Source organism: Phytophthora cinnamomi (genome assembly GCF_018691715.1).
Source record: "Phytophthora cinnamomi strain GKB4 chromosome Unknown Contig19, whole genome shotgun sequence".
In the NCBI taxonomy this organism is placed as follows: Eukaryota; Oomycota; class Peronosporomycetes; order Peronosporales; family Peronosporaceae; genus Phytophthora; species Phytophthora cinnamomi.
In genome coordinates this window covers 584,097-705,083 of record NW_027150952.1, presented here as the reverse complement: position 1 = coordinate 705,083, position 120,987 = coordinate 584,097, and the positions used below count along the sequence as shown (strand labels likewise).

The window sequence follows — 120,987 nt, the reverse complement described above, 5'->3', positions numbered from 1 at the left end:
GCGGTCCGCTTGAGCGACCGCGACCTGAACGGGTACACGTCGTTTCGTGTGCCCGAGAGTCTCAAAGAGCTCCGTGCTAAGTTCTTAGCACGTGAGGGTTCGGGCGCTAGCGATGATCGCAGCGCTCGTTTTACTTCCGCTGCGCCAGCGCGTACTGCTCTTCGTACGCCCTCACCATTTCCGGAACGTCCTCCAGCAAGACGTTCCGCGGCTCCCATGTATCTCGATGGGGAGGAAATCCTCTCCAACGAATACGAAAACGAGCCCCTTGAGGGTTCGTTTTCGGGATACTATGGTCAACAATCCGCTCAACAATCCAGCGGGTTGAGCCGCGGGCGTCACGGATCGGCGGTGGCGGGGGTGGGAACACGCCCCGGGTATGATCAGCCCCGGGCTGATCAGTATGCGCCTCTCCACGACCGGGTGACCGCCGTGGAGCGTTTGCAGGGCGCTGAGTCCGCCGCCCTGAAGCAGGAGCTGGCGAACCAGAAGGCTCAAGTCGCGGCGGTCTCGCAGACCGCCTCGAATATCCAGGTCGAGCTGGGGACCCAGATGAAGGGGTTGCTCCAGCGCGTCCGCGCGCTGGAGGAGAGGTTGCTCGTCGCCGAGGCCAAGTCCTCCGCTTCTGCCTCGGCTCCTGCCGAGGCTTCGGGTCAGCCGAGCTAGATGGCTCGTGCTGCAGGTATGGCTTCAGCCGTCCGATGTAAAAGGTCGGATGGATGCGCATGCTAGACGGTATGTCTAGCGTGTAAGCGTTGCCGTGCCGTGCCAACACAGTGAACGGCCCGATGAAGCGCGGAGCAAGCTTGCTTGCTCCGAAGTTCGAAACTGCATGTTTAGGCAGGTTTTGTGTAGCTAACAAAACTAATGAACCAACTTCGAATTCATTTGTGTTGCCTCTGCCCACATTGTCTGCGTTCAGCTTCTGTTGATCAACAGAAGCTGCTATTGTGTCTTGGACAAACCGAATCACGGCTTGTCTTTTTGTAAGGAAGTTGATTGCATCCGAGCTGAAGTTATTCAGCTCGCTCTCCGCTAGAGGCCCGGCCTCTGCGTGGTTCTTTGCGGTGTCTGCGCTTTGCGCAGACCCGTGGTCGTTAGCCTTGTTCTTGGGGGAGTCTGCGCCCTGCGCAGACTCATGTGGTTTGTCCATTCTTGCAGCTGACACTGTGCAAGTGTCAGCAGTTTTCTGCGGCTGCTGTATTGCAGTCGTAGATCCTCCCCCACTTAAAGTGGGAGCCATCACTCCGAGTAAACTCGGGAGGCGTGGATGCCGCATGGCATTCACGTGGAACGGTGTATGCCCGGTCGAGGCATGCACTGAGTTATTGATGGCAAACTCTGCCATCGATAAACACTCGCTCCAGTATTGGAACGAGTGAGCGTAGCTCTTCAACATATCGACCAGCACGCGATTCACGCGCTCGGTTTGACCGTCCGTCTGCGGATGATCCGCAGTCGACATGGAAAGCTGGCTCCCAAGAAGTGTAAACACTTCTTGCCACAGATGCGCTGTGAAGCGCGGGTCTCTGTCCGACACAATGTCGGACGGCATGCCATGGTGTTTGAACACCATGTCGACGAGCAGACGGGCCGTCTGCTTCGCGGTCACCTCTGCTGGCACCGCAGCAAGATGTACCATCTTGCTGAAACGGTCTACAAAGACCACAACACCGGTGTTCCCTCCGCTATCCGGGGGAAGACCAAAGATGAAGTCCAAAGACATGGACTTCCAACACTCCGACGGAGTCGGTAGTGATTGCAGTGGAGCCTGCGCGAATGGCGCAGGCTTTACGCGTTGGCATACCTCGCAAGCACGGATGTACTTGCGCACCCACTTGTACTGGTGGTGCCAGTAGAAGTCGCGCGTGAGAAGGACGTAAGTCTTCTCACGTCCGAGATGTCCCGCAGTCGGGGCATCATGATACTCGTACATGATCCTGAGTCGCAGGTCATGGTCATTTGGCACGACAACGCGATCCGCGTTGTCGTCGACTGCGGTGTAAAGCAGTAGCCCGTCGTGCACACGAAAGCGGTGTGCACGCGCTCGAAGGTGCTTGGGCAGCTTCTGACGGGACTTGTCAGAAGGCGCTGTGCCATAGGCCAGCAAGAGCTTCGCGTCCGCGTCGTGCGCGTACGCGGCCTTTACGTCGTCCAACAGAGACGATATGGGTGTGCTCGATCGCATGGCGTCAATGGTATTGACGTCAACAGCTTCTGCATAGTCCGGCCGACGTGATAACGCGTCGGCCACCACGTTCAATCTTCCGGGTTTGTATTCGACCCGGAAGTTATACTCCGCAAAGAATGAGAGCCATCTCGCCATTCTTTGTGAAATGTGTGGCGACTTCACTGCGGTGCGCAGTGAAGCATGGTCGGTGTAGACCACAAATGGTCTACTCCCAAGCAAGTACACTCGGAACTTTGCGAGTGCATACTTCATGGCAAGGAGTTCCTTGTCATGCACCGGATAGTTGCGCTCAGCTGGCTTCAGCTGACGCGATTGGTAGTAGACGACACGATCACGGCTCTCGTGATCGTGCTGCATTAGCGCGCATCCGATCGCGAAATCGGATGCGTCACACACTACGTGAAATGGACGATCTTGGTCGGCCACTGCCAGGATCGGCGCCTCAGTCAAGCCCCGCTTGACTGCATCGAATGCCTTTTGGCAATCGGGTGTCCAATTCCACACAGCTTCTTTCTTAAGAAGCTGTGACAGTGGGCGGATCTTGCCCGCATAATCCTCCACGTACTTGCACAAGTACGTGGCCAAGCCAAGGAACTGCCTCAGTTCCTTGACACTTGAAGGCGTTGGCCATTCGTTAACCACTCTGACCTTTTCCGGGTCAGGGCGAACACCATTCTTCCCTACGAGACACCCGAGGACGGGTATCTCGCTCGCCCCGAAGATACACTTCTTCAGGTTCGCGTAGAGCTTATGCTTTCGCATAAGCTCAAGTAGCTTCCGGAGATGCACCCTGTGCATCTCTACGTCGGTCTTCCCGTCCACAGCCCGGCTGTGGATGAATACATCATCGAAGTAGCTCGGTGCGAAGTCGCGCACCGAGCGCAACAAGTGCGTCACGCACCTGTTGAAAGTCGCAGGGGCATTCTTAAGCCCCTGTGGCATTACTAGCCATTCCCAGAGCATGCCGCTTGGTGTGCTCACTGCCGTGAGAGGGATATCGCTCTCACGCATTAGGATCTGATAGAATCCATCTCGCAAGTCGAGAGCACTGTAAACGGTGCTCCCGGCCATCGAATCGATGATAACATCTTTTCGTGGTATCGGCGTCTGCGCCGGTACCGTCGCATCGTTCAGCTTGTTGTAGGCATGAACGATGCGCCATCCGCCCTGTGGCTTCTTGACACAGAACGTCGGAGCACTGTGCGGGGACTTTGATTCCCGCACTTGTCCTGCTTTACGACGACTTTCAAAGAAGTCGTCGATCGCTTTCACTTGCTCTCGCGGCAGTGGCCACTGCCGCGTGACACAGTACTTCGTGCCCGGCACGAGATCAATCTCGTGCTGAATGCCCTTATCCTGCGGAAGCTCCGCAGGAATGTCTTCCGGGAGTACGTCTTTGTACTCCCTCAACAATTCGTAATAGGGACTCGACTTCAGCGAGTCCCAACCTTGTTCCTCGAAGCGCTCTCGCTTCGTCTTCGCACTGAGAGTGTCTTCACTCTCAGTGGTACTTCCCATAAAGAGCTGTCTCAGCTCTTCGCTCTCGCTCTCCGTTCTTTCGCTGTCCGAAAGAACGCAGACTTGCTCGATGCGTCCATCGTGCAAGTCGCGCGTGAAGCGCTTCTAGCTCATGACTGGAAGCGAAGTCAACTCCGACGCCGTCGTCGGAGGACTAGCGAGTTCCATGTCACGATACTGGAATCCAGTATCGGTGCGCGTCAAGACGCTTAGCGTCTTGACATTCGGCGTCACCGCCGCAGTCTGCCCAGCAAACTGCTCTTGTTGCGTCTCGGTCCCGGACCGAGACTTGCGCAGCGTTCTCCGCTTGCGCCGTCTTCTTGTTGTGCGGAGCCCGGCTCCGCACAGTTGTTCTTCTTGTCCAGGCCCGGCCGTGGACAGTCGTTCGCCGGCGGACCCTGTCCGCGGGCGCGCGGTATCAAGCCCGGCTTGACCGCATTTTCCTTCGTGCAGCCCGGCTGCACGGTAATGTGCCCCTTCGCCGGCAGACCCTGTCTGTGGGCGCGCGATATCAAGCCCGGCTTGATCGCATGGCGCTTCGTCGTGCAGCCCGGCTGCACGACAGCATGCAAATTGCGTCAGTGCGGTACGTTTGCAACCGTCCGCACTGTTTGCAGCGTCAACTCCCGGAGTTGACACGCCTTCGTCACCTCGACGCCAATCATTGGCGGAGCCCCTCTTGACCGAGGGTGCGTCGGCTCCCGGAGCCGACGCGTCGTCGTCGACCTGACCGCTTCGGGTCAGGGACTGTCCCTTACACGCTTGAACGTGGGTGTTGGTTCCCAGAACCAACACATCTTTTTCTTCCGACGTCGGCAGCATTGCCGACGTGGGTCTCACTTGTGCGCGCCCTCGCGCACTTCTTGGGCATTCCGGGACAGCAGCATAAAGCGCTGTCTCGACTGGTGAGCCGCGCGCACCTGCTGGTGCGCGCGCTGCGGTAACAGGGCCATCGCTCTCTGTTCCGCTTTCGCGTCCGAAGCGCACGAGCGTGCGCTTCTTCCAGTCTATCACCGGATCATGCCGTGCAAGCCACGGCATGCCCATTACCACGTCGAACTTATCGTCCAGGTCCAGGACGATAAAGTGTTCGACAAACACTCGTTGTTTGTACGAGAAGCGCACGTTCACGACGCGCTTCTCGGTCTTCACGATGGCACCTGTTGCCAGTCGTACCTCCAGAAGACTTCGAGGTGTATCTACCTCCTCGAAGTCAAGTCTCGACAGGCTTCGTAGTCGAACAAAGTTGTTCGACGCGCCTGAATCTACCAAAGCTCGAAGAGAGTCACTCGCTCTCTTCGAGTAAACCTCAAGATGACTAGGTTCGGCCTGTCATTTTGTTTCTTGCAGTGAGAGCTGGTCTCACTGGGGCTGCAGTCTCAGTGTCGCGTGCCCGATGTCGGCACGCGCGACTGCATTACCAGTAGGGCGCCCCGCGCCTACTGGATGTTCGCGTTTTTTGTTGGTCCGCGGCGATGCCTAGCATCGCCACGACAGCCACCTCCAGGGGCATGGGAGCTGTGCACTCCCGTGCAAAGTGACCGATCCTTCCGCAACGGAAGCATCGCACGTTGCCTCCCAGCTGCTGGTAACCAGCGGTTGTTGCGTTCGAGAGGTCCATTGGCTCCGGACCTCCCGTCCTCGCTACCGGGCGCGGTTGCGGCCTCGGTACGTTTACATGGAGTTTAGCCTGCCGCGGGCTAAACTCTTCTTGCGTGGCAAGGGTGATTGCAGCTTCGAGAGTACTCGGTACTCTCGGAAGAGATAGGTCTTCACAGGCCCATCTCTAAGCCCCTTCATGAACGTGACGACCTTGGTCGCCTCGTCAATCGGTTAGTCACGATATTTGATACCAAATATCGTGCGCGCTGCGCGTAAGCATGGACGTCATGCTTACCCTGCTGAAGGTCGAGGAACTCCGCCCTCGACCGGAACTCGTTTGCGGGGGCTCAAACGCTTGTTTGAGCTCCTCTTTGAACACTTCGTACGTGCTGAAGCACGTAGGATCGGAGAGTCGGCGTCCATACGCCCAACTCCTTGCGCGTCCGCCAAGGCAGGACATGGCGAACGCGACCTTCGACAGCGGGTCGACGATGCGTCGAGCCGCTATGGCTGTGTCGAGTTCGACAAGCCATCGGAGGAGAGGCTCGCCCTCTCTTCCCACGTAATTACTTACGCTCAACTTTAATGGTTGAGCACGCGGTGTCGTCCCTGACGACGCCGTCACTGAGGAAGCAGCATCACGCTGCTCCTTCATGATGAAGCCCAGAGCAACACCATGTTGCTCCGTCGGCGATAGCGTACGCAGCATTGTAGCTATCGCCGCTTCTCCAATGACTGTTGACAGTCGTTGGAGGGCTTCCCACTCTGGGTCCGACAGGTGGGGGCAATCAGCGCGTGCAACATGCGTTGCAGGCGTGTTGGAGCTCTCCATGGGCACCTCCGTGCTCATGTGGTTCTCGGCTCCGCGTTCGTACACCGCGTACGAACGTCAAGCAGTCGGTCGTTGGACGGACTACAAAGTGCTACCAGGTGTAGTGGGTCTAACTTGACTCACTACTTTAGCTTACACGTTGCGCAACGTGTATGAGGAAGCGTAAGTGCTTAGTAATTACTTAGGTTAATTATATTTGAATACACAAATATAAGTTAAGTAACAAAAGGATTCCAAGTGACTTAGATTAGGTAAAATGAGAACTGTATTGTTTGTAAATTGATCTTCCTCTAAAATCTGCTAAAAACTGTCTATCATCTATGAAAGGGTTGGCAGCGGCTGGCTGTCAGAGCCCCGCTAATATGCATGTCTCTGATTGGTAGAAAGATGCTGCTTTCTACCAATAGGATCTTTGGGTATGTGTGGACCACTAATTATGGTGGCCCACTTCAATGTATCCATTGGTGTGTCTTACACCAATGTGAGGAAGTATCCAAAACGTTTAACAGATAACCTATCTGTTAAATTCACAAGTGGCTTGCAGCCACTTGTACGTGTAACCCCGTTACACTTTCTTTGAGGGCGTTGGCTACTAGTTTTGGCTACTTTCTTCTCTTGCCGGTCTTTGTATTTAGCTACTCTTGCAGTTCCTTTTCACGTGCTTTGCAGAAGCGCATGCAGCATAATATCATTCTTCCTTGCACACGCCAATGTGCGGACCGAAAAGTGGGCTTTGTATCCATCCATGATCAAAAGTACAGGGCGCTCAGGAGGAATTAGCGAACCACTCAAAGTACTGCACGAAGAGGGATGTTACCAAGAAAGAGCTGGGACTCGAACCATACTTTGAACTGAGGTACCCTCCCTGCGTGTACTTCCTGTCGTAGCTCTTGCCTGGAAAGATGATGAAGGGCGGAACAACACCTCCGTGTACATTTGCCGGGTATCCTTTAGACGCAAGTACTTTTGTTTTCGTCCCAGATGACTGGCCACACATACCGGTTTCGTCCTAATTCCAGATCCGAGAGGGAGGAAGATCTTCACAGCTCTCAAATATCTCCTTGAGATTGTTGTAGTGCAAGTTGACATTCTCCACGATGGACGCTTGTGCTCTACAGACCTCTAAACTTTGAGCTTTACGTCTACTGAAGTGTGATTTATTGCGATGTATGAAGTCGTTGGTCCAGCTAACTGACGGAAAGGTTGCGGGTATTTCACGTGTGTATGGACTTTCTTCAACAATGTGTCGGATAAACATGCTCAACTCGGATCTTGTGAAGCAAAGTCCTCTTTTGGTACGCGCGTCAATGGCATTCAGCACTCCTTGGACCTCACCTTCTGTTAGAATGAGGTCCGGTCCTCGTTTAGCATTCAGTGGAACTTGTTCGGTAACACGGCGATGAAGAAAACTACGGGCTACACCAAACGCCTTAGCTGCTCCTCGAATTGACATCTCCTTCCTCTCTACAGCTGCGATAGCCCTCTCCATTTGGTCCAGTGGAGATTCGTTGGGCACGTGAACGTTAGGCCCGATAACCTTTACCATAGCGACAAGAAGTGAACTCTGACGCGGTGCACAACGAGCTAAACTGCGAACTGTGGAGTTGCTAGAAGATCGAGTCAATTTCTGCCAAATATAACCTGATTACTATGAATAGTTGCTGGTGTCCCATAATTGTGTGTCCCGTAACCCTGGCAGAGCGGATAGTTTGTGTCATCTACCAGTGCACTCAGCATACGTCGACAGTCCCGAGAAATGTACTCAGTCAGCATTTTACCGGGAGTCCGGTAGTACTGCAACTATAATAACATGCGCACGGGACCGCACAGATGTAGCAACAGACGGCATGCACCGACGGAAGCTTTATATTCACAACGAAGACGTCGAACAATAAGCATTATGCTCGTCCTGTGGTCTTTTCCTACGATTGTCGACAATACAAGCCTGCACTCGAGGAACAGCATACAACGTGCTACGCGTGTGACTGAGTATTCGGCGACAACACCCAGACATCCGATCGTACAGACCAGGAATCCCTTTGTGCTCACCGTCAACCAATGTTAGCGTTTCAACTTGAAGAGCAAACCGTGCAATGAAGCATGCTGTTTGTGCATGACGCTATTAATAATATCACGTACAAGAATTTGGAATTAACTTGCCACCAGGACGGTACCAAATACGATATTAAAGTAATAGGATGAACCCCGCGAGCGCTGTATTTGATGTCACGGGGGTGCAGAGATCCCGTCTTGGACATCCAGCGCGTTGCGTGAAGTAGATACCCCGCCAGCACAGCCCAAGGCGCACTGCTCCCAGCCAGTCAACAGGCATGTGCGCGCCTGAACACAGTGGCAGCGACGATAACGTCCATTTCGATGGGACTGGCGGAGCGAACACCGAGGCATAGAGCAACGGCAGCATGGCGAGCGGCGCTGGCGACAGCTTGGCAGGTACTGTACTGCAGAGATGCCTAGCGTGCCCGTTCGGGTGGACCACGAGCTTATGATCTTTTGGTCTCGGCGGCATGGAGATCGGATCCACCCACCGACGTGAGAATGCGATCACGAGTTATCGATCGGCCAAGCCTGCCCGCTGGGCTTCTACGCAGCACGATGGATTTGGAGGAGCCCGGCCGCGGGCCTGTCCAAGCTGACAGCACTGAATTTCGTGCGTGCACTCGGCGGAGACCGAGCGAAGCCAAGCAAGTCGATCGTGGCGCGAGGCAGCGTCGTAAGATCGCCACGCGCAGAGAGCCGGACACCCGCGCGTAGACGGTGCTTCCGACTCCCGTTCTTTTCAACAAGGTCGACTTTCGTTCGCACCGCGTCTGACAACAAAATGCCCGTCCGATCGCGGGCGGCAAACCACGTCTATCGTTGACTGTCGCAGTGCCCCAGCGTTTCACGCCCACAGGGATGCCAAAGCGTCGAGAACAGCCACCTCGATTTCGCTGGCAGGGCAGCAACTTTCTCGCCTTTGGGTAACGCCCACAGAACGATTTCGGCGGGGTTGAGTCCGCCTCGCCTCGGTGAGGGAAGGGCGGACTCGCCTCACTGCTGCGGTGCGTGGGCAGGTGAGCTAACACACCACCGTTTCGCTTTCCGAAGCCATGTTCAGCAGTCGGACTAAGTAAGTGCAGCGTCTCCGCTAAACTTAAGCGGGAGCTGGCTCTGGGGGTAGGGTGTATTCAGTTTCTGGGCTGGCCTCTGTGATTGGCCCTTCGAGGGGAGTCAGAGGAGAGGGGCGACCATGTGATGGTCTCTCCGCCCCCTTCCCCGCGCGCTGACCCGAGTGCGCACTCGGCCCTCACAACCAAACAGGCGTTGGGGCGTCTCGAGTGCGCACTCGCTGCTTGACCATCACTCTTGCAGCGCGCTGGCAGGCAGGCAAGCACTAGAGGCCGCAGCAGGACACTAGGACACTAGGCAGCCATGGCCACGACGCCCGGCGGCAAGATGGACCGCCGCCGCGCCGGCTCCAACTACTTCCAGCTGGACGCGGACCGCAAGCGCAACACGTCGGCCAACCGCAGCCACCTGAATCACGGCGACGGGCGCGGTACCTTCGGCGACCGGCTCAGTATGATGGACGTGGTGCCGCCGGCGCAGCAGGGGGGCAACGCCATGCGCGGCGGCGGCCTCGAGGGCGACTTCGCGGACGAGGTGTCCATCGACTTCTGCTGCGAGGTGCTGTACAGCAAGTTCGGCTTCCAGTCCGGCTCCGTGGACAACCAGCGCGAGCACGTGCTGCTGCTGCTGGCCAACTCCAAGGCGCGCGCCAAGCCGCAGGACCCGCCCGGCCACCACGTGCTCACGCTGCACAAGAAGCTCATGAGCAACTACACGGACTGGTGCCAGTTTATTGGGGTCTCCAGCGTCACGTACTCGGGCCAGCCGCAGGGCGACCTCAAGAACCCGCTGCACATGGACATCATGCTCTTCCTGCTGCTCTGGGGCGAGGCCGGCAACCTGCGCCACATGCCTGAGTGCCTCTGCTACCTGTACCACCAGGCGCTGTGCATGCTCAACCAGGACTTCCTCGGCCAGCAGAAGGTGTCCGAGGGCTGGTACCTGCGCCAGGTCGTGCGCCCCATCTGGAAGGAGGCCAGCAACATGCAGCGCAAGAACAGCCTCGGCAAGAACCTTGAGCACACGCAGGTGCGCAACTACGACGACATCAACGAGTACTTCTGGAAGAAGTACTGCCTCAACGTCGACATCACGCAGATCGGCGACGAGCTCACCAAGAAGCACACCAAGACGTATTACGAGCACCGCAGCATCTTCACGCTCGTGCTCAACTACTACCGCATCTTCCAGTTCAACATGATGTTCATGATGGTGCTCATGGCCATCGGCTTCATCTCGGCCATCTCCCCCAGCGGCGGCAAGCAGTGGTTTGCCCAGTTCGGCTCCATGGGCCAGGTCGTCGAGCCTTACCAGCAGCAGGACGTCAAGCTCACGTACGTGGGCATTGTGTTCGCGCTCTCCTCCATGGGGTTCTGCAAGACGGTACTGGAGGCCTGCCACGGTTGGCACCTGCTGACTGCCAACGAGTCCTCGCAGACGTCGTCACGCTCGTTCAACTACGGCGGCGCCCTAGTGGTGCGTATGCTCTGGAACGGCGCTTTCGCGGGCATCTTCGGTCTCATGATCTACACTCCGCTGATCACCAGCAAGAACACCGAGCTGCTGGACAAGGCCGCCATGGCATCGGCTGCCTACATCATGCCTGGCGCGATTATCATGACCATCCAGGCCTTTGCGCCATCGATGATCAACAAGACTGTCGCTGCCAAGTTCATTCGCGAGGGTGAGACCTGCTACGTCGGACGTAACATGGCGCCGCCTCTGAGCTACCAGATCAAGTACATCACCTACTGGATCATCCTGTGGGCGCTGAAGGCCTACATTTCGTACTTTATCTTGGTGCGCCCGCTGATTCTCCCGTCACTCGCCATTTACGAGATGGAGCTCGAGTACGGTAGCAACGTGGTGTCGTTCCACAACTTTGGTGTTATCGCTGCGCTGTGGCTGCCGGTGATTTTCATCTTCAATTACGACACGCAGATTTACTTCACCGTGTTCCAGGCTTCGCTTGGTGGAATTCAGGGTCTCATCATGAAGACCGGTGAAATTCACGGCATCAAGGAGATCACGAAGGCCTTCCGTGTCGCGCCTCAGCTTTTTGACCAAAAGGTGGTGACCAGCCTTGCTCGATCGAACGATGCCGCCGCCGATGGATCTGCTGCTGCCTACCAGTCGCAGATGATGCTGCGTTTCGTTGTCGTGTGGAACGAAATCGTAAACTCTTTCCGCGAGGGAGATCTGGTGGACGATAAGGAAGCTGCTATCCTGCAGTACGACATTCAGAGCTCTGGAGATGTGTTCGAACCTGTGTTCCTGTCGGCAGGTAAGCTGGTGGAAGCCCTCGACTACACGGTAAAGTTGGCCAAGGAAGGAAAGGGTGATTCTCAGCTCCAGGTGTACATGGTGCAGAAGGACTGCCTCTCTGCGGTGCGCAGCTTCTTCACAGCAAGTATGTACGTGATGGAGGCGCTACTTGGTAGCGACGATGCCGATATTCTCGATGCGCTTCGACAGATGGAGACGATCGCTGCAAATGGCAGCTTCATGAGTACTTTTGACGCTAAGAGTCTGGTACAGCTTCGTACTGTTTCGATGGAATTCTTGGAGGCTGTGATGGATCTCCCGGACCCGGACGCTCAGTCGTCGCACCTCACGACATCGCGTGTGCACACCATGGGTGTCGTCCGCAACTTCGTGACCAAGATGGAGAACCTACTCAACGCTATTCGCATCCTTGCGAACCGACCAGAGCTTGCCGCTAAGTTCAGCAACTCCAAGTTCTGCTCTAGTGCGAACGGCTACGTGTTTGCTGCTCGTGGTCTGGTGAACTTGTTCCACAATGACACGGCTATGGGTGCCGCTACACGCGCCTACTTGCTGATGTCGCTCGAGAAGGCGGATGCGATGCCGCGCGTACCTGAAGCTCAGCGTCGCCTTGGTTTCTTTATGAAGTCGCTTGTGATGGAGATTCCTCAGCTCATGTCCGTGAAGGAGATGCACTCGTTCTCTGTCGTGACCCCGTTCTACAGTGAAAGTGTGCTTATCTCGCTGTCGGAGCTGAACGATCCTCTGGTTAACCACCCCGTCTTCGAGAAGGTCGAGGAGAAGGGCAAGAACATCACTATTCTGAAGTACCTGATTACCATCCACCCTGAGGAGTGGGAAAACTTCCTTGAGCGTATTGACGTAAGCTCTGCCGAGGAAGCACAAGCAAACTACCCGCTGGAAATTCGTCTTTGGGCTTCTTACCGTGGTCAGACGCTTGCGCGTACTGTGCAGGGTATGATGCTGTACGAAGACGCCATCAAGATCCTCCACTGGTTGGAGATTGGTTCGAGCCCTGGCAAGACGGCGGAACAGAAGCAAGCTCAGCTGGAAGATATGGTGCGCCTCAAATTCTCGTACATTTGCGCTTGTCAAGTGTATGGAAAGCATCGCAAGGAAGGTAAGGCTCAAGCCGATGACATCGACTACCTTCTGAAGACGTATCCGAACTTGCGTGTCGCCTATGTCGACACTATTGTGGCTGAAGGAGGCAAGCAATTCGACACAGTGCTGATCAAGAGTGAAGGCAATGAAATCGCGGAGGTGTACCGGTACGAGCTGCCTGGTGACCCGATTCTTGGTGAAGGTAAGCCTGAGAACCAGAACAACGCGCTTCCGTTCACTCGTGGTGAGTATTTGCAGACTATTGATATGAACCAGCAGCACTACTTCGAGGAGTGTCTGAAGATGCCGCAGCTTTTGGTGACCGCTGACCTGCACCCTTCCAAGAAGCCCGTGTCAATCATTGGTATGCGCGAGCACATTTTCACGGGTAATGCTTCGTCGCTGTCGAAGTTTAAGTCGTGGCAGGAGCTGGTGTTTGTGACGCTTTCCCAGCGTGTGTTGGCTGACCCGCTGTACGTCCGTATGCACTACGGTCACCCCGATATTTTCGACAAGATTATTGCGATGCCTCGTGGTGGTGTGTCGAAGGCTAGTAAGGGTATCAACTTGTCTGAGGATGTGTTTGCCGGATTTAACTCGACGCTTCGTGGTGGTGTGGTGACGCACGTTGAGTTCATGCAGTGTGGTAAGGGTCGTGACGTGGCGCTTTCCCAGATTTCGATGTTCGAGGGTAAACTGGCTAACGGTGCCGGTGAGACTTCGCTGGCTCGTGAGGCTCACCGCATGGGCCAGTTTATGGATTTCTTCCGCCTGAACTCGATGTACTACTCGCACACGGGTTTCTACTTCGCTACGTGGATGACGATTGTGACGACCTTTGTGTACATGTACTGCAAGGTGTACCTTGCTCTTGCTGGCGTTCAGCAGCAGATTGTGTACAACATGAACTCGACTGCTGTGATTACCGACAACATTGACAACAACTTCGACGAGCGTGTCTTTAAGGACCTGAAGGCTGTGCTGAACACGCAGTTCTACATCCAGGCCGGTACCTTCTTGATGCTTCCGTTGATGTGCGTGTACTTCGGTGAAGGTGGCTTCGTGCGTGGTATGACGCGACTCATCGATATGATCATCACCCTTGGCCCTGCCTTCTTCGTGTTCCAAGTCGGTACAACGATGCACTATTTCGATAACAACATCGTGCACGGTGGTGCCAAGTACCAGGCCACAGGTCGTGGTTTCAAGATTTCTCGAGAAACGCTGGTGTTATTGTACAAGGCATATGCAAGTTCACATTATCGAAAAGCGTGGGAGTTGATCGGTTTGTGTCTTGTGTACTTGGCGTTTGGTAACTTCTACATTTGTCAGACCGACGCGTCTGCCAATGACAATACTTTCGCGTCAGACTACTGTGATACTGCCCAGGCTTACGGTGTGCAGACGTTCTCCGTGTGGTTCATTTCGATTCTGTGGGTCGTTGGTCCGTTCATGTTCAACAGTGATGGTCTCGATTTCAGGAAAACCAAGGTGGATATTAAGCAGTGGTGCTTGTGGATGTTTGCCGAGGAGGACTATAAGGATGCTGATCCGGCTAACAAGGGTGGCTGGGTAGGTTGGTGGAAGGGCGACCTGGAGCAGCTTCACAACTCGAACATGATCTCGCGTGTTACCGTTATTCTTCGCGAAAGCCGACACTTCCTTCTCATGTTCTACGTGGCCACCCTCGAGACGTCCGATATCATGTACGTCGGGTACTCACTTGGTGCTGCAGTAGCAACGGTTGTTCTTCTTGGTTTCTTCCACGCCATTGGTATGGGTATGCGCTCGATGAGTCCGGTCACACGCGCGATCATGTACTTCATTACGATGGCCGCGTTGGTCACAGCTTACTTCCTGGCCGCATGGATCGTTATGGACTGGAAGTTTAAGTACTCGCTGTCGCTCTTCTTCGCGTACGTCGCTGCGCTTTACGGCATCAACGAATGCTTCCGTATGTGGAGCTTCCCGCACTCGTCCATCGCTGGTATCCCGGTGTTCCAACAGCTGCAGTTCCTCTTCGACTTCATCTTCTGCACCGGTATGATCATTCCTCTGGTGGTGTTGTCGTGCATCCCGTTCTTGAACATTATCCAGACGCGTATGATGTACAATGAAGGCTTCTCCAAGGTTATGTCAGCCTCGGCGCAGTACGCGTTCTCGTTGGCAGCGTTCATGGGCATTCTTGGTGGTGTCGGCGTTGGCTGGCTGTTTAACCTGCTCTCGACGCTGGAGCAGTCTGCCAGTTTTGCTAGTTACGTGGTGACTTACGACGGCGTGCTCAGTGGCAACGTCGGTGACGGAACCACCACGTACATGTTGTACGGTGCATGCTTCGTTGGCACAATTATCTCGGGATTCCTCAACTTCTTCCTCGGTCGTCGCCTGGCAATCGTTGCCGGTGGCCTGTTCAGCACGCTCGGTATGGTGGCTGTCAGCGCAAATGACAATCTGCGCAAGACGCTTTTGATGCCTGGTATCGGTCTGCTTGGTGCTTCGTGTGGTATTTTGCTGCCTTCCCTGGCCATCTACATTTTTGAAATCTCCACTAAGGAGATGCGTGGTAAGGCCATGTTGCTGCTGGGCATGGGCTTCATCGCTGGTAGCTTGCTTGGCGGTATTTTCGCGACAGTGAACCAGCTCGGATGGATCTGGCAGACGTTCGCCGCCTGCATTGTCATCGCGCTGGTCACTCCAGTGGTGAATGTGTTCCCCGAAAGTCCTTACTGGGTGCTGGAGCGTAAGGGCTGGGAGGCGTGCGAGGCTTGCCTTGTCATTCTGCGTCGTAAGCCGGATGTCCAGGAGGAGCTCAAGATTATGCGTGAGGAGGAAACCTCGGACGATGCTGGCTCGGGTCCTTTCAAGTTCTTGATTGGCTTGTTCCTGATGCTCGTGTCGTCGCTGACGACCGGATTCCTCAATGCTTTCATCAGCTACAAGGGCGCCAGCGAGTACACGGACCAGGACCAGCTCTTCGTCAACGCCATGGCGCTGGAGATCTCTGGTGCCGTCATCGCCTTCTTCTTCATCGACAAGCTGGACCACAAGTCCGTCTTGTTCGGCACACTTATTCCCGTGGCCATCTGCGCTGGTGTACTGGGCTTCAACGAGACGTCCGCGTTCCTGGCCAACACGGAAGGCTCGGGTTTGTACGTGAGTCTAGTGGTCATGCTCATGTACTTCTTCATGGGCCTGGGCACGAGTTCAGCACCCTGGTCGGCTTGCGTTGGCATGTTCAACACGCGCGGCCGTGCCTCGTCGACGACGATGCTGTTCGCCATCTTCTTTTTGGCGGACTTGGGATACGTGTACATGCACACACACGACACGATGACAGACAAAGAGTACATGTACCTGTACGCTATCGCAGGCTTCAGCGTAGTTGCCCTGATGCTGATTCTGGGTGCCGGGACCAAGAGAAACGGCATCATCTGTACCAAGGCTGAAGCGCAGCGCGACCGCGATCGCGCCGCTCGTATGCGTGCCGAGCGCGCAAGTCGCAACACACGGACTCCTGGCAACCCTCGCCAGCGGAACATCAGCCGTGTGCGATCCAAGTCCAACGCCGGCGGCCAGCGGGGCAACGCTACGCCCGGCGGCTACGCGATGTACGAAACCCCCTCCAACGCCGCGCCACCTCTCATGCACGCGCGCCCGTAGAGGGACTAGCAATTACTCGAGCTCAAAGCGCTCGTATCGTCAAGCTGTCCATAGTGCCATGGTTTGGTTTGTACATTCATTTTTGCCTCAATACAGATTTGCGTGAAGTTTTACATCGATTAGTCGGCCTTCCCTGCAGCATTTGACATAACCTGTCCCTGTTACTTACAAGAAGCCTCGCTCGTGATAAAATCCCGCGACTAGTTTACTGTTCCCGCAAGTGCAGCAACCAGGACAATGTGTGGATGGCGTTGTCACTGTCCTGCTCGATAGCAAGTGAGCAACACTGAGTAACAATTTCGTAAAGGAGACCTCGCCATTTCTTTTGCGCCGATGGTCACGCGTCAATTTCGCCTACGCCACCCAATGCACGTGTAAAGTGGAGGCTTTCGAAGGAAGCAGCATTGATTTATAGTTTTTGTGCTTTGGCCGATGGCCGTTGATTTGGTCTACACTGGTACGTAGTGAAGCACGTTCACCGGTGCTCCAGTTCGCTATCATCGTGGCTGCTCAGCCCGAAATTCGATTGCGTGCTGGACGACAGAGGGCTGTAGAACACGTAAAACCGATCCCCTTCATCCGAACTCGAGGTGAATCGGAACCTGTCGGCGTCGTCGTCGCTCAGTTCCATGATGCTTTCTTTCGAGGAGTCCTCGACTTCACGGTCCTCGTCGAACGAGGAGTTCGTCGTCCGGTTCAGGGACGAGCTCCAGTTCTGAGCTTCGGTCATTGTCACCAATGGACCCGGTCGATGCTGCTTCCAGTCGCTGAAAGCAGCAACGGGCCCCTTCACTGGCCCCGCCCACTGCATCGGCGAGCTAAGAAATATCGCGTCTTCAGCTAGGGGTTCGGACTCCCAAAACGACTCCATGAAGTAGTCGGCTACGACGGCGTACTCGGGTTCGGCAGGCCGCATGCCAGTCATGTGCCGAGCCTCTTGCGCGCAGTTCGGACAGCACACGCAGGCTGTGTGCGGCTTGTCATTGCCCAGGAAGACGCGTTTTCCCTTCACGCGGCACTTGGAGCATACAGCGATGCCACAGATCCGACACCAACGAAGCTTCACGCACGAAAGCATGCCAGTCCCCACGCGCCTAATGCAGACAGAGCACAAGCCGTGTTTTGGATTGTCCTCATCCACGTTCAGTGCGTCGCGATTCTTCCCGGTGACGGCGTTGTAGCGCGCCAGCAGCGTGAGCTTCTTCGTGTCCGCACAACTAACACCTTTGATTAATCCCCCTACGAACGCCGCGGTGGCGTACGGCATCAACGACGCATAGGGCATCGACAGTCTCCTCAACTCGCCCGACGTATCGAAGATGCCGCGTAGCACGACGTCAACGGCCCCGGGTGCGGCGTCGCGGAAAATGCAGGAGAAGTAGAGCTTGCCACGCAAGACTTTAGCTGAGTGATCGAATGGTGGACACTCGGGAATGTCAACCGAATGCAACACGAGGTACCCGAACTTTTCGTCGCTGGCGTCTCGCTCGACGCCCATCGCCTCAAGGAAGCAAACGTCTCGCGCCTCGATGATCGGAACCGAGGCATTGTACAGCCACTTGAGTCCGAAGAAGTGTAGCGGGTCGTCCGGCGTGGCAAGCTCCAGAATCCGCAAGATGGCCGAGTCGGTGCCTGCATCCAAGAACGAGGTGGTGGTCCGCATCTCCTCGTGATTGGTGTCCGACAACCCGTAGAGCAAGTTCTCGACGGTGCCTGCGATGCTGCCGGTGGCGACAATGCTCGGTTGTCCGCTGACTACTGCCTGCACCGCCTCGGGGAAGTCCTCCTCGGCCGCGACCTCTTCCAGCGAGCGACCGCGGCGTCTCCGTCTGAAGATTTTCAGCTCGTCATACGAGCGCACGTACCTCCAGTCTGCGGGTGGCAGGCACGGCAGTTTATTGGCCTTGCGCTCCGAGTAGTGGCGTTCGTCCTCAAGCAGCGCACCGAGTCTCCGCTGCACCAAGTGGTGATATTCCAGCCTCTGCGCGGGGGTGACCTGAACATGTCCGAAGTAGTTTTTCGGCAGCGGGAAGCTCGCCTTGGACGAGGGCATGGTGGACGGAGACAAGTTCCCGAGTGACCAGCGAGATCTGGCGATGGCGGCGCGAAAACGTGCATGTCTTTCCTCGCCACGCGCGACGAGAGCACGCGCGGCAGACGGGAACCACACGCTCTGACCTTTGCACAAGTCGCAGACACGCACGACACCTACAGCGCTGACGTAGCGCTGTCAGAAGCGCATCGGTCTCCGTTAAGCCATTGGCGCGGAGGTGATCGTGCTGGTGCTTCGAGCCAGGTTGCACCCGACCGACACCCAGCACCGCTTGGTGCAGGTTGAAGTTGACGGCCACGCCACGTTGCGATTCACGCGGTGGTCCGGCAGCACTGACGACCGCCGTTCGGATGGCTGCAGGTCTGCAGAAGTGTACCTCGCCGAGGGCACAGCTCTGCCGATCGGCGAGCCGTCGCTTGCGATCGTGAAGATGAAGATGCACAACACTGCTGCTCGAACGCCCTCACACGTCACAGACTGCCGTTTAACACTCTCATACGCTACATGTTGCTCTCGCTGCTGCAGCAGCTTATATTCCTAGACGCCTCGACTGCGTACGCTGCATCTCGCGCATGACCGAGTCATTCTGCTGCACCTGGCTGTCGATGGAGGCGGCTCTCTTAAGCAGCAGCGCCAAGGCGTCCGACGCGGATTTGACCTCAATCTCCTCCTCTTCGAACGGAGGTTCACGCCACTGCTCGACTGCTTCGACGTCGAGCGGGTAGTCGTCGTCCTCTTCTGCGCTGGAGCTGAAGCCGTTCACGTCGCTGAGCGTGGAGGCGTAGCCGTCCATGAAATCGCGGCCCACCCAACTCTCGTCCACGGTGGCATCTGTGGCGCGCTGTCCCCCATTCGGCGACTCCTCTCGGACAATACCAGGTACTGATCCGGGGTCGGTCTTCTCGTCGCCCCACCACTCGCTCTCGTCGATTTCTGATGCGCTGAGTGCGACCATGAACTGCTGTTGAGCAACCGCAGCGTCCAGAGCACCGGAATACGACTCTAGTGCAGGCCCGTGGAGGTAAAAGTCCGCGACGACCGAGTATTCCGGCTCGCACGGCCGCATCCCCGTCATTTGCTGCGCTTCCAACACGCAGTTGGGGCAGCAGACTGCAAATGCGCACGGACGCTCAGACCCGAGGAATAACCGCTTGTTCTTGGCGGAGCACTTGGCACAGATCGCCACGCCGCACACGCGGCAGGCGCGCAGATGCGTAGAGGAGAACAACCGCCTGCTGCGCTTGATGCAGACGGAGCACACGGCGTCCTTGCCAAAGGACTCATCCAGGTTCACTGCGTCCAGGTTGTAGCCAGACACCGAGTTATGGCGTGACAGCAGCGTCAGCTTTTTGGCCTCGGCGCACTCCACACCCTTGAGCATTCCGCTGATGAACGACATGGACACGAGCGGCACAGCGTGCCTCGGCAAGTCGCCCGACAAGTCAAACACGCCCCGAACCATGACATCTACGAAGCCCGGCGTAGACTCACGAAACAACCCCGCAAAAAACACCTCGCCGCGGATAATATCGTTCCGCCTGCGGTCGAACGGAGGACACTGCAGGATATCCACCGAGTGCAGCACAATGTAGCCGAACCGCTGGTTGTTGGCGTCTTCCTCCACGCCCATCGCTTCCAGATAACACGCATCGCGAGGCGTGACAATCGCTTGCAGCGGCATCTTCTTCAACAGCCACCTGAGCCCTAGAAAATGCAGCGGGTCTTCTGGCGCGTCGAGTTCCAGCACCCGCAGCAGTGCGCAGTCTGTCGGTTCGTGCATGCAGGACATAGTCGTTTGCGCCTCCTCCTGCGTGATACTGAAGTTCCCGTACAATAAATCTTCGATCGACCCAGGCACTCTGCCCAACGCAATGATGCTGGGGTCGGGCAGACACTCACTCCTCGCTCTGGTCTTTCCTGTGTGTCCCCGTCGTCGCCGCCGATACATCTTGATCTCATCTTGCGACCGAACGAACTTCCAGTCGGTCGGGTCAAGTCGCGGTTGGTGGGCCGCCTTGCGCGCGGCGTAGAGTTCTTCGTCCGCGAGCAGCTCGTCGACTCTCCGACGCACCAGTGCTCGGTACTCTTCGGTTTGCTGGATAGAGACGTTCACCTGTCCGAAATGGTCTTTCGGGAGCGGGAATTTGACGCTCGAGGCGGTGGACGCCCCCGACTCCGAGTGGCTCGACTGCATGATGGCGGACACACTGCTGAGACGCGACCGTGCGCTGGGACTAGGTGGTTGCATGCAGGGGGGGGGGTATTACTTCTGCTGCTGGCAGTTCTCGAAATTCGGGAACGGCTTCAAATTCCCGGACCCGGAAGATTGAGTCCGGGGCGACGTCAGAGGGAAGTTGGCAAGTGCCGGTCGACCGGACCGAGCATTTGCTGTGGAGGATGTGCAAGCAGCAGTGTAGAGCGAGAGCCTTGGCAAGGTGCAGCTCGTGGGTGGGGCATAGTCTCTGGTAAAATACTTTTCGCCATCCCACAGTGCTTTTAACATTCCCGGCAAATATAATGGTTCCCAACCACGTTTTATAGCGGACGAGAGCGCTTTCCATCGTCATACTTGTCAATACAAACACGCTCGCGTATTGCGATTCACTGCGGAAGTCAGTATCTCAAGCGATAAAATCGATCGCCAGAATTGGTTCTTAGCCCGCTGCGTGGTTTTGCGCCCGATTCACCAGGGATTCACTGTCGGAGGCTGACGCCGCCAGCTGCTGCTCTGACCGAGCCTGTACTACAGGCTGAAGGCACGCAAGCCGAGGCCGAGAGCTTGCCGCAAAGCCACCGACCCCGTCCAGAGTCTGTAAATGAGCGCTGCATGCGTCGCTTCAACTATGCATTCAAATGCTCCGTTCGGCAATTTGCCACGTACCCCCGCGGCCTGACTCAGTGCAACCTGGTCACGCACGACGGAACACCGGGACTTCCGATTGCCGGGCCTGCAGATCACCAGCAGCGGCAGCAAAAAAAAAACGCGTCCTGGTGCCATCGGCCAACGACATCGCTCGCCTAATAATACAAGTACATGTATGCTCGCGTGCGGTGATACAGAAGTACAGGTGCATGAATTCTCCTAGCGTCAAGTCGTCATGTGTCCGCACCCCATTATAAGGGAAAGTTCACGCGCCAAAACTCCGAAATGGAGATTTTTTTTCTGCTTCGTCTCGATCGTCGCCACCGAGACCTGCTGGCAAAAGGCTGCACACGCGGTACTACGCCTTGGGCATCAGCTGGGAGCATACATACTGTACTTGCTCGCCACAAGATCTCTGCTGCGTTTCGGTCACCCTGTCAAGCCGGCTGCTGGGCGCACTTCAACGCGTATGCCGATAGTCGCCCGAGAGATCCAGCGTTACCTGCGCACTCCGCTTTCGCGTCGGTGCTCGCGGGGCTGCAGGTGGTTTTTGAGGGCATTAGCTTCCCCTCACCAAATCAAACGACGATGGCAGCGAGGGCTCGCCTCGTGCTTGGCGCCTTTGCAAACCGCAACTCGTGCTTCAAAGTGGATGCACATCGTGGCGGAGTTCCGCATTCTTCTCTGTCGCTGGATGCCGCGTTGCGAGACGGCCGAAGTTGATTCCGCGCGACAGCAGGCGGTGTCCTGATCGCCAAGACCAAGTTGGCGTTGCGTGAACCAAGTGCAGAGTGTTACCAGCTGACTCAATCCGCTGCCCACCATCCAGATGTGCCCGATACACACATGTACGCAAGTGCACGATAATCATTGCCAACTCCCAAGTATACACTATCATACGCTGGACGTGTAGGGCGGTGTGCACCTCTGTAGCAGAAGCAAGCGGACCGAGAGCTCTCATACCTTGCTCGTGCTCGAGGCTGACGGCCAGCGTCGATAAGACCTGACTCAACGGACTCAGAACGAGAGCAAGATGCGTTCGTGTGGTTGCCAAAGTATTAGACACAGGGCCGTAACGCAGCGAGCCCAGCTTCTAGCCGCCACTGCTGTCAACCAGGAACAGACACCTTGCAGCGAGCCAGGAGTCAGACTGCATAAAACCAAGAAACTCGCTGCTTGGCGGCTTGTGTACGTGAAAAGAGCACTCTCCGGTCCACCCACCAGACGATCCGCGAACCCTGTGCGCGACAGCAGCAGCAGGAGAACCTTCAGCCTACGTTCGTTGATATCTGCCTAGTGTTTGCCTACAGTAGTGCACATCGGAGTCTTACCAGGGCCCCATCAACCCTTGCTGCTGCGGCGCCTCTGCCCACTTGTCAACAGGAACAGGGACCGCAAAGACTCACGCGATGGCAGAACATGTACGACGAGCGACAGCACCAGTGCCCCCAACCCAAGATGATGCATCTATTCACGCTTTTCCGAGACGCGCAACGGCTCCGGAGGATTCAGAGTCACGCCGGACGCGGCACCGGTACACACTGCTGGAAACCCAGTCGACACCCATGCCGATGCTGCTGCGAGACACCACTTCCGTGTCGGTGTCGTCGTCTCAGGCGACACTGGAGCCCGGGAACGTTGAGGGGTTCCGCCACCTAGCCCACAGCATCGTGTCCCGGACCCTCGCAGTCGAGTGCGAGTACGACCGAATGGGGCGCCCCCAGCAAGACGAACACGTCTGGAAGCTACTCAAAAAGCACAACCGTCTTCGGATCTACAAGCGCAAGGCGCAGCAGACCGACCAACTGGACCAGAGCCGAATCGGCGGCTCGTTGAACAAACCCTCGGTGATCTGCGTCGGCTCCGTCGAGGGCACGGTGGAGGACATCCTCTACGGTATCCACGCCAAGACGCGCAGCGAGATGGGGGCCACCATGACCTTCATGGACAGAAATCCACTAGATTGCGACGTTCTCTCTCTACTCGACAGCGGGTCGAAGCAAGATCCGTTCCGCCAACTTGCCATCAAGTACCTCCTCGCCGAGACTTTCGGCGATACTCGCGTGGTGAACGACCGTGACGTGTGCGCTCTCGAGTCCATGGGCTTTGGACACGACTCGAGAGGCCAGCGCTACGGATACTACCTCCTTCGGAGTGTGGACGTCCCGGAGTGCTCCCCGTTGCCTGAAGACAGCGGCGTGGTGCGAGCCAGCATCACAATGTGCTGTATCTACAGACAAGCCCAAGGCTCTGTCAAGGTATACAGCAAGGCTATAATCGATCTTGGCGGGTCCTTGCCCGCCTTCATGGCGTATGACGCGGCGACGGAAGTCCTGCTGTCCACTGCGGAGGCAATGGTTAGCGCTACGTCTAAGCGTCTGACGTCGCTTGCGCTCCAGAACCAACACACAAGGAAAACCCAGGAGTCCGAAGACCTAACGTCCTCATCCGAGTCGGAACTGCTGCTAACCGGATCGCGATACACCAGTTCGTACAACTTCCGCAGTACCAAATCCGTCTCCACCATGGAGTCGTCTCGCACGGATGAGGCACGCTCTACCTCAGCACCCAAGATGCCCATCAAACCCTGCAGCATGTGCGGCAAGAAGTCCAAGATGGCCAAGCTCGTGCGCTCCACACACCGCAATTGCGGAGTATGCAACCAGTGCGTCTGCACCAAGTGCTGCGTCAAGCAGAAATTATTCGCGCGCTCGGAACCCGTGCCCATCGTGTGCTGCATGGTCTGCCTGCTCGCAGCCAAGCAGCTAAACGTGGATCCTCGCGACCCGTTCCCAATGCTACCATGAAGATAGTGCTAGTCCAAATGCGTTCGTAGTTCAGTGTTATCAATATATAAGTCATGTTTATCCAGCTCCCTAGGTTTATCATATCTGTACGTTGTGGTGACAGTATGTATTATAACATGACCAATGCTCGTGCTAATAGTACTGCCTAAGATAGTTCTACGGCTAGTGATGTTGCACGCAGTTATTGAACTGCGTGCAACAAGTTTTACTCGATACGGACTCCGTTGTTCACTTACCGATAACGGGAGAGAAGCTAGATCTCGTTCACTACGAACCAGGGATCCCGAAAATACAATGTAAGTGCTTATACCGACTGAAGTTGATCAAGGAAAATAGAGTGTTTGAACTTCATTGTTAAAAAGAAATAAATTATGAATTAAATAACATGATACAATAAAAAAGCTCTGGATAGCTAACCTAAAGCAAGCATATCATGGTATCAATAGGTCAGATTGGTAGTAATATCGATATCGTCTATAAACTCATATTAATAATTCGGAAGACGACTTTACTTTACTAACTGAATTAATAGTACTATGTGGGTGGAAGAAAAATATAATATTAATAAATATAGTTACTAATAGTAGAATCAAACTACTAAAACGCCCTTACACAGATTCCGCTCGCATTTCCTCATCCGCTCAATCTCTACGTCGTTGTGATGACAAAATTAACTGGCGCTGGGTTCGCTCATTGCTCGTGCGTGTGCGGAGAGGGCTCAATACAAACGAACCTGTCGAAAAGACTCTTGAAAAGCTGTTGAGGAGCAACGAGCGTCCCTAGCTCGGGAGGTTTTCTAATGGCCAATATCAGCCGGAATCCCAACACCAGATTTACGACTCGCAGTCATTTGAGTTCGGTTGTCAGATTCCGTGAGAGTAGCTTCATCCACCTCCGTAGCCTGACTCGACACAGATATCCCTTGGCTGCTTGCTGGGGAGGGCTCACCGTCCGGTTGATCTTTATTCCTGAAGGTTAGAACGCACCCTGGACTGCAAAAGCTACGCATAGATGTGGCCGCGTTATATGCTAGTAAACCATGGAACCTAGTAGTGCTAGCCGCACCGTTTGGAAAGCTCAACCTCGCCCCAGAGTTCATTGCTGCAGATATGATGAACATACCCCGGCTCAGCCGAGCGTATCCAGACTGCGCGGCGTCTCTAGCTAGACTTACCGTGGACGGACTGCGTTCCCCGACTGACAGATCCCGACTTTGAGCAGTTACATCACGACGCCGTTTCCGTCATTTTTCAGGCAAACACCAAGCGGCCTTGGAACACCTCATCGGACCCGGTTGCGATCTTCAAGGAGGAAACGGAAATGAGTGGGAGAATACGACAGAACCTCTCGGCAACCACCCATTGCGCGCGTCCTTTGAAGATATTGACCTTGAACTTCAACCTGCAATTTAGTATGATATTTAGTTGTTTTTTAGTACTAATATCGTGATTTTTGTTCCTATTGTCTATTTTTTTAGTTCTAACTGCTATACTTGGAATTGTGATATTACTCTTACGAGTAGTATAATGTATTTGTATTGTCAAGTACTAATCATGATATTACTACCAATCCCTGATTAGCTAGTTGAATAGGTATTTGTTTTTCGGAATCCCTGCCATAAAACCAACGTTTCGGGAAGCTAACTAACCTGGCGCGTTGTCCAAGGTATAACCCAGGTCTACATTTTGGTGGGGAATCTCATCCTCAGATGGAGATTCGCAGAGCCACCAGCTAATATAACGTCAGGCATTGCCCAATGCCGCATTGTGTCTCGAAAAGCTCCCGACAGCACCATGTGGAGCGTTCTATTGCCCTAGAAGCTGTGGCTCCTGGGTGACCGCTTGTAGACACGGCCACCAAAACCGCGTGCTGCAAGCAGGAGCCAAAACATTGGTGGCGACGCCCCTTACTTGCACTCCTCAAGGACAGGAGACTCTACCGCGTCCGAACGTAGGGTCCAACTGGCTAACGACATACGAGCGACCGTGAACTAGCCCATAGAGAGAAGCAATTCAACCCATTGCCACATGGGACTTCATGTGGGCGCAACCAGTGGGGAGTGGACGGTCCTGCTGCTAGTGATGAACGTGAGCTATGGCGACTAGCGACTCCGGCTCTGGCGAACCTGGCTGGAGCACACGATCTCCCACCTCACTGTATAATCCGAGCTCCACCGCAACATTCCCACCACCATGGCAGGATCGACGCCCACCCGACGAGTCACCGATGACTATGTTCCTACCAATTCTACGTCAAAGTCCTTGGAGCGTCGAGCGACTGCACCGGAAGATCAAAACTACGACACGAAAGCCGTTCCGCCTAAGAAGGTGGCGACACCCAAGTTGAATCTCACGAGCGGCGAGGCGGAGGCCTTCAAGCACTTGGCGCACGGCATCGTCTCCAGAACGCTGGCCCTCGAGTGCGAGTACCGTCAACTCGGGTGCCCCGAGCCGAGTACCAAGGAGTGGAGGCTGCTGAAGCGGCACGGCGACTTGAATGTCTACAAGCATCGCCATCCGTCTGATGATCAAGAGTCCTCGAAAACATACAACGTCATGTGCCTGGGCTCGCTGGAAGGCACGCTCGAGGATGCCCTGTACGGCACGCACTCCAAAAACCGCAACGACATGCTGGCGACCGCCGCTTACTTACATCGCAGCCACATGGAGTGCGCAGTGCTCAACGTCCTCGAAAGCGGGTCGGACGAGGACCCGTACCGCCAAATCTCGTTGAAGTGGTTCATTGCCGAAATGTTCGGCGACGCGAGCTTGGTGAACCACCGCGACTGGTTCAACATCGAGTCGATCGGGATCACCACGGACGCGGTAGGGCGTCGCTACGGCTACTTCCTAGCCAAATTTGCCGACCACCCCGGATGTCCTCCAATGCCTGAAGACAGCGACGTGGTGCGAGGCAAGATGAATATGTGCTGCATTTACCGACAAGAACCGGGGTCCAGAATTGTTGATGTGTATGCAAAGGGGTCGATCGATCTGGGTGGAGATTTGCCAGCCTTTATCAACAGCGGTGCTTCCTGCGCTATGATGCTCAACATGGCCGTGTCGATGGAGAGCGCCGAAGGGAAGCGTCTCACCGAGCTCGCTCTGATGCACCAGGAGAAGCGAGCGAAGGAGAAGGTGGAGTTCGAGATGGAGATGTCCCAGAAGGACACAACAGACTCCATTATCGACTTGCTGGCCGCGTCCATGATCTCGTCCTCCACCACCTCTTCAACCGACAGCAGCACAAAAGAGCCCAAGGCTTCTCGAGAGCCTTGTCATGTCTGTGGGAAGAAACCTGTTAAGCTCGTCCGAAGTTCCCACCGAAAGTGCGGAATCTGCAAAGAGCGCGTGTGCAGCAAGTGCAACATCAAGAGAAAATTGTTCGGCCGCACGGGCCCCGTGGCTATCACGTGCTGCAAGGTGTGCATTCTAGAGTCCAAGCGTCTTAGCGTAGATCCTCGCGACCCGTGTCCAATTCTCCCTCAGTAAATTGCGTCAGTCAATTTAATAGAAGTCCAATAGAGTTGTTGTTGAGGCAAAACAAAAAGTTGTCCCCCTTTACCATGCTTCCTACTTCACCTTGCTGTACAACGTGACGAAGTTGTTGTACTGCTGTAGAATCGCGTAGTACTTGGTAGGGATCGACTTAGTAGTCGGGTCTACCTTGAATATCTTGATGTAGACGCCATACGCATCAAGATCGTCCATCATCCACCGATTGAACTGGGCGGCCTGCAGATTCTTGGCGATACCTTCCGTACCAGGCACCCTTTTCGCCGCTTCGAGCATGACAGCAAGCTGTTCATCCCCATACGCCCTCGTGAAGGTATTGATCATCGTCGTTTCACGTCCAGGGTTCAGGTAGTTGAACATGTTCAAGTAGGCAGTCCAAGCATCTAGGTTCAGGTTGCTGAGAGGGTTGCTTGTAGCGTGGTCGAGTTTCAAGAGCTTGAAGACGTCATCCGGTGTCAGATCCTCTCTTCTCCAAACCCTCATCTGTTGAGCCTGCAACGTCGTTGCTCGGTCGGCCATACTCGGGTTTCGCTTCGCCACTTGGAGCATATGCGCCACAACATTATCCCCGTAGGCTGTTGTGAATGTCTTGATCAGGTTTGTTGACTTTTCGGGGTTTTGGTGGCTGTATCGGCTGATAAAATTGACGAACGCGTCCACGTTCGGGTTAGTGAGGAGGTTTTCCACTCCCTTGTCTAGACTGAGAAGTTTAAAGACGTCGTCGATGGACTGTCCTGAATGCAGCCACTGCAGAGAGTTGAGGGAATTCATTCGGTCTTCTTCGATAGTCTCCTCCGCTGTGTTGTCGACCCTCAGCTTCCGTTCGGAGACACGCAAGAGCGCGTCAGTTGTCTCCCTCGTCGAGTCCGATACCATTGAGGCGGTTGCTACCGCGGTAAAAACGACTAGAAGTGTGATGAAGTAGCGCGGCAAGGCCTTGACCATGCTTTCAACTGTAGCGCTGACTGCGAAGCACCAAAGAAACCCGAGCTCACAACTGTAAAATGAAGGGGGCGACGGTTTCTTGTGAGAGGCGAGCAGCGGCTGCTCGCCTCTCACAAGGCGCTGCAAGTTGCAGTGCAACAGCGCCCCAGCGCGACTGAGACACGCTTTCACTAGAACCGTATGTCTTATAATGGGAAGGTGAGGGCCGTTCTTAACAGAGGTAGATCGGTATCACCGTGATACCAAGGTCCAATTGTGCACGAAACAGGCGAGTATCACGGTGATACCGATCTACGGTTCTGATGAGAATGAAATTCGACGGTTCACGTGATTTTCAATTGTCATTTTCCGGTTACTTCCCGCCTCTCATGCGAGGCCCTCCCCCCTCTCATTTCTCCCCCTCTTTGGGCTCGCGCTCGCTCAAGCATGGGCCTGGATAGCGGTGCTGAGTTAGATGACCAGACGCTCAATGGTGGTGATAGTGACCTCGTCGACGAGCGCTTTGGCGACAGCGCTACGGAAGGCGAACTCTTTGCCTGGAGCGACACGCTTCGGAAGAAGAGATCATGCTAGATAGCGCGCGTGAAATGATGGTGGTACTGGGATCTGTATCGAGAGAATTCAACGACAAAATTCCGGCTTTGCCTCCGTGATACCTTGTGATACCGTGAACCCCGCAATGGTTCAGAGGTTCATATTATGAACCTCTCATATTATGAACCTCTCATATTATGAACCTCGTGAACCATTGCGGGGTTCACGGTATCACAAGGTATCACGGAGGCAAAGCCGGAATTTTGTCGTTGCTATAAATTTTATAGCCGCGCACAAAATTAGCATCCACATGGGTTGGTATGCATTTCATAGTAGGTTCAAAACTCAAGGGTGTCATACATAGTTCATGGCTTAGTCGAAAAATCAAGACTTTTGGTCGACGATTACAGCTCTTTCCTTTCGCATGTTTTCGGCGCCTGTATTCGTTCGCTATCACAACCGCGGCAACACACGCGAAACTCCGAGACACCTTCATTGTGCTAGCCTGTTGGCTGTTGTGAATCACAACTTGAGATCCGTGATATCATGCTCTTGGGCTCGGTTCACCGGGTCATACTGAAGTTCAGTAACTGAAACCTCCAGATGTATTCTAATCAGCCAATCAGCACTTTATAAAGAGGATCATGATCCAAGCATGATCCCATTAGGAACCGGCTTGATTTAAGAGCCTGTTCGCTTATGCTGAGGTCGGGAAGCCAGTGCACCAGATGTCCTGTTTGGTGGGGACGGAAGCCACTCCCAATCACCACGGGCTTTGCCCCGCACTGGCAGTCGCAACCGCTCTCCTCAGCTAGACTTAGAATTGCACTAAGGTACATGTATGTGTTCACCTCTCCGTCTCCACCAAGCAGCCAACAACAGGTTCGGAGGTTCTTGAGAGAAAGACGGCTTGCCCATTGTCATTTTCACGTGGTTTTCACCACACAACTGTGAAAACCACGTAAAACTATGTCACTAGTATGTCTGATCAGACTCTGAGGTAAGCCATATACATGTATGGCATGCGACGTTCAGACGAAAGATGCACTTGGGGATTGGCTGGCTTGACAGAGAGTCGACTCGGATTACTCTGGTACTGTGTACACCGGCCAAAGCGCTATCCATGTCGCTTAGAAGCCTGCTGTGCAGTAGTACAGTATGCTTTGCCCGAACGATAGTCCACTTGGCGCCCCACTTCTCAATCTCGCAACCAACAAAGGAACGTCCGAGCTCCAAACAGCGTTTGCCACCACCAACTATGCGCTTACAGGGTTTAGTGCTGCCGGTCGTAATTCTGGTATGTGCCACTGGCACATGTACCTCGGCGACAACGGCCTCGAGAATCACCACGCTCGACTTTCAGGCCATGCTTCGCTCTCCCTCTCTTGGCTACGGCGCTAAAAGGAGTCTGCGGTCGGGCAAGGTGATTGAGGAGGAGGAGGAGGACGCCGACGAGGAGAGGGTTGGGGCGTCTCCTTTCATCGAGAAAATCACGAGTGCAGTGAAGATCAGCGCCGAAAAGGCTCATGAGAAGGCATTGCTAGCGCTGCGGACATCTGCGGATGACGCTTTTACCAAGTTTAACGTTGTCAAGGGCGATAACCTGCTGGAGAGCCAGCCATTCACGACGTGGTTTCGACACGTGAGAAATCTCAATAAAAACAACGAGGAGGCGGCTAGGACGAGTATGGCCTCGACGTTGGCAAAGCAAATAGGTGATGACGACCTGGTAAATATCATTATTGCGGCGAAGACGAAGGACACAAAAAACCTTGCCGATGACCTAGAGGCTGGGCTACTTCAAAATTGGGCGAACAACAAGCAGTCAGCGGACGCTGTGTTCAAGCTGGTTAAACTCGATACAACGGAGGGACAACTGTTTGCCAATGTGAAGATAAAAGTTTGGGCCAAATATGTGACCAAGGTCAACAATGACGACACCGAAGCTGCGATGGTGGCCATGTTCAAGACGTTGTCAAAGCACTACGACGAGGTCGACCTGGCGAAACGGATCAACTACGCAACGATCTCACCAATCACGGGGAAGCTCGCTACAGGCCTGCAGACCGCGCAGTTCAAGGTGTGGATCAATGCGGGGAAGAATGCGGACGACGTCTTCAAGATCCTGAAGCTGGGCGACACGGGAGAGAATATATTCTCCAGCAGTCGGTTTCCCATTTGGGAAAAATTTGTGGGAGTACTGCACAAACAACAGCAAGGAACATTCATGGCTTCGACATTGGCGACTCACTACGGCGATGATGTGTTGGTGAAGATGATTGAAGCTGGGAAGAAGGTACCAATCAAGGAAAGCCTGTCGACGAAGTTAGAACAGGGGCTCCTTCAAAGTTGGCAGGTCGATAAGATGAGCTCGAACGACGTGTTTATTAAGCTCCAACTTCAAAACAGTCAGGGCTTTTTGCTTGGAAGTCCCCAGAGGAAGATCTGGACCGAATTCGTCACCAAGCTCCACAATGGGGATCAGTCGGCAGCTTTTGATGATATGATCCGGATCATGGCGAAGCACTACAATCTGGAAACTCTCGCGAGGTACATCGAATCAGCGAAGGTCTCCGTAAGTATCGGCCCTTTTGCGTCGCGCCTCCAGTCTGTACAGTTTGCTGAGTGGGCCAGAGATAAAACGAGCGCCACAACTATCAAAAAATTGCTCAAGGAACCAGTTAGTGGTCATGTGGATGTTAAGCGCGACAACGCAATTGTGGACGCGTATACGGCCTTCCTTACTGAGAAAGTTCGATGAGCTTAGTGATGCTGCATCGTGCGGATAGATAGACACACTGTTCGAGCAGACCCGGTGCGTAATATATCAATGCTACGCTTCGGTGATGCATGGCGACAATTCTTTTCGTTCCTGGGTGAAGAGCAGTGTTGCTGGTTTTGGGGGCAGTTATCAGGAGAACACGGCTGATCAACGCACCAGAAGGAGAAGACAAAAGTTGAGTATGTTAACGAAGCGTAGGCTGCACCAAAGAGAACGAAATGCTTAAGCCCGCCGGAGAAGTTAGCCCTCATCGTTTGGTGAGCCAAGACTTCGTGATGGGCATACAATGTATGAAAACGGTTTTTATGCTGCATACGAATAAAATGGGGAAACCCGGAATGCATTGGCATACCAGGAGGAAGGAATGATGCTGTCATTTACGTTTAAACTTTTTCCAGGTAATTCCGTAGTCAGTGAAAAGAAATGAATAGCGTCACTCCAACACGATCCCCAATGGGGATCGAACTGTATCTGGTGCCTGGACTTCAGCAATAGACGCCCCGAACACCTCAAGGTGCTGTGAGATCCTGGTAGGGCACTGACATCACATCGTACGCAACTATGCCGAGACAGCTAGCCGAACATACATCTACTTTATTTGCTTGGGTAAATATTAATAACAACATATTTATTTACATGCCAAGGAAAAGGAGCATAAATAACGGAAAATGCAGTGTTGACACAGTAATTTATTACTGCACCACTGTTGCCACACCCCAATATTAGTGTTTCGCTTAAACACTGGCTGTACAGCAAACACTAGCGTTGACAAATACAATGGTATAGCAAAAAAAATATATATTGGAGGAATTAGGCGATTTATCCTAAGGCTAGCGAAGGATACGAACATTTTAGTGGAGTTACACAACTTCATGTTTGGGTGGTAATTGATCTCGTAATTGGACATGTACAGTATATCAATTTTACTTCGATGCTTTTGGGGCTATGCAGCATGTTTTCAACGAGCACAGTTTTGATTGAACAATTTCGTGGCCGATTTGGAGGCTATGACATCATGCAGCGTGTGCAAACAACACGTACAATTAGTTCGTATGTGGTAAAATTTGCAAACATGTCCGCGAAGCACACTACCGGTTGATCTCGAGGGAAAAATATCTCGAGCAGAAGAGAAGAGAGGCGTAAGAGTCCATGGCGCAAAATGGTGCGTGCAACGCTGAAAAGCCTACCCACCACGTTTGAAGTGCCCCTAGCACCTTAAACCGACAAGTGCCAATGATTGGAGTAGAAATTCATTATGGAATAGTAGATCTAAGCCACCTAATTACGTATGAGGTAAGGGAGGTGTATAAATAAAATATTGCTTCAAAATATGAATTTCTACGGGGTAGTTTTTTGGATGCCTGGTGCTGTCTTTCCTATCCAAATCACGCGGCAAGGGTGGTTTCTCCCTGGGTTGGACTTCGAAAGGGAGACGTAGCGTCACGAGTATATGTATGACTGGTACGACGTCCAGGACAAGATCGGCATGAAGATGCATTTTAGGATTGACTGGGCAGAGAGCGACGGACAGTGATCCATCAACGGATAAAAAGTGTCTCCCCACGCTTGAGTATACGCTGATCAGTATTGTGTACAAGTACAAGGAAGACCCCCCCCCCCCCCGCCCATCTCGTTTGCAAGCCTGTATGATTTACCCCGACCAACTCGCTTCTCAGGGTATTCCTTCGCTATTTCCTCTCTACAAACTGAAGCACGATCGTGTTCCAGTTTGACATTTATGCGACGGCAGTGTTCAGTGCTGCTCCTTGCCATCCTACGGCCGCCTTGGCGACGGCAGTCAGTATTGGGCGCAACAGTGTCATTTCAAGCAGGAATTTGCGGGCTGGAAGGCAACGAATCATCGAGAAGGCCGCTACTGTGTCAAATACAATGATGAAGAAACAGCAGGAATAGCTGTGGCTCTAGCTGGATAAATCCTCACCTTCACTATGTTGGAGAAACGAGGAGTGATTCTCAAGTGCTGTTACAGCGCAGTCTAGGCCCGGTTTGTACCCTTCGACCTGCGAACATGTTGTCGAGGTCAGACTAATTAATGTTTAGGACTGACGTAGCTGGACCAGGTATGGTCGGCGTACAGAATGGCGCTTTGGCAGCTAAATCTGTTGTTTGAAGGAAGACAACACACCAGTACATACCCGAAAATACTGTAAGTGCTGTTTCCATACGTGTTTGTCCGTTTCCACCATGTCCTAATTTTTAAATCAGCAACGAATTCGTTGCTCGAGGTCGCTACTTCGTTAATCGAAACCCGTGTTCATGGAAAAGCATTGTAAAACGAGTCAAATTGATATACAAAGACGAGCTCGCGTACTACCACAATAGTCAAGGTAACTGTTACGTTTCCGATGCATGCTGGTTTCCAGACTTTGTCCTCTGACCATCGAACGTCACCTCTGCCTCTGGACGAACGACTATATTACATGTATACGCTTCTATCTAGTGTGCTTCGCAAACAGGTTTGCTCTACCATACACTCTGAGTGCTATAGCACACAGAGAAACTTCCAGTCATCCGTGGACAGGCTGTAGCGACTGCGAAATGCGGTGTATTAGACGCTGATGCAGCTACGCCGGATCGGTAGTGCTGTGAAGAGTGGCGGTAGCTACACTGAGGGGCCCTACATCTTCACCTTGAGCACGCTAGTTGGTATCCCGCTGCTACATCAGTGAAATTGGCCTACACTACATCTACCGCCAAACGGTGGATGAGAGTTTTGACACGGCAGTGTCGAGATGAGTTGGAAGACGGAATGAGGCCACATGTCTACACGCGCATGAAGTCAGAAAGCAACGGCATCATGATGAGTCGCGGTTTGCAATTCAGCAGTTAATCGCTTCTGACGAGAAGCCGGCGACCCAACAAGTTAAACCTCACTAGCATCAGACAGCTCGTCCTTGTCAGGGCAATATGTAGCATTACCAGCAGCACACTTTACACCACAGGTGCGTAGGTTGAAGACTTGAAACACTTACCGAAATGACAAGATGCGAAAGGGTGCATCGTGCTATCCAGCAAACGCAGTCAAACCATATTACCGTGAACGGGGCAGTTATTATCCTTGTTTCGTACTCTGAGGTGCTCTTCGATGCTGGGTTATCGGCTTTCGCCTCTTGTGCGTTTCCACCGCGTGAGTCCACAAAAGACTATTGAAAGTACTTCGTAATCACAAAAAAGTAACAGAAACCCTGGCTGGTAAGACTGTCGCCTCGAGCTGTTACGGACCAAGACCTCGAACTATATTACCGAAATAACTGAATCGTAGTATCCCGGGGCAGTTGCCTGTTCAACTCTGCCTGCCACTATATCGCAAGTGCTTCCGTGCTCGGAACCTTCATCGTCGACTCTAGCATGCTCGACATCGCTTTGACACCATAGAATTTAGTGAAGATCCCCATCAAGGGTCAGGATGCTTCAAATGGAAAAGGTCCCTATACTCACGCAGCGTAGTCACGTAAAGGCTGGTCAAAAGCTTGTCCGCAGAAGGGCCTCACCCCTGGCGATTCAACACAGGTTGCCATTTCGTTGCAAGTGCTTTCGTTTCGGGCACCTTCTTCGCCGCCTCAATCGTGTTCCACATAGTTTTTGCACCACAGAACTGAGTGAATACCCCCATCATCGTCGTGTACTTCTCCGGATTATTCGAGTTGAACATATCCACATAGCTTTGCAGTGTTTTCACGTTCGAGTTGGTCAGAAACATGTTCGCTCCAGCATCAAGCTTCAGCAGCTTAACGATCTTGACGAGAGTTAGGCCCTGGCGCAGCCATCCTTTCCCCGTGGCGGTTTCCACATTCAAGGCTATGAAGCGCATTTGCACGACGCGAGGTGTAAGGCTTTTGGTTGTGCTTGTTGCTTTGAAGGTAAATTGGAAACTGAATTGATGTGGTTATCTCTTTGTTCTGTGCTATCCATTTACCCAAGGGCGCCCTCGTGGCGCGCAGTCTGAAACATGCATTGGTTGGCTGTGGCTTGCTGGAGCCAACGCTTGCGCAACCCGGTAAGTGTGCAGGCGGCGACCCAGGCTCTCTGTGCGCTGACTCAACCGATGATGTGGTGTTGCTTCTGCTCTTGCACGTGCAGATCATTACACTCCCCCCGACTTGAGCGAATCCCGGCACCTTGAACGTTGAAGTCGCCGAAGTTGAAGTTGGTAGTACCGTAGTCCCTTGATATAAGGAACAGTACAGTGTAACCTCTAATCCAGAGATTTCACTAAGCCCGTGCCACTCGAGTGCGCTGGCAAAGATACTTGAGTAGCGCTTGCCAGTGGCTGACGTGCTTGATGTCGCGCTCGCGTTCCCACGTGCTCTCATGGTGAGGGAGTCCGTGCCACTTGACCAAGTACTCAGGTTGGCAGTTGAAGATGCGCTTCTTGATCAGAGCTTCGACAACATGTAGCGGCTCGCCGTCGTCATCGAAAATCACGGGAGTCGACTTCGGGATCACGCGGCCGACGAAGCGATCAGGGTTGCTGTTTTATACCTTGAGCTTGTCGATGTTCACGCGTGGGCTTGATGTGCTTCAAGTTGGCCGGTAGATTCAGTAGCGCGACGTTGCCCTGAAGCTCCAGGATCGGATATGGACCGATGAAGCGCGGGATGAACTTCCGTGAACGAAGGGTGGTTTCCGCAGTGGCGTGCGAGATGTTCAGGTCTTGCGTCGACAGTAGGGCTAGATCGCCGACCTTGAATGGATTTGCTGCACGGCGCCGGTCGTAGAACCTTTTTTGAGCCTCTTGTGCGTCCAACAGGTTCTTTCGAGCGCGTTCGATCACCTCTTGACGATGTCGAGCAAACCGAGACGCGTACTCCACGCGAGACCTTGCCACCGGTTGATCGCCGTCAGCACTACCCAATGGATTCTTAGGGTGACGGCCTGTGTCGATGAAGAATGGCGACATCTTCGAAGAGCTTGACACCAGAGTTGCATGCGCATACTCGATCATGGGTAGGTGCTCATTCCAGTCGTTTCCATGGTAAGAGATGGAGCATCGTAATGAGTCTTCGAGAGTCCGATTCTGACGCTCGGTCTGACCATCGGCTTGAGCTCGGTGGGCAGTCGCCATCGCTGTCTTGATCTTCATCAGATTCACCAGTGCTTTCCAGAACTTTGACGTGAACTTCGGGTCCCTGTCGGAGATGATGCGATGGGATTCCATAGTACCGGATAACATTGTTGAAGAACATCTTGGCAATATCTTCCGTGGTCGCGGTGGTGGGTGTCGGGATGTAGACTGGACGCTTCGACAACTTGTCTGCCACAACCATGATCGCATCAAAGCCGTCAGACACGGGCAAATGTGTGATGAAGTCGGTCGAGACAACATCCCAACAAGCTGCCGGCAACGGAATCGGCTGAAGCTTACCGGTCTTCCGGCCGGTGCTCGACTTGTACCTCATACAAGACTCACAGCTCTGAACGTAGGCTTTGATGTCCAGGTCGGTCAGGTTATGCTCGGCCAGAAGTACCACTGTGCTGCAGCAAGCTGTGTGCGACGGATTCCTGGGTGTGCCATGATGACAGCATCATGCGCGTTGTGGATGACATCGAGCCGAAGTTTCCGGTTGTTTGGCACGTAGGCTGTCGTCGCTCTTTAAATAGATCAGCACGTGGATGATTTCATACTGTTTCGACGAGCGGCCTGGCTTCCACAAATGTTTGAGGACGGAATCTTTGCCGTATACCTTCTGAAATGCCCGCTTCGTTTGGCTATCCAGCTGAAGAGAGCTTATCACCGTGCTGTCCTCCATCGATGCTGCGTTCAATGTCATCCGCCACTGGGCCGTGCCAACACTAAGCGCCTTTGAGGCTGGTGGTTTGACGGCAAGCATCACGATTTGATCGCGGGTCGATATACTTTGGAGCTTCTCTGTAGCCTTGGCCCGTCGTGAGACCGCGTGACGAATGTTTGTGAATGATGGAGATGTCAAACACGCCGTACACACACTGAAACCGGCACTGCCTTGGGCTCACCATCTTCTGGCGCCTCACCCGGACTTGAGGGAGCCACAGGGGGTCGCGATAACGCGTCAGCAACGACGTTCAAAGCTCCTGGACGATGCCATTGCTGATAGTTGGGGTGTGCTCGAGCTGCGAGCTAGCTGCTTGGACCGGTAGTGCTGACGCCGACGCAGGACCGAATGAAAGTGAGCGATGCGCACGGCGATGCGCTGATGGTACAGGAGGACCTCGACGTAGATCGCCGCTCTGCGGCGTCTGGCAGTGGGTTGGTTGCCAGCCTTCCATATTGGAAATGAAGTGTCATTTCGATAGCTTTCGAGGTACTTACATACTTCAAAACTATATGTGCATGCTGAAGTCTAATGTACCCATGCAGGAGGTTCAGGGGGGGGGGGGGGGGGGGGGTAAAAGGAGGTTTGGAGAGGTTCAGAAACAGCAAAATCAAACCTCCCTAGTAGAGGTAAAGAAAGGGTTCGCGAACGTTCAGAGGCTGAACGTTCACACCTCTAGTAGTGCTGGGGACGCACCGCTGAACGGATAGTCTACGACCAGTACGTTCTGCGGGGGGTTGGACCGCGTTTACACCACCCTGAACCTCCGTGAACCTCCGCTTACGACTATACTTGAAGTAAGTATGCTACGAAAATTTGTGTAACATTCACATAATCAAATCGGCAGTAAATGGTGCCAGTGGTGCTGCTTGCTTCGTCCGCAAAAATGGCCCTGAACGCTAGCTGCGTACGCCAGACGCTAAGGCTCGCCGTGTTCCACCACCCTTGGCCCGATCGCCACGATGGACACCTGCTGAAGCCCAACGGTTAGTCTTGAGACCGAAAGAAGGTTAGGCCTGGCAAGGACATGGATCACGCATGGTGGCGTGCAAGCCCCGCACACTGACTCGTGTTGCCAGGCAGAAGCTACCAATAACAGCAATTGCGCTAGCCTGACGCTCGCGGACGTTCTCAAGTCGCCGCTCAAGCACCAGCAGAAGTTCTCGGTCTGGATGACTGACCACGGCGTGACGCTGTCGGATGCGCTCGTGCTCGCAAGCCGCCTGGAGAACCACATCGCCGCGAACGTGTCGATTGAGGACACACCGGAGTACTACGAGCTCTCGAAAATGTCGTTCGCCGAGTTCAAGTGCGAAATTACGTGGCTAGTACTGCCCGAGGGACTGGAGCAGTGTCTGGCCTCGCGCGCGGACGGCCTCCGAAGCTGTGTGGAAGTGTCAGATGCCGTGGACTATAAAGCAAGGGCGGAGTGCGCCCACTAAGAGCCAGGGCATGTGTGGTTCGTTCACGGGCACGGTGGAAGGCACCGCCATCGTGTCGAGCGGCAAGTTGCTGAGTGTCTCGAAGTAGGATTTTGTGGACTGCGACTACGATGGAGGTCGCATGACCTTGGATTGCGGAGCACGGCGGCATTTGCAAGGAAGAGAACTAGACCAAAAGCGCAGGTTTTACCGCAAGTGCTCCAGGTCAAGGGCTTCTAGGACATGAACCCGCAGAGCGAACGCGCGCTTATGGTGACCGTAGTGGAGCAGCCCGGGTCGGTGGCTATCGACGTCGAACAGTAGGCGTTCCGGTTCTACAAGTCGGACGTGTTCAGCTTCATGTGCGGCACAAGGCTGAGCCACGGTGGGGTAGACATAAGCTATGGAATTAAGAAGGTTTATTGAGAGCATGCACATGTATTTGCCAGTGTGCTTTCTTACTGGTGATCGACACGCCAGTCTTCAGCTATGAACACGAGGTCTCTCACTAAGGTTGGTGATAAACTACTGCGGTTTACTGTCACAATACTTCCGCTCGTGGAGAACGCGCGTTCCGACGGAACTGTCGTTGCCACAGTTCCGAGCCACTTTCTCGCTAGCCGGCTCAAATTAGGGCAGTTGCAAGCATTGACCCGCCACCAGTCGAAGGGACTTGTGGCACTCTTCACAGTCGTGACAGCGCCCAGGTAGCGAGTGAACACATTCTCACAGTCTTCTTCCAGCTTCGTGGGCCGAGCGGGAACGATGTCAGGGCCAAACATGTGATCGTACATGTAATTGCGCACTTGCTGCTCTGCTTGAACAGGGACTGGGGTGGAATGTTCGCGATCTTCACTCGGCAAATTGACTTGAGCCAATGCCGCCATTGCTTTTACGACTTCCTTGCATGCACCTGGAGTGTAACGGGGTTACACACACAAGTGACAACAGTCACTTGTGCATGACAACGGTCACAAGTGACAACTGTCACTTGTGCATGGCAATTGCCGCTTATGGTTTAACAGATAAATATCTGTTAAAGGTTTTAGATACTTCCTCACATTGGTGTAAGACACACCAATGGATACGTTGAAGTGGACCACCACAGTGAGTGGTCCACACATACCCAAAAGATCCTATTGGTAGAAAGCAGCATCTTTCTACCAATCAGAGACATGCATATTAGCGGGGCTCTGACAGCCAGCCGCTGCCAACCCTTTCATAGATGATAAACAGTTTTTAGCAGATTTTAGAGGAAGATCAATTTACAAACAATACAGTTCTCATTTTACCTAATCTAAGTCACTTGGAATCCTTTTGTTACTTAACTTATATTTGTGTATTCAAATATAATTAACCTAAGTAATTACTAAGTACTTACGCTTCCTCATACACGTTGCGCAACGTGTAAGCTAAAGTAGTGAGTCAAGTTAGACCCACTACACCTGGTAGCACTTTGTAGTCCGTCCAACGACCGACTGCTTGACGTTCGTACGCGGTGTACGAACGCGGAGCCGAGAACCACATGAGCACGGAGGTGCCCATGGAGAGCTCCAACACGCCTGCAACGCATGTTGCACGCGCTGACTGCCCCACCTGTCTGACCCAGAGTGGGAGGCCCTCCAACGACTGTCAACAGTCATTGGAGAAGCGGCGATAGCTACAATGCTGCGTACGCTATCGCCGACGGAGCAACATGGTGTTGCTCTGGGGTTCATCATGAAGGAGCAGCGTGACGCTGCTTCCTCAGTGACGGCGTCGTCAGGGACGACACCGCGTGCTCAACCATTAAAGTTGAGCGTAAGCAATTACGTGGGAAGAGAGGGCGAGCCTCTCCTCCGATGGCTTGTCGAACTCGACACAGCCATAGCGGCTCGACGCATCGTCGACCCGCTGTCGAAGGTCGCGTTCGCCATGTCCTGCCTTGGCGGACGCGCAAGGAGTTGGGCGTATGGACGCCGACTCTCCGATCCTACGTGCTTCAGCACGTACGAAGTGTTCAAAGAGGAGCTCAAACAAGCGTTTGAGCCCCCGCAAAACGAGTTCCGGTCGAGGGCGGAGTTCCTCGACCTTCAGCAGGGTAAGCATGACGTCCATGCTTACGCGCAGCGCGCACGATATTTGGTATCAAATATCGTGACTAACCCGATTGACGAGGCGACCAAGGTCGTCACGTTCATGAAAGGACTTAGAGATGGGCCTGTGAAGACCTATCTCTTCCGAGAGTACCCGAGTACTCTCGAAGCTGCGATTACTCTTGCCATGCAAGAAGAGTTTAGCCTGCGGCAGGCTAAACTCCATGTAAACGTACCGAGGCCGCAACCGCGCCCGGTAGCGAGGACGGGAGGTCCGGAGCCAATGGACCTCTCGAGCGCAACAACTGCTGGTTACCAGCAGCTGGGAGGCAACGTGCGATGCTTCCGTTGCGGAAGGATCGGTCACTTTGCACGGGAGTGCACAGCTCCCATGCCCCCTGGAGGTGGCCGTCGTGGCGATGCTAGACATCGCCGCGGACCAACAAAAAACGCGAACATCCAGTAGGCGCGGGGCGCCCTACTGGTAATGCAGTCGCGCGTGCCGACATCGGGCACGCGACACTGAGGACTGCAGCCCCCAGTGAGACCAGCTCTCACTGCAAGAAACAAAATGACAGGCCGAACCTAGTCATCTTGAAGGTTTACTCGAAGAGAGCGAGTGACTCTCTTCGAGCTTTGGTAGATTCAGGCGCGTCGAACAACTTTGTTCGACTACGAAGCCTGTCGAGACTTGACTTCGAGGAGGTAGATACACCTCGAAGTCTTCTGGAGGTACGACTGGCAACAGGTGCCATCGTGAAGACCGAGAAGCGCGTCGTGAACGTGCGCTTCTCGTACAAACAACGAGTGTTTGTCGAACACTTTATCGTCCTGGACCTGGACGATAAGTTCGACGTGGTAATGAGCATGCCGTGGCTTGCATGGCATGATCCGGTAATAGACTGGAAGAAGCGCACGCTCGTGCGCTTCGGACGCGACAGCGGAACAGAGAGCGATGGCCCTGTTACCGCAGCGCGCGCACCAGCAGGTGCGCGCGGCTCACCAGTCGAGACAGCGCTTCATGCTGCTGTCCCGGAGTGCCCAGGAAGTGCGCGAGGGCGCGCACAAGTGAGACCCACGTCGGCACTGCTGCCAACGTCGGAAGAAAAAGATGTGTTGGTTCCGGGAACCAACACCCACGTTCAAGCGTGTAAGGGACAGTCCCTGACCCGAAGCGGTCAGGTCGACAACGACGCGTCGGCTCCGGGAGCCGACGCACCCTCGGTCATGAGGGGCTCCGCCAATGATTGGCGTCGAGGTGACGAAGGCGTGTCAACTCCGGGAGTTGACGCTGCAAACAGTGCGGGCGGTTGCAAACGTACCGCACTGACGCAATTTGCATGCTGTCGTGCAGCCGGGCTGCACGACGAAGCGCCATGCGATCAAGCCGGGCTTGATATCGCGCGCCCGCAGACAGGGTCTGCCGGCGAAGGGACACATTACCGTGCAGCCGGGCTGCACGAAGGAAAATGCGGTCAAGCCGGGCTTGATACCGCGCGCCCGCGGACAGGGTCCGCCGGAGAACGACTGTCCACGGCCGGGCCTGGACAAGAAGAACAACTGTGCGGAGCCGGGCTCCGCACAACAAGAAGACAGCGCAAGCGGAAAACGCTGCGCAAGTCTCGGTCCGGGACCGAGACGCAACAAGAGCGGTCTGCTGGGCAGACTGCGGCGGTGACACCGAATGTCAAGACGCTAAGCGTCTTGACGCGCACCGATACTGGATTCCAGTATCGTGACATGGAACTCGCTAGTCCTCCGACGACGGCGTCGGAGTTGACTTCGCTTCCAGCCATGAGCTGGAAGCGCTTCGCGCGCGACTTGCACGATGGACGCATCGAGCAAGTCTGCGTTCTTTCGGACAGCGAAAGAACGGCGAGCGAGAGCGAAGAGCTGAGGCAGCTCTTCATGGGAAGTACCACTGAGAGTGAAGACACTCTCAGTGCGAAGACGAAGCGAGAGCGCTTCGAGGAACAAGGTTGGGACTCGCTGAAGTCGAGTCCCTATTACGAATTGTTGAGGGAGTACAAAGACGTACTCCCGGAAGACATTCCTGCGGAGCTTCCGCAGGATAAGGGCATTCAGCACGAGATTGATCTCGTGCCGGGCACGAAGTACTGTGTCACGCGGCAGTGGCCACTGCCGCGAGAGCAAGTGAAAGCGATCGACGACTTCTTTGAAAGTCGTCGTAAAGCAGGACAAGTGCGGGAATCAAAGTCCCCGCACAGTGCTCCGACGTTCTGTGTCAAGAAGCCACAGGGCGGATGGCGCATCGTTCATGCCTACAACAAGCTGAACGATGCGACGGTACCGGCGCAGACGCCGATACCGCGAAAAGATGTTATCATCGATTCGATGGCCGGGAGCACCGTTTACAGTGCTCTCGACTTGCGAGATGGATTTTATCAAATCCTAATGCGTGAGAGCGATATCCCTCTCACGGCAGTGAGCACGCCAAGCGGCATGCTCTGGGAATGGCTAGTAATGCCACAGGGGCTTAAGAATGCCCCTGCGACTTTCAACAGGTGCGTGACGCACTTGTTGCGCTCGGTGCGCGACTTCGCACCGAGCTACTTCGATGATGTATTCATCCACAGCCGGGCTGTGGACGGGAAGACGACGTAGAGATGCACAGGGTGCATCTCCGGAAGCTACTTGAGTTTATGCGAAAGCATAAGCTCTACGCGAACCTGAAGAAGTGTATCTTCGGGGCGAGCGAGATACCCGTCCTCGGGTGTCTCGTAGGGAAGAATGGTGTTCGCCCTGACCCGGAAAAGGTCAGAGTGATAAATGAATGGCCAACGCCTTCAAGTGTCAAGGAACTGAGGCAGTTCCTTGGCAGCCACGTACTTGTGCAAGTACGTGGAGGATTATGCGGGCAAGATCCGCCCGCTGTCACAGCTTCTTAAGAAAGAAGCTGTGTGGAATTGGACACCCGATTGCCAAAAGGCATTCGATGCAGTCAAGCGGGGCTTGACTGAGGCGCCGATCTTGGCAGTGGCTGACCAAGATCGCCCATTTCACGTAGTGTGTGACGCATCCGATTTCGCGATCGGATGCGCGTTATGCAGCACGATCACGAGGGCCGTGATCGTGTCGTCTACTACCAATCGCGTCAGCTGAAGCCAGCTGAGCGCAACTATCCGGTGCATGACAAGGAACTCCTTGCCATGAAGTATGCACTCGCAAAGTTCCGAGTGTACTTACTTGGGAGTAGACCATTTGTGGTCTACACCGACCATGCTTCACTGCGCACCGCAGTGAAGTCGCCACACATTTCACAAAGAATGGCGAGATGGCTCTCATTCTTTGCGGAGTATAACTTCCGGGTCGAATACAAACCCGGAAGATTGAACGTGGTGGCCGACGCGTTATCACGTCGGCCGGACTATGCAGAAGCTGTTGACGTCAATGCCATTGACGCCATGCGATCGAGCAAAGCCACATCATCTCTGTTGGATGATGTGAAGGCCGCGTACGCGCACGACGCGGACGCGAAGCTCTTGCTGGCCTATGGCACAGCGCCTTCTGACAAGTCCCGTCAGAAACTGCCCAAGCACCTTCGTGCGCGTGCACACCGCTTTCGTGTGCACGACGGACTACTGCTTTACAATGCAGTCGACGACAACGCGGATCGCGTTGTCGTGCCAAATGACCATGACCTGCGACTCAGGATCATGTACGAGTATCACGATGCCCCGACTGCGGGACATCTCGGACGTGAGAAGACATACGTCCTTCTCACGCGTGACTTCTACTGGCACCACCAGTACAAGTGGGTGCGCAAGTACGTCCGTGCTTGCGAGGTGTGCCAACGCGTAAAGCCTGCGCCGTTTGCGCAGGCTCCATTACAATCACTACCGACTCCGTCGGAGTGTTGGAAGTCCATGTCATTGGACTTCATCTTTGGTCTTCCCCCGGACAGCGGAGGGAATACCGGTGTTGTGGTCTTCGTCGACCGCTTCAGCAAGATGGTACATCTTGCTGCGGTGCCGGCAGAGGTGACCGCGAAGCAGACGGCCCGTCTGTTCGTCGACATGGTGTTCAAACACCATGGCATGCCGTCCGACATCGTGTCGGACAGAGACCCGCGCTTCACAGCGCACCTGTGGCAAGAAGTGTTTACACTTCTTGGGAGCCAGCTTTCAATGTCGACTGCGGACCATCCGCAGACGGACGGTCAAACCGAGCGCGTGAATCGCGTGCTCGTCGATATGTTGAAGAGCTACGCTCACTCGTTCCAATACTGGAGCGAGTGTTTGTCGATGGCGGAATTCGCCATCAACAACTCGGTGCATGCCTCGACCGGGCATACACCGTTTTATGTGAATGCCATGCGGCATCCCCGTCTGCCGAGTTTACTCGGAGTGGTGGCTCCCACTTTAAGTGGGGGAGGATCTGCGACTGCAACACAGCAGTCGCAAAAAGCCGCTGACACCTGCACAGTGTCAGCCGCGACAACAAGGAACACGACAACCAGGTCTGCGCGGGGCGCAGACCTTGGCAGGAAGAACCAAGGGTCAGCGCACTGCGCTGACCCCCAGAACAAGGAAAACGAGTCTGTGCAGAGCACAGACTCCACAAGGAACAAGGACCACGGGTCTGCGCAGGGCGCAGACACCGCGAAGAACCACGCAGAGGCCGGGCCTCTTGCGGAGAGCGAGCTGAACGAGTTCAGCTCGGATGCGATTGACTTTATCAATAAAAGACAAGCCGTAATTCGGTTTGTCCAGGACACGATTGCAGCTTCTGTGGATAAACAGAAGCTGAACGCCGATAATATTGGCAGGGGCAACACAAATGAATTCAACGTGGATTCATTGGTTTTGTTATCTACTCAAAACCTGCCCAAACATGCAGTTTCGGATTTCGGAGCAAGCAAGCTTGCTCCTCACTTCATCGGGCCATTCACGGTGATGGCACGCCACGGCAACGCATACACGCTAGACATACCGTCTAGCATGCGGCTCCACCCGACATTTTATGTCGGGCGGTTAAAGCCATACCTCCAGCACGAGCCAAGTGGCTCGTCTGACCCGAAGAGACAGCCTCGACAGGGGGAAGCCCTCTCCAGCGCGTAGTCGCGCTGGAGCAGTTATCACAGTCGGGCCTACAGCCCGACCGGCACGTTCAAGGCGGTCTGGGAGACCGCCAGAGCCGGGACACGAAGGAACAGAGCGGCAACCGCCGCGCTCTGAAAGTACTCCACGACCGTCACTTGGTCGTGGAGCAACACGAGATGAAGGTCAACACGGCGTTGACCATCGGAGCGCGTTTCCACCACCTCCGCCACCGCTGCGAGACGCACGCGGAGAAATTCGCTGGATCGTCCAGCGAATTGTTGATCATAGGAAAACAATCCGAGGTCCGGATTGTTTTCGCATTCGTTGGAGAGGTTTCCCTCCCAACACGACACGTGGGAACCACGGAACGTCCTGATGGAAGACGTTCCGGACATGGTGAAAGAGTACGAAACCCAACACGCACTACCAGCAAGAAGGTAGTGCGAGCGCTGTAGTAATCTACAACGCCTGACGACTCGCGTGCTAGATAATTAGCACGGAGATCATTGAAGCTCTCAGGTATACATATAGTATACCTGTTGTGGTCGCGGTTGCTAATATGCACCGCCACCTGGACGGACAGTGCGCACGGCGCACGGACACCAGCCTCCACCGCAACAGCGTGGAGTTGCTAATACTTGCCACTTCGAGAAGGACTCGAAGTGCTTTGGCGCTTGCTTACCCGATCACGGTAAGCAACAGAAATTCGCTTAGAGATGTCGACGCATAGACGCGGTCGACATCGAAGAATCGTACACAGACACTGTGTTGTCTGTCCCCGTGGTAGCGGCGCACCTCGCGCTACCGCGCATTGTACACAGCAACAGAGAGTTTACACTCTGTTGCAATGGTGGTCTTCAGCTTGATCGTGCTCATTGCGGATGAGTACGGAAATCCCCAGCACAAACAATTGACAAGCAGTCAATATTAATTGACGTGTCGAGACCGACACGTCTAAGCTTAACGGGGGGATGGTGTAACGGGGTTACACACACAAGTGACAACAGTCACTTGTGCATGACAACGGTCACAAGTGACAACTGTCACTTGTGCATGGCAATTGCCGCTTATGGTTTAACAGATAAATATCTGTTAAAGGTTTTAGATACTTCCTCACATTGGTGTAAGACACACCAATGGATACATTGAAGTGGACCACCACAGTGAGTGGTCCACACATACCCAAAAGATCCTATTGGTAGAAAGCAGCATCTTTCTACCAATCAGAGACATGCATATTTGCGGGGCTCTGACAGCCAGCCGCTGCCAACCCTTTCATAGATGATAAACAGTTTTTAGCAGATTTTAGAGGAAGATCAATTTACAAACAATACAGTTCTCAATTTACCTTAAACTAGCTACTTGGAGTCTTGTCTAAGTTAACTTATATTTGTGTATTCAAATATAATTAACCTAAGTAATTACTAAGTACTTACGCTTCCTCATACACGTTGCGCAACGTGTAAGCTAAAGTAGTGAGTCAAGTTAGACCCACTACATGGAGTGTCCGCCGGGCTCAGATGTGACATTCGTTTTGCTACTCGCGGATCCAAAAACGCAACCCATTTCAGCTCACTCCCCTCCAACGCTTGGAACCGCTTCGTATATAGCATCAGCATAGCTTCTCGACATTCGTTCATCATGCGCTTGGCTTCAAAGACATAATTTTCGCCCCCAGCCTCCGCGGCAAGAGCATCAAAAAGGTCGGTTCTCTCTAAATGTTTTCGTATACCAGAGAGTACAGGCATGACAAGCGGCGCTGTAGGATATGCCTGACCGCTGAGTGTATCCGACGCAACTTCAAATGGACCCAGAAGCACCTGCAGACACTTGATAGCAAACCATTCTTCAGGTTTCGGCCGTCGAAGCTTCTTCTCCATGTCTTTGAATTCTGTGCGGCCTTTGGGTTTCTTCAGGTAGGCAAAATTTTTTGATCAACGCACCTTCAAGAGATATTAGCCGCTGCAACATTCCCCAGCAGCTGTTCCAACGGGTGGGGCAGTCAACCATGGGTCTGAGAACTTGGTCAAGCTTAACATTGCAGTGTTGAACCTGAATTTTCTCCAACCTGTTGTTTCCTTTCGGAGACTTGCGAAAGTAAACTGCTAACGTACGAAAATGCTGCACAAGTTTCCGCATTGTGCTCATATCATAGCGACGGAGGCCCTCAATTGCGTCGTCCAGAAACTCTTCCATCTCGTCAATTGCGAGCTCTTGTAGCACTTCGATGCTGCCTCGATCCTCGTTTTATAATACTGCCTCTTCTTCACGTTCTACAATTTCTTCTACGCTTTCAGCAGCAACGTCATCAGTCCACGCAGGTTTGTCGGAGTTCCCACTCGTCTTCGACCTCTGGACTAGAGCACCAGCAACTACAAGATGAAGGCTGTGTGCAATACATACCATGTGCTTGATGCCCAGCTGGTTACCGGCAGAGACCATGTTGGATCCGCTGTCTCGAAGAAGCACCACACACATCGCTTCGGCAATGCCCAATTCGCTAATATACGAGTTATAGCGGCTGCAATCGCACTCCCTGTGTGGATACCAGGAAACTCAAGGACTCCCAGTGTCCAATTCTTGGGAGTAAAATTTTGATCTACGTAATGTATGGTCAGCGAAATGTAGCTCTGTGCATTCCTTGCTGTCCTGATGTCCACAGTGATCGAATAATACTCGCAGCCTGTTGCAATGTCTTTTCGAACGCGCCTACGGTATTTCTTCGCCAACACGATGATCTCCTGCCTCAACTTTGCTCGCTTTGGGAGCGGCAACGTGACCCCACCCAAATCTTCAGTAATGAACCTAATAAACGCGACGAAACCAGCGTCCTCCACTATGATCAACGGTCTGAAGTGACAAGCAGCCCACTCAGCAAGAAGCTCGTTGACTCGCTTCTGCTCCTTCGCGGATATTACACGAAGCTTGCGTTTTTTTTTCGTGGGTCCTCAGCTGCGGCAAATGCGTCGTCGAGGTTGCGAATAACAGGCTCTCCTTCTCCACGTTCTCGCCGAACTGTTTGTGCGGCGTAAGCTGCAAGGTCATCGGGGTGCTGTGCCTCAATGTGCTGCTGCATTTTGCATTTTCCAACTCGAAATTTCATAGTAAGACCACACAATAAACAATAAGCTAGCTCCGAATGCTCGTTGGTAAGGTCATTTCGCGGAATTTGCCAGCACTCCTCCTTCCGTACTAGACGAGCAAAGTGCTGTACATTTTTACGCTTTTGGCGTTTCATGATGTAGAGAAGTAACCCGGTTTGATCCTCTGCTTGTCTGCGCAAGGCATCTACATCAATGAACGGGCGCTCGTTCTCGATTACGCGAGCATAGCGAGATCTTGTAGGCTGCGGCGAAGGCGATTGCGTCAAGTGGGGCAGCTCTCGTTGCTGCAGCTGCTGCTGGAGTTTGAATTGTTGGAGATGGAGCAGTAGCTGTTGCTGCTGTTGTTGGAGTTGCTGTTGCTGAAGTTGCTGTTGCAGGAGAAGTTGCTGCTGGTGTTGCGAGGATGGTGTCGGAGGCGGAACCTGGCTACGGCGACATTCAGGTGTGCGAAAGCCGCCCAGTTGGGTTTGGTGGGGAGCGTCCATCTTGGAGCATGACATCCCCACCTTTGACGCGGAGTCCGCGGCCTAGGCCGAGTCGAACACCCTTGAAGCGCTAATACTTACAAATTGTATTGATGGGGTTTGCGTCATCAAGGTCGTGAAGAGAGGTTCACGGACCGCAAGGAGGGAATACAGGGGTAGTACCGCTGAACCCCCGGGGGTAGAGCAATCGGGAGTTCGTGTACGTTCAGAAGCAGTACATCCCCAGCACTACATGAGAGGCGGGAAGTAACCGGACAATGACAATTGAAAATCACGTGAACCGTTGAATTTCATTCTCATCAGAACCGTAGATCGGTTGCACCGTGATACTCGCCTGTTTCGTGCACAATTGGTCCTTGGTATCACGGTGATACCGATCTACCTCTGTTAAGAACGGCCCTCACCTTCTCATGATAAGACATACGGTTCTAGCGAAAGCGTGTCTCAGTCGCGCTGGGGCGCTGCAGCAGCGCCTTGTGAGAGGCCCTCCCCCCTCTCATTTCTCCCCCTCTTTGGGCTCGCGCTCGCTCAAGCATGGGCCTGGATAGCGGTGCTGAGTTAGATGAGCAGACGATCAATGGTGGTGATAGTGACCTCGTCGACGAGCGCTTTGGCGACAGCGCTTCGGAAGGCGAACTCTTTGCCTGGAGCGACACGCTTCGGAAGAAGAGATCATGCTGATAGCGCGCGTGAAATGGTGGTGGTACTGGGATCTGTATCGAGAGAATTCAACGACAAAATTCCGGCTTTGCCTCCGTGATACCTTGTGATACCGTGAACCCCGCAAAGGTTCACGAGGGTTCATATGATACCTTTTGTGATACCTCGTGATACCTCACGCCTGGCTATGCTTTTGTGCGCCTGGTTCTGTCAGAGACGATTATGCTCGCAGGTATCACGGATGATACCAAAATCTACCGGTACCAAACTACCTCTGTTAAGAACGACCCTCACTGCCAACTATATGTATTATGCTTTGCAATCCGTTTGTCGTTTTCACCTAGTGTTTTGCCCGAATTATAATATCTGGCGCCCGATATAAAAACAGATGGCCACTAACTCGACCAAGTTATTTTCACCAGCCTCGATATCGATCTCGATTTACGCTATCTGTGGTCGAATTGCCGATCCAAAAACGCAATTCGGGCCGATTTATTTTAAATCACGATGGCTGTGTACGGATTATAATGCCGTGCTTTATATATACATAATATGAAGTTGGACACTTACATCTGGACACTTGACGAGTGGTCGGCAGATCGCGCTGCCGATCTGTCGAAGCACCGCAGTTTCCGAAAACCTTCATCGTGCACAAGTGCAGCATGCACTCTCCCGACTACCGTTGACGAGCTGTTTTTCTTATGCATGTGTATGGAATCTGTATGCAGTATGTTAGCGATATATTTTGGCCTAACGTGCGAACACTGCAACGTTGGTACAAGTTGTTTTTGACCGATAGTGTGGTTGATGAAGGAGATCGAACTAACCGCTCGTCGCGTTGGCCGAGTGCCGTGGTCACCCGTGTTCGAAAGTACGTGAAAGCCCACCCTACATTTTATTTAGAGGAGCTACAGCGGTTCATACGAAACGCTTTTCCTAAAGTAAAATGGTAGCGTAGTATCAACATGTGGTCTTACATGGCGGGGGGCTGCTCGCGCCACAGAGAAGCGGAAACCCAGTGTTGCAGGAGCCGCTCGTGCACTCACAGACGAAGCTAACGAGCCGTTAAACACGTCCAACAGAGCCGTACCGGAGTAGCAGTAGCCGGCGACGTTACCTCGGTGTCCTGAGAACCAACGATTCGCCCGTTATGTTAAGTAGGAAGAGGTGGTGCGACTTACCTACGCCTGGAGGTCGATTTACTACCGTCTCGCATTTTTATGTCTTCGAATTATTTTATCTCAGAGATCGATCTAAGCCCTAAATCCGAGCGACAAAATATCTGCAAACCACAATACATGTAGTACGCTAGATAGCAAACGCAAAAGTCAGTCCTCGCGTATATAATCAATGTCGCAGAAAAGTGATATGATGCGATTACAGGTGTTTTTTTATCAGGGCAAGATTTTTCCAGATAGTAGACGAAGTCATATCGCAATACAACTGTTATTTCTAATAGATTTGAATCTCGCCACAAATATCAAAGCAGCGGGTTAGTGCCTGGAATAAGTACGATCCTATGAAAAAGAGTAAACTGCATTTGTGACTTCAAAATTTATTTTTTAGTGGTTCTGGCATCGTCTCCACAAAACGCAGGTCGCTCAGGTTGTTCTGCGTGTGCCTTGACAGCAGCGCGCGCACCTGGCGTTCTCCACTCCTCGGTCGTGGTACGACTTGGCCGCCTCGTCCTGCTGCACGAGCGCCTGGAGATTGATCTCCTCGAGTCTGGCCTACAGCGCCTCGATCTCCTTCTCCAACGCCGCCTTCTGCTCCTTGCGGATCGTGTGCGTCGCCTTGCGTTTCTTGAAGGTGCACTTCTTCTTCCGCTGGGGCTCGACCTTCTCCTGCATGCTGCAGGGGGGGGGGGGGGGGGGGGGGGCGACGAGGCTGAGGAAGACGACGCGGGCGAGTGAGTCGCTGGCGTCTCCTCTCCCAATTGCAGCCGTAAGCTCCATCAACGTGGCTGCAGCGCCGTGGTGCTGCACCCCCCTGCGGCGGCTGCGGCCAGCCATTGAAGGCGCTCCAGACCTGCACCTGGTGGTTGTCCACTACCATAAGCGCATCCTGCAGCTGCTGGTGGTTGCGCCACGATGAAGGCGGATCCATCGTGCGCACGAGTAAGATCTGCTAATACAGCATCGTATAATAGTTGTGGCAGTTTATCAATAAACGGAAGCTGTTCGAGCAGAGGACGTACTGTTTACACTGTCAAAGCTTCAAAAACACCAAAACTGTACTGCCACCACAGTCTAAGTACGACTGGCACAAAGAAGGCCTGAGCACCACAGCTTTTCTACGACCACCACTCTGGCTTGGCAGCCTGCACTTTGCCCAGTATTTATGATTTTTTGGCCAATGGAGAACTGTCGTAGCAGACAGGATTGATCCAATCACATCGAGGTACCAACACTTTTGTTTTTGTAACCACCGACCATGGCGCTTAACCACTTGCTCCTACCTACAACATGGCCCCCTAACACCCCTGGCAACTCCTGGCTTCGGCGACACCACGCAGCGAAGGCGATGCTCTCCTAGCTGAACTCAAGAAGTACCGTGTGGACAAGAGCGACTTGACCCCGTGCCTCATCTGCATGCTGCCAGCACCGCATACCATGCGTGTACAGCGACTTATCTGTGCCTGCAAGGCCTGTGCTGATATCTCGAGAGGCCCCGCGTGTCCATGGCGCGCGCGAGTCATGACGTGCCAAGTTCAAGGGTTAATGACGATAGAAGATGACTACACGCACTGCACGCCTGCCCGCGCGCCGCGCAAGCCCGTCTTAACGCGATCGATGAAGGAGATCGTGATGGATTGGGCCGCTCAAGGACTTAAAGCGAAGCGTATCTACAATGCGCTTCTGCCACGGTTCAGTCTAACGGAGAGTACTGCCCCTTCCGTAGCCTCGGTGCAGCGCTTCGCGCACTACCACGTGACCGGGCGCCCCGGCGGGAGTGATCTACTCGGCGCTGTGCGGCAAAATATCAAGGATAGAGGCTTTGCTTGTCATGAAGAAGAGGCCGCTGCGTTCACATTCACCGGCCGAAGTGATAGGGACGGCAAGCCCATCACCGGCGATTCAGATCCATTTGTAGTGAGTACCAGCTCTAAGAAGCTCCTGCCTCGTGCGGATCGAGACCCGGAGTCATTCATCTTCCATCTCGACGCCACCTACAAGCTTACTCAAGTTGGCTACCCCGTCGTCGTTGTTGGCATTTCGGACAGAGCGAGGCGTTTCCATCTCGTGGTGATCTTTATCGTTACCCAACAGCAACAGCAGAACTTTGCAGAGATTCTCGGAATGTTGGCACACATATATGTCTGTGACTGGAAAGCCACTTCGAGTCCGCTAAGTAATGGGCGATGCCGACGCAGCCCAGTGGAGCGCCGTCAACGACGTGTTCGGGGAAGCATGCAATTATATGTTTCTCATGTGCTACTTTCACGTGGCAAAGAAGGTTTTCGAGAAAACGCGCTCTCTCCCACCCGCGATGGCTGCCTCAGCCATGGAAGCAATTCACAAGATGCACTTTGCAGCCAGCGAATCCGCCTACTCGAAAGTGCTAGATGAAGCGCAAGAAAACTGGTCCAAGCTTCCAGAGCTGAAGCGATTCTCGCAGCACTTTTCCAAGGTCTGGTTGAACCAGCGGTTCTGGCGATGGCAATGTTTCCACACGCCTAGCGGATTCGCCACGACTAATAACCCATGCGAGACCTACAACGGAATGATCAAACGTGATGTGACGCTACGGAGAACTGATAGCTTTGATAGAGATTTCAGGTATGCTGACCACAGGTTGGCCTGTCGATATGAAGACAGGTGTATGCCAATGCTCTTTCGCGAACAAGCACGGGTGTTGCATCCATGCCATCCATGCTTTGGAATGCCGTGGAGCTATCGACAACAAGGGCCATGTGACGTTAGTAAACCGTGGTCGCACAGCACGGAAGGGAAGAAAGAGTAAGCGAGGGCGTCCACGCAATAGCGGTGCTGCACTTGCTATGGAGTTGCTAGGCTGTGAAAGTTCATCTTATACATACATTCCCGTTCTCAAATAACTGCAGTCCGCGTGTTATATCGCCGTACTCTCTTTACAACGTACTCGGAGAGTGGGCTGGTTTTGCATATTCGTATGTCGGATAATGAAACTACGATATGGTGTCGGGGCTGCCATCCAAAACATTTCTAAAGATACCTACCCATGCGAAATAACTAACCCAAAATACTGTATCTCTAACATTTACGCATATTTGCGTCTATGCAGCCTGGGGAAAATGTCGTGCTAAGCTCCTGTGTAAGTTTAAAATAGCCTAACGCCTATTATTTCAGCGGCGGCTGCCCTTCAAAATATAAAAAACTAAAATAATGATAACTTCGACATTAGACAGCTATAATAAACGGCTATGCTGTTTCGTTCTGACGGATAGTCGTGTTCGGACCAGGACATTCATATCCTGCAAATAGATTTGCTGCCTAACAACAATTATGGCAGCGGTTGCGAACCAACTCCCAACATTCGCTAAAAACAAGAACTGCAACTTCAACTTTCTGTAAGAGGTCCAGAAACTTACTCTGTTCTTCTCAATTGTCGCATTACCATGCCTACTTAGTCTCGTTGGTTTCCAAAGGGACCATTGCATTAATTTAAGATCGGGGCTGCGGCTAACATCTAACATCATATCCGTACCCTCATTTTTTTCAGTATCTTATCATACTAAGTAATCTGCTCTGTACAATTGTTGCTTACAGTTACCACGTGATCAATGCGATCATTGAAAAGTCCAAATTCAACTCCGTGGTGTCTGGGCTGCGCAAAAAGAAATGAACATTTTTATTTTTCCTTACGGCACACAATCCAATACAGATACTAAACCCCGCATTTATTTAGTATCTACTGTTCGTTTTCCTTGCTCGTTAGCATTCACGAGCGCCTTCAGTCTTTTCGCATCGCGCATGCGCTCCGTCTTCGCATTTTTCTTCTTCCGCTTCGCCCACTTCGACTTCGCTGCCGTTTGCGCCGAGGCCGCCGCTGCCGATCGAGGCACTTGAAGAAGGAAACGCTCCTTCTCTTCCTCGTATTTACTGTCGTGCCACTCTCTATCCTCCATCACGCAAAGCGCCGACAAAATTGACATCCACGCTCCCCTTGAGCCGCGCTGACTTCCAGATGGAAGTCGAGCTGCGTAGCGGTAGCAATCGAGCTTGTCCTCGGCACATACCACCACGTCCCCTGAAATGGCGCCCCACCGCTTGTGTTCAGGCGCCCCAGGTATGAATTCAAGCAGCACAGAATGAGCGACCATCGTGCTCATGTAGATTACATCTCCGGTTTGCTGGATCAGCACGCACGATTTCATAGTGTCCAACCTTCTGTTAAACGTGTTTTCTCCATTCGTGAAGTTGAACTCTTCAGCGCACTCAGGCGTTCGGTAGAACACCCAGATCTTGAATGCGAGAGAGAGGCATGGTGGAATAAGAGACACAACACGTCCATGGTCGATGTGAATGGGCGATTCCCGGTTCCCATCTTGCAACCATAACTCCAAAGGGTAAACATACGCTGCATCGGTAGGGAAGCTAATCTTAGAACGATAACCAGGAAGCTGGGCAGCCAGCTGATCCACTGGGTTTCGCTGACATGTATCCCATAACTTTGCAGCTCCACGGCTAATGTACGCCCTCATATTCGCCACTCGCAGCAAGTGGTTGAGGCGCATAGGGTGTTCTGGTAAGCGAGATTGCCCACGGAACGCAGCAACATCATTGCATGCGTTGCGGAACAGCAGCGCAGGGGCCTTGCTACTCACAGGCCTATCCCACGAAAACCCGCCATCCACGTAACGATCAATAGAGGCTCCGAGCTTATGCTGAACGCGGTGCAACTTGTATTTCGCATCTTCATAATCCCCCGTATCCACAAGCTTACGCAACGTCTCAAGCAAATCCATCATTTTATTACACGAAACGTAGCCCTTTAGGTAGCCTAGAGCAAAGCATACACCCCCTCCTCCCCACACACCACACAGTACAATCCCAGCGGTCAGCAGTCGCGTTGGCTGCGTCGCCCCGTCCTCTTCGTCCACAGCGCCAGCGCTGCCGTAAACGCCTCGCTGCCGGGGAGCTGTGTCGAGTCGCTGTGTCGTCTGCTGCGTCGCCCGTGTCACCTTCGGTTCTTGGGGTCCTTGGAGAGACGGAGGCGCTGCGCTCGGTCGGGCGAATTGCCTTTTGACGGTAAGGGAGGGAAGTCGGGATTAGATGCTACAGTTAAATACAATTTTCTACAAGCTAATATGTCCCTTCCAGTACGATGTTTTGTGTGGCGGTGGGGGCAGAGCAGAGCAGCATGCATTTTATGCACCGGTGCTCCTGCTGACTCTGCCGTGCGACACCACAAATCAGCTGGTGTTTTTGGTATTTGCTCGTTCGAGCCCTGCAGTATTGTCTAGTAAATAACGTTGGTATCCACGATACACTCCCATAATTTACGAATACCCCAGTTTTTTTACACGGTGATCTACTGTAAACTTTCTCGTGTTTTTGTGCTCCAGATCTCAAAATTATCTATCGTACCAGTATACTGTACACCTTGTTGATTCCCACATCGATGTTTAAGTAGGGTAGGGTACAAAATCACCTATCAAATATCATATCCACCCGTAATACCAAGCATCCCACGAGCTGAGCGGGAGCGCTGCTCGCGGGAACGAGCACGAGCAGCAAAACCCCTGCGAGCGCGTTCGTCGGGATTTGAGCGCTCCTTATGAATTCGATTTGACAGGGGAGTAACAATCCCCCGCTCATACGTAGCATTATTTATTGGATAAAAATAAATTACTGAACCGGGATTCGTTAAAAAAAGAGCAGAAGCGGTGCTCCCCCTGCTCGTTGTGGGTACTTAGTAGGGGGAGCTCTAAAACGTTAACCAAGGTGCTCACTTGATCAGCGAGAGCTCGCAAATTGAGTTTTTTTTTTAGCTCGCTTGGGCCTCTGCTCGTGGGGTGCTTAACTGAAGCAGTGCGCAGCTTTTGCAGCGCCTTCTGGTGCGCAGTAAGGCGTTGCATCTAAAGTCTTTGCTCAGAGCAAAAATGGGTGGTCAAAGCTCTCTGCTCGCGATTGATCAATGAACATTTTGATAAAAGAATAGTTGCTGCTGCGGGCATTGACAACCCCTATTGTCGGGAACAACAAGTTCTGCACGGTGCCATGATTTCGTTAAAAGGCGAGCTTTGCGACCTTTTACAATTGATTTAAATAGTATTGTTAATAGAGGTGGCTCGCGAAAGGGTAAGTAATATCGATCCAGACAGTTCATATGAGATAAATGTTCGACCGCTTTCCTAAAATTCTTCTACCCTGTGAAGACTACATTGAATACGAGCGAGAAAATTTCAGCATGGATCGATTATTTCGATGTGAACCGGGAGGTCTGTAAATATAGGTGGAGTTCCATCTATCGTGGAAATATCCTGCACATGGGAAACAATACGAACAGCAGGTATACTGTATACTGAGTTTGCCTCATCGTCAGTACAGTTTGTATCGAACACTGATTTTATCGCTGGGCGCATATAGACTGGAATCGAGCTAATAGAATCTGAAAACGCTCACGAATCGTTCCACCGCACTCAGTACTCGTAATGAGTATTTACTGACAAATGGTGACGGAAAAAGCTTGGCGCGCCACAATTAACAAGGTCGATGACTATTTCAATACGAAATAAGATAACCAACTGTCGAAAGTCTGCAATAGAGACCTATCGAAGCGAGTGTTGTTAGTTGACTGTGGGATAGGAACCCAAAAGACGTCCACGCGTCGATTCGGACCGATCGCATCCCACAAATGCTTCGGGATAAACCGGCATAGCCGCCCCTCTATCCAACATTTTTGTTGGTTGTTGGAACCTCTTCGAGGTCGCTGAACTCCTATGCTTGATATCCCGCCCTGAAAGTCTATCTACATGTTATTCGAGTGTTCATGCGACGTTTGATGATCGCCTTCGCTCCTTCACTCAAAGATCAGATACCAGGTTGTCCAGATCCACGTGCGCGCCACAGGCCAGATGAATCTCCTCAGCCTCAAGCCGCTGCACCTACTGATGTAGTGGATCTACGTGCCAACTGCACAGCCAGCTCCGGTTTCTCCGCACCACGCAGCAGTTTCTGACGAGAGCGAGGCTGAGGGCGGAGGCGTTACGAAGTCGGCTGCCACTCAAGGCGAGCCAGACCACAGACGCCAGCCAGGCGTCCGCGGAGACGAGCACGTCAATTACGAGAAATCGGATCAAGAAGACGGTGGGCGCGAGAGCGACGGTTCCAGGGAGTCTAGCGATGGCGGTGGTCGACCTCCTAAGCTTCGGCAGCGATTTGGCCCCGACTAGGATACCTTGTTGCTGTTCAAGTAAATACCGATGATCTCTAAACACGGGGACATCAGACATCGGTGGGAGGAGCTGGCCACCAAATTCAACAGGAGCCCAAATTTCAACATGGTGGCTATCAAAGGAACAACTTCGCAGGCACGGTTTAAAAGGCTTCTGGACATACACCGCTCATGGGAGAGATCGTCTGCACGAAAGCCGGAACGGATGAGAAGGAGACGCGCTTCATACAGGATATGACAGAATTGCAGACCAAGATCAACGACTTTGACAAAGCCCAAGCTAAATGGGCAGCGGCTAACGCAGAACAACAGCAAGCCAAGGCGTAGTCGTTCGTCAGGCCGCTGTCGATAGGACCATAGAATGAGATCATCAAACCTAGAACACAAATGGTTTAGTCAGCACTTAGTAACACGAAAACCGAAAACAAAAATAGATGCTACATATAAGCGTCTTACCGTCGGATGGCAGACTCCTTGATAGCTAAGGCAATGACGACGCTTATAGCCGCTGTAGCACACTTTCTGGGGATTTTCCTTGTCGTCTACAGGAATGCAGTCGAGTGTAGCTTGCCCAGCGCGTAGATGCCTCTTGCGCTTACCAGGACTCCAAACAAAACTTTCGTCCCGTCGATGAAAATTGACATTTTGTCGACAAGGCCGTTGGTTTTATCTGATGCGGCTTGAGCGTTTTGTTGGTGACGTGCAACACACAAACCACCGTTAAAATATATCGTACCCTCCCATTCAGCATCTAGATAACAGTCTGAACACAAAGCAACAAAAACAAAATAACTCGCAATCCATTTTGAACAGCAAGAAGAATTTACTCACAGATGTCTGTAATGACGCGGCTGCATGCGGTGTCAGAACGATCAAACTGCTTCCGGATCTTTGACAACCTCCCTGGGTATGACATGCGATAACAGTGCATTGCAAGCGCTTCAACGCCCAACAGCCTATCACCTGCTGCTGAGAAGAATACATTGGGCACGTTCATGACGCCAGCTAGCCGTTCGAGCTCTTCGCAGGTGAAGCGAAAGTCGTCGCGCGCGTCAACGTCGGTCTACGTAGCGAAATCGAACCGGACGCTGGGATCAGTGGACGCTCTGCGTACTGTGTGGCACCTTCGACGAGAAGGGCATCCTTGACGTCGTCTAGGTCACTGAGAAGCAGCAACAGTGTGGCACCTTCGACGAGAAGGGCATCCTTGACGTCGTCTAGGTCACTGAGAAGCAGCAACAGTGTAGCACCCTGTTCCATTTGGAGCGGGGATCTTCGAGGTTAGGCTGACTCTCCTTGGGTTGTGATATAAATGTAGCGAGTAGTCGTATCCCACAGTCATCACAATTAAAACTTCGAAATTAATTCACAGGGTTTTGTTGGTTGTGGTTTGCGGGATAACCGCAGCCCACAAACCACAACCAACGGCCGCTTCGAAAGGTCTCTAGTGTTGTATGTCGCCACCCAGTGGATCTTATCCACCAGCAGTATCAACATGCAACTGAAACCACTACTGCCTACAAGATGTACCCTCGGGGGCCATACGCGGTAATGAAGCCTCGAAGTCCTCTATCACGAGTGAAGACTGGAGAAACGGGGATGAAGGTATTCTTGATGTACCCGACGATAACATGATGGGTACTCGCTCTTTCAGCCGCACTTGTATGTTGTACATGTCACACTGGCTGTTTAACAGGAGGAAGTTAGTCTTGAGGGAGGGCGTGCGAAACAAAAAGTGCCGCCCCGCAGTTCAGACGGATGGAAGCTTCTAGAAGCTTCCACAGCCGCCCTACGTCTGCCGTCTGTATTTTAACTTGGTTTCACTATACCTACCGTAAAGGTGAGTCATTCCTATATCTGCCTCCTATTGGATACCTTTTTACCAATCAGACACAGGCTGCCATGAAGACACGTAATTTATTATCGGCGTGCGCAGGGGTATGGGAACTTAATTCCTATGGAGACCATTCACTCGCTGTGGGTGGTATCCCAAGGCTACACTGATTAGTGTGGAATGAAAATCACTGAGTCTTGTGTACTGGAAGGTGCTGAAGCGCGTGCAGAAGAAAATACCGGTATTGATCCTCTGTATCTTGCCGATACAGCCTCAGCTGATATCGGGGTACCGCTTAGCATCGATAAGGTGGCTGCGCGTCCGAAAACCCAGAGTACAAAGTACAGCGAACTGTGTACTATAGCTAAAGAGATCGCAGGTATTGGATGTCAATTGGGTACCAAGGAGTGTTCAAATATATATGACTTGCTAGTTCGTCTCCGAGATAGCCTCAAATCTGGTTCATGGTCAACCAGCAACGTTGTGGTGATGCTGAATCATGATGAAACAAATCCGCATATCCAAACGGGCGACAATATAGATGTCAATACTACTAGTTGTGGTGAACCCGTAACGGCGTGCTCGGTGTCGATACAACCTGTTACTGCAGACCTAGGGCATCAACCTTTGAGCGATGTCCACATAAAAACTCGTTAATTTATTTGAGCGGATTTATTTCGTAATGCTGCACGAAGGGAATATTGGGTGCCATTTCACCAATTTATAATTCGGTAAAAAGAAATTGGTGCGGTACCACTTTATTTATAGTGTGGCAGGTTTATTTTAAAGATGCCCCACCTCTGAGGCATACAAGCCAGAGCGCGCTGGATGGAGAAGATCCCTCCAGGTGGCGCTGTGGGGAATGGTAAAGGTGTATCTACAATTTACCTCGGTACAGTTGCTATGGATGTACCTGCGGACGCTCAAACGGAGCCCACAATGGCTCTAGAAGTCAGGCGATGTACGAATGAGATTCCCGTTGGTGCTACATCGCCCATGCTGCTGGACCAGGATGATTGGATGGATGTAGCTATCGGGGAGCTTCCTCGGCTTCCGAGGATCGTGAGCACTTCCCCCGAGCGGCTAACAATCGCGGCCTGGAGCGACGGCCTTGGAGTAGTTGCCTCAGAAGCAGGAAGTGCGAAACCTTCGGCATCTTGAAGTGAAAGGGAAATAACCTGGTAGATTGCATATTCTATAGTCGTGTAGGAACACGCGCTAATTTATATAAGGCACACTTTCCCCACCAACAACACCCACCAAGTCACCGAAGACTCAATGGGCTTGTTAGGGTTAGAACCTGAAGGCCCCAAGAACTGTCCCTTGCACCGGGTTGATGTTTCCCCTGTGTACCGAGTCGACCGACGGAAGACTCAGCGTCACTAGCCATGCGCAAAGGCTAGCACGCTCTCACACACAAAATATACCTCGCAGGCCCTCAGAAAGAAGGGTCCCGGCCTTTTACGGCGTGATACGAGGGTGCCGGAGCTATACTCCGGCGGGAAGAAATAAATGGAGTGCGCTCTCGCTCCTACAGTTCCTGGCGACGACTCGTCGCTACCAATACACCGGCCACTAACTCTTGGCCCTGCCAGGGATGAACACACGCTACACTAGTAGATGTGCCCACCGACAGTCATAATCCTACCTAACAGATTTACCTTGAGCTGCAGGTCGTTCACTGCAGGCACCGGTGTTGCCCTTGCGTGGTTAGGAGGAAAAGCTGTTCTGTTATTGTTACCCGAAGGCTTATCTTGTCTTCTCTTAAGTTTCCTATCCATCAATAGAAATATCAAGTATAAACGCGTCCGTTTTTGGACCGCCAGTTGTAACCTACGACTCTTCGACGCTTTCTCTGCGACGTGGCGGCGTTACCGACGACTCAAACGGCCGCTGAAACGCCACCGACGACTGGGGACAGGCACCGATGACTCATAAGTTCGGACCTTGCCAGTAGGTTCGCACCGTCCTTAGCGAGCTGCAACCGCCCACGCTTGACTTGGGACCGTCGACGAGTCATCGTCACCGACCAATTTGGGCCAATCAGCGACCGGGGTGTTTGGTCTAATGACTGGCGATGGGTTGTGACTTGCCAGTTGGCGCCGGCGCCTCCGCTGGTGGCGCATATATCCACTATGCGCGTCAACTGCGCGAATTGACGATTCGCAAATTAAAAGATTAACGATAAAAATGTTTTGCAAGCAGACTAGGAAGGCCGTCACACCACTTCACACTCTTACACAAGTGCTAGCGTCTCCAATACTAGAAGCAAACTTCACTCAACCAGAGCGAATGAAGAATTAATAACGATTTCCCGATTTCGAGGTCAGATACCAATATTACGGTCAGTGTTACTACCTACTCTGCGGAAACGATCGACGCTATGAAAAAGTGGCATCCATTTATGAGTCGATACAAAACAATTCAAGAGGCGGTGGCTCGGATTCGAGATCCAAATCCTTTGACATTTATGTGGAACATTTCAGAGTCTGGGTCCAACGTTAACTGTAGAAGCGATAGAGGAACGAATTATCGGCCTCCATGTTCTGAGCGATGACTGGAGCCTAAATTCACTGTGCAGAAAAGGGGAGTCGGATGAAACGTGCATCGCTCGAACTCTAGCAGTTCTAACGCGTAGATACTCTGCTCATCGAGTGTGTTTTACAATACCTGCTAACGTTTTGTGTATCCCGTTTTCGCATAGACACCGCGATATGTTACATAATTAAGAGGTGTTCAGAATTTGTACAGCTACTGATATTCTGGCTATTCTATTGGCCGCAGTCTGTAGTGACAGTAACAATTGGTGTGGCGTTTAAGTCGACTTGGTAATTCACGGGATACAATTGCTCAACCCACTCAACAGAGGGGGGCGTCTGACCCGACTGGAATGCGTACTTCGGACAGAAGTGCAACCACTACTACCATCCAGCAACTACATCTACAAAGGTTTTAGCATCTGTTTGCAGTGGGATAACTACAACTGTGGGGTTTGTGTTTTAGTATTTTTCAAGACGGTATTAGCTCGAGCCACAGCTAACCGTGTCAGCGGTCATGTGAAGTCATGCAGGTTTTTAGATACAAGTTCATTAGCAGTAAGCTCTTTGATGTAGACTCGAGCCGATCCACGATAGATTGAGTAAATCGTCGAACAATTGTTTCATTACGGTCGTCGATTTAGTGACACGATTTTGTAGATTCCGTCAAGTCAAGTAGCAGCCTTATACTATTTCAACCGCACTACATCAAGGTGGGGATCCTTACAGCTGTGCCCACTGGTTCTTCCTAGTGCTACAGTATGCCGATTTATTACTCCTCCACTATAATACACTTCAAAAAAAGGGAAAATGTGTCACCCGGTTAGAGTGCGCGACATATCTCACTTCTGCTTTGTGCAGAAGTCTTACACCAACGGGTATAATGCACGTTTATAGTAAAAAGAAGCTTCCCATAGGGAACGACGCGGATTTAGGCTTCTCTACATTCTAACTGTAGTGGGCCAACTTTGGCTCACTACTGCAGCTTACACGCGCGCTACGTGGATGAGGATGCGTTACGTTTAAAATTATTTGAATCAATTATACTTGAATCCACAAGTATAATTTGTATGAAATAAAGACACCAAGTAGCTGGATTAAGGGAAAATGAGAATTGCACTGATTGTAAGTTGGTCTTTCTCCTCAATGTAATATCGCCTATAAAAGGGATTGTCAGCGGCTGGTCAGCAGAGCCCCGTCAATATGCACGTCGCTGATTGGTAGAACGATGCTGCTTTCTACCAATAAGATTATTGGTTATATGTAGACCACTCATTGTGATGGCCCATAGTGTAACATTTCTATCAGATACCTGTCTGTTAGAACCAGAAGTGACTGTAGCCACTTGTGCGTGTAACCCCGTTACCCCCCTCCCCGTTGAGATTAGACGTGCCGTTGCCGGCACGTCAGTCTTTATTGAGTGTTTGTCAATTCTTGCGTTGGGAAGTCGCGTGCCCATTCCACACAATGAGCACGACTAAGTTGAAGATCGCTATTGCAACAGAGGCTAAGCTCTCGGTTGCTTAGTACCATGCGCGGCAACGCGAGGCGCGTCGCTACTGAAGGGATAGACAACGTAGTGTCTGTCTATGAAGTCAATGGTGTGGTTGACTACGTGGAAGTCCTTGAAGAGTTGGAGGACAGCTGACCTCGTCTCCGATTCGCAAGTCGGCTTTGGTGTTGCCGACGCGGCGAGCGTGATACTCCACACTCCGCTGTAGAATCCCTGAGCCGCACCAGCGGTGCACGAATCTTCGATGTCGACCGTGTCGGCGCTTCGACATCTCTAAGCGAATTCCCGCTGCTTACCGCGATCGGTTTAAGCAAGCACCAAAGCATTTCGAGTCCTCCTCGAAGCGAGGCAAGTATTAGCAACTCCACGCCATTGTAGTGGAGGCTGGTGTCCGTGCGCTGGGCGCACTGTTTGTCCAGGTAGCGGTGCGTTTGAGCAACCACGACCTTAATATGTATACAATATGTATACCTGAATGCTTCTAAGGTCTCCGTGCTAATCACCTAGCACGCGAGTCGTCGGGCGTTTTAGATGACTACAGCGCTCGCACTACCTTCTCGTTGGTAGTGCGTGTTGGGCTTCATATACCCTCACCATGTCCGGAACGTTCTCAATTAGGACGTTCCGTGGTTCCCATGTATCGCGTTTGGGAGGGAAACCTCTCCAATGGATGCTAAAACGATCCAGACCTCGGATCGTCTTCTGATGATCAACAATTCGCTAGACGATCCAGCGATTTTCTCCGTGTGTGTCTCGCAGCGGTTGCGGAGGCGGTGAGAAAGCACCCCGAGTATGGTCAACCTCGTGTTTTCTTTCGGTTCGTGTCGCTCCAGTGCGCGACAGTTGCCGCTCTGTATCAGGACGGGCAATCCAACAAGCTCCGGTTGCGGCGGCCTCCCAGACAGCGTTGCACATGTCGGGCGGGCTGCCCGGCTGTATCAACTGCTCCAGTGCGACGTCGCGCTGAGGAGGAGGGTTGCTTCCGCCGAGGCTTACTCTTCGAGTCAGACGAGCTATGTGGCTCATGCTGGAGATATGACTTCAGCCGCCCGACATAGAATGTCGGATGGGCCCGCACGCTAGACGTTATGTCTGGCGTGCAGGCGTTACCGTGGCGTACCATCCCCGCGAATGACCCGACGAAGTACGCTTGCTGCGAAATAGGAAACTACATGTCTAGCCAGGTTTTGAGTAGCTAACAAAACCATGAACCCACTTTGAATTCATTTGTGTTGCCCCTGCCAACGTTATCTGCATCTGCCTTCACGTTATCAACAGAAGCCGCTGTTGCGTCCTGGACAAACCGAATTACGGCTTGTCTGCGATTAATGACGCCGATCGCATCCGAGCTGAACGAGTTTAGCTCGCTCCGCAACAGGCCCGGCCTTTACGTGGTTCTTCGCGGTGTCTGTGCCCTGCGCAAACCCGTGATCCTTGTTTCTTGTGGAGGCTGTGCGTTGCACGGACTGGTTCGTCTTGCTCTTGATGTTGATGTTGGCGCCCTGCGTCGACAATTGGTAAGGTCTGCGCGGGGCGCAGACCTGGTTGTCTTGCTACCTGAGGATTCTGCGCCCTGCGCAGGCCCGTTGTCTTCAGTCACGATCGTGTGTTTCGAGCGAGACGCCGCTGGCGCTATTGTCATTGCAGCTGACACGGTGCACGTGTCAGCGGCCCTTTGCTGCTGTTGCGCAGCAGTCGTAGATCCTCCCCAGTTTAAAGGCGGGAGCTACCACTTCGAGTAAACTCGGCAGGTGTGGATGCCGCATGGCATTCACCTAGAACGGTGTATACCCGGTCGTGACATTCGTCGAATTGTTGATGGCGAACTCCGCCATAGACAAGCACTCGTTCCAGTGCCGGAACGACTGAGCGTAGCTCTTCAAAATATCAACGAGCACGCGATTCACTCGCTCGGTTTGACCGTCTGTCGGCGGATGATCCTCAGTCGAAATAGAAAGCTGGCTCCCAAGAAGTATGCACACTTCTTGCCACAGGTGCGCTGTGAATAGCGGATCCCGATCCGACACGATGTCGGTCGACATGCCATGGTGTTTGAACACCATGTCGACGAACAGACGGGCCGTCTGCTTCGTTGTCACTTCTGCCGGCACCGCAGCAAGATGCACCATCTTGCTGAAGCAGTCGACGAAGATAACAACACCGGCATTCCCTCCGCTGTCCGGAGGAAGACCAAAGACGAAGTCCAAGGACATGGACTTCCAACACTCCGACGGAGTCGGTAGTGATTGCAAAGGAGCCTGCGCGAATGGCCCAGGCTTCGTTGGCACACCTCGCAAGCACGGACGTGCTTCGTACCTATTTGTGCTGGTGGTGCTAGTAGAAGTCACCCGTGAGAAGACATACGTTCTTCTCACGTCCAAGTTGTCCCGCGGCCGGGGCATCGTGATACTCGTACATGATTGTGAGTCGCAGGTCATGCTCGTCCGGCGCGACAACATAGACCGCGTTGTCGTCGACTGCATTGTAAAGCAGCAGTCCGTCGTGCACCCGATAGCGGTGTGCACGCGCACGAAGGTGCTTGGGCAGCTGCTGACGAGCCTTGTCAGAAGGTGCTGTGCCATAGGCCAGCAAGAGCTTCGTGTCCGCGTCGTGAGCGTACGCGGCCTTAACGTCGTCCAGCAAAGACGAGGACGGTGTGCTCGCTCGCATGGCGTCAATCGAATTGACGTCAGCAGCTCCTGCATAATCCGTCCGACGTGATAACGCGTCGGCCACCGCATTCAATATTCCGGGTTTGTATTCGACCCGGAAGGTATACTCCGCAAAGAATGAGAGCCATCTCGCCATTCTTTGAAATATATGTGGCGACTTCACTGCGGTTCGCAGTGATGCATGGTCGGCGTAGACCACGAACGGTCTACTTCCAAGTAAATACACTTGGAATTTCGCGAGTGCACACTTCATGGCAAGGAGTTCCTTGTCATGCACCGGATAGTTTCGCTCAGCTGGCTTCAGCTGACTCGACTGGTAGTAGACGACACGACCACGGCCTTCGCGATCGTGCTGCATCAACACACATCCAATCGCGAAATCGGATGCGTCACACACTACGTGAAATGGGCGATCTTGGTCAGCCACTGCCAAGATCGGCGCCTCAGTCAAGCCCCGCTTGACTGCATCGAATGCCTTTTGGCAATCGGTTGTCCAATTCCACACAGCTTCCTTGTTAAGAAGCTGTGACAGCGGGCGGATCTTGCCCGCGTAATCCTCCACGTACTTACACAAGTACGTGGCCAAGCCAAGGAACTGCCTCAGTTCCTTGACACTTGAAGGCGTTGGCCATTCATTTATCACTCTGACCTTTTCCGGGTCAGGGCGAACACCATTCTTTCCTACGAGACACCCGAGGACGGGTATCTCGCTCGCCCCGAAGATGCACTTCTTCAGGTTCGCGTAGAGCTTATGCTTTCGCATAAGCTCAAGTAGTTTCCGGAGATGCACCCGGTTCATCTGAACGTCGCGCTTTCCGTCCTCGGCCCGGCTGTGGATGAACACGTCATCGAAGTAGCTCGGTGCAAAGTCGCGCACCGAGCGCAGCAAGTCCGTCACGCACCTGTTGACGGTCGCAGGGCGTTCTTAAACCCCCGCGGCATTACCAGCCACTCCCAGAGTATTTCACTTGGCGTGCTCTTGTCGTGAGGGGGCTATCGCTCTCACGCATTAGGATTTGATCGAATCCATCTCGCAAGTCGAGAGCACTGTAAACGGTGCTCCCGGCCATCGAATCGATGATGACATCTTTTCGTGGTATCGGCGTCTGCGCCAGTACCGTCGCATCGTTCAGCTTGTTGTAGCCATGAACGATGCGCCATCGGCGTTGTGGCTTTTTGACACAGAACGTCGGAGCACTGTGCGGGGACTTTGACTCCCGCACTTGTCCTGCTTTGCGACGACTTTCAAAGAAGTCGTCGATTGCTTTTACTTTCTCTCGCGGCAGTGGCCACTGCCGCGTGACACAGTACTTCGTGCTGTATGCCCTAGTCCTGCGGAAGCTCCACAGGAATCTCTTCCGCGAGTACGTCTTTGTACTCCCTCAACAATTCGTAATAGGGACTCGACTTCAGAGAGGGCCAGCCTTGTTCCTCGAAGCGCTCTCGCTTCGTCTTCGCACTGAGATTGTCTTCACTCTCAGTGGTACTTCCCAATGAAAAGCTGCCTCAGCTCTTTGCTCTCGCTCTCCGTTCTTTCGCTGTTCGAAAGAACGCAGACCTGCTCGATGCGTCCATCGTGCAAGTCGCGCGTGAAGCGCTTCCAGCTCATGACTGGAAGCGAAGTCAACTCCGACGCCGTCGTCGGAGGGTTAGCGAGTTCCATTTCACGATACTGGAATCCAGTATCGGTGCGCGTCAAGACGCTCAGCGTCTCGACGTCCGGCGTCACCGCCTCAGTCTGCCCGGCAGACTGCTCTTGTGGCGTCTCGGTCCCGGACCGAGACTTGCGCAGCGTTCTTCGCATGCACCGTCGTCTTGTCGTGCGGAGCCCGGCTCCGTGGTTCTACTTGTCCAGACCCGGCCGTGGACCGTTGTTCACCAGCGAACCCTATCCACGGCGCGCGATATCAAGCCCGGCTTGATCGCGTGGCGCTTCGTTGTGCAACTCGGCTGCACGACAGCATGCAAATTGCGTCAGTGCGGTACGTTTGCAACCGTTTGCACTGTTTGCAGCGTCAACTCCCGGACTTGGCACGCCTTTGTCACCTCGACGCCATTCATTGGCGGAGCCCCTCATGACCGAGGGTGCGTCGTCGTCGACCTGACCTCTTCGGGTTAGGGACTGTCCCTTAAACACTTCAATGTGAGTGTTGTCTCCCGGAGCCAGTACACCGTTTTCTTCTGACATGTGTCTCACTTGTGCGCGCCCTCGCGCACCTCCTGGGCACTCCGGGACAGCAGTATCGAGTGGTGTCTCGACTGGCGAGTTGTGCTCACCTGCTGGCGCGAACGCTGCGGTAACCGGCCATCGCTCTCAGTTCCGCTACTGCGACCGAAAAGCGCGAGCGTGCGCTTCTTCCAGTCAATGACCAGATCATGCCGTGCAAGCCATGACATGTCCATTACGTTTCGTTCAGGTCCAGGACGACGAAGTGTGCGACAAACATTCCTTGTTTGTACGAGAAGCGCACGCTCACGACGCGCTTCTCCGTCTTCACGATGGTGCCCGTTGCCAATCGGACTTCCAGAAGACTTCGAGGTACTTGTACTTCCTCGACCTCAAGACTCGGCAAGCTCCGTAGTCGAACAAAGTTGTTCAACGTGCCAAAGCTCGAAGAGAGTCGTTCGCTCTCTTCGAGTAAATCTTTAAGATGACTAGGTTCGGCCTGTCATCTTGTTTCTTGCAGCGAGAACTAATCTCACTGGAGGCTGCAGTCCTCAGTGTCGCGTGCCCGATGTCGGCACGCGTACTGTATTACCAGTAGGGCGCCCCGCGCCTACTGGATGTTCGCGTTTTTTGTTGGTCCGCGGCGATGCCTAGCATCGCCACGACGGCGACCTCCAGGGGGCATGGGAGCTGTGCACTCCCTGGCAAAGTGACCGATCCTTCCGCAACGGAAGCATCGCAAAATATTTCCTTGCTGCTGGTGACCAACAGCCGTTGCATTCGAGAGGTCCATCGGTTCCGGACCCCCGTTCTAACTACCGGGCGCGGTTGCAGCCTCGGCACGTTCGCATGGAGTTTAGGCTACAGCAGGTTCAACGCCTCGTTTATAGCAAGATTGAGTGCAGATTCGAGAGTCTCGGAAGTGATAGGTCTTCACAGACCCATCTATTAATCCCTTCATGAACGTGACGACCTCGGTCGATTCGTCTAACGGGTCGGTCACGATGTTCAAGACCAAGTACCGTGCACTCTGCGCATCAGCATGGACGTCATGCTTACCCTGCTGTAGGTCGAGGAACACCGCCCCCGACCGGAACTCGTTTCGCGGAGGCTCAAACGCTTGTCTGATCTCCTCCTTGAACACACCATACGTGCTGAAGCACGTAAGTTCGGCGTCCGTATGCCCAACTGCTTGCGCGTCCGCCAAGGCAGGACATGGCGAACGCGACCTTCGACAGCGGGTCGACGATGCGTCGAGCCGCTATGGCTGTGTCGAGCTCGACAAGCCATCGGAGGAGAGGCTCGCCCTCTCTTCCCACGTAATTGCTTACGCTCAATTTCAATGATTGAGCACGCGGTGTCGTCCCCGACGACGCCGTCACTGAGGAGCAGCATCGCGCTGCTACACCATGTCGCTCTGTTGGCGATAGCGTACGCAGCATCGTGGCTATCGCTGCTTTTCCAATGACTGTTGAAGGGCTTCCCACTCTGGGTCAGACAGGTGGGGGCAGTCAGCGCGTGCAACATGGGTTGCAGGCGTGTTGGAGATCTCCATGGGCACCTCCGTACTCATGTGGTTCTCGGCTCTACGTTCGTACACCTCGTACGAACGTCAAGCAGTCGGCCGTTGGGCGAACGACAAAGTGCTACCAGGTGTAGTGATCCTCCTTTGGCTCACTACTACAGCTTACACGTGCCCTACGTGTATGAGGAAGCGTTAGGTTTATTAATAAATTGAATTAATTATACTCGAGTCCACGAGTATAATTTAAAGACGCCACGGAACTAATTAGGGTAAAAATGATGACACTGATTCTAAATTGGTATTCTTCTGTAAAGGGATTGCCAGCGGCTGGCTGACAGAGCCCCGCTAATATGCACGTCTCTAATTGGTATAAAGATGTTGCTTTCTACCAATAGGATCTTTGGGTAGGTGTGGACCACTCATTGTGATGGTGGACCACTTTAATGTATCCATTGGTGTGACTTACACCAAGGTGAGGAAGTATCTAAAACTTTTAACAGATATTTTATCTGTTAAGATCACAAGTGGTTTGTAGCCACTTGTGCGTGTAGCCCCGTTAAACACTATCTGAGCTATCTTACTTGATGTGTGCTCAACGCCTGAGCCTACTCATGTTGTCGGCCGAAAGTGAAGACGAGTACGTGACCGACAGCGATTAGTCGTACGTATTTGACGTGGTGCCCTCGCCACCCTCATCCGAAGGGGGGCTCTATCTATGATGATGGGAGCATGCGTTTTCTGAAGATCAATACAGATACGGCCCCGTAATTTGACACGGCACCAAACAGCAGGCGTACCGCGCACTGTTTGGGGATATTCTCATCGCGAAAGGAGGCAAGAAACCGCGTTTCGAGCTCGATTTAAGCAGAAACACAGTTACACGACACTTACCAAAGTTGTCACGCATCTTGATTGCAGCTCACATGATGAATGTGGTCCCAAGGCTCGGATATTGGTTCCAAACAATGCACCCCGAGTATTTGAGGTAGTGATGGCCGGCTCTCACAGAATCGCCGCTCCAGACAAACCTCGTACAGGAATTGACAAGATATTTCGACAGATAAGGGAATTCGCGGCGGCGGGGGGGGGGGGGGGGGGGGGGTACGCCACAGCCCCGTGCACGATGCACGAGCCGAGCGATGAGCCTCCGCGAAGCCCCAGAAAATAGTGATATACCAATGATCCGGATCTGCTTGACCAATTACTCGACACCGACCAATTTCGAAATAGCAGTTCAGTCCTGAAAAATAAAGGACGTTTCGACATTAAAACATTGGCACAAGTTACCATCTGGGCTTCACCTAAAACGTGTGCTTCAATTGGTCAGTTCACCCAGGAATGTGAAACATCTAGGTTTGTTGTAGTTGTTGCTACGATGATTTTATTGGCTGGAATCTCAAGTTTCAATTTGGAACACTAGATCATTCTGATTATATTACCACCTCTTACAAAAACTATTGACCCAGAATCATGCCACTTAACTGTTGGCCTCATCTCAGCACCAACTTATCGAAAAATGGCCTTGCTAAAGGACAGGGAGAAAAACGAGAACAACGTGCGAGAAGAAGTGAACTATCTCCAGAAAGCTCGTGGCCCCGTTCAACTTCGTGCTCTGTCTGCTCTTGTTCTGACGAACTGGACTAAATTCAAGGAAAATGACATCGCTGCCTGGTTCAAAAAGTAGTATTTAGCTGGAGACTGGAAGCATTGATACTATTCGGCAAGTAAATCCCCTGAAGTTACCCCGAACCAGAATCCTGTGGAAGATCATAACCGTGATATTAAAAAAATCGAATTGAGGGACCGGACAAGTATGCCGCAACAGAACTTGTTCTTCGGACTACCTTTTCCGACGTTTAGCTTACTTCGGATCAGCACGGGATCGCAAGAGCATCCGAATTCACGGAACCCCTATCAAACCATATTCGACTGGGCCTGTCTTCATTGGGTGTGCACGAAAGTCAATGCTATTAGTGAAAGAAGGAACCACCGTGAACTGGAGAAGACGGCACAGTTTTTGGATTGTAGTTTAACACGCGAAACTATCTCATTGGCGATACAAGTATTGAAGCTACGCGGGTCGACGGAGACAGGGCTAAAACCTTCAAGTCTCTCTAGGCAGAGTTCTAGCAAGACAGGAGATTGTTAAGACGACAACTACTATTGGGGGATGGATCTCGAGGTTGAAGAAATTCCAACGGAGCCATACGACATTCAAGAGCTCCCATATGTTCTGAATTTCACCGCTCGGTCTGGCAAGTGATTTGTGTGATCTGATGCGGTGCAGTTTTTCTAGTTTACGAACTATCAATCGCAATAGACTTTTGCACTTGACTTGAGTTGTGGTATAACATGTCTGTAATAACAAATTACATTACGCCAAAACTCTCATCACACGCTGGAAACCAGCATGTCACACGCGGAAAACACGGCACACGCGGAACACCGAGGCACATGCTAAAACCCAGCAGTTACCAACTCAAACGCTGAAAACCCGCTATCCACACGCCGAAAAAGGGCTACTCTTTCAACTTCAACTTCCATAATAAAACTAAGTATGAGGTATCTTGCCCACCACGAATACTGCGGACCGGAACAGATGGCCGCAACTTTTTCTGTCCGCGACGGATAGGAACGAACAGCTTCCTGTCCGCGTCGATCGTGCTCTATAGTCCAAGACGGCCATTCAGCGATCTCCGTCGGCCCCTACTTACCACCAAACCTCACAATCGCGAAGACCAAATCTCCGACCAAGTCCCGATCTCAGAAGGAGTGCAAGTCACCAACCAGACTCGCGCCGCGCCACCTGAGGAAACAGCGCCGCCCACTCCGAGTAACAACTCCAGCGGGAAGAGTGGTGGCAATCCGTTCGGTCGCGGTCATCGCTTGGGAAGCGACAAATGGAAGTACCCAAGACAATAACCCAGAAGCATGCAACACCCAGGTGCAGTTCGCGTCGACCAGACATACACGCGAGAACAAAGGCGATTTCTCGACAGGTCCGATCTGTAACGGGGTTACACGCACAAGTGGCTACAAACCACTTGTGATCTTAACAGATAAAATATCTGTTAAAAGTTTTAGATACTACCTCACCTTGGTGTAAGTCACACCAATGGATACATTAAAGTGGTCCACCATCACAATGAGTGGTCCACACCTACCCAAAGATCCTATTGGTAGAAAGCAACATCTTTATACCAATTAGAGACGTGCATATTAGCGGGGCTCTGTCAGCCAGCCGCTGGCAATCCCTTTACAGAAGAATACCAATTTAGAATCAGTGTCATCATTTTTACCCTAATTAGTTCCGTGGCGTCTTTAAATTATACTCGTGGACTCGAGTATAATTAATTCAATTTATTAATAAACCTAACGCTTCCTCATACACGTAGGGCACGTGTAAGCTGTAGTAGTGAGCCAAAGGAGGATCACTACACCTGGTAGCACTTTGTCGTTCGCCCAACGGCCGACTGCTTGACGTTCGTACGAGGTGTACGAACGTAGAGCCGAGAACCACATGAGTACGGAGGTGCCCATGGAGATCTCCAACACGCCTGCAACCCATGTTGCACGCGCTGACTGCCCCCACCTGTCTGACCCAGAGTGGGAAGCCCTTCAACAGTCATTGGAAAAGCAGCGATAGCCACGATGCTGCGTACGCTATCGCCAACAGAGCGACATGGTGTAGCAGCGCGATGCTGCTCCCTCAGCGACGGCGTCGTCGGGGACGACACCGCGTGCTCAATCATTGAAATTGAGCGTAAGCAATTACGTGGGAAGAGAGGGCGAGCCTCTCCTCCGATGGCTTGTCGAGCTCGACACAGCCATAGCGGCTCGACGCATCGTCGACCCGCTGTCGAAGGTCGCGTTCGCCATGTCCTGCCTTGGCGGACGCGCAAGCAGTTGGGCATACGGACGCCGAACTTACGTGCTTCAGCACGTATGGTGTGTTCAAGGAGGAGATCAGACAAGCGTTTGAGCCTCCGCGAAACGAGTTCCGGTCGGGGGCGGTGTTCCTCGACCTACAGCAGGGTAAGCATGACGTCCATGCTTATGCGCAGAGTGCACGGTACTTGGTCTTGAACATCGTGACCGACCCGTTAGACGAATCGACCGAGGTCGTCACGTTCATGAAGGGATTAATAGATGGGTCTGTGAAGACCTATCACTTCCGAGACTCTCGAATCTGCACTCAATCTTGCTATAAACGAGGCGTTGAACCTGCTGTAGCCTAAACTCCATGCAAACGTGCCGAGGCTGCAACCGCGCCCGGTAGTTAGAACGGGGGTCCGGAACCGATGGACCTCTCGAATGCAACGGCTGTTGGTCACCAGCAGCAAGGAAATATTTTGCGATGCTTCCGTTGCGGAAGGATCGGTCACTTTGCCAGGAGTGCACAGCTCCCATGCCCCTGGAGGTCGCCGTCGTGGCGATGCTGGGCATCGCCGCGGACCAACAAAAAACGCGAACATCCAGTAGGCGCGGGGCGCCCTACTGGTAATACAGTACGCGTGCCGACATCGGGCACGCGACACTGAGGACTGCAGCCTCCAGTGAGATTAGTTCTCGCTGCAAGAAACAAGATGACAGGCCGAACCTAGTCATCTTAAAGATTTACTCGAAGAGAGCGAACGACTCTCTTCGAGCTTTGGCACGTTGAACAACTTTGTTCGACTACGGAGCTTGCCGAGTCTTGAGGTCGAGGAAGTACAAGTACCTCGAAGTCTTCTGGAAGTCCGATTGGCAACGGGCACCATCGTGAAGACGGAGAAGCGCGTCGTGAGCGTGCGCTTCTCGTACAAACAAGGAATGTTTGTCGCACACTTCGTCGTCCTGGACCTGAACGAAACGTAATGGACATGTCATGGCTTGCACGGCATGATCTGGTCATTGACTGGAAGAAGCGCACGCTCGCGCTTTTCGGTCGCAGTAGCGGAACTGAGAGCGATGGCCGGTTACCTCAGCGTTCGCGCCAGCAGGTGAGCACAACTCGCCAGTCGAGACACCACTCGATACTGCTGTCCCGGAGTGCCCAGGAGGTGCGCGAGGGCGCGCACAAGTGAGACACATGTCAGAAGAAAACGGTGTACTGGCTCCGGGAGACAACACTCACATTGAAGTGTTTAAGGGACAGTCCCTAACCCGAAGAGGTCAGGTCGACGACGACGCACCCTCGGTCATGAGGGGCTCCGCCAATGAATGGCGTCGAGGTGACAAAGGCGTGCCAAGTCCGGGAGTTGACGCTGCAAACAGTGCAAACGGTTGCAAACGTACCGCACTGACGCAATTTGCATGCTGTCGTGCAGCCGAGTTGCACAACGAAGCGCCACGCGATCAAGCCGGGCTTGATATCGCGCGCCGTGGATAGGGTTCGCTGGTGAACAACGGTCCACGGCCGGGTCTGGACAAGTAGAACCACGGAGCCGGGCTCCGCACGACAAGACGACGGCGCATGCGAAGAACGCTGCGCAAGTCTCGGTCCGGGACCGAGACGCCACAAGAGCAGTCTGCCGGGCAGACTGAGGCGGTGGCGCCGGACGTCGAGACGCTGAGCGTCTTGACGCGCACCGATACTGGGTTCCAGTATCGTGAAATGGAACTCGCTAATCCTTCGACGACGGCGTCGGAGTTGACTTCGCTTCCAGTCATGAGCTGGAAGCGCTTCACGCGCGACTTGCACGATGGACGCATCGAACAGGTCTGCGTTCTTTCGAACAGCGAAAGAACGGAGAGCGAGAGCAAAGAGCTGAGGCAGCTCTTCATTGGGAAGTACCACTGAGAGTGAAGACAATCTCAGTGCGAAGACGAAGCGAGAGCGCTTCGAGGAACAAGGCTGGCCCTCTCTGAAGTCGAGTCCCTATTACGAATTGTTGAGGGAGTACAAAGACGTACTCGCGGAAGAGATTCCTGTGGAGCTTCCGCAGGACATACAGCACGAAGTACTGTGTCACGCGGCAGTGGCCACTGCCGCGAGAAAATAAAAGCAATCGACGACTTCTTTGAAAGTCGTCGCAAAGCAGGACAAGTGCGGGAGTCAAAGTCCCCGCACAGTGCTCCGACGTTCTGTGTCAAAAAGCCACAACGCCGATGGCGCATCGTTCATGGCTACAACAAGCTGAACGATGCGACGGTACTGGCGCAGACGCCGATACCACGAAAGATGTCATCATCGATTCGATGGCCGGGAGCACCGTTTACAGTGCTCTCGACTTGCGAGATGGATTCGATCAAATCCTAATGCGTGAGAGCGATAGCCCCCTCACGACAAGAGCACGCCAAGTGAAATACTCTGGGAGTGGCTGGTAATGCCGCGGGGGTTTAAGAACGCCCTGCGACCGTCAACAGGTGCGTGACGGACTTGCTGCGCTCGGTGCGCGACTTTGCACCGAGCTACTTCGATGACGTGTTCATCCACAGCCGGGCCGAGGACGGAAAGCGCGACGTTCAGATGAACCGGGTGCATCTCCGGAAACTACTTGAGCTTATGCGAAAGCATAAGCTCTACGCGAACCTGAAGAAGTGCATCTTCGGGGCGAGCGAGATACCCGTCCTCGGGTGTCTCGTAGGAAAGAATGGTGTTCGCCCTGACCCGGAAAAGGTCAGAGTGATAAATGAATGGCCAACGCCTTCAAGTGTCAAGGAACTGAGGCAGTTCCTTGGCCGGCCACGCTTGTGTAAGTACGTGGAGGATTACGCGGGCAAGATCCGCCCGCTGTCACAGCTTCTTAACAAGGAAGCTGTGTGGAATTGGACAACCGATTGCCAAAAGGCATTCGATGCAGTCAAGCGGGGCTTGACTGAGGCGCCGATCTTGGCAGTGGCTGACCAAGATCGCCCATTTCACGTAGTGTGTGACGCATCCGATTTCGCGATTGGATGTGTGTTGATGCAGCACGATCGCGAAGGCCGTGGTCGTGTCGTCTACTACCAGTCGAGTCAGCTGAAGCCAGCTGAGCGAAACTATCCGGTGCATGACAAGGAACTCCTTGCCATGAAGTATGCACTCGCGAAATTCCAAGTGTATTTACTTGGAAGTAGACCGTTCGTGGTCTACACCGACCATGCATCACTGCGAACCGCAATGAAGTCGCCATATATTTCAAAGAATGGCGAGATGGCTCTCATTCTTTGCGGAGTATACCTTCCGGGTCGAATACAAACCCGGAATATTGAATGCGGTGGCCGACGCGTTATCACGTCGGACGGATTATGCAGGAGCTGCTGACGTCAATTCGATTGACGCCATGCGAGCGAGCACACCGTCCTCGTCTTTGCTGGACGACGTTAAGGCCGCGTACGCTCACGACGCGGACACGAAGCTCTTGCTGGCCTATGGCACAGCACCTTCTGACAAGGCTCGTCAGCAGCTGCCCAAGCACCTTCGTGCGCGTGCACACCGCTATCGGGTGCACGACGGACTGCTGCTTTACAATGCAGTCGACGACAACGCGGTCTATGTTGTCGCGCCGGACGACCATGACCTGCGACTCACGATCATGTACGAGTATCACGATGCCCCGGCCGCGGGACAACTTGGACGTGAGAAGAACGTATGTCTTCTCACGGGTGACTTCTACTAGCACCACCAGCACAAATAGGTACGAAGCACGTCCGTGCTTGCGAGGTGTGCCAACGAAGCCTGGGCCATTCGCGCAGGCTCCTTTGCAATCACTACCGACTCCGTCGGAGTGTTGGAAGTCCATGTCCTTGGACTTCGTCTTTGGTCTTCCTCCGGACAGCGGAGGGAATGCCGGTGTTGTTATCTTCGTCGACTGCTTCAGCAAGATGGTGCATCTTGCTGCGGTGCCGGCAGAAGTGACAACGAAGCAGACGGCCCGTCTGTTCGTCGACATGGTGTTCAAACACCATGGCATGTCGACCGACATCGTGTCGGATCGGGATCCGCTATTCACAGCGCACCTGTGGCAAGAAGTGTGCATACTTCTTGGGAGCCAGCTTTCTATTTCGACTGAGGATCATCCGCCCACAGACGGTCAAACCGAGCGAGTGAATCCCGTGCCCGTTGATATTTTGAAGAGTTACGCTCACTCGTTCCAATACCGGAACGAGTGTTTGTCGATGGCAGAGTTTGCTATCAACAACTCAGTGCATGCCGGGCATACACCGTTCTACGTGAATGCCATGCGGCATCCACGTCTACCGAGTTTACTCGGAGCTCATGGAAGAGTCCGATGTAATAATCGCGGCTTTGATGCGTCTCCGCATCAAAGTGCTGTTCGGCAGTCACGGCGTCATCTTTGATGGCGCTGCATACGCCCAGCGGCACCTCATTCGGAGGTACCGAGTTCCCATACCGGTCCGCGATCTCAGACGCGTACGGCATCCACGGATCGCGCGCTGCAATTGCAGCGCGCGGAGAACTGAGAGCCCCAGAGGAAGCGAGTGGGGTATCACTCTCAGTTCGCGAACGCTTCGAACTCGAAGCGTCCGATTCGTCCCCTTGACGCGGGCGAATAATCTTAGCGTGGGGGCTGAGCGACTCGCTCGACACTGAGTCTTTGCGCTTAGAGGACGAGTCCTTCTCGTCCTCCATGTCTTCATCGTCGTCGCCGAAGTCGACGACGTCGCCATACTTCGCCTTCTGGCGTTCGAAGTAGTCATCCATGGAGAGGTGACTCTCCACCGACTTCGGAGTCTTCTTTTCTTGAGGCGCGCTCATCGTTGAATGAGCGCGGATTTCTTCTCCAAACCCGGAGAATTGACGAATGGTCAATTCAGAGATTGACGTGCGGGGACCCCGCGCGTCTAACCTTAAGGGGGGGGATGGTGTAACGGGGTTACACGCACAAGTGGCTACAAGCCACTTGTGATTTTAACAGATAAGATATCTGTTAAAAGTTTTAGATACTTCCTCACCTTGGTGTAAGTCACACCAACGGATACATTGAAGTGGTCCACCACCACAATGAGTGGTCCACATCTACCCAAAGATCCTATTGGTAGAAAGCGGCATCTTTCTACCAATTAGAGACGTGCATATTGGCGGGGCTCTGACAGCCAGCCGCTGTCAATCCCTTTCATAGATGATAAACAGTTGTAGCAGATTTAGGAGGAAGATCAATTTACAAACAATACAGTTCTCATTTTACCTTAAACTAGCTACTTGGTGTCTTTGTTTTATTTATATTATACTTGTGCAGTCAAGTATAATAATTCAAATTATTAATAAACCTAACGCTTCCGCATACAAGTGACGCTCGTGTAAGCGAAAGTAGTGAGCCAAAGTAGGCCCACTACAGCACGGGGTTAACCCACGCGAGGTCAAATTTTTAATCAGTCTGTAATAACATAATTACCTTCCGTTCACTTGAAGTTTGTATCGGAAAGGAGGGCACAACTGGGGCGCTTCTTTTTTTTTGCCTCCTGTCCAGGCACCACTTTCAAACGATGAATGCAAACCGTTATCCTTCGCCAAATCCGACCAAACATTCAGCGTAGGTAACCGACATTCTGAATCTCTCTCTAAGCCTCGGTAACCTGTTGGATGCTGCAGCAGCTCATATTAATTTTACGGAGCTTGATGTGGATTCGTCTTGTGAGTGCGTGCAGAATCCTCCATGAGAACAGAGTTCGATTGACGAGATCGTGGCCTGATGCAAGGTATTCGTATCTGGATGGGAGGTTGCAGGACTAACACGGTGCTCATGTCATTGCCAAATAGTAATTGCGTCGTTTTCTTAACTTTTTTATACAAATTATCCATCATGTCGATAAGATAATACTACTGAAAGGAGAATTGAGCGATACGAATATACGCAAATGTTGCTACTACCTACTAATTACTCGCTAAAGGAAATACTCATACCAACTACCCGTTGAATGGAGTTTGGCGTCAGGCTTTGATATGTTCTGAGCAGGCCGCGCAAAACCGCTGCCACCGCATTCCCTAAAACTGCTGTCACAACGATGTCAGAAAGGAAAACCGATCACTAGGAATAGTTTATCGTTGACGATGCAGATACTGTGACGACTATCTGTGCAGCGGCGGCCAAAACGAGAAGTGATGAGGTTGCCGCCCCACGAAGTTCAGGCAGTTGGGAGCGAAGCTCCCACGGACTGCCCTACTCTGCGTTTATACTAAAGTTTGTATAGTAGTAAATCCTACCCTAAAACATACCCTAAAATACAGTAACAACTGTTACACTCACCCATCCTCCAGGAGTCGTCCGTCCGTGAATAGCCAGTCAATCGGAAATTTGCTCGGGTGCGCCACAGTGGTCCCGGTGGCATTTGAACGGCTCCAAAGTTCCAATGCTTCATATGACGCTTGGTTCGGGAGGGGCTGGTCCCTCTCTGAGGTTGCCGCCGGTTGAGACCATGGTCCAGCAAAGCTCCGAGCAAGAGGTGCTCGTGCCACCACTTCAGGGAAGAGTGGTGGCTGAGCCACATTACGGTCTTGGCCTCGTGCCTGACCTGCTCGCTGCTGCTGGTGTCATCGAACCGCCGCCGCGTGTGCTTGAGCGGTCTTGCCAGATCGACACGCTCGGTGGCATGACCGAGGAAGAACTGACCGAGTTCCTGGGTTCCCATTTGCCCATGTCGCTGCTCAACGATATCTCCACGGCCTCCCAAACGGTGAATCCAGTCTCTAGCTGTGCTGCTCTGCCTTCTCCAGTGGTCTCTGCGACTTCGCTTCGCTCGGCTTCGCCTCCACCGTCGCCTGATGGTGGGCCTTCGTCTCCACGCAACTCGGACTCGGGTGAGTCGGTTGCCGAGACTGTGATTTCACCGGAATCTCCTGCGCCTTCGGCTCCAGCGTTATCTCCTGCTGTGGATCCCAGCGCCGTTGACAATTACTGGGTTAACGAACCGCCTGCTTGGATCGTTGGCGTTGATCAAGACGAGCTTGATGACCCTTTTTCGGCATACAACTTGCTGCTAGAAGCCAAGGAAATCACCGAGCGTCTGCTGCTGCCTGCGCCTCCGGAGCGTCACCCATCACGGCCACACGCTAAGAATTGCTTCAATGCAGATGATCCGTATGACCCGGAGCAGATTTGGCAAGTGCGTCGTCTCATCGATCGGTATGGAGAGCCTCCGGACGTCGCGTTCCTGGTCGAGTGGGAGACCGATGATCTGCAGTTGACATGGGAGTGGCCTGGAAATCTCGAGGGTGTATACTGGTGCATGAACCAGATCAACCAGTGGATCGAGTCCGGCAAGCGCGTTACCTTCACCAAGTTCTTTGAGCAACACTTTCGTGGAGCTGGAGCGTCGAAGACAATTTTGTGCTTCCTCTACTCGTTTCAAGCAGCTTGTTATGGACTTGACTGGGATGGTCTTGTGAATCATGGTCACTGGGACCGGTTCTGCCGTGCAAGGAACAGCACGTTCCCATGTGGCGTTCTTACAAGGGACATCGATGCTTTCTTCAACTACGTCCGTGGTGAACGTGTTCCGCTGGACTATGTCAGCTTGTTCAAGGTGTTCCAGAAGTCTTCTATGACAACTCCTGCTGAGCTGGAACGTAAAGCGCTTGAGCTTCCGTCCGGCTGTTACATCGTCCACGCTGCTCAGCACTTCGTTGAGCATTGCTTCACGCTCGTGGTGACCAAGACGGACTCCAAGCAATCGGCGATGATATACGATGCCTACGATGACAGCGCGGACCCTCCTTGCAAGTTGGAGCCTGTGCGCAAGTTGGGATGGCTTAATCGTGTCTATGCCATCTATCGCATTGCTCCAGCAGTTCCCAAGGTTCCCAAGAAATCGAAGATGTCCAAGAAGCAAAGATTGCGCAAGAAGGCCAAGCATAGCCACAACTAGGACATGCATGAGCCTTAATACGTGTAGGCCTTGAGCCCCCTTTCATTGTTGCTTGGTTCTTCTTCGCCGCTTCAAGCGTCTGTTAGCTTCGAACTCTGCAATCAAATCAGGAACTTGACTTAGATTCTCCACCGGTTCCCAAGTGGGTTCCTCTTCGCCCACTCACTCCACAAGAAATTGCGTCCGTTGTTTGTGATGACGCTTCTTAAGTAGTCGCTTGACTAGTTGACCGACACTTCCATCCGCAAGAATCACATCACAGGGTCTTGATAATCTTGATGGTTCAATGTACAGCTTCAGTGATCAAGTGTTAAACACTGGGTGGAGCTTGTTGCCTGCTTGAATATTCAGCTCGCAGGCGTGATTGTGCACGTTCCGCACGACGGTATACGGACCAATCCACTTAGGCCCAACCTTAGTCGAGTTGGGTAGCCCAGTATGTTTTGGGTCCAAATGTTGAGTACTCAGGTACACTCGGTCGCCAACATCAAATGTTTGTTCCACACGGTTGCGATCGTATACATCTCGCATTCGTTCTTGCGCCTGCGCGAGTGCCTCACGGCAGCGCAGTAAGATGGATGCTTGACGATCCAAAACGTCAGATCCACGTCGACTTGACGGCACCTTAGCGAGCTTTTCAGCTGCTAGTTGAAGTGGGTTCAACGGGATGTAGCCCAGATCAGCTTTAAATGGTGCAAGCTTGGTGCTTGAGTTGATTGTGGAGTTGACTGCAAACTCAGCGTTGGCAAGATGGATATCCCAGTCATCTTGCAAAGGTCCAATGAAGCGTCGCAAATACTCTTCCAGAGTTCGGTTCATTCGCTCCGTCTGTCCGTCACCTTGAGCTCGATGAGCGACCGTCATGCTAAGCTTGGTCCCGATGGATTTGAAAACATGTTGCAAAAAAGCTGAGACGAACTTCCTGTCACGATCGGAAACAATGTTGGTCGGCATACCTTGGAGCTTCCAGATGTGATTCACGAACAATTGAGCGACACCTTCTGCTGTCACGGTTTTCGTGGTCGACACGAAGTGACATCTCTTCGTGAGGCGATCCACAACAACCCATATGGAATCGACCTTGTTCTTCGTCCGAGGTTAGTCAGTGATAAAGTCCATAGAGATGGATCTCCGTCGTTCATCTGGGATACTTAGAGGCTCGAGCAGACCTGGTGGTTTGGCTAGCCGAGGCTTGTTGCGTCTGCATTGCTCACAATCCGCGATGAACTTCTGGATCGACGCTAACATCTTTGACCAGTACCACCGTCTAGCGAGAGTCAGGTATGTCCGTTCCGCACCTGGGTGTCCACCATAATTGGAGTCGTGGCACTTGCTGATGATCTCGTTCCGAAGCTTAACATCGTTTGGAACGACAACACGGGGTACGTCGTCTGCAGGAGTTTGGTACCAGAGCAAGCCATTGTCCTCTGTGTACAGCCGGTACTTCTTCCGTTGCTCACGCTTGTCTTTTTGCTTCATCGATTCGGAACGCTGCTTGATAGTGCGATTCGGAACGCTGCTTGATAGTGCAATTATGGCTTGGCTCTCACGATCTTTCACGTACGCCGCTTTGATTTTGTTGACAAGTTCGGTGTTTGAAGTCACTTCGGTGATGGATAAGCTGAACGAAGTGTTGTTGAAACCAGTCACAGTTAAGTCGTGGAAGTACTTCGTTTCGGGCTGTAAGTCAGGTCTTCTGCTCAATGCGTCTGCAATACCGTTCTTCGCTCCAGTAAGATACGAGAACGCTGGTTGGTACTCCGCGAGGATATCATACCATCGCGCGCGTCTGCGGTTAGACATCTTCTGCGTGAATAGACCTTCAAGACTTTTGTGATCGGTCTCGACAATTGGTGGCTTGTCCAAGCAGTAGATCCGGAAAGCAGCCAGCGCGTGAACAATAGCTAGTAGCTCTTGCTGTGGCGTCGGGTAGTTGAGCTCTGCTGCCTTCATCTTTCGACTTGTGTAAGCAATTGGACGCTCAACTCCGTCAACAACCTGAAACAGAACTCCACCAACAGCAAACTTGCTGGCATCCGTCCGCAGATGCATTGGCTGATTGAAATCCGGGAGATGCACGGGTGGATTACACAGCCGTCGTTTGAGCTCCTTGAAGTTCTTCAATTGTTCGTCGTTGAAGTGGATCTTGGCATTCCTCTTCTTTTGTTTCTTGAGCAGATTAAACATGGTTGCTGTCAAAGCGGCATACTCGGGACAAAAGCGCTGAACGTAGCCAGTGAGACCAAGAAAACTATGGAGCTCTTCTTGCGTTCTCGGGACCGGCCAGTCTCGAATCGTCTGCACTTTGTCAGGATCCATCCTTACACCATTGCGTCCCACGAAGTCTCCCAGACATGGAATCTCCGAGGCGCAAAACACACACTTGGCCAGCTTGACATATAGCTTGTTGTCTCGCAGTATATCCAGCGTCTTGCGTAGAGCTTCCAAGTGGACGTTCACGTCTTGTTACTTGGTGAAAATGTAGATATCATCGTAGAAGGATCTTGTATGTTTCAACCGGCGAAACCACTTCGACGTCAACCTGTGCATAGTAGCAGGTGCATTGCAGACTCCCATAGGCAACACTAGGTATTCCCAGAGTCCGTTTGGTGCTTGAAACGCCGTAAATTTGATGTCTTCTTTACGCGTTCGGACTTGGTAGTATGCAGACATCAAATCCATTGTCGAAAAGTAGTAAGCTCCAGCCATGTCGTCCATGATGTCTTCTTTCCTGGTCATTGACACACTCTGTCGGATCGTATTCGAGTTGAGGTACCTGTAGTCGTGGACAATTCGCCACCCGACAGGCTTCAGCACACAGAAAGTTGGCGCTGCGTGAGGACTGATGCTTGGTCGGATGAGCTTCTTCTTGACCATATCTTCTACCCAGCGCACATTTTCACGTTGTTGCTCTGGCGACTGCCGCCATTGCTGACAGTACATTGCCACGTTTGGATCTCGCACATCGATTCGATGCTCGATCTCGCGCTTCTCGGGTAGACCTTCAGGGAGTTCAGGACGGAACACGGTGTCCTTATACTCCTTCAGCAGCTCGTAGGCCGGGTTAGCACGAAAGCTTTCCCAGTCCGTATCCAGATAACGTTGAGCTTTGGCGCTACCAACGTTATCAGGTTGATCGTGCCGTTGTAACGAGCTTGCGACGCGCTTGATCGTATCGTTCGACAAAACCAGCATGAAATCAGGTTCGTCTGGAGTTTTGGTCTTGATTCTCAGGAACTTTCGCAACTTCTTCCGCGTGATGTACTTCGTCTCCACGCCCGCTGCATCAACAACTCCCATCGTGAACATCTTCTCCACGACGCTGTTGTTACCCCCAGCGCTGCTCTTCTCCACAGTGCCTTTATCCGAGGATGACCTCGTGTCACTCCTCTCTGCCGAGTCTCTTTCCGCTGACTCGCGGTCGAGTTGCCCGCAAGCAACTCTCGGGGTATCCTTCTGCTCAGTTTCACCAGCAAGTTCAACCGTGGACCTCACATCCGTTTCCAGCGCGGCGCCTCTACAGGAATCAGGTCTTTTCGCCGACAAGCCTTTCGCTCCGGCAGATCTCCGAAGCCCGGAGGCAATCACCTGTCCGCCTTCCTCGATCGGCCCACTGGTCTTGCTTGCTTGCTCCACTTGCAGGATTTTCGTCCTTGTTCCTTCAATCCGTCGACCGCTCCAGCCGATCATCGGCTGCACATCCTCGAAGAAAGGTACCCCGAGGATACAGTCGAATTCATCTGGAATCGCATAGACAACGGCAACACAGTCGTACGCTTCCTCCAATCCTTGAATTTTGATGAATAGAGCCAATAGCTCTAACTCAGCTTCAACCACTTGGTTGTCTCCCAGCTTGACGCGTATGCTCTTTTCGCTGAACTTTGTCGTCGAAAGTTGGTTCTTCTCTACCCAATGTTTGGACACGTACACCGCTATAGCTCCGCTGTCCAACAGCATAGTGGGTGTCGTGAAGCTCTTGTTGCCGACGCTAATCTCGCCACCAACGGAGAATAGCGGACGCGACTTGTACACGAGAGGGTTTTCACTCAGCACATTGATGCTGATATTCTCCAACGTTAATGCTCCAGTTACTCTCTTGACCACGGCAGGACCCTCATTCACTGACGCGGTTTGTCGTTTCCCTGCTCGCCTTGTTTCATGTTCCACGCGTAGCAGTCGGGCTTGATGTGACCGGTTTCTTACAGTAGAAGCACGTGCAAGTCTCTTTACCGCCCTTGGGTTTCGCGCTGGGTTTGAAGCGACCCTTTCCACGGAAAGGTTTCCCATTGTTCCGCCCTCCTTGGTTAGCTTCTTGCCCAGTCGAAGCCTTCTTGTTGTCTAGATGAACTTGGCGAGTACGGGCTTCCTCGACGTAGTGGGTCACCTCGTACTTGACTGCAAGGTCCATCGCTTCACTTAGTTTCGCTGGGTTTCGCAGCTTCGCGTAGCTGCGCGTGCCCTGCCTGAGACCGTTTGCGTAGTTCAGGACTTGGTCTAGCTCGCTCATGCCTTCGGCACGGAAGATGAGAGCACTGTAATCTCCGTTGTATGACTCGATGTCGGCTGTCTGTTTGAGCCGTTGAAGCTTGGCACGGAGCGAGGCTTGATAGTTCGACGACTCGAAGTGTTTGAGTGCATGCTCACAGAAATTCCCCCATGTGTACTCGTCCACTCCTGTCGCCGACGACCAATGCAGGAACCATCCGGCCGCGGGTTTCTCCATCGCAGATCCGGCGATTCTTGGCAGTCTTGCGCTTGTGTCTTCAACTTGGATTCCGTTGATCCGGCACGCGTTCTCAATCTGGCATAGCCATTCTCTCACGTCTTCACCACGCTTGCCCTTGAACTTAGGAAGGTTGTTTGGGACCTTGGATCGAACGGCGACCAACTGGTTGAGTCGGTCGATCCAAGGCACGTAACTGTGCATTCGTAGGAGGCATCGTCTTCTTGAACCGGGGCTGGGACCAACAAGTGCTACCAGTTTATCGTTGACGATGCAGATACTGTGAAGACTATCTGTGCAGCGGCGGCCAAAACGAGAAGTGATGAGGTTGCCGCCCCACGCAGTTCAGGCAGTTGGGAGCGAAGCTCCCACGGACTGCCCTACTCTGCGTTTATACTAAAGTTTGTATAGTAGTAAATCCTACCCTAAAACATACCCTAAAATACAGTAACAACTGTTACAAATAGTGTAGGGGAACTCACTTAGACGTCAAAGCGCCAGCTTCTAGCAGGCTCCGAAATAAGTGCCGAAATTTACACAAGTACCCGGAGCCTTCGCCACCCAAGTAGACCTAGACCGGACGAGAGGCGCCAGCACCTATAACGGTACGTGTAGGTTCCTACAGTAAGATTGTGGTTGAGCATCGTGAATCGAACTTCGATTAGCGAAGATGGCATACTTGTACACACCCAAACTCGACGTGTTTACCATCGGTGTAGTTGTTTACGCTGCCAATGGAGCCTTTGAGACAATCTGTAGGCGTGGGTTCACAGCACATGCTTAAGCAGGGATGGCAAAAAAATGTACATATTTTTAGCCGTAAAAATATAATAAAAATATTTTTCATTTTTATTCGTGTAAGTACGAAAATCAAAACACTTTGGTTTTGTATCGGACACAATCTGAACACCGCGCTCTATTAGGCCGGGCCCAATACTTGCAGACACGCGACGCGGCCATCTCGGCGTCCTAACACACGCGGAAGGCAGGGAACCAGTCCACGCCAATCTCCTCGCAGACGTTCTCCAGCTCCTCTGTGCTCACGTTTAAAAACTTGACGGCCAGGAACTCGTTCTCCGCCACCTGCATCACCTTGGGGGTCACCATCTTGCAGCCACCGCACCGCGGCGCCGAGAACTGCACGGTGATCAGCTGCTTCTCGCTGATGGCGCCGTTGAAGTCCTCGGGTGTCTTGATCTCGATCAGCATGGTCTGCTCCGCCACCTTTGAAGCTTAAGTAGTCCTGCGGCGGCAGCCCACACGTCAGTATGGCGATGAGGCCAGTATTCAGGCAGTTACTGTGTTATGCGGTACTCCAGGTGATCCGTTTCAGCGGGGTTTGATGTATAAAAATGGTACAAATTCATAAAAATGGAAATAAAAATATTTTTTGATATTTTTATTTCGAAAAAATCTTTCCATTTTTTGCCAACCCTGGCATAAGCACCAACTCTCGGTATTATAGTTGTGCAGTAGTACTACAAAAGTGCAACTCAACCCAAAACCTCTCAGTGCTTATTATTACTAACCTCACCTAGATCTCTAAGGAATCTTCTACCAACCACGATATCGCCATCTGCACTTTGTTCGCTGGGGTTATCGGTCCGATGCCTGCTCGGTTGTGTGACTTGACCTCGTCGCGCTCCAGCGCAGATTTCAGCGCTTCCACCATCTCCTCGATCGCGCCCACTACCCTCCTATAATATCGCTCGAACTGCCCCTCCTGCACCAATCGATCACGATGACGCTCCCAGTCTGGGCGGTCACGCTTAACAACTTTCGCATGAGGAAACATAAATGGTCTACTAAGAACGAGCCGAACGCCGCCGCTTCGCGGCGGTGTGTGTGTGGTTAGTTATAGCTGGTTACGCTCGCTGTTCCAGCTCGCTCAACCATTTGCCATATCCCCACTCCGCTTCGCTCGAGAGGGTGTACCATTCGTCCCAACACGTTACGCTCGCTGTTCCAGCTCGCTCCACTACTACGCGATCGTGCTCGGTACTTGTAGGTCCTGCGTGCTTGTAGGTCCTGCGGGCTTGAACGTCCGAAGTGCTTGAACGTCCGAAGTGCTTGAAGGTCCAGCGTTCTTGAAGGTCCGGCAGGTCGCGCCTGAAGGTCGGGCGTGCTTGAAGGTCGAGGGGAGGTGCTTGAAGGTCCTGTCTGAGGTGCTTGGAGGTATAGTATGAAGCGCTGCTTGAAGGTCCTGGAGGGAGTGCTCAAAGGTCCGGCTTCGCCCCTGTCCAGCGCACGTCTTGTATTTCGCGCGCTGTATCGCGAAATGCATGGCACCCCGAATATCAATATATTCTAACAGAGAGGATTTCCGCCAATCATAGAGCAGTAATAATATATTATTATTTAGCTCAGGCCCAGAAGGTCGTCCTCTATGAACTTTAGGGCGCTATAACACGCATGTACTGGTTGCTATACTGTACACGGAGCGCACCGTCGTCGCTGTGTGGCGCTTGTGTCCTGTGGGACTCGCAGCGGCCCCCGACGTCCGAGCACTTCCTCGCTCCGCCGCGCGCGAAATTCAAAAAAGGAAATGTGAGCGCAGAGGCAATATCAGCCAATCACAGCACGAATAAATATAACGCAAGGCTATTTTTGTAATATCGGGCATAGATTAGCCAGTCAAAAGGATGGTGGGATGCCATAGGGCAGGTTACTAATGCGCTAATGCAGGGCCGTAGGGCGATGCGCTACGGTAGGCTAAGGCCCAAAGACAGAGAACGGACTTACGGACAGACAAACACACAGGATACTCTGTTAGTTGTAGTAGACTAGCCGAGCGCCGCCGCTTCGCGGCGGTGGGTGTGGGTTTGGCCACAGTAGTCTGGACCGCCCGCCTCCGCTTCGCTCCGGCGGGCTGGTTGGTTGGCTTATACAATGCTTGACGTTGGGGTATGGGTATGCCCGCCTCCGCTTCGCTCCGGCGGGCGATGGTTTCGTCAAAGGAATGCATTGCTAAAGTGAAACGCACTTCCAAAAGGACATGTATTTATGTAATTATGAAGTGTGTACTGCTGAATGCCTACTCCTCCTAAGCATCTTCGAATATCTGCCTGTACACAATGTTGTCAGTGTATGCACCGTCGTCTTCCTCCAGCTCCGGATACTCGATCAAAGCCTTGAACTTGGACCTGGATGTAACTCTCGACAGCGCCACGTAGAGCTGTCCGTGGGAGAAGCAGGGTGTCGCCAGATACAAACCTAGGTTCTGGACGGTTTGGCCTTGGGCTTTGTTGATGGTCATGGCGAACGCTGGTACAACTGGAAACTGCTTGCGTCGCAAGCGGAAGGGGAATTCGCGCGCGTCCCCATCGCTGACGAAGACGATCCTTGGAATTAGAACGTTTTGGCCTAGGCGCTCGCCAGTCATGATGGTAGCATGAATAACGTGAGGCTTGAGCTGGACAACCCGTAGTCGTGTTCCGTTGCAGAGGCCCAAGTCGGGGTTCAGGTTTCTCATCATCATAATTGGGGCGCCTTCCTTCAATGTAAGCTTGTGTGGAGGAATACCGTTGATAGTCACCGAATGCAACACCTCCGGCTCGAAGAAGTTTCCTTCGTTGTCATCATCCACTGAATCCACCGATAGATACTCGCGGGCCTCCCCGGAGAGTCGTTCAGAGACAGCTTGGTTGATGCGGTGCACCACGGCGTTGGTAGTCGTCAAGATGGTCCTGTTGGCGAAGTACTCGTCCGTAGCAACCTCGGGATCGTTGATGTCGGCGTACATCTTATCAATAATGTTCTTCAAACCCCGTGGAACAGCTCCAGGTGCGATTTCTTCGTCTTCAATGTCGTCTCCTTCTTCGTAGATGTTGTCGATCAGCATATCACGCGGAATCTTCACGAAGTCCCTGCCCAGGGACCTGTTGACCTCGTGTCTACCCTCTCCCACTTGTAGGAGAAACTCCGAGAAAGCTGCGAGCTCTGCGGCGGTGCTTTCGTTACTTGCCGATTGTACACGCATGTTTTCCGTGAGATGCAGCTGCTTGAAGTGTCGCCAGAGCGTAGATGACTTCAGACACGCGTCGATGGTCTCCGCTGGTGTGCCGCGCACTACCACCGGCAAAATCTGTCGGAAGTCACCCGAAAGTACAAATACTTTTCCTCCAAAAGGCTCCTGGTCGTTACCCATGATGTCACGCAAAGACCTGTCGACCGCTTCGAAGGCGTGCCTGTGAGTCATCGGAGCTTCGTCCCAGATAACCAAACTGGCCCGCTCGATCAACATCTTGAGGCGCGATTGTTTATAAATCGCACACGTCGACTTGTCGTTCAGCTTGAGAGGTATCTTGAACGTTGAATGCGCTGTGCGCCCACCCATGAGCAACAGAGAAGCAATTCCACTCGAAGCCACAGCAATCGCGATCTTCCCGGACAGTCGCACCTTCGCCAGGATATGCCGCAGCAGAGTTGATTTTCATGTACCTCCCGGGCCGTCAATAAAGAACAGTTTGTTGCCTTGAACGGGTGCTTCGGCCACATGGATGATTTCGTCGGAAACAGCTCGTTGGCCGTCGTTCAGCTGACCTTCCTGGTCCACAATGGCGTGAAACGTGGAATGCTGGTACCCCTCCAGTTCGCGTTTAATGTGGTTGTTCCGCCACAGCCAATCCAGCACCAGCCGCAGGTATTCGTGCAGCTGAGGGTGGTCTAAGTCCACCACTACGTAGCCACTGATTTGGAGCAGATCGTTAAGGTCCTTGAGTGTGTGGAACCTGATCGTGTATTCCTTCTCCTGTCCTTCCAAGTCTTCGTCTATGAACGCGAAGTCTTGAAAAAGAACCTCGTAGAATCGATTCCACAAGTACGCGAACCTCCGAAACTTGAAAATAAACAATGATCGTCGCGAAGAGCTGGCGGAGTTGGTACGACATCTTGATGGCAGCGGCTTCTTCCATACACGCAATCCATTCTGCGTCGTCTCAAAGTAGCTCAGTTTGGGTGCGGTCTGGCGGTACGATGCATACGTAACACCATCCACTGTCCGAAGCTTGGCAAAAGACTGTGGCGGTGACACAGCAGTACACGCATGTAGAACCTCTCCATGTCCCGAGGGGTCACATGAACCATCCGCCCAACTGCCGCTTGGTATTGTTTGCGACCAACCCATTTCTTTGCATTGTCATCCCATCGGAATGGCTTCGGAATGTCTTGATACACCATTGTCTTCGCAACTTGGTTCACCGGGGCCCCACTCGCACACAGTTCGAAGAAACGGGTCAACACCGTGTGGCGGTCGCGTGTGAGAGCGCGATCCGGATTGTCGCTCGAAAGGAAGGTCACAAATTGCTCGTTCTCCAGGTGGACCGTCAGCTATACATTGGAATGCGTCTTGCCTTGAACGGAGAAGTCGAGAAGCCGCATACATGCCTCTATCGGAGATATATACCTTGCGTTCAGGTACCGAAGAATCTCGTTGGGCTCCATCCTTGCGCCATTCGACTCTCCACCCACCGTTTCCACAGTGATTACAACCTTGTCGGACCCCTTGTAGACGTACTTGTACAGATATTTGACCGCCGTGAGGGCCGTACAAACCTCCACGTTGATATGGCAGTTGTACTTCTGCGAAAGGTAGGGATTGTACGGGACCACCCACCGGTTAATGGTGGCGTTGTCGTACTCCCTTCCCTTGAACGTGAGTACTCCTGGAGGCCGGCGGCGACGTCTGCAGACAGGAAAACCGTTCACGTTTCCTTGAGTAACCTCTACCAACGGCTTCGGGTATCCCTTAGGGCACTTTCTGTCCTTCATGCACGGGCTGGAGGGGTTCGCCGCACCACATGGACCATGCATCATGCATGTGAGAATGGTCTCGTACAACTGGGGGTTGATGTCAGCGTCCGGGAGCTCCGAAGAGCACAACTTGTCGATGATTTGTCTTGTACGCGGCTTGACTTCGTCTGCGAGAATGATTAGAATGTGTGCGTGTGGGAGGCCTCGCTTCTGGAACTCCACTACGTAGATCCGCGCGAGCACACGTCCCAGTACGCCTTCATCCAAGTTTTTCAGCATCGCCGCGAGTTTCTGCTGCCAAACGCGGGATACGATGTCCGGGCGGTCTTGTGCGCTTTGGTTTGGCTCCGGTATCTTTTCCTGGATCTCCTCCCACGTAGGATTGCACGTCATAGTGACGAAGACGTCCGGTTTACCGTACTCCCGCACGATAGCCATGGAATCTTGGTAAGACTTGTACATGGCCCGCAGACTCCCCGAATGCGTAGCTGGTAGAACGATGCGCTAGCCAATTTGGTCCAGGAAGTGTCCCGAGCGACGCTGCGGATGCGGCGCCGAAACTCGGGGTCTGTGTACAACTCGTGCAGTCGCGGTGGCGCAGCAGGTAGTGGGGGTAGCTGCACCGCTCCCTCTAAACAGCAGCCTTTCTTGGACTCCGCAGGCCATTTCCACGCGTTGCAATGAGGGCAGACCGTAGTCGGAGGCAGTCTGTGGCGCCCATCGACGATGTGCTGAGCATAGAGACTCTGAAATCTTCCTGGCTCGCGAGTGCATGACCTCTGCGAAGAGTGCTGCGTCGTATACGCTCTCGTTGCCGCCGTTCCTCTCTCTCATCTTCGTCCAGAGCATCGCGAACCGTGGCTTGATGCTCCCGACGGGCGACTCGCTCCTCTTCGACCACTTCCTGACTTAGCGCAGCTCGACGTTCTTCCTGACGAACACGTTCACGTTCCTGCCGTTCCTCACGTTCATCAGGAGCTTCTTGCTGACGGCGTTGTGCATGTTGAATACGGTTGGTCTCCTGCGCGATCTCCAGTTGTTGCTTGGTTTAATTAGCTCTTCTATCGGCCTGTAGTAAACGATTTTGTTCGCGTGCTGTACTCCGTTTAGCTTCGGGGACTGACGCTCGATGTGCCTGTTGGCGTTCTGCATCTCTGCGTCGTTGACGCCCGCGCTGGGATCCCGGCATGTTAGCCCTTCTAATTCGAGCGCTCTATCGGTCGCGAGCTCGAGTGCGCCCCTTTTGAGAAGCCGACATTGCTGCGCGCCGCCTACGCGCCGTCTGCGCCGAGGTAAGGGGAGGCGGTGGCTCCATTGTGGTGACATCCTCCGCTGCAACTGTAGGAAGAACAGGCACCGCTGCCGGGACCGGAGGCTGTTCTCTGCGGACTGGCGGAGGCACAGCAGACGCGTTTCCGGCCGCAACGTGACTCTCGACTGTCGTGATCGCTGCGGCTGCGGCTGTCACGTTAAGCGCTCGAAATTCCTTGTTTAAGTTGTGGCGCTTAGCCCTCCGACGTCCCTGGCGGCGCTTTTTAACGGCAGGCTCCTCCGGGTTAGTGGGAGTTGCGTTGATACGCTCGTTATCCCGCATGGCCTGCTCGATGTCCTCGCGCGTCCTTTTCCTTTTCGTTCGAGCCATTATGGTCTACGCACACGTAACAGAGTCACATGACGCGTTAGACATAAAGTCTAAGAACACCGTCGCCATTTCCAGGGTCCTGTACACGCGCCGCCCCGCGGACACAGAAGCGCAAATAGGTGCGTCCATAAAGCGCGGGTCTCATACATGACCACTGGCCCGGATATGAGGCAGGTCACCCGGCTTCGCCGAGATCTGCCCATTTACCCCGGATTGGTTTGAGAATTCCCACGCCGCTGGCAGGCGGACGTGGGCACCTCAGGGTCGCGGCTCCCAAGAGCGGTCGCTGCGGCAAGGGCACGTGCAATCCTACGTCGGCGGCGGGTGCCAGCTGCAGTCTTTCTTATCATCTTAAAATGGGTATTGCTACCCACTTTAGAGAAAGTAACGGTCAGTATAGTGGAGAGCTGCAGTAACCAAATGCCATTCCCCAAGGTAATTAAACCCCGGGTGCAGGTAAGTGAGCAATGTTGCAGATTCGGGACAGCCTGCCTGGCATCTGTGCACCAACGGGGGAGTCTCGACTACATGGCCGTGTCGTGGAACCCACTGCAACTCCCCCGTGGCCCCACCGGAGTAGGCACCAGGCCGCCCTTAATCCCACACTATAATACCTCGACTGTCCTGAAGGTACCAGTTATCCCAACAGGCGGAACTCCCGAAACCGACACGTATATTACAGTTTGGAAACTATGTAGCTAAGCGTACCTCAGTCCCTGTGCGGCGCTCGCGTCCTGTGGGGCTCGCAGCGGCCCCCGACGTCCGAGCACTTCCTCGCTCCGCCGCGCGCGAAATTCAAAAAAGGAAATGTGAGCGCTGAGGCAAAATCGGCCAATCACAGGACGAATAAAATAACGCATGGCTATGCGTTTGTAATATCGGGCAAAGATAAGGCGGTCCGGAAGATGGTGAGATGCCATAGGGCAGGCTACTAATGCACTAATGCAGGGCGGTAGGATGATGCTCTACGGCAGGCTGATGCCCCAAGGGCGGAATACGACGGACAAGAGAGAGACAGAATGGAGACTCTGTTAGTTGGGGGTTAACATCTTGAAAATTCGACCATGAATTGAACTTTCGACTATCACTCAGAACAGCCGTGTGCGAAGGGTGAACCGCAGCACAGACGTTGCTTGCCAGCAGGTACACATAGTACAGATCCGTGTACACTGTAGCCCCCAAGGCTCTGCACTATTGCGGACTCGACACGGATCGAACTCGAGGCTTCGATGTTAGTGGTGGCGACCTACGCACGTTACCTTATATTTTTCTGCTGAACACCTAAAGGCGAACCTTACCACTTGGGAAAATTGCTGCTCTATTAGACTTAAGCACAAGTAGATAAGTCCACACTGTATCCCAAAATCAATAATATCAAACGCTAGCTTACGGTCTCTTATTACGGGCTGCTCGACACCAGAAAAACAATATAGTATCGCAGGTGATACGCTGATCGCATTAATGCTAAATACATCACGCCTACAGTGAAACATAAGTGTTAGAAGAAATAACCAGCCAAACATGACAACGGATTAATCGTACCGATCCAGCTTCAACTCTATCTTGTACACGACGATCACGGAGTATGCGCTGCGCCTACACGCGATCTTCGTAATTGAGATGACTAACAGACTCTATAGAATTTTCCCACTGTAGTTCGGCGTCCATCTCTCGGTCTTCGTTATAAATCCAACGGACGACCCGTACATACGGGTATCGTTGTGATCTGTCTGCTCAGATTGCACAACACTGTGCCAATCCCAAACTGAATTAGATTCTCACTAATGCTACGTTCTCTGTGTGTCTGTGTCCTACCTTGAACTTCGGAGGCGAGCTTCCGGGGGATCGGATCCCACCGGATCACTTCCCCCTCCAGCTTGGTGCGTGAGCACTGTAGACGAGCGGCTACACCGCGGGTGTTGCCTTCTTCCGGCGGCGCTTCTTCGGCACCGGCAACGCGGTAGCGGCCGTCGGCAGGCGGCCAGCCAGCGCGTCCAGGGCCGCCGTCATATGGAGTCTGTCGGGGTCGTCGGGTTTCTCATCGACGAAACGGGCGAAGAGGACCGGCACGTCCTCTTTGATGACCTCAGCAGGCTCCCAGGAGGTCTCGACCTCATCCAGCCCAAACCACTTCACTTGCAGTTCCCATTGCTGCGTGTCGGGGCTGAGCCGACACGCTCTGAGGGCCTCCACCAGGTGACCACCTTCTCCATGAATGGCCTGCTCCGTAAGGTCTTCGACCTGGCCGCGCGCAGCCTCACGGTAAAGCTGCAGCCGCGCGGCATGGCGAATGGTGATGGCGTACGGCTCGATAAGGTCTTGAACCTCAAACGTGTAGTCGTTGAGGGCTCGCACGATCCTCTTGGGTCCCCGCCAGACCAGCGCCAGTTTGTTCCCGCTTTTGCCCGTGGCCGTCGCGGCCAGGACAAAGTCGCCCTCGGTGAACCGAGGCAGCGTGACACCTTGACGTCGAGCTACACGCTCTCGAGCAGCGCGCTTGCGTTTCTCACTCGCAGCAGTCATCTCAGCATGCATGCCGTCCAGTGCTGTACGCACTGTCTCCAGGTGCTCCCTCACCTGGGTATCGACCCAGTCGACCGTCGTGGTCACCGCTTCTCGGGGGTGCAGAATGCTGGCCAGCTGTGCTCCTCCTGGCAGCGCTGTAAAAGCTGTCAGCGGCGACTTGCCGTTCAGCCTATCGGCCGGCATTTGGTTCAGTGCCCCCTGGACTACTGGTAGCACCCGTGGCCAGTCCTCGACGCGTAAGCGACGCTCACTCAGCAACGCTTTGACCGCCTTCAATACCTCTCGGTTCACCACTTCCACAGTGCCATTGGCCCACTGTGTGTAGGCCGTGGTAAAGTGGTGGTGCGCCCCAAGGGCGCGCTGCAGCTCCGCGATGACTTGGTTGCGGAAGTGGGCTCCTTGATCGGAGACCCACTGTCGGACGACACCGAACCGCTTAAGCCAGTCCAGCAGCGACTGGTAGACCTCATCACTTGTAGCTTGGATGCAGGCCACCAGCTCTACATAGCCGCTCATATTGTCCTTGAGGACAAGGACGTACTTGAGACCCCCGGCGCCTTCCGCCATCGACAAGAAGTCGAAGTGCAGCTGCTCGTTGGGCTTGGTCGCTCGCAACGTCTCGCCCAGCGGCCGGGGGATCTTCCCAGTCGCCGTGGCCATGCAGTGCATGCACGCGCTGACGAACACCGCCACATCCTTGCGCAGCGAGCGCCACGAGAACAGGTCCTCTAGTGCCCTCGCGGTGGTCTTGGCTCCACGATGGCCGGCGGCACCAGCATGCGCGACTACACATAGTCGTAACTGCAGCTCCACAGCATCCTCGGGGATCCACACGCGCTCGTCCGCCAGCAAGAAAAGCTGCCGGTCATCCGACCAGCACAGCGGCGGCTGGCTTGGCTCCATCGAGTCCTTGGCCCTTCTCGCAAGCTGGGCCGCCCTGATCTCGTCCTCACTGGGCCACACGAAGTCGACAGCCTCGAGTGGGCTGACGCGCTCAACGGCCGCCAGTCTTGACATCCTAGCACCGGTTGGCGCTGCCGTAGGCATCTTCGTGGCGCCCCAGCGACTCAGGAGGTCGCCCCACACGTTGGCCTCGCCCGGCACGTGTTCAATAACGTAGGTGAAGCTCAGCAGTGATAGCGCCCATCGCTGCAACTTGTCTGCCTGATAGCGAGCCATCGCAGTGTCAGGCCCGTACGGTGCGAAGATGTAGACGAGGTTGCGGTGGTCCGTATACAGACGGAAACCACCAGGACGGAGAAGCAGGTACTCCAGCATGCGCGTCGCCTCCACAATGGCGTACGCCTCCTTCTCGATCGTCGGCCAGCGGCTCGACGCTCCCACAAAGCGCCCACTTAGGAATGCCAGGGGGCGATGGTGCTGCTGCTCCAGTGGCAGCTGGACCTCACCAGGCTCCAACTGCGTAGCCACGGCTCCCCACGAGTCCTGGCTGGCGTCGGTATACAGGCACACCTCAGCTGTCGGGCTCGGGTGTGCCAGCGGTACCATCTTCAGCAGCGCAGCTTTCACAGCGGGAAGGTCCGCGAGCTGCGGGTCGCCCCAGCCGCTTTTGTCCAACGGGAACTTGGCGAGCTTGACCTTCTTCCGCGATCCTGCCGCCTTCATCGCCTCCTCCAGTACGGCATACAGGCCGGCTGTGAGTCGGTTGTACTCTGGAATGCTCTGTCGCATCCAGTTCACGGCGCACAGGAACTGCTGCAGATCGCCAGCCGTCTGCGGCGGCTGCATCTCAACGAGTCCTTGCACGCGGTCGGGGCAGTGGCGTACGCCAGCAGCGGACACCATCTTACCGCACCACTTGACTTCAACCTCGAAGAAGTCACACTTCTTAGCATGCAGCTTCAGCCCGTAGGCTTCACACCTGGCCAGCACCTGGTCCAGCAGCTGCAGCAGCTCGTCCTCGGACTCGGCGTAGCCTAGGATGTCATCTAGCCAAGCTAGGATGCCGTTGCCCAACAGGTCGCCGAAGATCTCCTCGACCACTCCCTGGCAGTACGCCACAGCGTCGGTGGCGCCCATCGGCACGCGCGTCGGCGTGTACATGCCGCGGTGGGTGATGAATGTGAAGAGCTCCTGCGAGTCCTCGTGCAGAGGCAACTGCCAATACCCCCGGAACCTGTCCAGGGCAAAGAACACCTTGGATCCTTCCAAGGCGCCGAGGACGACCTCCAGCACGGGCATGGGCCACGGCATAGCATCCGTGCGCTCATTGACGCCTCTGGTGTCAATCGTCATTCGTGGGTCGGCCGTCGGATCCGAGTCCTGCTCCTTCTTGCGGACAATCCGCGGCGCCGACGCCCAACGCGAGCGATGGTTCAGAAACACCAGCCCGAACTCCAGCAGCTTGGCCGTGTGGCGGTCAAGAAACGCCCTGTCGTCCGGTGAGTAGCGCCTTGGCTGCGCCTTCGTGGGCTGCGCGTTGACCTTCACGCGCACTTGCAGCGGCGCCACTTTCACCGGCGGGTCGCGCCCAAACTCCAGACGAAAGCTGTCCTGGCGTCGCAGCAGGATTTCCCGCAGTCGCTTGACCCCCTTCATGGACAGACCCTTCGCTCGCGCCGCCGCGAGCTTCGAATCCAACATGTCGTGCACGGCTGAGGAGTCATGCAACCGCAGCGATGGCAACGCCGTGCGGGTCTCGTGTCGCTCTACAGCATCAGAGTTCTCGGTGGCCGCCGCGTGGGCTCCTGCTGGCACGCGACTCAAACGCGCGTAGCCGCCAAGCGTCTTGAAGGCCAACACTTGAGCACCACTTGAGGACAGAGGCAACTGCCAATAAGCGGGCGTGAGGTTCTTCGTCTTGAAGATGGTCTCCGGCGAGTCTTTGCCGCCGTGCACCGTGTCGCTGCCACCCCAGTCCTGGTCGGTAGGCGCCGTGTTGTCCACGAGTCCCTCGAGGGCCATTGTGTCCAACGCGATGTCTCTCGCGCGCGTCTGCATCAGGCACATGCGCTGGAGCGCCGTTGTCTCGGTGGCGTCCCCCACTTGCGGTTTGTCACCAAGCTCCCACTCCGACTTAGTGCCTCGGGCACGCACGAGCAGCTCGTCGGCCGAGTAGCCGAGCACGGTCATGATGGGCCGCCCCAGCGTGAAGTCCAGCGACGTGTTGCCGTCTTCCACCAGGCAGGCCAAGTTCCTTAGCATCAAGGGCCCGGCCGACGTGGTCAACTCCACCTCGCGGAACGTTACTGCCTGGTGGACGACAAAGTCCTTGCCTCCGATCGGCGACAGTGTGCGAGGCAGAATGTCCGCCAAGAAGACCGGTGTTCCGCGGGCCTTGATGGCGTCCACGACGCCCTGGGCGACCAACGACTCGTCGGCCCCCGTATCGAGGAGAAGAGCGTGGACTTCCAGTCCATCCACTCGCGCTTCAACTGCGCCTGATGGCTCTGTCGCTGCCGCAGCTTCATGGCCAGGCTCGGCCACGGTCTCGACTCGACGCAAGGTAGTTGTAGGAGCCGCACGCCGCGCGCGCAGTTCCGCCAGCAGGCGTTCGGCCTCGCCGGGTTGGGTATCTGGGCAGCCCCGGACTTGATGCTGCGTCGAGCCACACTTGAGGCAGGCGCCGCGAGGTCGTGCGGCGCCGTCCGGCCCTCCTTGTCCGACAGGCGAGCCTCCAGCTCTGCCACCACGACCACCCGCGCCTCCACGTCCACTCCGACCACCTCCACGTCCGCCGTTGCTGCGTCCACCGGTCCGGTTATTGGCGTCGCCACCGGCTTGACCACTACCACCGGACTGCCCGGCGCTTGTATCGCCACCGCCACGACCTCCGCCGCTTCGCCCGCCAGAGTGGGCAGCGCTGGTACGACCGCCGCCCCACCCGCCAGAGCTGCTAGTGCTGGAGCGGGCAGCAGCTTCGGCTGCCTGCTCCCAGGTCATGAAGCCCCGCATGAGCTCCACGACGTACTTGCAGAAGCCGATGGCGTCGTTCTTCAACGGCTTGAACTCCTGCAGCGTCAGCTTGGTCGCCACGACTTCCCGGAAGCTCACAGGTTCGAGAGCCTTCGTCAGGTAGCCGACCAGGCGGCGCTGTTCGTGCTTGAACGCCAGGTCCGTGACGTTGAAGCGGTTGAGAATGGTCTCCATGTCGGCCTGCAAGTGCATCATGCGACTCTCAGGCTCCGGCCACTTGGTCTGCATCTTGAGGGACTTCATGGCCGTGTCGATCGACGCGTAGTCCACGAAGGTAGGCACCAGAGCCTGGCGAAAGTAGTCCTTCCACTGCTCCTCCGTGATCGTCTCGGGCGAGGCTCCGCTGAACTCCCAGCGAGCGATCATGCGCCGCGTATCTGTCTCGATACACGCGCTGACGGGCATGGCCAGCGCTGCTGTCCACTCCGTCTGCAGCGCGTTCACCTTCACCTAGTAGCCCTCGTACTTGTACATGAAGTCGCGCCGATCTTGCATGGTGCGCCCCGAGTACATCGGGGGCTGCGGCAGCGCCGGCGCCGCCCCGATCCTTCCATCCCTTGGTCCTTGCCTCGGACTCGCCGTAGGCATCTCGGCGTCACTCGCACCATTACCTTCGTCGTCTCTGCGCTCGAAGGGGTTGGGGATCAGGATCTCCAGGTCTGCCGGACGCGAGGGGGACGGTGCGCTGTCCAGCCGCATCGCCGCCGTACGTTCGGCCAGCCGCTCGTCCGAGTCGGCCATCTTGTCACGCGTGTCTTCGTGTCACGCGGAGTCTGCGCCTGCGCAGCACAGTAACTAAAGTCGACTTTGATCTGTCTGCTCAGATTGCACAACACTGTGCCAATCCCAAACTGAATTAGATTCTCACTAATGCTACGTTCTCTGTGTGTCTGTGTCCTACCTTGAACTTCGGAGGCGAGCTTCCGGCGGATCGGATCCCACCGGATCACGTTGGATGCCATCTTGCTCATGCTCCTCCTCCTCGTAGTCTGAATCGTCGAGCGGGATAACTTCAGGTATGACTGGCTCAGGAACTACTTCAGGTGGAGCATTCATGGGCGGATTTCGCCGAGCCGTAGAAATAGGTTGATGGGACTGGTACGAATTGTCGGTAGGTACCATAGCAATAGTTTGGAGCGGAGGTCGCCGCTGAGCATTGTTAGGAGATGCACTATCCGTAATTGGGGGTGGAGGCGGCCGCTGCAAATTGGCAGGAGGACGGACAGGTTATGCTCAGCTCGGCTATCTTGTTGCTGGAGTGGTGGAGGCGGCCGCTGTAAATTGGCACGAGGAACGGACAGGTTATGCTCAGTTCGGCTATCTTGTTGCTGGAGCTCAGGGAATTCCCTCACCACATCGGCCCGGCGTATATGGCACTGTGGCCCTCTCAAGAAACTACGGATGCTTCACGCAACTTCTCGGTTTTCAATACCTCTGCGCATGATTGATACGCGCAAGGAATCCATCGCACCTCCCTCCATAGTTACTCCGTAAGGCCACAATCTTCTGCAAAGTTTCCGGAACTGTTTTATAGACAGCATACTGGATAATGCTGGAATGATATCACATAGCTTTTTAACGCGAATCTTTTTAATATAACTTTATTGATGGCGACTCGATTGAAACTTTATGATAGCTATATTGGTGATAATCGAGTGAAAGATTGGCAGTTTCATTCTTTGATGGATAGCTTTGGTCTTTGCGTTAGGTATGTTGTTTTGTAGAGCACTGCCACTACATATCTCGATCAGCGAAAGGAGAGTCACTGCGTATAACGACCGGGCACCATTATTGCCTCGAGTTAGGAGCAGAGCCCCTCATCACTGTCATTCCGGTGCAGCGTCCGCTCACCATATCCGGCGCAGGGTCTGCTCGCAATTACTACTACTACTACTACTACTACTACTACTACTACTACTACTACTACTACTACTACTACTACTACTACTACCGTTTTGCCAGGCGCAGCGTATGCTCGCCATATTCCGGCACAGCGCCCGCTCGTCTTAACTACCACAATTGCGGTGCACCGTCGAGTCGCCAGTTCTACTACCAATTACCAGCGGCGTCACTTCATCACTTTCGCAAATTCTTCGACACTACCAAGCACGGCTTTAGCTCTCCACCCGCATGTGCAACGAGTATTCCGCTTGCACATCTCTGCACCCAACCATCACGGTGCGCTCGCCTTCTGTATATGTATATAATTTTGCCTGTGTATAGCTTTTCTCGACGTTATGTACTCGTACTGAAGTCATTAGTACCGTTTTTTTTTATGACTACTTATGCACTGGTGTTTAGGACAGCAGTATAAAATTTGTATATTGTGTAGCTAATTTACTAAGTATAAACGCACATACCGTGTGCACCAGAGGTCGGAAAAAATAGTGCAATACAATAAATAATCAGTTTTTTCAATATAATTTTTATTACTGGCCTACACTGATCTCCATACAATATAAAATTGACCCAATTGTTGGCAATAAATTTGTAAATAGTGCCCAGACTGGCAAATACCGAAAGTCTAGCCAATAAACCTCCAGTCTATAGGCCAGGGTCACTTGAGTGCAGTATCACCGCTGGCGCAACACTGTGTGCGCCCTGGCTGCCGGGCTATAGAGGCTGCTACGTATTGCTTCTTCGAGTGTGACCCCGTCCAGATGTTGTGACAGAACCATGGGCTCCAGATTTTCGATGCTCCCTGGGGGAAAGCTGCTGATCTTCCCGTACGACCGCTATGTCCATGACGAATGGCGCCATTTTGGTGAGATCCTTCTATGGCGCATCTACACAGCTATGCGCCTCCGGAACGATATTTATTTCCACGTGTGCGTGCGATCAGCCCATACATTCCCCGTTTGAGCTGCTCATTTGACACCACTACCAGCACCTCTATCGCCGATCAACCGAGTTTAATCTTAATAGTGACGGGATCAGGACAGTTTTGCGCCTGGGGTTCCCTGAACCTGTTGATGGCGCCGTTCAACTCCCAGCTAGCACCATTAGATTGAGCCTACTCTCTTGAAAATTGCGATCTCAACTGATATATCCCTCTGTAAAGTGATATAAGTTGTACCATTTCTGTACCAATACAATATAAATTGCGGCAATTTTTATTATTGTTTAGCTAAAAATTGCAGTTTTTATTAGTGGCAGCTGGTGGATCCAATTCAATATCATACTGTATTGGCGGACCTCCGGTGTGCACCACTATTTACCTCATAAGATCCAAAGCTCCAAAGCAATGCTAAGATCCGAAGCAAACGAAGCTACACAACATACTTCGTAGAGAAAATCTCTAGGCCTCACTATCAAAATCTACTGCGGGCCTCAGATGCGCGTCCACGCCGCTGTGTGGAAGTACGCAGAACTGCACGGATCGGTGTACGCCGTATCATACACTCTCAAACGCTCTCTACGTTGTGCGGGGACAAACAACTCAAGTCAGATGCGGTGTGGCTGCTTCGTCCAGGCGGGAAGCAACTATGGAACGGTTGGAGTTCGCTTTCTCCCGAACAGCGTGCGGAATTCATGGCACGCTTCCCTGACCCGACATTTCCGCACCAAGACACAGGTATATTGGATGGACGACGCACCCGTACAAACAACCCGAAGTCGAGGTTTGCTATGGGGGCACCAGATTCGGCTAACGAGATACAAGAATCAAGAAGTCCATTATTGGCTAATATGAAGAAATGCTCATGTGAAAAAGAACTCGAGCAAAATCTTCGCGAGCTGGTCAAGGCCCGTACACGGTACTTCATCGTGTACACGATAGAATCACTATTGCATCTACAAACTGCTTACGACCGTGGCAGTCTCTCTGGCGTCATCGATGCGGTGTGCAAAACAGTGGAAAGTGCTATACTACAGTGCCGATCGAGTTCTTGCCGAGGTGAAAGCAGTGATGAAGCGTACGCAGCTGTCGCTGCACGGGTAGCTGATATACGGAGTACAATGCAAGGAATAGCTGCGTTCCCGCCTGAGTACGTTGATCCCAGCGAAGAGCCCTCGCCAGATTTCTCAGCAAGCCGCATCAAGAGATCACATGCCGAGTATTGTGCTGCTACAGAAAAGGCGTACAAGAGTCATGTTGCTGCGGGCGTTTCGATGGACCCAGATCAACCAATTCTTTCACCACCTGCCAAGAATTTATCAAGACGCAAGGCATCCCCACGTTCCAGTTTCTAGAAAAGCAGGTATGATAGAGTTCTATCTTGATCGAAGCTGATCATTTGTGGAATCAAAGCTGTTTAAAAACGATTTGAATTACGCGATGATAAGCAAACTTCGAATATATGAGAATTAACCTACAGATCCTGTGTTGTTGCCTGCATACCCAACTACTCCACACATAACGCGGGTGTGGCCCTGCGCGGCCTTTCACCTCGATTCTCCCGACCTCGTCCTCGTCCGCCCAAACGACGGCTGTGGAAACGCTTTTGTTTGGTTTTTCTCCCAGTAGGAGTTGTCCTCGAGCTCTCAGAGCTGGTACGAGATGAACCCAGCAAGAATACTTGAAAAATGCTCGGCATCTACAAGTGTGAGCTAAACAATTTACAGACCCAACGTCGTTCGGCTGTCCCCATCTCTCCATGCGGTTTTTGTTCCGTTCTCCGCGTTTGGCATCGTCACGGGCACCTTCAATCGAGCAAATATCACGTACGAGCATTATATTGCTCCCTCCTGGTATATACCCCGTTAGAAAACGAACGTCAAGGCGGGGATGCGATACGAATAGTCTGCCTTTCGATACTAATTTCTTGTGGCGTGCCATCAGCGGTTTGTGAACGATAGGCGTCGCAGCAAATGCGACCCGAGCGACAGATTTGTGATGACACAAACCCAGAGGTTCTGCAACAATTTGCATAACTTTGAACGGACATGGAGCGTGCATTGAGACTTGATCACCCTATTAAACTGTTCGCAGGGATTGTTTGTCTTAGCGAACCCACTCGGTGAATGGAAGCACTACCACGCCCAATAGCGAGTGCGAAGCCAATGTGCCACAAAGTAATCCGTAAAATCAGCTAGTTCTGGTATCTGCGACTACGCAAACAGGGCCTTGATCTTGAAAGCAACAAACTCGTCGTAATTGCGGCTGTAGTGCATCTCGTAAATGTGCCGAACACGCGGTGTTTAGCTTGATTAGTCAAACCAGCGATTCGAGACCGGACTTTTTCCATAACATGACCAAAGCACATAAGATATGTAGTGTCTGGTCGCTGAAGGGTAAGACAGTAGCCGTTGAATTGTGCGTCTTCAGCATCGGCCATAAAGTAGTTAACACTAATAGGTCGGCCAACAACAACCGCAAACATTGCAGTAGTTGCTCCTAGGGCTTGCTCGCACTGAACAGTAGTTCGTTGTGAAATAATGAACAGAGCGACAGGATAGAAATGCCGGGCTATATCGGAGACACCACACACAAAGACAGGATAGTCAACTGTATTCGTCTTGAAAGTTTCGTCCATATGCCACACGAATGAGTTTGACGATCTGTCAGCATTCCGAATCATGGACTTGGTCGACACGGTGACCATACAAGGGTCATTGTCGGTTCCTTCTCCGACTTTTGGTGTCCCGCGCTCGTCCACCGCGTAACGAAACACGAAAGCAGTGTCATCATCTAAATCACTGTGATATCTGTGGTGCCACTCTAGCAGGACCATATCGTCGACAAGGTCTGAATTGTTCATGTTTGTTCTCTTGTGGTAGTAAACGAAGTTTGAATTTGTTGAGAGAGGGTACTGTGGAGCTAGTGAGATAATAAGTATCAATCAGGGAATGTTGAATGTTGGCTGGTGTGTAGTTCTGATCAATCAATCGAATGATCTTGTTCTTCATCTGACGAGTGATGGCAGGGCGACGGGGGGACGCGACACTCGACCGGTGCTCTCCATCACTGTAGAATATGTGACCTCCAGTCGGCTCACAGCCTAGCACGATCAGCCAGTAGGTACACGCTGGATATCCTTCAATGTTGCATGTTGTAGACGAGCACTTGTACACCCTGTAGCGCATCCTATATTGATCGTACAAACTCTGCATGGCCGCGACGTACTATGATGAGTAATCAACGATCTCATACCGTCAAGCTTCTGTAGCGCTGAGGTATTTGATGCGACTCTGTCGAGCTCCACCCAATTGTAACTAAAAGGCATCGCTACCGCTCAAGGCGAATTCTGGAATTGGTTTTGCTGGCGTATGCACCGTGTAGTGGTGATGGTTTATTTTAATTTAGAAGTCGACTTTCACATCCTCCATGGCGTTCAACTGCTATTTATAGCCGCGCACAGAATAAGCAACCACATGGGTTGGTTTGCATTTCATAGTAGGTTCAAAACTCAAGGGTGTCATACATAGTTCATGGCTTAGTCGAAAAATCAAGACTTTTGGTCGACGATTACAGCTCTCTCCTTTCGCATGTTTTCGGCGCCTGTATTCGTTCGCTATCACAACCGCGGCAACACACGCGAAACTCCGAGACACCTTCATTATGCTAGTCTGTTGGCTGTTGTGAATCACAACTTGTGATCCGTGATCCGAAAGTGGATCATGCTCTTGGGCTCCGATCACCGGGTCATACTGAAGTTCAGTAACTGAAACCACCAGATGTATTCTAATCAGCCAATCAGCACTTTATAAAGAGGATCATGATCCGAGCATGATCCCGTTAGGAACCGGCCTATTATGCTTCTACGCTACTTAGAGATTCAGCTTTCAAGAGATACTACAGGAGCTTGGTGGGTTGGACCAGCTTCGCTCCCCATTGCCGGACGGGGGAGTCTTGGTCAGCCCTTCAGATATTGTTGAGTCGTGAACCACACGAAGATCACACAGAGTAACAGTACAATGATTGGATAATATTGATCAAACACTGGGCCAATCAAATTTGGTCAGTTTCATTCTCAACCGAGCATACGGGGTAGGGCACGCATGTAACGCACACGTCGAGAAAAACGCTTCGGTTGAGAACCGGCCTAAGGCCGGTTGATTTAACAGGCGATCCAGCTAAGAAGAGGGAAAAAAGGGCCCAAAATGGGGAAAATCGTCGAGCCAAGTAATTGTGGTCTTTATTTTCAGGTCGTGAAAATAGCATCATCAGATAGATCGATATTTCAAACCTATAAATATGCTGTCTTTATTCACTAGAACGCAGCTCACATCTTAGCATGAGCGCTCGAAAACAGCGCCTCCGCCTGATTGCCCTTGGTGTGAATGCGATGCATGTCTAAATTCGGAAAACGAGGAGGTAGAGTGGTCTGCTTTGCCCCATCTCTCCACAATGTGTCCCCATCTCTCCACAATGTGTAGCTTCGTCTCCACAAGGACGGCAAGACGGCGGTGGGCTCGTGGGAGGAGAACAATTTGTCCATCGCGCAGTTCGGCAGGGAGAGCGCGCAGTAAGCAGCGCCTTCGGTCCTTGCACTCGGTCTCTGTGGCTCAGGTAATGAGCGGATAGATTCCGCCACCAGAGTCTTCTCGTCCCCCCTCCATTTGGAATTCTGCGCCACTGAGAAATCCCCCCCTCCAACGCATCGAGACGTGCACGTGGCCAAGCCGTCTGTACCACTATCAAATGTCTCATCCCTCCAAATCCCTAGAAATGCTTCAAACAGCGCTAGTATCGGCATGCTGCTTGCATGCCTTGCCATGGCACAACCAATGCAGCTACGAAAGCCGGGCTTGATTCCTTCGTCATTAGAAATTCTAGTTATGTTCCGACTAAAATTTCATTGAAATAGGACAATTTCCGCCTTTAATTTTTTTTTAGTTTCCCCCCAACAAGTCCCCCTCTTAACTGGATCGCCTGTTAAGAGCCTGTTCGATTATGCTGAGGGCACGGGAAGCCAGTGCACCAGATGTCCTGTTTGGTGGGGACGGAAGCCACTCCCAATCACCACGGGCTTTGCCCCGCACTGGCAGTCGCAACCGCTCTCCTCAGCTAATTTAGACTTAGAATTGCACTAAGGTACATGTATGTGTTCACCTCTCCGTCTCCACCAAGCAGCCAACAACAGGTTCGGAGGTTCTTGAGAGAAAGACGGCTTGCCCATTGTCATTTTCATGTGGTTTTCACCACACAACTGTGAAAACCACCTTAAAACTGATGTCTGATCAGACTCTGAGGTACACTAACTTACAGGTGTTACAGTGTAAGCCCTATATGGCATGCGACGTTCAGACGAAAGATGCACTTTGGGATTGGCTGGCTTGACAGAGAGTCGACTCGGGTTACTCATGTACCGTGTACACCGGCCAAAGTACTATCTATGTCGCTTAGAAGCCTGCTGTACAGATTGCTTTGCCCGACCGATAGTCCACTTGGCGCCCCACTTCTCAATCTCGCAACCAACAAAGGAACGTCCGAGCTCCAAACAGTGTTTGCCACCACCAACTATGCGCTTACAGGGTTTCGTGCTGCCAGTCGTGATTCTGGTATGTGCCACTGGCACATGTACCTCGGCGACAACGGCCTCGAGAATCACCACGCTCGACTTTCAGGCCATGCTTCGCTCTCCCTCTCTTGGCTACGGCGCTAAAAGGAGTCTGCGGTCGGGCAAGGTGATTGAGGAGGAGGAGGAGGACGCCGACGAGGAGAGGGTTGGGGCGTCTCCTTTCATCGAGAAAATCACGAGTGCAGTGAAGACCAGCACCGAAAAGGCTCATGAGAAGGCATTGCTAGCGCTGCGGACATCTGCGGACGACGCTTTTACCAAGTTTAATGTTGTCAATGGCGATAACCTGCTGGAGAGCCAGCCATTCACGAAGTGGTTTCGACACGTGAGAAATCTCAATAAAAACAACGAGGAGGTGGCTAGGACGAGTATGGCCTCGACGTTGGCAAAGCAAATAGGTGATGACGACCTGGTAAATATCATTATTGCGGCGAAGACGAAGGACAAAAAGAACCTTGCCAATGACCTTGAGGCTGGGCTACTTCAAAATTGGGCGAACAACAAGCAGTCAGCGGACGCTGTGTTCAAGCTGGTTAAACTCGATACAACGGAGAAACAACTGTTTGCCAATGTGAAGATACAAGTTTGGGCCAAATATGTGACCAAGGTCAACAATGACGACACCGAAGCTGCGATGGTGGCCATGTTCAAGACGTTGTCAAAGCACTACGACGAGGTCGACCTGGCGAAACGGATCAGCTACGCAACGATCTCACCAATCATGGGGAAGCTCGCTACAGGCCTGCAGACCGCGCAGTTCAAGGTGTGGATCGATGCGGGGAAGAATGCGGACGACGTCTTCAAGATCCTGAAGCTGGGCGACACGGGAAAGAATATATTCTCAAGCAGTCGGTTCCCCATTTGGGAAAACTTTGTGGGAGTACTGCACAAACAACAACAAGGAGCATTCATGGCTTCGACATTGGCGACTCACTACGGCGATGATGTGTTGGTGAAGATGATTGAAGCTGGGAAGACGGTACCAATCAAGGAAAGCCTGTCGACGAAGTTAGAACAGGGGCTCCTTCAAAGCTGGCAGGTCGATAAGATGAGCTCGAACGACGTGTTTATTAAGCTCCAGCTTCAAAACAGGAAGGGCTTTTTGCTTGGAAGTCCCCAGAGGAAGATCTGGACCGAATTCGTCACCAAGCTCCACAAAGGGGATCAGTCGGCTGCTTTTGATGATATGTTCAAGATCATGGCGAAGCACTACGATCCGGAAACTCTCGCGAGGTACATCGAATCAGCGAAGGTCTCCGTAAGTATCGGCCCGTTTGCGTCGCGCCTCCAGTCTGTACAGTTTGCTGAGTGGGCCAGAGCTAAAACGAGCGCCACAACTATCAAAAAATTGCTCAAGGAACCAGTTAGTGGTCATGTGGATGTTAAGCGCGACAACGCAATTGTGGACGCGTATACAGCCTTCCTTACTAAGAAAGTTCAATGAGCTTAGTGATGCTGCATCCTGCGGATAGATAGACACACTGTTCGAGCAGACCCGGTGCGTAATATATCAATGCTATGCTTCGGTGATGCATGACGACAATTCTTTTCATCCCTGGGTGAAGAGCAGTGTTGCTGGTTTGGGGGGCAGTTATCAGGAGAACACGGCTGATCAACGCACCAGAAGGAGAAGACAACAGTTGAGTATGTTAACGAAGCGTAGGCTGCACCAAAGAGAACGAAATGCTTAAGCCCGCCGGAGAAGTTAACCCTCATCGTTTGGTGAGCCAAGACTTCGTGATGGGCATACAATGTATGAAAACGGTTTTTATGCTGCATACGAATAAAATGGAGAAACCCGAAATGCATTGGCATACCAGGAGGAAGGAATGAAGCTGTCATTTACGTTTAAACTTTTTCCAGGTAATTCCGTAGTCAGTGAAAAGAAATGAATAGCGTCACTCCAACACCATCCCCAATGGGGATCGAACTGTATCTGGTGCCTGGACTTTAGCAATAGACGCCCCGAACACCTCAAGGTGCTGTGAGATCCTGGTGGGCACTGACTGACATCACATCGTACGCAACTGTGCCGAGACAGCTAGCCGAAAATACATCTACTTTATTTGCTTGGGTAAATAACGACATATTTATTTACATGCCAAGGAAAAGGAGCATACATAACGGAAAATACAGTGTTGACACAGTAATTTATTACTGCACCACTGTTGCCACACCCCAATATTAGTGTCTCGCTTAAACACTGGTTGTACAGCAAACACTAGCGTTGACAAATACAATGGTATTGCAAAATATATATATATTGGAGGAATTAGGCGATTTATCCTAAGGCTAGCGAAGGATACGAACATTTTAGTGGAGTTACACAACTTCATGTTTGGGTGGTAATTGATCTCGTGAGTGGACATGTACAGTATATCAATTTTACTTCGATGCTTTTGGGGCTATGCACCATGTTTTCAACGAGCACAGTTTTGATTGAACAATTTCGTGGCCGATTTGGAGGCTATGACATCATGCAGCGTGTGCAAACAACACTTACAATTAGTTCGTATGTGGTAAGATTTGCAAACATGTCCGCGAAGCACACTACCGGTTGATCTCGAGGGAAAAATATCTCGAGCAGAAGAGAAGAGAGGCGTAAGAGTCCATGGCGCAAAATGGTGCGTGCAACGCTGAAAAGCCTACCCACCACGTTTGAAGTGCCCCTAGCACCTTAAACCGACAAGTGCCAATGATTGGAGTAGAAATTCATTATGGAATAGTAGATCTAAGCCACCTAATTACGTATGCGGTAAGGAGGGGTGCATAAATAAAATATTGCTTCAAAATATGAATTTCTACGGGGTACTTTTTGGATGCCTGGTGCTGTCTTTCCTATCCAAATCACGCGGCAAGGGTGGTTTCTCCCTGGGTTGTACTTCGAAAGGGAGACGTATCGTCACGAGTATATGTATGACTGGTGCGACGTCCAGGTGAAGTAGGTCACAAGACACCATTAGGGGAGCTGGCACTCCCAGAACACTTATGCCGATTGTATTCCTCAAGGCACAGTAAAATCTAAAGTAAGGGCTATCTACGCTAGGCACTGTGTTCCTACCAGCCCTGGTGAGATATCCAGTTGTAGCTTGGGAGAGACGTCACAGTCTTACCCTGCAGCAACTGTTTATCACAACCAACTGTAGAGTTGCGTGAGGCTTTCATGCCAAAATATTACTACACCAGGACAAGATCGGCATGAAGACGCATTTTAGGATTGACTGGACAGAGAGCGACGGACAGTGATCCATCAACGGATAGAAAGTGTCTCCCCACGCTTGAGTATACGCTGATCAGTATTGTGTACAAGTACAAGGAAGACTCCCCCCTTCCCCGCCCATCTCGTTTGCAAACCTGTATGATTTACCCCGACCGACTCGCTTCTCAGGTTATTCCTTCGGTATTTCCTCTCTACAAACTGAAGCACGATCGTGTTCCAGTTTGACATTTATGCGACGGCAGTGTTCAGTGCAGCTCCTTGCCATCCTACGGCCGCCTTGGCGACGGCAGTCAGGATTGGGCGCAACAGTGTCATTTCAAGCAGGAATTTGCGGGCTGGAAGGCAATGAATCATCAAGAAGGCCGCCACTGTGTCAAATACAATGATGAAGAAACAGCAGGAAAAGCTGTGGCTCTAGCTGGATAAATCCGCACCTTCACTATGTTGGAGAAACGAGGAGTGATTCTTAAGTGCTGTTACAGCGCAGTCTAGGCCCGGTTTGTACCATTCGACCTGCGAACATGTTGTCGGGGTCAGACTAATTAATGTTTAGGACTGACGTAGCTGGACCAGGTATGGTCGGCGTACAGAATGGCGCTTTGGCAGCTAAATCTGTTGTTTGAAGGAAGACAACACAACAGTACATACCCGAAAATACTGTAAGTGCTGTTTCCATACGTGTTTGTCCGTTTCCACCAGTCCTAATCTTTAAATCATCAACGAATTCGTTGCTCGAGGTCGCTACTTCGTTAATCGAAACCCGTGTTCATGGAAAAGCATTGTAAAACGAGTCAAATTGATATACAAAGACGAGCTCGCGTACTACCACAGTAGTCAAGATAACTGTTACGTTTCCGATGCATGCTGGTTTCCAGACTTTGTCCTCTGACCACCGAACGTCACCTCTGCCTCTGGAGGAACGACTATATTACATGTATACGCTTCTATCTAGTGTGCTTCGCAAACAGGTTTGCTCTACCATACACTCTGAGTGCTATAGCATACAGAGAACTTCCAGTCATCCGTGGACAGGCTGTAGCGACTGCGAAATGCGGTGTATTAGACGCTGATGCAGCTACGCCGGCTCGGTAGTGCTGTGAAGAGTGGCGGTAGCTACACTGAGGGGCCCTACATCTTCACCTTGAGCACGCTAGTTGGTATCCCGCTGCTACATCAGTGAAATTGGCCTACACTACATCTACCGCCGAACGGTGGATGAGAGTTTTGACACGGCAGTGTCGAGATGAGTTGGAAGACGGAATGAGGCCACATGTCTACACGCGCATGAAGTCAGAAAGCAACGGCATCATGATGAGTCGCGGTTTGCAATTCAGCAGTTAATCGCTTCTGACGAGAAGCCGGCGACCCAACAAGTTAAACCTCACTAGCATCAGACAGCTCGTCCTTGCCAGGGCAATATGTAGCATTACCAGCAGCACACTTTACACCACAGGTGCGTAGGTTGAAGACTTGAACCACTTACCGAAATGACAAGATGCGAAAGGGTGCATCGTGCTATCCAGCAAACGCAGCCAAACCATATTACCGTGAACGGGGCAGTTATTATCCTTGTTTCGTACTCTGAAGTGCTCTTCGATGCTGGGTTATCGGCTTTCGCCTCTTGTGCGTTTCCACCGCGTGAGTCCACAAAAGACTATTGAAAGTACTTCGTAATCACAAAAAAGTAACAGAAACCCTGGCTGGTAAGACTGTCGCCTCGAGCTGTTACGGACCAAGACCTAGAACTATATTACCGAAATAACTGAATCTTAGTAGCCCGGGGCAGTTGCCTGTTCAACTCTGCCTGCCATTATATCGCAATTGCTTCCGTGCTCGGAACCTTCATCGCCGACTCTAGCATGCTCGACATCGCTTTGACACCATAGAATTTAGTGAAGATCCCCATCAACGGTCAGGATGCTTCAAATGGAAAAGGTCCCTATACAGTCTGCCCTCCCAAATCTGAACCCCCCTCAATCGATATGATATGATAAGTGATCAGATTTTTCATTTTTGTCGTCCCCCGATTGTTGCAATAGGAGTTTCCGATACTAAAGCAAAGCACTCGATATTCCCTCTCAGTATTGATAAGTGATAAGTTCTGGGACCAAATATCATCTATATTAGACAGGTTTAAAGTGGTGCGTGATTGTTTGCTGCTTTCTAGACGCGACTAAGACCCTGGAAATCATGACGGCTCTTGAACGTGGCCAGCCAGCCGTTCGAGAACTTGGGGGGCTCCGCCGAGCTCTCGATTAGCCCTCCCCGCTGCATATCGACGAAGAGGCTCCGGGCTTTGGTTTGGATGAGATCGTCGGAAATGGGGACCCGGTTGCCCTGCTGCGCGAGTACCCAGAGCTTTAGGGCCTCGTCGAGGCCAGGGTAACTGACGACATGATTCGTTTTGCGGTCGTCGCTCACCACGGCATCAAGGATCTCGGTGGAACGTTTGAGAATACTGGAGATTGTTGCCTGTGCGGGGGCCTTGGACAATTGGAAGTGAACGCGACACCACTCTCTCAGCTCGTTTTGCGTGAGCTTTGGCTCGCGCACGTGCTTTTCGATCAGCTGCCGCTTCTTCTTTTGAGTAAGGTTTCCTGTGCGGAGCGTGGTTGTCTTGGATGGCATGATCGCGAGCTGGGGTGCGAAGAATGGGTGTGGGTGTGGCGAACAGGGAGGGATTCTTGAGTGAGAGGCTCTCACTGAGAGCCAATCATGCTCCCTTCTGAATATGATAATTTGCCAAATATGATAACTGATTGAGCTGGCCTGTTCTCCCGTGATAATCATCTGTGGGAGGGCAGACTGTACTCATGCAGCGTAGTCACGTAAGGGCTGGTCAAAAGCTTGTCCACAGAAGGGCCTCACCCCTGGCGACGTTTTCAAGCATTTGAACCATGATTTGCATCAAGGTTCAAATGCTTAAAAACGTCGCCAGGGGTGAGGCCCTTCTCCAACAGCATCTGGCGATTCAACACAGGTTGCCATTTCGTTGCAAGTGCTTTCGTTTCGGGCACCTTCTTCGCCGCCTCAATCGTGTTCCACATAGTTTTTGCACCACAGAACTGAGTGAATACCCCCATCATCGTCGTGTACTTCTCCGGATTATTCGAGTTGAACATATCCACATAGCTTTGCAGTGTTTTCACGTTCGAGTTGGTCAGAAACTTGTTCGCTCCAGCATCAAACTTCAGCAGCTTAATGATCTTGACGAGTGTTAGGCCCTGGCGCAGCCATCCTTTCCCCATGGCGGTTTCCACATTCAAGGCTATGAAGCGCATTTGCACGACGCGAGGTGTAAGGCTGGAAGGATTTTTAGCGGATCACCGAGAGGTCTGGTCTTGTTTCGGGTCACGTGACCCAAAGCGAGACCAGTAACAAAAACTTTGATGGGTCACCGTTTGGTCTCAGAGCATTATGCACAATTCTAGAATGTACGATGGATTCTCAAGTGAACCACAGTCGCTCTTTTCATTTATCAAAAATGTTCACATGCAAGAAATGTGGCCACACTCTCAAGACTAAGCGTAATCTACAGCAGCATCAAAGGCGGCGCATCTGCAGGGAGACACGAAATCCTAAGCTGCGCGATGCTCGTCTAAAAAAGGCCAGGGCTCGCGAGAAGGATGCCGCCCGCAAGCGTGCAAAGTATGTAAAGAAGAGAATTTACTTTAAATGCGTGATTTGCACCGACACCGCCGTGAGGATGACACACTCAAGAAACTGTGTGCATGCACTACACACTAAATGCTACAAACAATTGAACTTACCACGAGCGAGACCCTGTGTATGGGCGCCGTAGCGACCCGCCACCATGCCCATTTTGCCGTCGACCGTTTGAACCACCGCAGACGTAGTTAGGCACTAACGCTGGGAATCTCTACAAGGACATGTATTTTCGAAGTCAGAAGTAGGCATTTTGCAGAAAATACACGTATGTTTTTATCCTTATCTGTTGGATGCACCACATCCTGTTTTAAGTGATATTCCGGAGGTTATGAACAAATATTCCGGTTCTCGTGAGAAAAACTCCGGCAGTTGTGAGCAAATATCTGGTAGTTTTGGGCAAACCTCCGGCAGTTTTGAGCAAACCTCTGGTGGTTTCATACAAACCTTCGTCAGTTAATGACAGCTCACGTTTTTAAGCGTTCGTTGCAGGTTCAGTTTGTTTTCCGACTATTCTGACTAAATCAAAAGGATCATTGCTTTTGTTGGGAATTCATGCGGAAGTAACCACTTCGTGCGGCCTAGCAACTCTATACTTTGATGCCTAACAGACGCGATCCTTCAAATCTGAAACCGACGCCTGTATAGCTTTAACTGATGTCTTTGTAGTCGAGGAAAGCCAGATCATGTTCCTTTTGGCACTATCTACTGCAGATGACACGCATCGCTACAATTGAGCCTTCTCAAGAAGAAGATGCTGCAAGCTCGGAAGATTCTTATGCATACGAAAGCGGCCCCGAAGAAGAGGAAGTGGAAGGAGAGTACCAGAAAGCTCTGCAACATACAACATGGACGTACGAAAGACCTGACTACGTTCATCCATCAGCTGGCGGAGGCGGAGCTGACTCCATCTTCCAGGATGAAGAGGGTACTGGCGCACGACAAGCTGTCAGGACCATCAGTGTTGTCGTGGATCGTACGGACGGAATTCGTGACCCCGCTCAACACCCTCATCAACTAAACGAATCTCATACACAGCATGACTGGTTTGGAACTGTTATTATCAGGAATGGTTTTCAGTACACACGCGCACGAGTTTCCTCCAAGAAGATTACCTACCGTTGCAGCATCTATCGTCGGACCGGATGCAAATGGAAGATTGAATTCAACCTATTGTCCTCAAGCTTTTCCAACCCCGTTTCTCACACTTGCCGCGATGATGCGGTTACCGCGGACGTGATCAGAGATGTGACGAGTCAAATGGAAGCGTATGTAGACGAATTGGCTATCAGTCATCTATCCACTACAGCGCAAAGAGTGTGAGATATCGTGAGTGAACGATACTTTCGTGACGACGATGCTGATGCTGTCCAAGGCCTCTCTCGTGACCAAGTAATTCGCAGAGTTTACAGAACAAGACTTTGCACTTTGGTGGTAATGTTCATGGCATGGTTGAAGTCCCTCCATTGTGCTATGTATTTGGCTCGCAAATGATGTTTTTCAATTTTCAAAATGTTTATTACGAAGGCAACACTCTACATCGACTTATTGCATGGGCACACCCTCGACTTCTGGAGTTGTTGTTGTACCCGAACTCCTCTATCTTTGTGGATGGAACTTTCCGGTCGGTTCCACGACCATTTCGCCAATGTCTTGTTGTAATGGTCGACGATCCTGCTAGTCGTGTTTTCGTTCCGGTGATGTACATCCTAGCTACTAGAATGTCAGCAATAGCTTATCGCAAAACGTTCCTGCTAGTAGCAGATTCAACGGAGCAACGCCTAAGGCCAAGTCGTGTCGTTTGCGACTTTGAACAGGCGCTAATTGATTCTATCGGAGCCCAATTCCCGACTGCCCGTATCGTTGGATACCTGTTTCACTTCAAACAGGCTATTCGCAGACGTATGATCAAACTAAGATTGAGCAACAACGTCATCGCTTCAGCAATGGAAACTGGGATGCTTGATATGCTAACATTTATAAGCCCAGAGCATGTCGTCCCGCACGGAATTGCTTTTGTGACTCGAAAGATCCGCCATGAATGCTTAGCGCGAAATTTAGACTACTCAGACAGTAAGTGACAACGTTCTGGAACTATTTCCGACGCACATGGGTTAGACGATTTCCAGTCGACCTGTGGAACGTGCATGGTATGGACTTGTCACGAACCAATAACCCTCTCGAGCGCTTCAATCGTGAATTGAATGCGTCCATAACATCTCCGCATCCTAACTTGCCTGCCTTCGTCGGAGTGATAGATATGCTATCTCGTAGATACGTTCAGCTACTTACGGATATATCCCAAAGAAGATCTACTGCCCCAGCTCGTTATGAAATTCGTTTACCAACTCCAGTCAATGTTCTTCCGTTGGGCAGTCAGCGCAGCCGAAGCGCTGGACGCTTTTCTGCCACTGAAGCACCAACTCGAACGGAACGCAGTGATCAAACACGTCGTACTCGCCGAACCCAACAGCGTTCCAATACGACCACGAGACGAAGTACTCGAGCATCGAGCATAGCAGCTGCGACTTTATAAGATACACAACCCAGAGTATCTATTTACTAGCTCATATTAAGTAATTCGAACCTTTTTCATTTTATCCAGTTGTTTGCATTTCAGGTCTTGTTTGGGTCTGGTCTCACCTTCGGTCTCAACTTGTGAGGTGACCTGAAACGAGACCAGACCTCTCGGTGACCCGCTAAAAAGTCTACCGTAAGGCTTTTGGTTGTGCTTGTTGCTTTGAAGGTAAATTGGAAACTGAATTGATGTGGTTATCTCTTTGTTCTGTGCTATCCATTTACCCAAGGGCGCCCTCGTGGCGCGCAGTCTGAAACATGCATTGGTTGGCTGTGGCTTGCTGGAGCCAACGCTTGCGCAACCCGGTAAGTGTGCAGGCGGCGACCCAGGCTCTCTGTGCGCTGACTCAACCGATGATGTGGTGTTGCTTCTGCTCTTGCACGTGCAGATCATTACACTCCCCCCGACTTGAGCGAATCCCGGCACCTTGAACGTAGAAGTCGCCGAAGTTGAAGATGGTATTACCGTAGTCCCTCGATATAAGGAATAGTACAGTGTAACCTCTAATCCAGAGAATTTCACTAAGCCCGTGCCACTCGAGTGCGCTGGCGAAGATCCTTGAGTAGTGCTTGCCAGTGGCTGACGTGCTTGATGTTGCGCTCGCGTTCCCACGTGTTCTCATGGTGAGGGAGTCCGTGCCACTTGACCAAGTACTCAAGTTGGCAGTTGAAGATGCGCTTCTTGATCAGAGCTTCGACAACATGTAGCGGCTCGCCGTCGTCATCGAAAATCACGGGAGATCACGCGGCCGACGAAGCGATGAGGGTTGCTGTTGTATACCTTGAGCTTGTCGATGTTCACGCGTGGGCTGATGTGCTTCAAGTTGGCCGGTAGATTCAGTTGCGCGACGTTGCCCTGAAGCTCCAGGATCGGATATGGACCGATGAAGCGCGGGATGAACTTCCGTGAACGAAGGGTGGTTTCCGCAGTGGCGTGCGAGATGTTCAGGTCTTGCGTCGACAGTAGGGCTAGATCGCCGACCTTGAATGGATTTGCTGCACGGCGCCGGTCGTAGAACCTTTTTTGAGCCTCTTGTGCGTCCAACAGGTTCTTTCGAGCGCGTTCGATCACCTCTTGACGATGTCGAGCAAACCGAGACGCGTACTCCACGCGAGACCTTGCCACCGGTTGATCGCCGTCAGCACTACCCAATGGATTCTTAGGGTGACGGCCTGTGTCGATGAAGAATGGCGACATCTTCGAAGAGCTTGACACCAGCGTTGCATGCGCATACTCGATCATGGGTAGGTGCTCATTCCAGTCGTTTCCATGGTAAGAGATGGAGCATCGTAATGAGTCTTCGAGAGTCCGATTCTGACGCTCGGTCTGACCATCGTCCTGAGCTCGGTGGGCAGTCGTCATCGCTGTCTTGATCTTCATCAGATTCACCAGTGCTTTCCAGAACCTCGACGTGAACTTCGGGTCCCTGTCGGAGATGATGGTCAATGGGATTCCATAGTACCGGATAACGTTGTTGAAGAACAGCTTGGCAATATCTTCCGCGGTCGCCGTGGTGGGTGTCGGGATGTAGACTGGACGCTTCGACAACTTGTCTACCACAACCATGATCGCATCAAAGCCGTCAGACACGGGCAAATGTGTGATGAAGTCGGTCGAGACAACA

General features: G+C 52.8%; 18 protein-coding genes across 19 annotated transcripts in view; 7 read left to right on the top strand and 11 right to left on the bottom strand.

The window, feature by feature from the left end:
* Positions 1-9,575: 9,575 nt before the first annotated feature.
* IUM83_13065 (callose synthase) lies at positions 9,576-16,322 on the top strand (the record flags this gene model as incomplete). The annotated part of the gene is made up of 1 exon (XM_067937723.1): positions 9,576-16,322. One exon carries the CDS (start codon positions 9,576-9,578, stop codon positions 16,320-16,322), a length of 6,747 nt encoding a protein of 2,248 aa, XP_067795798.1.
* Positions 16,323-16,797: 475 nt separating this feature from the next.
* Positions 16,798-18,375, bottom strand: IUM83_13064 (uncharacterized protein; the record flags this gene model as incomplete). The annotated part of the gene is made up of 1 exon (XM_067937722.1): positions 16,798-18,375. The coding sequence occupies one exon, from the start codon at positions 18,373-18,375 to the stop codon at positions 16,798-16,800; it is 1,578 nt and encodes a 525-aa protein (XP_067795797.1).
* A 529-nt stretch (positions 18,376-18,904) lies between these two features.
* Positions 18,905-20,569, bottom strand: IUM83_13063 (uncharacterized protein; the record flags this gene model as incomplete). The annotated part of the gene is made up of 1 exon (XM_067937721.1): positions 18,905-20,569. One exon carries the CDS (start codon positions 20,567-20,569, stop codon positions 18,905-18,907), a length of 1,665 nt encoding a protein of 554 aa, XP_067795803.1.
* Positions 20,570-22,803: 2,234 nt separating this feature from the next.
* IUM83_13062 (Nucleoredoxin protein 2) lies at positions 22,804-24,045 on the top strand (the record flags this gene model as incomplete). The annotated part of the gene is made up of 1 exon (XM_067937720.1): positions 22,804-24,045. The coding sequence occupies one exon, from the start codon at positions 22,804-22,806 to the stop codon at positions 24,043-24,045; it is 1,242 nt and encodes a 413-aa protein (XP_067795802.1).
* Positions 24,046-26,237: 2,192 nt separating this feature from the next.
* On the top strand, positions 26,238-27,536 carry IUM83_13061 (uncharacterized protein; the record flags this gene model as incomplete). The annotated part of the gene is made up of 1 exon (XM_067937719.1): positions 26,238-27,536. One exon carries the CDS (start codon positions 26,238-26,240, stop codon positions 27,534-27,536), a length of 1,299 nt encoding a protein of 432 aa, XP_067795786.1.
* An 81-nt stretch (positions 27,537-27,617) lies between these two features.
* On the bottom strand, positions 27,618-28,436 carry IUM83_13060 (uncharacterized protein; the record flags this gene model as incomplete). The annotated part of the gene is made up of 1 exon (XM_067937718.1): positions 27,618-28,436. The coding sequence occupies one exon, from the start codon at positions 28,434-28,436 to the stop codon at positions 27,618-27,620; it is 819 nt and encodes a 272-aa protein (XP_067795801.1).
* A 1,969-nt stretch (positions 28,437-30,405) lies between these two features.
* Positions 30,406-31,800, top strand: IUM83_13059 (RxLR effector protein; the record flags this gene model as incomplete). Its single annotated transcript, XM_067937717.1, has 1 exon — positions 30,406-31,800. One exon carries the CDS (start codon positions 30,406-30,408, stop codon positions 31,798-31,800), a length of 1,395 nt encoding a protein of 464 aa, XP_067795701.1.
* A 6,946-nt stretch (positions 31,801-38,746) lies between these two features.
* Positions 38,747-39,076, top strand: IUM83_13058 (papain-like cysteine protease C1; the record flags this gene model as incomplete). Its single annotated transcript, XM_067937716.1, has 1 exon — positions 38,747-39,076. One exon carries the CDS (start codon positions 38,747-38,749, stop codon positions 39,074-39,076), a length of 330 nt encoding a protein of 109 aa, XP_067795702.1.
* A 13,096-nt stretch (positions 39,077-52,172) lies between these two features.
* IUM83_13057 (uncharacterized protein) lies at positions 52,173-60,081 on the bottom strand (the record flags this gene model as incomplete). The annotated part of the gene is made up of 2 exons (XM_067937715.1): positions 52,173-52,293; positions 59,936-60,081. 2 exons carry the CDS (start codon positions 60,079-60,081, stop codon positions 52,173-52,175), a joined length of 267 nt encoding a protein of 88 aa, XP_067795822.1.
* A 21,329-nt stretch (positions 60,082-81,410) lies between these two features.
* On the top strand, positions 81,411-82,859 carry IUM83_13056 (uncharacterized protein; the record flags this gene model as incomplete). 2 transcript variants are annotated; one of them, XM_067937714.1, is made up of 1 exon in its annotated part: positions 81,411-82,859. In XM_067937714.1, the coding sequence occupies one exon, from the start codon at positions 81,411-81,413 to the stop codon at positions 82,857-82,859; it is 1,449 nt and encodes a 482-aa protein (XP_067795824.1). The 2 variants fall into 2 exon arrangements, with proteins under 2 accessions (XP_067795824.1, XP_067795823.1); XM_067937713.1 differs by having other exon boundaries at positions 81,966-82,859.
* Positions 82,860-84,546: 1,687 nt separating this feature from the next.
* Positions 84,547-87,582, bottom strand: IUM83_13055 (Pol Polyprotein; the record flags this gene model as incomplete). The annotated part of the gene is made up of 3 exons (XM_067937712.1): positions 84,547-84,568; positions 85,801-86,980; positions 87,063-87,582. 3 exons carry the CDS (start codon positions 87,580-87,582, stop codon positions 84,547-84,549), a joined length of 1,722 nt encoding a protein of 573 aa, XP_067795820.1.
* A 969-nt stretch (positions 87,583-88,551) lies between these two features.
* On the bottom strand, positions 88,552-88,791 carry IUM83_13054 (putative thioredoxin; the record flags this gene model as incomplete). The annotated part of the gene is made up of 1 exon (XM_067937711.1): positions 88,552-88,791. One exon carries the CDS (start codon positions 88,789-88,791, stop codon positions 88,552-88,554), a length of 240 nt encoding a protein of 79 aa, XP_067795821.1.
* An 8,089-nt stretch (positions 88,792-96,880) lies between these two features.
* Positions 96,881-101,872, bottom strand: IUM83_13053 (uncharacterized protein; the record flags this gene model as incomplete). Its single annotated transcript, XM_067937710.1, has 1 exon — positions 96,881-101,872. One exon carries the CDS (start codon positions 101,870-101,872, stop codon positions 96,881-96,883), a length of 4,992 nt encoding a protein of 1,663 aa, XP_067795825.1.
* Positions 101,873-101,887: 15 nt separating this feature from the next.
* Positions 101,888-102,178, bottom strand: IUM83_13052 (Pol protein; the record flags this gene model as incomplete). Its single annotated transcript, XM_067937709.1, has 1 exon — positions 101,888-102,178. The coding sequence occupies one exon, from the start codon at positions 102,176-102,178 to the stop codon at positions 101,888-101,890; it is 291 nt and encodes a 96-aa protein (XP_067795703.1).
* A 7,770-nt stretch (positions 102,179-109,948) lies between these two features.
* Positions 109,949-111,343, top strand: IUM83_13051 (RxLR effector protein; the record flags this gene model as incomplete). The annotated part of the gene is made up of 1 exon (XM_067937708.1): positions 109,949-111,343. The coding sequence occupies one exon, from the start codon at positions 109,949-109,951 to the stop codon at positions 111,341-111,343; it is 1,395 nt and encodes a 464-aa protein (XP_067795840.1).
* A 3,939-nt stretch (positions 111,344-115,282) lies between these two features.
* IUM83_13050 (ars-binding protein) lies at positions 115,283-115,747 on the bottom strand (the record flags this gene model as incomplete). The annotated part of the gene is made up of 1 exon (XM_067937707.1): positions 115,283-115,747. The coding sequence occupies one exon, from the start codon at positions 115,745-115,747 to the stop codon at positions 115,283-115,285; it is 465 nt and encodes a 154-aa protein (XP_067795841.1).
* Positions 115,748-116,001: 254 nt separating this feature from the next.
* IUM83_13049 (putative secreted RxLR effector peptide protein) lies at positions 116,002-116,400 on the bottom strand (the record flags this gene model as incomplete). The annotated part of the gene is made up of 1 exon (XM_067937706.1): positions 116,002-116,400. One exon carries the CDS (start codon positions 116,398-116,400, stop codon positions 116,002-116,004), a length of 399 nt encoding a protein of 132 aa, XP_067795808.1.
* Positions 116,401-120,083: 3,683 nt separating this feature from the next.
* IUM83_13048 (uncharacterized protein) overlaps positions 120,084-120,987 on the bottom strand; it is a gene marked incomplete at both ends in the record, with an annotated part of 4,155 nt that continues 3,251 nt past the window's right edge. The window contains one exon of the mRNA XM_067937705.1: positions 120,084-120,480. Coding sequence (XP_067795807.1) covers positions 120,084-120,480 — 397 coding nt within the window. The remainder of the gene's footprint in view (positions 120,481-120,987) is intronic.